The sequence below is a fragment of the Ceratotherium simum genome, chromosome 25 (assembly GCF_057802395.1).
Source record: "Ceratotherium simum simum isolate JZ-2026a chromosome 25, ASM5780239v1, whole genome shotgun sequence".
Classification (NCBI taxonomy): Eukaryota; Metazoa; Chordata; class Mammalia; order Perissodactyla; family Rhinocerotidae; genus Ceratotherium; species Ceratotherium simum.
The window spans coordinates 4,532,079-4,660,516 of NC_141924.1; the positions used below are offsets into that span (position 1 = coordinate 4,532,079).

General features: G+C 59.8%; 1 protein-coding gene across 2 annotated transcripts; it reads left to right on the forward strand.

Moving 5' to 3' along the window:
- Nucleotides 1-43,138: 43,138 nt before the first annotated feature.
- On the forward strand, nt 43,139-93,639 carry WNT7B (Wnt family member 7B). Of its 2 annotated transcripts, none has more exons than XM_004437985.3 (4): nt 43,139-43,540; nt 68,479-68,705; nt 86,075-86,346; nt 92,793-93,639. In XM_004437985.3, exons 1-4 carry the CDS (start codon nt 43,470-43,472, stop codon nt 93,270-93,272), a joined length of 1,050 nt encoding a protein of 349 aa, XP_004438042.1. In that variant the 5' UTR covers nt 43,139-43,469; the 3' UTR covers nt 93,273-93,639. The 2 variants fall into 2 exon arrangements, with proteins under 2 accessions (XP_004438042.1, XP_087304872.1); XM_087448746.1 differs by lacking the exon at nt 43,139-43,540 and adding an exon at nt 58,697-58,999.
- The last annotated feature ends 34,799 nt before the right edge of the window (nt 93,640-128,438 follow it).

Consider the following 128,438-nt stretch of genomic DNA (forward strand, 5'->3'; position numbering starts at 1 on the left):
GAAGAGGGTCTTCTGGCAGGAGGGCTGGGGGGCTCCTGGTAGGAGGGGTGGAGGTGGAGTGGGGTGGAGGGCACCTGGCAGAGGGGTGGGAGGGAGGCCCCTGGCAGGGGATTTGGGGGTCTCCTGGCAACAGGGGGAGGCTGGGGGCTCCTAGCAGGGAACATGGGGGGCTCCCGGCCGGGCCATCCGCCCAGACGCGCTGCCAGGCTGATTAGCATGGGCGAGGGGCGCTGGCGCGGGGGGCGCCGCCGGCCGAGCTGGCACGTCCCCCGCGGGCCCAGCTGGCCAGGCCGAGACACAAAGCGCCTCAGACGGCGGCGGCGCTCGGCCATTCACGCGCAGGGGCGGCCCGGGCGCGGGCGGCGAGGAGTTCCCGCCGCCGGGGCGAAGAATAGCGCCTGGGCCGGGCGGGGCTCGGCCGCCGGGCGCTCCTGACCTTGAACCTTTGTGACTGGAGCGCATGCAAATCGCGGCGGGGCCGCGCCAAGCCCCGAGGGCGCTGCGCCGCCCGGGGTGTCCGGGCGAACAATGCGCCACTGTCCCCGCGCGGCGCCGCGGGCTGGGAACGGCGCGGGCACGCACCCGGCGGCGCGGCGCGGAATGCCAATGCGGAGTCACCCGGCGCGGCCAGGAGGCGCGGGCCACGGGCGGGGGTCGGTGACCCTCGGGCCTGGAGGCGGCCCGGCCCCGCGCCGCGCGCCCCACGCCATGCGTCCTGGCCTTTCTGGCTCCGTCCCAGATATCTTAGGCTCTTTTCGGTGACAGTCTCTCCCTCCCTCCCTCCTGCCCTCCTGTCTCTTTTATTCGTTTTATTTTTTAAATCCTCTAAATGGTCAGTAACAGAAGAAAGGTGGCCCCAGTAAGCGCCTACTCCAGAGAGAACTTGCGCTACCGGGGCGAGTTCCGGCCCCTTCCCTCTCCTTGGGGCGTATGCCTTCTCCCTGGGAGAGTGACCTCTCAGCATCTGCCTTTGTCACTGGGCACAAGCATTTCCTTTTGTCATCGACACCCTTCACCAATGTCCCTTTTAAAGCGTGAACAGTATTGTTCTCCTTGGCTGAGGCTAGTCCCTGCGGCCCCGGTGTCCCCATCACAGGGACAACAGCCTGTAAACAGGGTTGTACCACTCCTGTAAGTAGCCTACAGAGAGGAAAGACCTCTCCATGAGTCGCTACATTACAAGTTGCTAAATTGACCCCAGTAGGGTTGTGCCAGGCCAAAATGTGGGTGCTATGGCATCTCCTCAGCGGCCTGGGTATTGTCTTCATTATGTGACTAAGCAGGCGAGACGCAGTACCTCAGAAGCACATATGCCACATAGCAAGCTTAAGCTGGTTTTTATGCACACATGCATGACCAGGCCATTCTAGCACCTTCTATTAATTTGAATTGGACACATTCGCAGTAGGAGACAGAACCCCAGCCCAGAGTCACATGCCCTAGCTCTGAAGCTAGCTGGCGACCACTCACTTGTTCTCTGGGGACTCAGTATCCTCATCTGACAAGGGGTCTGGCGCCTGCTTGCCCATCTCGCAGAGGCAGTGGGTGTGAGGGTCGGTCCTCTGGGTCCATGAGGCTGCCCGAGTGGGAGGGAGGCCCCTGTGAGTGCGTGCGTCTGTGCAGGCAGGGCGTGCACGAGTCTATTCCCACTGAGACACCGGAGAGCTCAGTCCTGCCATGGAGAGGGCCCAGGACAGGAGCGAGAGGTTCAGAGGAGGTGACCTTGGGCAAGACACTGCCTCTCTGGGCCTCAGTTTCCCCAGGTGTTAAATGACAGAGTTGTAGAGAAGATCTCTAAGGATTCTTCCAGCTTCTTTACACATCAATGAATAAGCAGGATCACTTTTTAAAGGCCTGGAATAGAGCACAGGGCTGCGTCCTTCACAGCCAGGGCTCTTTTTTTTTTTTTTTTGAGGAAGATTGGCCCTGCGCTAACATCTATTCCCAGTCTTCCTCTTTTTTCTCCCAAAGCCCCAGTACATAGTCGTGTATCATAGTTGTAGAATCGTGGCTCTTCTGTATGGGAGGCCACCTCAGCATGGCTTGATGAACAGCATGTAGGTCTGCACCCAGAATCTGAACCGGCGAAACCCTGTCTGCCGAAGCGGAATGCGTGACCCTAACCGCTATGCCACCGGGCCAGCCCCAACAGCCAGGGCTCTTGAACATGCTGGCATTATTGGTTTCCAGCAGCCAACTCACCCACTGAGGCCTCCTTTGGTCTGAACACTGGGACAGACCCCCCCCAAAGGGCGTGAGACTCTGCCCCTGTCCCTGGGGAGCTCAGAGCCTGGCTGGAGACAGGAGGGATGGGGAGGGATGGATAAGGAAGCAGATGGTGAGTGTGGTGAGGGAGGAAGCATGGTGGGTGGTGGGCACCGTGTAGTGGGAGAACAGAGGAGGCCAGGGAAGAAGGTTTCAAGAAGGCTCTTGGGAGGGGGCTGCCTGAGGTGAGTCAAGGAGAATGAGTAGCTTCTCATCAGGAGAAGAGAGAGTGGAGAGCACTTCAGGCAGAGGGAAAATTGTGGGCAGAGGGAGCTCACAGGACATAGGGAGTACTCCTGGAAGAGAGAGTAATCCTGACAGAGGGAGCACCTTCAGGCAGAGGGAGCACCTCCAGGCAGAGGGAGCACCTCCAGGCAGAGGGAGCACTCCTGGCAGGGGGAGCACTTCAGGGAGGAGGAGTACTCCAGGGAAAGGGAGCAACTCCAGGCAGAGAGAGCACTCCTGGCAGAGGTAGCACTCCTTGTATAGGGAATATTCCAGGCAGAGGGAGTATTCTAAAAGGCAAAGGACACTGGGAATGCAATTTAGAGAAATCCCTTCCTCGGGCAAATTTTCCTACTTCTTTGCCTTTATACACTCTGCCTCATGGGTGGCCAGCAGGACTAGAAACACCAACATTAAAATAAAATATACGAGCCGGTCTGGCTAAGGGAAACGTCAGGGTAGGAAAATGAGATGGGGGGAGGGGGGGAGGTGAGTAAAAAGCTTCCTCTTGCCCTCAGAGCAGAGGCAGACTTCTCAGCCCGAGATTCGGGGCACGGTTAAGGAGCGGCTGCGTGCATAGAAGGCGGCAGTGTGATTCTGGCCCTGGAAGCTGGCCTGGCAATCAGGGCAGCAAGCATCACAGGGGGCGGTGCTAGGTGCCAGGGCTGCTGCTTGCAGCGTGGGCATGGCCGGGAGGGGAGAGGAAGTCTCAACATGGTGGTACACACACTGGATGGCACAGTCCACGCGGCTGGAGGGTACCTGGCAGGGCCCCTGGGCAGGACTTGGGGGGTCAGGGAAGGCTTCCTGGAAGAAGTGATGGCAAAGGTTGACCTGATTCTGGCAGAGAGGGAGAATGGCTGCAAAATGGCAATAACAATGGTGCAAACCTTGCAGAGCAGGCCTGACACACAGTAAGCAACCCCCCCATCCTGGGGGCAAAAGGCACGCCCCCTCCACGTCCTTGGCTTGCTGAAAATTTGGCTGCTCCAGGGACAAAGCTGAGACATCCAGAGGGTGGCTGTAGGAGGGAGAAGCCACGTTCCAATTCTCAAGTCCTTTGTACTCCTAGTAGTAAAATATGATTTCTGAAATAAAATTGGTACGTCATGGTTGACTTGGTCTTCACTCTCAAGGACACGTTTTGAAAACAAACAAAACCCAGCAAGGCTGCGGCCCCAGATGTCAGCTGGCTGCTGTCCTCAAAACTCCTCGGCCTCACCGGCACCTGGGCCTCTTGGCCTCTGGTTGCTGACCGACCGAAAAAGGGAGACTGAGGCCCTGGGGCCGCTTGTCTAAAGCCAAGAGGGGGCGGGAGAGAACCAGGTCTCCCGCCTTCTAGGTCTTTCCACTACTTCACCAGATTCCTCGGAAATTAGCAATGGAAAAGTGATCCCACTCTGGGGGAAGAAGCGAGTCATATTTTCCGTCCTGGCTCCTGGCGAACACCTGGGACATGGTGGGTCCCCCACAGATCCCGTGCAGAGGAGCTGGGTTATGTCACCCCAGGGATCGGGGGGGGGGGGCAGCGCTGACATCATGGGTGGGGCTCCTGTGTGAAATCAGCCCCCGAGGCCTCTTGCTGGCGGCAGTACAACCTCCTCCGTTGGCTGCCACCACCCTGGGGCTGGGTCACAGGCAGAAGGGATCTGGGGTGGCTGGCTGGGCTGGCCGGGGCGGGCCTGAGGGTGATGGCATGGTCTCAGAGCCTCTCAGGCCCAGGAAAGCAGGAAGGAGGCACAGACGCTCGGCTCTGGTCACACAGTGCTGTTCTGCTCTTGTCCTGGGCGGGCACGGAGGCTAAGAAGCCAGTGCGGGTGCCGGCCCGCCTGGGCTTGACCCTGGCTTGCTACTGACTGGTCCTGTGCCCTTAGACAGGCTGCTTCACCTCCCTGGGCCTCAGTTTCACCCTCTGCGAAATCAGATAGTAACCATAGCCTGGTGCCTGGCACAGAGTAAGGGCTCAGTAAACCCCAGCATTTGTTTGGTACTCATCCTGGACCCTCTCTCAGTCTCACGCCCAGTCGTGGAATCTGGTCAGTTTTGTCCTCTCTTCTCCATTCCTTCTGGTCCCCAGACCTGAGGTCCCCTAGTGCTCCATGACAGATGATCTGGGAGCTGGAGGGAAGGGGCCTGAGTCTCCAACACCCATCCCTGGAGTCCAGGCAAAGCTGGCTGGGCAGGGTTATTCTGCCCCGCAGCACTGGGAGAGGGAGTTCAGGCCCTAGGGGACAAATTGACTCAGACGCTGAAACCTGCAGCTCCGCTGAGCACCATGGGGGCTGTGAGGGACGTGGCAAAGGAAGACTGGGGTCCCAGTAGAGCTGGCAGGAGATCTCCCTCTGTACCCATGGCTAAGCTGGCCTGTCTCCCTTCCTTCCTCCCTTCCTTCCTTCCTTCCTTCCTTCCCTCTTCCTACCTCTCTCTCTCTCAACTCTATTAATATCTGCTTCTGTGCCAGTCCCCATGCTAGTTGCTGGAATTAGAGAGTAAAACTGGAACAGATATTGACTCTGTCATTTTCATACTTACAATCTAGTATAAAACGGCAGGTATTGGCCAAATAATCCAGAGTCCACTGTCCAATAGAGCTTTCTCTGATGGTTGAAATGTTCTACATCTGAACTACCCAGTACAGTAGCCACTAGCCACTTGTGACTATTGAGCACTTGAACTATGGGTAGTGCTACTGAGGAGCTGAATTTTAAATTTTATTTAATTCTAATTAATTCAAATTTAAATGTAAATAGTCACATGTGGCTAGAGGCTACCATATTGGACAGCGTAGATCTAGAATCTCAACTCCATCCCATCACCCTGTGTTATTTCTTCATAGCCTTTATATTTATTCAAATCTGTGAGCTTATTTTTTTTTTGTGATCTGTCTCCCTGCAATGGCATGTGCCTTAATCTGGTTTCCTGGAAAAGGAGACAAAGGCTTCCCTGCAGGCAGCTTGGTTGGGAATGAGATCCTAGGAGAAACCAATCAAGAATGCTTTATTGGTTGATCACTGCTGCTAGAGACTGGTACTTGATCCTATGGGAACTTCTGGGGTACTTATGAAACACATCCCAGAACTGTCTACCCATGAGATTAAAGGGGGAAGCATTTACCCACCAGCTCCTGCTCACCCTTGCTTGAGGATGGCTCCATGGATGTTGACTTCCCGGTACTCGTGGGTTGTGTGAGTGCAGAGTGGGTTCCCCCAGGTGTCCTAAGTCACATTCTCAGAGAAGCACCAGGGCAGAAGCAAGAGATGGGCCCAAGGTAAGGTGCTGTCCGGTTGTACCTGTCCAAATCTGGCCAAAGCCATTGTGAAACTGGCTGCAGTGGCTGGAGTGAGAGGTGGGGCTGAGAGGACTGAAATGGTGCACAAGAGGTGTCTGATATAGTCCGCCCCTTGCATCATTCATATTTGCTTGTACCTTTGATGAAATCCAATCTCCCACAGAGTTCCCTTCAAGTTGGTGGCCAGCAGCAAGCTCTATAAGTTTTTATTTTTTTAATTTAATCTTATTTTTTTTTATAATGTTATTTATTTATTTATTTTTTCCCCCAAAGCCCCAGTAGATAGTTGTATGTCATAGCTGCACATCCTTCTAGTTGCTGTATGTGGGACTCGGCCTCAGCATGGCTGGACAAGCGGTGCGCCGGTGCGCGCCCGGGATCTGAACCTGGGCCGCCAGCAGCAGAGCACGTGCACTTAACCACTAAGCCACGGGGCCGGCCCTATAAGTTTTTAAATTAAGATTATTAGGGGGACAAGCTACGGTCTCCACCATTGCAGCCGGTCTGAGGCCACGATCAGTCCACCCATCACTCTCCATCCTCCATCACAAATTCCAGATAAACATCTCAACTGGTCTAGGTTGCCTAGCTGGTGAGAGAACCTAGACCTTCACCACTGAAGGAGCCAAACCCTTAGTGGCATCGCCCTTGTTGGGCTGGGATCACTTCCATTGCCTACTCATTGCCATCTGGAGGCAACAAGAGGCACTTGGTGAATTCTCTGGTTCTGAAACACACTCCTGCCAGCCCTCAAGCCTAGCTCCTCTTGAAGAGCAGGGTCAATTATCTGCCAGCATGGTGGCTAATTTTTTGCCTGTTGGTACACTGGCGTGAGGAGGCCAAAATGACCAGTAGTTAGTTTAGGCCTCAAGATCAGTGGAATCTTGTTTGTTCTCGGATAGAAGAATCCCTGTGTGGGAACTAGGCCCTTGAATTTAACAAAGCCTAAGGTTGTGGGGATGGCAGAGGAGCCAATCCCACTTCCTTGACCTAGATATTCCCCTTGGTTCCTGGACCAATGTATTCTTAATACTGGGGACACAGTACTATATGTCCAAATCAATATCCCACCTTCTGGCATTGAAAGTACTTGCCGTTCACTGTTCACCGGATTTTGAAGGGATGAGCAATGAATGTCTGAACAGAATGTGAGTTCCATGAAAACAGAATTCTTGTATGCCTTGATCATTGCTGTATCTCCAGCACCTAGAGCAGTGTCAGACTCAAAATAGGAATGCAGTAAATATTAGCAGAATAAATAAACTAAGTAATTTCAATTGGAATTGAATACCGGTAAAATGTATTATAAAGCAAACATTTTCAAAAAGGTATAGAACTGTCACTGGGACAGGGGATCCACAAACAGAATAGAAAATCTAGAAAGAGATGAAGGTGTGGGGTACAAGTTTCTCTGTTTAGACATACTTTTTTTTTGTTTAAATCAAGGATGGAACAATTGGTAACCATTTTGAAAAATGACATGACATTAGATCCATATCTCTCTTCTTGCACCAAAATAAGCTTGAGATAAATTAAGAATCTTAAGGTGGAAAAATGGAACCATAAATACACTGGGAGAAAATATAATTATTTACATAATTTTGAGGTGGAGAAAAATCTTCCTAAGCAATGACACCCACATCGGGGGCCTTAAGGCAGGGAAATAAATAAAGAAAATAATGGAGATTTTTGTTATACAAAAATAAAAATTGCCACATGGGGGGAAAAAACGGTTATAAGCAGAGTTGAAAGGCAAACAACAAACTGGGGAAAAAATATGTGCCAGACAAAATAGTTCTAACTCAATATACAGGCAACAAATCAATAAGACAAAATATTTGCAAAGAATATTTACAGAAGAGGAAGTTCAAATTGCCAATATATCTCTGAAAATGGTTCAACTTCAAAGCATGCAAAATAATCTAAGATAAAATTTCCAGCTATTAGATTGGAAAAGCTTATAAAAGGATTAAAGACAGTGCTTATAAAAAGTTACAAGTACCAGTGAGGGTTCAGGGAATGAACGTTCTTATGTGTTGCTGGTGAGGCAGCAGATTGGGACAATGTCCTGGAGGCAAAGTGGGCAGCATTCATTCATTAGACAAATGTTTATGGGGCTCCTCTGTGTGCCAGGCATGTGGTAACAACGTACTGCTCATCCTTGATCTCATTTCCCTTCCACTGTCGTGGGGGAGATAGACATGAGAGAAGAAAGCACACAAACGAGTTTGTAATTACAGCAGTTGTAGAAAGTACTTATAAATGTGTTTAACAAGGGGTCCTAACCTGGTCAGGATGATTGGGAGGACTTCCCTGAGGGGGTGATTCTGAAGCCAAGGTAGCACTATGAGAATCTAGTGAGGAGAATGGTGAGGGAAAACTGTTCCAGGCAGAAGAAATGGCAATGTGAAAGTTCTGATGAACTCTGGGACCATCCCCTACCCTCTCACATCTGTGACTCCTGGTGTGCTCTGGCCCCTGCTGATCTTCCTTCACTCAGCTCCTCATTGCAGAGCTGCTACAATGTATTATCTCCAATAGCAGTTTTCAACCAAAAATTATTAGACCATCAAAGAAACAGGGAAGTGTGCCTCATGAAGGAAGTCAACAGATATGAACTCTGAATGGACTCAGATTTCAGATTTAGCAGTCACATACTTCAAAGCAGTTACTGTAAATATGTTCAAAGAAAAATATGCTCAAGAAATCAAATGAAAATATGATACCAATGAATGAACAGATAGGGAATCGGCACAGACAAAAGGAAACTATTAATGGAAATTCTAGAGCTGAAAAGGACAATAACTGAAATTTTAAAAATTCACTATATGGGCTCCAGTTCTGGACATGGCAGAAGAAATGATCAGTAAACCTAAAGATAATTCTGCAGAATGTATTCAACCCAAAGAAAAGAGAGAAATAAGATTTCTGTGGGACAATATTGAGTGGTCCAAATTCATCTAATTGGAGTCCCAGAAGGAGTGGAGAGGGATATAGGGGCAGAAAAAATTTGAGGAAATAATGGTTGAAAATGTCTCAATATTAGTGGAAAACATTAACTTACAGATCCAAGAAGCTCATCAAACCCCAAGCAAACACAAGTAAAGCCACTTCTAGGTAAATCATAGTCAAACTTCTGAAAGTCAGAGGAAAAGGGAAAATCCTGAAAGGTTTGGAGAAAGAAAACCAACTCGTTCCATAAAGAGGAATTATGATATAACTACTAGGTGGCTTCTCACCAAGAAACAAGAAGGACAAATATAGAGGTACTCATTTACCTAATAAGATTCCCCAGAGTAGATGTTAGAGAGAAGGAAAGGGAACTAACATTTAGTCATATACCAAACAGGAGTCCCCTAGAACTGAAGGAAGATGTGAGTGCTCAGATTGGAAGTGCTCAGTGGATGCCAAGCAGCATAAATGAAAGGACCAACATAAAAATCTCAACATTCCATACGAAGGACTATAATGGCATTTCAGAACACCCAGGAGAGAGAGAAAAAAATCTAAAATTATGAAAAATGATAAAATCACGATACTACTAGTTGTTTATAATTATAACAAGATGACAAAAGTAGTATATATTATGGAAAATACTTATAAAAGTTTATAAGTACCACCTCTGTCAGAGTAGAAGTTAAGCTGTAGAAAATTGATTAGAAGGTAAACGATTCTCGTCCATAGCAATGCAAATGAATTTTGTAAGTAGTGATATAACTGAATTGTCTTGTAGTAAAGATAATCCGAAACAGTACAGTTTGTTGCCCTATAGAATATTAACCAGTTTTGTACCAAATGGCAAATTCATTTCAGCATTCTTGATTGCCCACACGTAAGTCTGTTCTTCAAATTCTCCTTTGAACTGGTTTTCACATCTTACTGGTTCCCTTATTAATTGAGTTGAGTAAAATCTTAGATGTGTTCATTTTCTTATTTGCATGAGAATCATGACTTAACCTCTTTAAAAATTATTCTTTGTCTACAAGAATTTGAATTCATAATATATGATGTGTAAGTACAAAAGGAGCTCCCATACATAAAAAAAGACAAAAACCCAATTAAAAATGAGCGAAGTTTAAAGTTTTTAAATAGAGAAGTAACCTCATTAGTAATCAGAGAAAGTAAGATTAAAACAACAACTTACCATTTTTCCCTCACAGCAGGTTTCCATTGGCCAGAAATCACGGTCACTGCTGGGGAGAGGGGCCTGGGATGGGGGAGGGCCTTGCCAGGAGCAGATTTATCTGTGAAGTCTGACTATCTTACAAAGATCCTCTGGCTGCTGGGGGGTCGGGAGAATGGACTTTGGAGACATTGGCTGTGGCCCAGGTGAGGGATGACAGTGGCTTAGATCTAGGTGGTAGCAGAGATAATGCACTGAGAAATCCAGATGACTTGGGGCATCTGGCCAGGGTCTGGGAGTGACACCCCTGGGGGCGGACATCTGTCTCTGCTTTGGGACCTGAAGGAGAAGTTCAGTCTCCTCACGTCAAAGAGTGAGTCAGAGGTCAGAAGTCACGAGGGCGGCTCCTGGTCCAGAAGTAACTGGTGCCCCAGCGCAGCTCCAAGAAGCCCTGATGGGGCAGGTTAGCACATCCAGGGAGGCATTTGAGATCCCAGGAGGCCACACAGGTTTCCGCTGCCACAGAGATGAGTGGAACCACAGGAGGCTGGAGGCGGGAAGGCCTGCCCACAGGTGGACGTGTGCCAGACAGAGGTGCCCCCGTGCACAGCAGCATCTCAAGGCATTAGGAATCTCCTGGTCCAGGCCTCACTCAATCCTCTCCTTCTCCATAAACTCCCAGCACCCCCTGCTCTCTCGGCAGCTGACACCGAGGAAACACTGGAGGCACCTGGGGTTTGGGACTGGGGCAGGACTGAATGTGTGGACTTGGTAAACCTCCGTGTGCTTTGGTCTCTGAAGTCTGGGAGAGGTTAAGGTCAGCTAGGAGGCCATCCAGCCACTGCACAGAGAAGGAGCACCCAGCGAGGCTGGGGAGTGTGCAGGCCCCAGGACAGGAGCTTCCAGAAGGAGGTGTGTGGGCGGCATCACAGGCCTTGAGATGGAATTAGAGGCGACCTTGGCTCATCATTGACCCTGATGAGAGCCATTTCAGTGGATGGTAAAGCACTGGACTGAAGTGGGCTGAGGGGCATGTTGGGGGATGTGCTGGGGGACGGGGGTGGCGGTGTGTGGAGCTGGGTGTGGCGTCAAGAGTGTTTCTCCCTGAAGAGGGAGGGACTTGAGTGTGCTGGGTGCTGGGGGGAAGGGAGCGGTGGAAGATGCAGCAGAGATAGAAGGAGGTTGCCAAGGAGGTTGCCAAGGAGCTGGAGAGAACGGGCCAAGGCCTGGATGAGCAGGTGGGGACATGGAGGGGAGAGTGTGGACTCATGCATGGCGGGTTTGGTGGCCGGAAGGTGAGGGAATGCCACCGACAAGCAAGTGGGTGAGGCAGCGACTTGCCCCAGGTCAAGGGACCGCCTTTTACCACTACCTCCCCCTCTCCAGCACTGGGGTGATGACTTATCGGTGTGTCAATCTGATGTGCTGTGGCACCACCGTGGGAAGGCGGCTGGAAGGACATCTGAGCTCAGAAACGTACAAGTTCCAACACAGAGCTCGCTGAGTGGCGGCCAGGCTGCCGGGTGCCCAGGGCTGCGGGTCTCGGCCGGCACTGGGATGCTGGAACGCCGCCCCGAGCAGACCCCTCGAGGGAGGCAGGCGGGAGGCGGAAGCTGACTCAGGCCCTGACTCAGCAGGGCTGCCACTGAGGAGATAAAAGGGGTCCTGTGGGATCTGCTGGCATCGCAAAGCGGCTCAGCCCCACCCCTGAGTGTCCTCTCCTGGGAATGTTCTAGCGTGCCTCTTAGTCTTGAGTGAAGGATGGCTTCTTTCCTCCTCCCAGAGTTCAAGGACATTTTCTGAGCTGATCCCATGGCCTCTGAGCTCCGGGTCCGCCCCTCATGGGGCTCTAAAGGAAATCCTTCACCATCTCCAATGTGATAAAGGGCACTTTCATGGTGACCTTTATGGTCACCCCAATGTCATTCATTCATTCACATCTTCCCCCCTCCCTCCCTTCCTTCCCCCTCCCCCCTCCCTCCCTTCCTTCCCCCCTCCCCCCTCCCTCCCTCCCTCCCTCCCTCCTTCCTTCCTTCCTTCGTCCCTTCCTTCCTTCTCTCCACGTGTTCACTGAGGGCCTGCTGTGCCCCAGGCCTGTGCTGGGCCCTGGGACACCCCGTGAAGGAGGCAGACACGGCCCTTGCCCCAAAGCCCACGTAGGTGATGCTGCCTGCAGCAGCAGAGCCGGTAAAAGGCTGAGAATCCTGAGATGGGGCCAAGGGCCAGGGAAGGCCTCCCAAGACCTCAGCTGAGAGCTCAGGGGTAACTCGGGGTGGGGGGTGGGGTTTAGGCGGTGAAGGTGGAGGTGAGTGGATGCGCGGTCAAGGGCTACAGGCCGTGTGGGCAGCCGGAGCTCAGGTGTGAGTGGAGGTGACCGAGGGCAGGGAGTTTGGGAAGGTCACTCTGGCTGAGGACTGGAGGCTGGGGGCCTGTGAGGTCAGGCCCACAGGTAAGGGTGAGGGTGGAGAGGTGGGGAGGGGGTGGGGAGGGCCGGGCTGGCACCATGAAAGTATGGCTTCACCCACACCCAGCAGGAGGCAGGAGGAGCCTGGGGAAGGCGATGACCTCAGTTATGGGAGGCTGAGTGCTGGGGGCGGGGATACTTCCAGGGGCAGCTGGACAGGACAGAGACCCCAAGGTGGCGCCTACCTGTGGGTGCCTGAGCCTCCCCTCCCCCCACCACAGGGCTCCCTCCAGCGCACACAGCCCTTGGTCCCCTTGAGGGTTGGCCTCAAGCTGCAGAGACCAGCCTGGCCCAAGGTCATGGCCTCCCTGGGCCGGCCACATCCTGGGATGGACATAGGGAGAGTATGAAGCCTGGCTGATTCCACCCAACTCAGGCCAGCTCTGGTGGCTTCTAGTTCCAGACCTCCTACAGGGTCAGGCCTCTGCCCACCCCGCCTCGTTCCCCTCCCGGCCACAGTGGTGACCCCAGGTCATCCCCAGCTGACATCCTGCTCCCTAGAGCCTGCCTCAGCGTGGCTTCCTGGGAGCCCACACTGCCACACGGGCCACACAGAGCACACCACCCCTTCCAGCCGTGGGGAAGGGGCAGGCAAGGGTGCAGGGAGCTCCTATGTGCCAATGGAGGCACAAACGAAGGGGCAGGGAGGGGCTTATGAAGGCCCGACAGTTGCTATTTGGGCAGACTCCTGGCTCTCAGCCCCTTCCCCATCTCCTCAAGCCTGAAGCCCCCTTCCCTAGGCGCAGCCCAGTATCCCTCGGTTTATGCCTCTGGGTCCTTCTGGCCTCAGTGCCTTTCCTTGGTGAGGCTTCCCACACTCCCCAGGGTCACAGCTACTGGGATGCCCTAGTGCCCTGCCTCCTCGGTCTCAGCTCCAGGACACAGAAGCCCCTGTGACTGGGAGGCTGCAGAGACCCGTCTGTGAGCTCCTGGCCACTCTGGGTTGCCCCAGAAGCCAGCCCTGAAGCATGGATGTGTGTGAGCATGGCTTATTCGGGAGGGGATCCCAGGAGACAGGAGGAGGGAGTGCAGAAGTGTGGCAGGGAGGGGACACAGGCAGCACAGCATATGTCATCAAGCAGGTCACCTCTGAGGGCAGCTGGGGCTCGGTCCCCCCGCCCCTGGGGACTGCTGGGACATCGTGCAGAGTGTAGCTCTGAGCTGACCCAGCTGAGGGGCGTTCGTCTGCCAGCTCATCTGTCCTTGGGTGGGGGCTGTCCCGGGCACCAGCATGTTGCCACTTTAGGTTTGCTTGGCTCGGGGCCAGAGACAGCATCTGTCCACAGAGGCAGCAAACACACACTTCACATGGGGGCCCGTGTCTGGCCACTCTTTGGGGGTGCCCCTCGGAGGTGGGAGGCCCACTGGGATGTTGCCGACACCCTGGTCTCTTGGCTCCTCACCCAGAGACAGAGGGAGAAGTCCTGTTCCTTTATCTAAGGAGCTTCTGCTGTCTTCAGTCTCCTGAGAGGCTCCGCAAGGGGACTGTGCAGCGGAGGGCAGAGCTGCGGGTGGTGCCTGCCCCCGGGGCACTCCTTGCCTCCCCCGCCCCTTCCCCCAGCCCCAGCTCGGTCCCCAGGGGCCCAAGGGACAGGCTGCGGGGCCTGGCAGCTCAGCCCCGACTGGCCTAGTCTAAACCCCTGTTCCACCAGGCAGGCCCAGTTGGCTGCCATGAGCGCCTCAACAGCCCGGCCTTTGTCCCGGGCGGTCACAGGCGCCGCTTGCTCGGTGCCCAGCCTGTTTTTCCCAGGCCAGGCCGGGCAGGCAGAAGCATTGAAGCCATGGAAACGACACAGGCCACCTGTCCCGCCCAGCTCTTCTCTCTGCCCAGCTGCTTTCTCAGTCTCTGCAGACCTCCTGGTGTGCTGGCCTTGCCCCAGCTGGGCCCTGGGCACAACGGCGCTCGCTGCCCTGGCCCCGCCCAGCCCGGGACCTCAGCTGGCCCCAGGGCAGAGAGAGCCAAGAGGTTTCTAGAGCTCTGAAGTCCCCTCGCCTGCTCCCAGCACACATCAGATGCTGGCTCTGAGGACCACGGGTAGCGAGGGCTCCTTCCTCTGTCGCGAGACCCCCGCCCCTTCTCCAGCCACTCACCCCTGGGGCCCAGGAAGGAGGCCAGCTCAGGGAAAGGCTCTCTGATCAGAGCTTCCCCAATATGAAATGGGCTATCTTGAAAGGTGGTGAGCTCCCCATCACATGAGACATGCAAGAGTAGACTCCTAGAGCTGCTGTAAGGGACGCCTTGTTGTATGTGTGGAAAACTAATTGCTTGAATGAAGGAGCACAGGAAGAGTTCTTTCACTCACTCACTCATTCAGCAAACACCAGTGGTATCCATCTTGGGCTGGGCCCAGAGCCAGGTGCTGAGCACGTCATGGCGAGATGACAGTCATGAGCCCTGCCTTCCCGGGAGGCGGAGTCATGTGAATGAGAGGACGTGGGGGGGCACCCACATTGTTCCCAGTCAGGCGGATTAGGAGCCCAGAGGGACCACAGAGATCAGGAGTTCAGTGCTCTATTCCATGGGTGGGGAAACTGAGGCATAGGGGGACAGACATGCCACACAGCACCTGGATAACTCCCCAGAGCTTCTGGGTCCACAATTATCCAAGCCTCAAAGGCCCACGAGAGTTCTGAGGAGGGGAGACCTCCTTCCAGGGTTGGCGGGTGACTCAGGAACAGCTCTGTGACTGGGGCTGCAGGGAGGCTGGATGTGATTCATTCACTCAGTCACCCTGCCCACGCACTGGTGACAGCAGGCGGGGCTTCGGAATGCTCGGAGCATCTGGGGAGAATCTGCTCCTGGAACTGAATTCCAGGTCAGGACCATCTTGTTTCATGGGGCTATGCGGCTGGCTTTAAGGGCCAAGAAGTTCTTATTCTAGCTTATTCTAGTTAGCTAGTGCTGCATGACAAACCACTCCAAAACAGGGACAGAAAACCACAGCCGTTTTACTCCACTCATGAATTCTGTGGGTCGGGTCTTCTGAAAGGGCACAGCGAGGACAGTTCTGCTCTGTGGTGTCTGCTGCTCACCTGGCACAACTCAGAAGACCTGAGGCTAGGGGAGCTGCTTCTGAGATGGCTCCTCCATCCGTATGTCTGGTGCCTGGGCTGGATCATTCGAGGCTGGAACTGTCAACCAGCTCACCTCCACGTGGCCTCTCCACGTGGCTTGGGCTGCCTTGCAGCACGGAGGTCCTGGAGTATTTGAACTTCCTTCTTACATGGCACCTCAGGACTCCAGGGCAGAAGCTGTGGCCTTTTGGCTCAGCTTGGGAAGTCACCCAGCAGCACTGCTGCCACACTCTGTTGCTGAAGTAGCCACAAGCCTGTCCGGACTCAAGACAGGACACAGACCTCACCTCTCGGGGGAGGAGGACTGAGGAATTTGCAGCCATATTTAAAACTTCTGTACTACGGCCTATTCCCAGCCTCCAATTCCTCCTCTCCTTTTGGAAAATTGTAGCATCAGCCAAGGCTGGGCTTGAATCCTAAGTCAGAAAACCTTCCCGCTAACTTCTATCCCCAGTAGCCCTTCCTGCTCACACGTGTGCCCTTGGTTATGATCTCTTTATAATTAATAACGAGGGCAGCCGAGAGCATGTTACTCCTCACCTTGGGACCATGCCCACATGTTCACATATGTATGTTCTTCTTTGGTTCTCAGGGCAACTCTGTGAGGCATTTCAGAGGAGGGGGCTGCTCACCTGGAGTTTTGCAGCATGAGTAGAAGTTCTCCAGACAGTGTTTGAAAACAGGGCAGTGAGCTTGGGCACATGTGCAGTCAGGCGTGGCTGGAAGACAGTTTCACTTACCCTGGGGCAAAGGGTTTTTTTTAGTGGGGAAGTGCACCAAACAGACCTGTGCCTTGGGAGGACCCCTCTGGCATCCTAGAAGCTGGTCCAGGAGCAGCTGGTACTAGTGCTTGCCCTCAGGCCCACACAAGATCCTGTCCACCTGTGCCTCTGATTCTCTCTTTCACATGGTCTCAAGAGGCTTTTCAACCATCCTCTGAGGTGGGTGGGTGGGCATTGCTAGCCCCATTTTACAGACAATAAAACTGAGGCTCTGAGAGGTTTCTCTGGAATCCAAGCTGGGTGGGGGAGGGCTGGGACCAGGGTGGGAGCTCCCCTTGTCTGCCCCACACCCTCATTCAGGCAGGGCAGGAAGCTCCTCCTCTCTCCCCGGCACCCCAGCTGCCCCCGCAGCGCCCCACCCCTCTCAGCCCTGACCACATGGCCCAGAAAGGCCCATTCAGAGCCAGCTGCAGGCAGCCGGGCCTCTGGTTTACATCAGCAGGCAGCAGGGAGCACAGTCACGTGCTCACTTATGTCCAGTGCTCCTTGTAGCCACGGGAGGGGGAGGGCAAGAACCAAGTGGGGAGGGGTACTGGCCTGAGGGGAAACTGAGGCGCAGAAGGGGCTAGGGCTTGGCTTCTGCCACTAGCTTGCACCTGGCTTCCCCTCCTGTCCAGCCGTTCGGTTCCGGCTCTTGAAATAAATCCTCTGCCCGCCTGGTGGCCAGCCGGCCATGGGCAGTGCCATGTTGCCTGCCTGCTCCAGCCTGGCCTGGTCACCCCGAAAAGCTGACAAAAGCCAGCTGCCCTCCCAGCGGCTGCTCGGCGGGCAGACACCCGGGGGTGTGACGCCTGGCCTCGTCTGGCACCGGAGGCTGCCAGGAGGGCCCTCGGAAAGCTCCCCTCCACTCCCACTCCCAGGGGCTTTGCAGCTCCTTTCCGGAATGGCTTCCCGATGAGGTAATGCAGCTCGGAGCGCGGGAGGAGGCCACCGGGAAACGCTGCTGGCCAGGCCCCAGCTCGGCTGGAAGATGGCTGCCCGCGGCCTCCTTGACCTGCCTGCTCCGAGGCTGCCAAGATGGGGGCCAGCGGGCCAGGCAGGGGGCAGGCCTCCGGGCTGGGGTGCTTGGCTGCCTCACTCGGGGGCAACTGGGTGACCCCAGACATTTACCCCTCTCCCGGCCTCACCCTGGCATGGCCCCGGGCCCAGCCTCAGCCGCAGCCTCACGTGGCCCGGAGAGCCCCCGCCCTGTGACCACAGCTCCGCCCCACGGGGAAACAGGGCCCAGAGCGGGCGCCCCATGCCCGGCATCAGAGCAGGAATTGACGCACCCCTGCGGGGCAGCGGGTCTGGGAACCACACGATGTGCTTGCTCCGACCTGCCAAGCTGCATATTCCTGGAACACGAGTCTTTTCCGGCCACAGAGCAGAGAGCTCGAGGCCGCCTGCCTTCCTGCGCTGAAGCCAGGAGGAAACGCCGAGCTGGCGAGTGGAGGGCTGCCGAGGCTGTCCGCCCGCTCCTCCGCAGGGCTCTCCCAGCCTCCTGAGGAGGCAGGCCCCCTTCCCTGTAAAGCCTGCACCTTTCCCTCCCTGGGGCTCCCTGCCAGCCTCCTCTGCAGGTGGGACCCGGCCAGGGAAGCTGGTGAGAGAGGGGGACTGAGCAGGGGAGTGGCCCGAGGGGTGACTCGCCACCCAGGCCCTGTGCTGGAGGCGGGCAGCTGGGGCCACAGGAACCAGCGTGCCCCAGCAGCCCCCAACCTCCAGGCTGATGTAAACCTGCTGATCCCCTCCTAGGTGGAGGACGGGACACTGAGAGCTGGAACCACCCTGGAACCTCAGCCCCACAAGGGCCCCGGGAGCCGGAGGAGGGTCACCTCCCCCGAGGGTGGGCCCAGCAGGAGGCTGGGCAGGACCCCTGCTCCCAATGGAATTTGGGATGTCAGTGATGTGCAAAGGGAGCAGGGCAGGCCCCGCGTCTGCAGGCCCAGCAGGGTCCGGCGCCGTCTCCAATCTTTGTGTGTGACGTCGGCCGAGCCCCGGCTCCCGGCTAGGCCTCAATTTCCCTATCTGCAGACCGGAAGTGGGGCGGGCAGAGCCTCAACGAGACGCCAGGAGCCCCCCAGGCCCGCCGGCCTGGGACTGCAGCTGTGTGGGGGCCGCCTCTCTCTGGGCCTCGCCTCGAATTTCCGCGTTGGAAGAGCCCCAGCGACCACGGCGCAGCGCCCCGGGCACAGAGGAGGCCGGGCAGGCCCCGGTCGTGCAGTTAGCAGCAGGGCCAGGATCCGAGCCCAGACTCCTCTGCTGGCCCCGAGTGACCCCGCTGGCCTCCTCCTCTCCCTCCTGCTTTCCCAGCACAAAGCGCAGGCTCTGGGAGGGCGGACGCTCTGGGGTGGAACTGCTCCCCTCTGCTGCCCCCTGGTGGCTGCAGTGACACACGGCCACCCCCTCTGCCCCAGGCGCCCACAGACCCAGGGGCACCCAAAAGGCCATAGGTGCCCTCATTAGGAGGCCTGGCTGAGATCATCACCTGTGTTGTCTCACTGAATCTTCCCGTCCTCCCCTGGGCGGGGTATCATCCCAACTGCCCCTTTACAGATGGGGAATCTGAGGTTCCAGGGGGTCAGTGGGCCGGATGGGTGGACCCCGTAGGGAGATGATTTGTCAGGTGGCTGATGATGTTTGCAGTCAGACACCTCAAGTGGAAAAGTGCCCCCACCCCAATCAGCAGCCACCCGGGGCTTGAGGCTGGGAGCGGAGGAGGGGATGGGAGGCTGGGGCTGACTATTCTGTGGGAGTGGTGGCCACCCAGCTGAGGAAGAGAAGGGCCCAGTTCACGGGCACAGGAAGGTGTGTGTTTGGGACATCCTCCCAGGATCCTGGGTGCAGGGACGGGAATGGGGTGGTGCCACGGTCGCCAGGCCCCCAGCCCCGGGGCAGAGGGGAGCCAGGGCCCACACCCGCACCTGGGTGCAGGGGACAGGGCAGGAAGAGGGCAGGTGGGCATCTCCCAAGCCCTCCACCCTCCTCTCCCTGAGCTCCTCACAGGAAGGAGTCTCCTGCTACAGCCCGGGCTATCCCTGGGGACCCAGCCTCGGAGGCCAGCACCCGAGGGCCCAGCGAGGTGGCCAGTCTTGCTGTCACCCCCAATGTCATTTTATGTGCCCTCTCCTCAGACCCCACTGGTCTGGGAGACTGGCCTCTGAGTGAACAGACAATTGGGAAGTGAGCGTGTCCTGAGCTGGGTCCACTGGGGGCCAGGACACGGATCGGATGCTCTGACGTGGAAGGAGGGAGCACATTCAGGTAATCCAGGTGTGGCCGCCTTGCTGTCCTGTGACCTAGGCCTTCAGGTCAAACAGAGGTGACAAGGCCCAAGGTGGTCGTGCCACAAACACGCCCAGGGCTGGCCCGTGTGCCCAGCTACGGGTCCTTCAGCCGCTCGTCCAGTGTCCTTGGGCAGGACACACAGTGCTCGGGGCCAGGCTGCCCGGCTCCCTCCAGGCCCCTGCCTATCCCGCTGTGTGTCACTGGGCAGCTCATTCAACCTCTCTATGCCGCAGGGGTAATGACAATGCTCACGTCACAGAGCACAGTGAACTAACACGGAAGATGCTGTGGCGCCTGGAGCACAGCAAACACTGAACAGATCTTAGGTAACGTTGCTGTTGTTGTTGACACGATGGGTCAGGGCTAGGGATTTGGAGAGGAACAAGATGGGGCCCTGCTCTTGGGGTCTCCCAGTCTAGGGGGCAGACATATGGCTGACGTCAACCCTCCCAGGCAGCCTGGGACAGGAGAGAGTGACTCATTCCTGGGGACATGGGGCTTGGCGGGGAGGGTGGGGCGGAGCCCACCTGGCCCTGAAGAGGTGCGCGGCCTCTCAGGTCGAGCACCTGGAGGTGTGAGGCCCGTCTCCATACTCAGAACACACAGAGGGCTGGGGTAGGGGCGCAGGGAGAACTCAGTGCCAGGCAGGAAGGCTCTAGAAGGTATGAGCTTGCACTCTAAGTGGCCCTAGGGTCACTATAAGTGGCCCATCCATTCATCCCCTCGGCAGGTGGCTGGGTCCACGGTGAGCTTTGCCCCCGGGGCCTGGTACAGACAGCAGGCATCTGGCTCCCGTCGCCCCTGTGTCCTGGAGTCCCCCGGGGTCTCGGGTCCAGGCCAGGGGTATGGAGGCAGGAGGGGAAGCTGCCTGAGCCCTGGAGACCCCTAGCAGCTGGATGCAATTAGGAAAGCGGAGAAGTTATTATTTTGGGGTTAAATCAAAACTGATCTCCCCGAGGTGATGGCCAGGTCCCCTCAAGGGCGCGTTTCCATGAGGCGGCCCCGTGGGCCCCGGGAAGTGGGGTCTCCGAATTCCAGAGACATGAGGAAAGAGGACAGTGGGGGTGGCGCCGCCCCCCAGGCCTGGCCCAACTGGAGCAGGTTGGCCTGGGCACCTCCCCGCCCTGCCGGGGCTCTGCCCACCCGCCCTCCAACCCCAGCTCCGCCTACCCCCCCAAGGCCCGTCCTGGCTCCAGCTTCCAGCGGACCATTGCCCCCAGCCCTGCATGGCTACCACGAGTCTCCCTCTCTCCCTTCTCTCCTCCATTCGTCCGCCAACGGCCACCCGAGCGGTTTTCTTAAAATTCCAGGTGGTCTCTGCTCTGGCAGCCACGGCTCCCCCGCCCTTGGGGACAGGCCAAGTCTTTATGTACCCCTCAAGGCTTCCCCAGCCTGGAACCCACCTTGTCACCACCCCAATTCCCATTGCCTTTGACATCCACCCCATTTTTTGCCCTCACAACACTAGTGGGTGTTTCAGTCCATTCCACAGTCGGAACATTGAGGCCAGGGAGGGGAAGGAATGTGCAGAAGGTCCCAGAGCAAAAGGGGCAAAGCTGGGCCTGGGATGTAGGGTCCAAAGGCCCCATCTGGGGCAGCCCACCCCCTCCCGCCCTCCCTCCCGCTGTCCACCAGACAGAGGTGTCTGCTGTGGGCCCAGGAGCTGGGAAGGGGGCGGGGGCGCCGCCATCTCCACTGAGGGACACAGCCCACTCTTGGCCTTGAGCGGCCTCCAGTGCGTGGGGCAGCCAGGCTGCAGGGGGCCTGGAAACATGACCGTGGCTGTTTATTCAGCTGTCCGAGCTGGCGCCGGCTCCTCCACCGGGGCCTGGTCTTTCTGGAGTTAAAACACTCGGCCGTGTCCCCACTGCTGGGCAGTGACCTTCTCAGAGCAGGATTGCTCTGTGGGAGGCTCAAGGGGCAAGCCACCAAGTGGAGGTCTGCAGGCCGGCCCCTCGGCCAGAGCCCCATGGGGACAGCGGGCATCTCCTCCCCCTGTGGTTTCTGGGTCGGGCGAGGTCCCTATGGAGGGGAAGCAGAGAGCACCCTGGGTTTGGGTCACCTGAGGAGCATTTGATAAGGGACGCGAGCGTGGGTGGAGCTGAGGAAAAGCTGCAGGAAGGAGCAGTTCGCTGGGGCTGGTGGCCTGGGGGACGAGGGGGGAGGAGGGTGTCAGCCTGGAGAGAGGGCCACCCGCCTGGGGCGTCCAGGCTCCTCAGTCCCCAGAGCCCTTTAGATGCCCCCCACCCCGAGTGATGTGGAATTCCACCCTGGGAAAGCGGGCCAGCAGGGGCCTGGGATGCTCACGCCCTGAGCTGGGCTCACATCCCGCCTCCCGTGCTCAGCGCGGGGTCAAGATGGCCCCTCCGCTCGCACACTTCCTCCTCAGCGGTCAGCGCATTTTCTAAGGCCTCGAGATGAAAGGACCCGCACACGGCAGCCGTTATGTGGTAGCTGTCAGTGTCTTTTCTATTTTTCCTCCTGTTTTGGTTCTTGGACCATCTTCTCCCCCAGTCAGGCCCCCTGAGCACAGGAGGCAGGAAGCACGTCTGAAAGTACCCTCCGACCCCCACCACTGAGCCATCCTCTCTACTGGAAGATGCCCCTCAGATGGCACTCCAGGCCTCTGTCCCAAGGAACTCACAGTCTAGCCAGGAGACAGGGTGATGGAAAAAGTCCGGGGCTGTGAGAGCCTGGGGGTAGGTGGGGGTCATCAGGAGAGGCTGCCTGTAGGAGGGGGCCTCAAAGATGAGATCTGAAGCTGAGTATGGTCAGCCAGGAGGAAGCGGTGTAGGGGAGAGCAGGTGGGAAGGAGGCCGTGAGGAGAGGTCAGGCCAGGTGGATCCATGGCCCTTCCAAAACCAAGGAGCTGAGGAGATCCTTTGAAGCTGGCCCTGCTAACTTGTGCCAATGGGGCAGAGGGTCCCGTGTTAGCAAATGCTGGGAGGCAGGGCTCCCATGTACCTGGGGAGGAGGGAGCAGGTGGAAGAAATAAATCCCAGAGGCTCAGATATGCTGTGCCTTCAGGGAGGCGATGGGGAGCCAGGGAAGGTGATGGAGGGAGTGCTGCTAGGCACCTGGATGCTCACACTGAGAACACCATCCTGATCTGATCATTTAATCAGACCCAACGACTCCTCTGACCAATGAGCATGGCCATCCTTGCCTGGTGTGGGGGACGTGCCTTTCTCCCCAAGACTGGCCCCTCCCCAGCCCCATACCCTGCCAGGCAGCAACAGAGAGAAGGGAGATATCTCAGGAGGGATAACAGAGATTCTGGCCAGCTTTTGACATTAAAATAGACTTTGAAAAGCATGGCTAGGAAAACATTTGAAAGAAAAACAAAAGAAGCTTCTAGAAACAGAGCCTGGCCAACATGAGTTCACGTCCCAAACAGTGGCTCTGGGGAGATGGTGAGCCAGAGACCCTGAGCTGGTGCTGCTGCAGGCCTCGACGAGGAAGGGGGCTGCACCTGAGAGGGGTCCCAGACCCTCAGGACAGGGCAGGGCTGGGCTCCGAGGGCCGGGCAGGGCTGGCCTGTGCCCGCTGCCCCAGGGAACCCAGCAGGGTAGAGCCCCGTGCAGGCCCCAGGGCTCTGGTGAGGGCGAGGAGGGGCGGTGGGTCCTGGAGTGGCCACAAGAGCAGGTCCACCTTTCCAGACTCCCCAGGAGGAACATGCAGTGACCAAGGCCTGGGGGACCCGGAGGAGGCCTGGCTGGACAGATGGTGCAGGAGTCAGATGCCACTGGAGAGGAGGCACTCTGCGTTGACTCGGTTTACCCTGTGGACCAGGATCACATGTCTGCTAGAGGCAGAGCTCCAGAGACAAATTCAGCTCTGAACAAATGAAGTCCATTTTCCCCAGCTGGACGCAGCCATAGCTCCTCAAGGATGCTCCAGGGGAAAGTGCTCTGTGACCCCGAGGCCTGGGGGGTGGGTGGCGTCGAGCTGGGGTGTCTCAGCCCCTGCAGCCCCCAGCCCAGGATGGGCGCCACGGGGACCAGGGGACACTTACTGGTGCCTGGGTTTGACCTCTGTGCCCCCACCCACACCCATCCCTGTGCCTGGAGTCTCGGGTCTGAGTTCCCCCAGGAACTCAGAGGCCTCTGTGGCCACATGGCTTCGGTGGCAACCTAATTGCTGGATTATTTTTCTTTGGGGAGGAGGTGGGCAGTCCTGAAGTCATTTCACTTGTAAATTAGGTCTCGGCTTCCTGTCCTCTGGTCTCCCCTCCATCCAGGCTGAGAGGTGGCCGCCATCTGCAGGGGGGCAATAGGGGTCAGTCACCCCCCAGCTGGGTGACTGGGTGGTCCTGGGGGGCGTTGGATGGAACGCAGGACAGGGATGGGGTCCCGGCCTGGGTGGCTGTGCCGGGAGACAGGGGCCGGCAGCCACGTCCCCCAGCCCCTCTGTCCAGGCCAGCGGGCGGCGGGCTGGGTGCGTAGGACCGCGCGGCCCGGGTTCTCTGCGCAGACGTGAAGTCCCACAGCCGCCTGGTTCTCGGTCACCAAGCCCCGCCCGCCCTGGGCAGGAGCCGCTTCCGGCCGCAGGGCAGACAATGTGCTGGCGGGGGAGGGGTGGCCCAGGGCCAGATTCCCCACCCCCATCCCAGCCACACAGGAAGACGGAACTCAGAAGACAGCGTGTCCTGGAGTGAACCCGCCACCAGGCACTGTGATTTAGGGCTCCAGATTCCCAGAGGAGGCCTGTCCAGTTGAACAAAACCAATTCCTTTCAGCCTTAAAATGAGAGGGGCCCTAGGACTCTGCCTGGGGGCCGAGGTGGGGGACTTTAGAAAATCTCAGCCTCATCTTCTGCCTCTCCTTCTGCCCTTGACTGTCCTTGGGCTGTGCTGAGCTACTTCCCACCACAGGGCCTTTGCACTGGCTGTGCCCTCTGCCCGCCGTGCTCTCCTCCTGGCCCCTTCAAGGCTGCTTCCTTCAGGTCTTGTCTGCAATGGCCTCCCATGGCCGGTGTCCTTCTCTGTTCTTGCATTAGAGTCTTTCTGTTGGGGTGATCTTGTTCATGTGCTGTCTGCCTGCACCCCAGGAGCCAACCAGGCACTGGTACCTGCCTGTCTCAGTCCCTGCTGTATTAGTGGGACTATGTAAGTTCTCCCCAATCACCCCCACCCCGTCTCCCCTGCCCAATGCCTTCTGGTGCTCCCCTCTGCACCCTGCTGGGCTCAGCTCTCCTGGTGCTTGCCCTGCCCTGCCCCAGCCCGCCTGCATGGCATGTGCACCTCCATTAGTGCACACACCACCCTCCATGCGCTCGACTGCTGGTAGGTCTCCCCACCCAGGAAGCGCCCCTAGAAGGGCAGGGCCACTGCAGGAGCCCATCCCGTGCTAGCCCGGCTGGAGGGAGCGGACCGGCACTCTGAGGGTGGCTTCGGCAGGCCGCCTGCCGCCTGGGCCTCCCTCCCTCACCATGGACCACCCTCCCTCTCGGTGCAGCCCAACGGCTGGGGTGAGGATCCGGCAGCTGGGGGCTGGGTACCCGAGTGACCACTTGGGGTCGACGCTGCTGGTGGTCCCCTCCCTCTGTGACCCCAGGGCTGGCCCCTGGAGACAGGACAATCGCCCAGCCACCAGGCCTGTGGACCAGGAGGCCGGCCCAGCTGAGCCCACGGGGAGGAGCCGGCCCCGGCCCTGAGTCCACAGAGGGTAGCTGCCCCCCTCCGAGCCCGGATTCCAGGCAGCAGCCCCACCTGCTGCAGTGGGCAGAGCTGCCCACCCTCCCGGCTCCCTGGCCACGGACCCAGCTCCTTCTCAGGCCTCAGGCCCTGCCTGCTGGCCGCTGTCCCCTCAGCCTGAGGCACTCACCCAGGTCCCTCAGCCCAGCCAGCTCTCAGGTGAGCTCCTTTCTGCCTGAGAGTCACGCCCAGGGCCTTGCAGGTCCCATACTCTGTGCCAGCAGCGCCCCCTGCTGGCGCCTCACCCCTCAGACTCAGCTGGGCGGCGCTGCCTCAGGGAAGCCCTCCGGGACCTGCCTGCTGTGCCCTCTCTGTCATCATCAGGGACCTTCCCAGCACTGAGAAGACTGGTTTGTGCAACTCCGACTGGGTCAGTCTCTCCTGCTAGACTTGGCTCCGTGTCTTTCTCCCCCAAGGGGAATGTGTTAAATATTTTGCTTATTTTGGTATCTCCAAAACCTCTTAGCACAAAACCTGGCACATAGGAGGCCTGAAAAAAATCCTTGCTGGGCCAGCCTGGTGGCGCAAGTGGTTAAGTGCACGCGCTCTGCTTCGGCGGTCCGGGGTTTGCAGGTTCGGATCCCGGGCGCATACTGATGCACCGCTTGTCAAGCCGTGCTGTGGCGGCGTCCCATATAAAGTAGAGGAAGATGGGCACGGATGTTAGCCCAGGGCCAGTCTTCCTCAGCAAAAAGAAGAGGATTGGCAACGGATGTTAGCATGTTAGCTCAGGGCTGATCTTCCTCACAAAAAAGAAAAAAAAATCCTTGCTGGTTGACATATTGCTGAGTGAGCGAGCTGTGATGACGGCACAGTCCCTGGTCCTCGGAGTCTGAGGGCGTGTGTGTGTGTGCATGTGTGTGTATGTGGCATGTGTGTGTGTGTGTCCCTGTGTGTGTAGGATGTATGTGTTTGTGTGTATGGTGCATGTGCCTGTGTGTGTGTATGTCTGTGTTTGTGCATGGTGTGTGTGTGTGGGGTGTCTCTGTGAGTGTAGTGTGTTTGTGGGGTGTGTGTATGTGCCTGTGTGTGTGGTGTGCGTGTATAGCTCATACCCTTCCCCCCAGGACCATTCCAAGCCTGCACCACTGCCTGGGTGTCCCCTGGGTGTCCCCAGTTAGACTTGACATCTGCTCTGCTCACTGACTTGCCTCGTCCCTCACGCCTTCCAGAAACTTCCCTGAAGTCCGGACTTCTCCCCAGCCCGCCGCCTCTGTCGCCGCCCTTGCCCCTCAGGGTTTAGGTTGGTTTTAGGGTCTCCTCCTCCTGACCGTGAGCTCCCACGGGAAGAGCGCAGGGTGTTATTCATCCATAAAAAGGCAGGAAGCACAAAAACAGACCACTTCACACCCACTAGGAGGCTAAATAATAGTAATAAAAAGCACAAGGGAACTAACAAGCGCAGCTGTGGAGAATGGGACCCTGGGGCACGGCTGTGAACAACACTTTGGGGGTTCCTCAAAAAGTTCAGCAGCGTCTCTGGCCCGGCAGGCTCGTCCTGGGTACACCCTGGAGAGGTGGAAGCGGGGACTCCAGCGACGCCTGCACGCCCAGTTCCCAGCAGCGCCGCACAGTGGCCAGAAGGGGAAACACCCCAGTGTCCACCAGCAGATGATGGACGTGCAAAGTGTGGTCTGTCCACACAACCCTCACTCAGCCGCCTTGGATGGGTTGGCCTCTGCTGCACCCCATTTGGTGCCCTTGGCCCCTCAGGGGGCGATTCTGGGGCCTGCAGACCCCCTCAGCCCCGTGAGGACCCCACGTTCAAATACTCATTCCACCTCTTGTGCCAATCTGGGTCTCCCCGAGTAGGGTGGGGGTGCGGCCAAGCACTTCCCGGGTCCTCACCATGTCTGCTCGCAGCCCCCCAGGCAGGCACCACTGTGGAGAGGTGAGGGGACCTGCCTGCCGGGGTCACACAGCCTCCCACCAGGTGTCTGTCCCTCCAGCCCCCTTCCTGACTCGCAGCCGGGTCCCACGGCCACATCTTTTCCTGGCCGCAGAGTGCCCTCTGGTGGGCACACTGGGAGTTGTCAGGAACTGGGCGGAGCCACACCGCCAAGGGCCAGAGGGCCAGGAGCTGCCTGCAGACTGATGCTGCAAATAATCCATAATCAGTCTATAAATCGAAATCGGGGTGAGTTTATTATGAGCTAGGTTTGAGGACTAGCCCAGGACCTTTATTCCCCAAGGAAAGAAGGACACCAAAGAAGTGGGGGTTACAGAGTGGTTTTATAATGTCATGGAACAAAGACCATATGTCACATATGACGGGAATGTCCCTTTTACTACTGTCACGGGATGCATAGCTGGCACAGCAGGTCAGTGGTCAGCAGGTGAGCGGTCACGAGGTGAGCACAGGGGGTCGGCAATTAATCCTTAGTTCCCAAGAAGAGATGCTTATCCTTATGGGAATGCCGATATGGGGGAAGATGCATCCCTGTCTTTAAGGGCATCCTTCTTGTCTTGGGGACATCGTATATGTTTAAAGCAGATGTACAGTGCCTGCTCAACAGGCCACGCCAGGCCCTTTTGGAAAAACAAGGTCGGGCGGAATCAGTGTTAGACCAAATGGCTTCCTCGTATACTCCAACAGATCCTACTGCTAGTCATTTATTTATCAGGACAAAGACCTGCCCACGTGTATCCTGGTGAGACGGAGGCAGGAAGCACAGTGGGTGGAGCAGGTGGGGGGCAAGACCTCTGATTTCTCAGGAGAGAGTGGTGTGACCATCCCATCCCCATGGTGCAGATGAGACCGTGAGGCCAGGAAGGGAGGCGTCCCCAGGCCTCTCCCCCACAACTGCCTCTGAGTCCTCATCCCCCAGGTCCCACTTCCTCCCACTCACCTCTGCCCCCCAGGCCCACAGGAGCACCGTGGACTCCCAACCAGGGCCAGGCCACCTTGTGGCACACAGGCTCGGGCAGCGGTCAGGGCACAGGGCTGCCAGGCCTCCCCCACCCTCCTGCCTGGCCCAGCTGCGGTCACCTAACCTTGACTTTGACCCTACCCACTGAGGAGAGGATGAACTCCCCCTCCACAGCACAGAGCAAAGAGGCCCCAGGATCCCAGGACCGAGGGGCGGAGCTGGGAGGGTGTGATATTGTGATTCATAATAAGAAATATATATTTGGTCTTTGTCTCGTCCCCATTCCAAGCTCTTAAAACTCTTGGAATTTCCTAAGTGCTGTGAGTGACAAAGGTGCCTTTTGTTATGTTAATGAAGTGACTTTTGGACCCCACCTAAGGATGGGGGCTGGTCACCAGAAGAAACAACCACGTGATTAGAGGGTTGGAACTTTCCGTACCACCCCCCACCAACCTCCGGGGAGGGGAGAGGGGCTGGAGGTCAACTCAGTTGCAAGTGGCCAATGATTTCATCAATCATGCCCTTGTAATGAAGCCCCCATAAACTCCCAAGAGGACCGGGTTCAGTGAGCTTCTGGGTTTGTGAACACGTGGAGATTTGGGGAGAGTGGCCCCTGGAAAGGGCATGGGAGCTCTGAGCCCCTTCCCCATACCTGCCCTATGTGTCTCTTCCATCTGGCTCTTCCTGAGTTATATCCTTTTATGATAAGCCCGTCATCTAGTAAGTAAAATGTTTCTCTGAGTTCTGTGAGCTGCTCTAGCAAATTAATCAAACCCAAGGAGGGGGTCATGGGAATCTCCAATCTACAGCCAGTCGCTCAGAAGCACAGGTGACAACCCGGACTTGCTATTGACGTCTGAAGGGTGGGGGCAGTCTTGTAGGACTGGGCCCTTAACCTGTGGGATCTGACTCTGTCCCTGGGTAGATAGTGTCAGAATTGAGATGAACTGTAGGACGCCCTGCTGGTATCTGAAAATTGCTTGGTGGGGAAAGAACCCACACGTCAGAACTGGGGGTGGAAACTTTTAGAGGGTGACTGGGTCACCTACCCCCCCATTACTTCCATGGGAAACTGAGGCTGAAGTGGGTGGCTCTTGTCAGGGACTATAACAGGTAAGGCCAAATCCAGGGTCAAATGTGGACCCAGTGGGTGGAGAAGAGATTTTCCTTCTTCTTATTCTCTAAACACCACCATCACCTCCCCCATCACCTCCGCCACCACCACCACCACTTGCCAAAGAAGCCCTCTCAGTGGTCGTCCTTGGGCAGCCCACAGTGGCCCTGGCCATGCGGCCACGCTCGGGTCTCTCCCACACATACCCCAGGCACCACTGCGGACTTGGGGTGCTGGGGTAAGGTGGAGGGGAGACAGCCATCAGCCCCAGATCTGCCCAGAGGCTTCTCCTGGAGGAACAGAGACAGACAGAGCACAGGGGGAGCCAGGCCGAGATGGGAGGGCAAAGGGTCTGTGGGGGCCAAGGAGAGGGAGTGTGTATGGCTACCTGAGGCAACCGGGAGGCGCTCCCTGGAGGAGGTGCCCGCCATTTCAGTGGGCTGAAGAGCCGTTTCAGGAGTCTCCCGGTGAGGACGGGTTGGGGAGGGCCCTCTAGGCAATGTGCCCAAAATCGAGCCTGAGGGCTCACTGGGGAGGGTCTGTGTGGCTGGATGGGGTGTGGTAGCTGGGGCTGGGGGCCCAGTGCAAGTGAGTTTAATGAGGGTGGGTGTGGGAGCCAAAGGGCGGTGCCTGCAGATGCCCTGGGTGGGGGGGCAGGCAGGCATTGTCGTCCCATTTTACAGATCCAAACCCTGAAGCTTCTGAAAGGAAGCCACTCCCCCAGCACTGGAGTGAAGCCAAGGCCCATGTGGCCTCCAGCTCGGCCCGGCAGGCCTTGTGCTTGCACACCTCGTGCCTTTCCTCGTGCTGGCCCCTCCGCCTGAAGATTGTTTCCTGGACCGTCTGCCTGGCTCATCCTTCAGGCCTCAGCGACGGCCGCCGTCCTCCAGGAGGCCTTTCCTGAACACCCCTGTCTACGCAGGACTCCTCGGGGCTCCCGTCGGTTTCTGTGGCATCTCCCAAGGAGGGCACAGCCAGGTCTGTTTTATTCCTGGACTCCTGGGCCCTGGAGAGCATAGCCTGCCGTCACAGCTGGTGGTCCCCTTACTGCCCCTGCTGTCCCCAGTGCCCGTGAACGGGCCTCTGGCCCAGATGAGTGTGGACGCTGTGCCTGGAGAGTCTGGAAGCTTGCCCACGGCCTCTCTGCTGGGACGGGACAGCGGGCCCCTCGGCTCGTCCTCCATCTCTGGCCTCCTCCACTGCGCCCCCGCCTGGTCCACAGGTCCCAGGAGGAAAGGCGGAAGCCTTGGGGTCTCGTGAAGTTGGCACCCGTTTCTCTGGGCTCACAAAAGTTCAGCCAGAAAAGGCCCTTCTGTGGCCAGAGAAAGATGCAGCTGCCAGGTGGACCTCGTCAACCAAACCATCACAGAGAACTATCTGCTGTAATGACCCAGCGCCCGCCACGCCCCACGCCCCCAGCCCCAGCTGTCCGCACCACGTGCGGGACTGAAGAGCCAGGACGATTCAGTTACGTGCCCGTCCCGCCCCCTGCGAGCTTGCAGTTCACTACACGTTCTTTTACCTCCCGGGTCAGGAGAACTTTCCTCTTGGCCCAGCGCCGAGAGAGGACCCCATTCAGATACTTTAACCAGCCAGGAAATCAGGAATGTGTATGTTTGAGGCAAGCTCATTTGCACCGTGCTGACTTCCACTGCTCAAACTCTTTCCCATGTTGTCTCTAGGTTCTGGGGGGGCTGTTGTAAAAGCCCCCCCACCAAAGGGAAGGAGAAGGGAGCTTGAACATGGCCTCCGCAGCCGGGCACCTTTGCATCCTGTTTATACCCATCGCCCACCAGGCGGGGAGGGCAGGGGGCACTGCAAGCGCTAAGGAGTGGCTCAAGAAGAGGGTGTTCAGGAGCTGCTGCTCTCTGTGGTCTTGGGGGGCCAGGGAACGGGGAATGCGGGCAGGACCCACTTTCCCAGAGGCGGGCTCTGTCCTAGCTCTGGCCTGGCTCCACCCTGTCGCTCCACAGGGGTCCCATCGCCCACCTGGAGGAGGAGGAGGGCCGGGCTGCCATCCCCATGTGCCACCTGCTCCCTCCCTCGGGGACAGTTCATCCAAAGAAGAGGGGTCACCAAGCCGAGCAGTTTCCATATTACAAGCACCCTGGAAATGCCCTAATGTTTGCAATTATTGTCATTTGCAGGCAAGACACCTCTCAATCACTGGGGCACTTGGTGCGTGCCAGGCCCCAGGCAAGGGCATCACACTTCCGACAACCAAGGAGGTGGCTCGTGTTTCACTGATGGGGAAACTGAGGCTCGGAGTCACAGAGCCTGGTACCCACAGTCCTCATCTCCAGATCCTGGCCCCTAACCCCCACGTTCTGCTCGTTCACTGTGAACCCAGGAATCAGCTGTGATGGCCCCTGAGGAGCACCCCCAGCACCATGCCGGGCGCTGCAGACCATGTCTGTCTGCGTAAGCCTCCCGGGACCTCCCAGCGATGGGGCATTGGGCCCCTTTGGATGAGGTTCCTCGCAAGGAATGGCTCGTCCCCCCGGCTCTGAACGGGCGTGCGTTTCCCTCGGTTAATCCTGGAGAGGAGGCGTGGGGGAGCAGCGGGAGAGTGCCCCAGGGGCCGGGGAGGGGAGCAGGGTTTGACAGGCCAAGGCAGGTCCATCGCCTCATTCATTCACTCATCCATTCATTCACTCACTCATCTGTTCATTCACCATTACGGGGACACCACCCAGATGAGCGGTTCCAGGGCATCAGGGCTGTCCAAGGCCTCAGCATCCGTGACAACCTCCCATTTCACAGCTGAGCAAACTAAGGCCCAGAACTTGAGCAAAGGCATTTTCTGGGCCAGGACTGGAGCCTGCCCTGACACTCTGGATACTGTCCCCTGGTGGCCTGTGTGCGTCTCAGGCTGAGATGAGGGGCCGCGGCGGAGGAGGGGCTGAGGAGTCTGGGTCAGTGTGCCCACCTCCCTGGGGCCCTGCACCGGGGGATGAATGCAGGCAGTGAGGTCCGTGGGCCAGATCCTGGATCCGCTGGCTGCAGCTACAGGAGGGGGGCGGTACAAGAACTCCCAGGGATGCCCTTGGGTGCTGGGGCCAGCAGGCTTGGGTTCGAATCCTTGCTTGGCCCCTGGTTGACCCTGGCAGTCCTTCCCCTCGCTGAGCAAGGGGCTTCCCACCCTTGAAGCAAGGGGCTCCAACCAGATACTTTGACCCTGAGTCAGTCTTTGTTCACGAGTCACGCGGGGTGTGAGGTAAGAACGCAGATTCCCAGACGTGGCTGCTGTCAGCGGCCAGCCCTGGCACTGTGGCTCTTGGTGCCCGAGACAAAGAACAAACACTCCATTACTTTTAGGAGATCAACCTAGCAAATAGGATTATGGCTACAGATGCAATTACATTTCAGACAGTTAACCCAGCTTCTTAGGGACGAGTCCCCGGCTCAGAAACAAGCTTCCCCCACCCCCACGAGCTTGGCCATCACCCCTGAGAGGCTGGGAAAGCGATGATACAGCCCTGTATTCTAAACAATACACTTGGCTTAAGAGGCATGAAAAATGCAGGAAGTTAAATGTCGTGGCAGAGTGATGAGGAGGAGAAAATGGAAGTGTTTGCATTACACAATGACCCTCCCTCCTTACCTCCCTGCCCCATGGCAGTGGCTTTGACCAGATCAGCCTGGAGTGGGTCTTAACTCGACACTCTTCTTATGAACAGGGGTGGCTGGGGGTGAGGGGTGCGGGGTGTCCACCTGCTCCTGTATTCCTTCAGTGCAGACTTTCTGGACCTGGCGAAGGCTGGGCTCCAGCTGAGCCCCCAGGGAGGTGGTCTGAACAGTTGCCCACAGGCTGGGTGGATCCTGGATGGGGACATCTGAGTAGATCACAGGATGGGAGAAGTCAGTGATCGTGTGCCCCAATACCCATCTCTCCATCTACCTTTGTAACAGAGCTCCAATGTAGCTGGGCACAGTGCTGCTCAGCTAAAAAATTACACTTCCCAGCCTCCCTTGCAGTTAGGTATGGCCATGTGACCAAGTTCTGGCCAATAAGTAAGTGGGAGTATCTGGGAGTGGGGAGAGTCGTGCCCTTTGGTCTTTCTTCCATCCAGCAGCCTGGACAGCTGATGCGATGGGGGAGTTCTAGCGGCCACCTTGGACTCGGAGGTGAAGGGGCACAAGCTCAGGAAGGCAGAGCAATGAGCTGGCAGGAGCCTGGATCCCTGATGACATTTATGGCCTTTATACCAGCCCTAGTTTACCTACGTCTAGACTTCTTTTATGGGAAAGAAAAAGACACATTTACCTTTTTAAGCACTGCTGTTTTGAGTTTTGCTGTAATATGCAGTGAAACCTAATCAGAACGGGTATAGTGGGGAAGAGACAACAACATGTGACCAGCTTAGGATGGTCTGAGTGGACTCCACAGCACCAGTGGGATGACCGGCAGGTCACTGCAGGACCTGGCCCCGGGTACAATGTTGGCACTAAGCTAAGGAGATAAGGCCGCACCCTCTAGACCAGGAGCTGTGGAATCAAAGGCCTCAAGGGGCCCGTAGGAATGAGAGTATGGTGGGAGGGTGTCAGGCAATGGGTGTGGAGAGGACCATGGTGGGGACCGGAGTCTAAGGTGTGAAGGGCTGCCAGTTGTCCTCCAAAATCCGTTGTCCCCTTCTCCCCTGGTCAGGGTCTGTGTGCCTACCTGTCCTGTAAAGTGGAAGCTGGGCCTGGCCGGCAGCCCAGCCCAGGACCAGGGGCCCAGCCCCCTCACAGCCAGGCGTGGCCCTGGACTGGGCCGGCATCAGCAGAATGTGGGCAGAGGTGGCATCAGTGGAATGCAGGCAGAGACAATGCAGCTGCTGCGTCACTGGCTTAAAAGGAAATTGCTGGTTTGGACATTTCTGCGTCCCCCAGGCAGGAGCTCAGACATGCCTGTGAGCCAGCATGAGCCTAGCTGCCCAGGCCCCGTCCTGGGGAGGTCCAGGAAACAGGATGGACAGAACCTGCATCCTCCACGCCAAGAGTTCAGACCTTGTAGCTGAGACCCACGGTTCTCCACCAGGCCGGCCCTGCCCCCTGGGACATCTGACAATGTCTGGAGACAGTTTGGGTTGTCACAACCTGTGGGCAGGGTTGCTACATGCATCTGGGGGGTGGAGGGCGCAGGCCAGGGATGCTGCTGAATATCCTACAGTGCACAGCACAGCCCCCACCGCAGAGAATGGTTCAGTCTCCAGTGTCCACGGTGCCACCGTGGAGAAACCCAGCTTACTCAGGCAGCCGAGCGCATGGTGCTGGGCCTCCATCCAGGACGAGGTGCCAGGTCTCTGCCTGGCTTTTGGTGCCTTTTATGGCCTGACCTAGCCTAAGGGCCCAGGAGGTGAGTGGTCAGAGTCAGGCTGTAAATGGTAGTGGAGAGGAGAGGGAAAGGATTTCCAGGTAGGGAACAGCATGGAAAAGGCACAGAGGTAGGACCAAATCATGGACCACGGACTAGTGCTCGGGATTCCAGGCTGATGGGTGTTAGGGGCACACATCAAGAGCCCTGAACGCCCAGGGCTCAAAAGGCTGGCCTTGGGGAGCAAGCGAGGGAGAGATGGTGAAGTCCAGGTATTTCCTGTCACTCTAATGGAGCAGCCTCTGCTCTAAGCTTTCCGAGTTTCTGTTTGTTTGTTGTGTGTTTGTTTTTCAAGTCAGGAAGGGGTCTTGAATTTTTCTCAATGCCTTTTGGGCATCTTTGGACATGATCCTATAGCCTTTCTTCTTTGACCTATGGATGGACCATGCAATAGCAATTTTCCTGTATTGGATCACCCTCAAGTCCCTGAGCAAGGCCCTTATGCTCTCTATGCCTCAGTTTCCTCATCCGTAAATGGGGGTGATGGTAACACCTTGCTCACAGGGCTGCCCTGAGGATTAAGTGAGTTCATGAATGGTGCCTGTGCTGTATGTGTTTGTTAAATACAAAATTTTCAATGTGTAGTAGACACTGGTTATTTTTCCTGCCCAGCATTCACTCCCCTCCTTCCATTTTCCTCATGGAGCCATGAATTCCCCTTTCTCGGTCTAGGCAATCTGGATGGGAGTGACCACAACCTGGGCTCCAGGATCCCGTGTGACCCAGGCCAGCGCTTCCCTCTACAGCCACAGTGACTGGCTCAGGAATAGGCATGTGACCCAAGCTAGACCAGTCAAAGGCAATGACAGTCAATCTTGGAACTTTGTTGGAATCTGGGAAGGAGCAGTTCTTTCCTTCTTCTGTAGTTGTCAGGCTGCAAGACAAAAGCCTGGAGCTGTGAGGGGCCACTGCTTGGAGAGAGCCCGCCTGAGAGGGGCCACTGCTTGGAGAGGGCCTGCCTGAGAGGGGCCACTGCTTGGAGAGGGCCTGCCTGTGAGGGGCCACTGCTTGGAGAGGGCCCGCCCGAGAATGGGGCTAACTTCTAGGTAAGCAGAACTGACAGAAGGAGAGACAAAACTCACTGGTCATTTTATTTGAGCCCTGGATCCAGCTATGACTGAAGCTGCACTGCCCTTGGGCTCTTCAGTTATATGAATCAATAGTTCCCTTTTTTTATTGCTTACAGCTTGGCTTCTGTAATTGGCAATAGAAAAAGTCCTGACTAATACAGAGGTCAGCAAACTATGGTTAGGGCCAAATCCCCAAGCTAAAGGTGGATTTTACATTGTTAAAGAGTTGTAAAGGAAATTAATAAATCAAAGAAGACTATGTGATAGAGACTGCAGGTGGCCCTGCAAAGCCTGAAATATTTAGTATCTGGGCCTTTACAGAAAAAGTTTGCTGAATCTTGGACTAATATATTACTTATAAAAATGCTTAATCTCAATACTTGGTTCATTTATTTTCATCTTTCTGTTTAGTGATGAAAGCAATGCATTTGCCTCTTAGTACAGCTTTGACTACCTCCTGCAAATTATGGCATGTCATGCAATGGAGGTTATTTACAAACTGTCTTCTCCCACTCAAGTACTGAAGTGGGGAATTTCCTTTCCACACTCACTGTCCATCACTGCCTCCACCCTCTGTCCTGGGGGGTTTCTGATTATTCAGGGTCTTTGAAAAGAGGGAGGGAAAGATGTTTGCACAAGAAAATTTGGATGGGGAATGAAAAGTCCTGGGTCCCAGGCAGACATCCTTCCACTGGAAAATTCATGGATTATGTGCTGGCAGCTGCTGAGAAACTATGGATGTTTCTCCCTCCACAGTAATGAGAAAAAGATCTGCAGCTAGGGCAATCAATCAGGCCTGGTTTGCCTGGGACTGTCCGGTTTCAGAACTGAAAGTCTCTCATTGTGGCAACCCCCTCTGTCCTGTGCAAATCAGGACAGTCGGTGACCCTAACTGTAGCTTCTCCACCTGGGCAAGCCTGTGGCATCCTCCTGGATGGTGGTTATCTTCAGGCACTGGCTGAACTGTCGGTGATGGATCATGCCCACATAACTCTCAAGGACTGGACCCTGATGTGCCCAAATGTCCCCCCAAGGCCAGCCCCTAGTCCTTTCCCCTTCCTCTTCCCCTCTGGCCATGTCCCCTCTCCTCTCTGCCTCTCCCAGCCCCAGTGACCTTCCTCCAGGAGATGAGGAGTCCGTTCTCGTTCATTCTCTCCCCAATTGTATTGTATGAGATAAACTCTGTCCCCTGCTTTTCTTCGACCTTCCCTTTCGATTGCAAAAGCCTGTATGGGAAGTCATGAAACTAGGTATGGACTGTTTCCCCTCTTTTCCCTCTGGCTATATCAATCCCGCTTCCTGTTTGGGCAGGTGGATGCTTCTGACCAATCAGACGAGAATCGCCTACAAGGCTGAAGGGAGCAGCCCACTGATGCTCATTTCACAATGATGCTTCACTCTGAGTGAGGGTCTCATTTCCTTTATTCCGCAGATGCATTAGCGGGCATCGGGGGAGGCTCATCAGAAGCACTGTAAGCTGGAAGTCTGAGCAAGGGGCTGGGCCGTGTCTCCCACCCTGAGCCTGAGCTGTTGCTTCTCTGGCTTCCAGGGCCATATCTGGGAGAGTGAGCCCACCCTTCCAGACAGGCGAGGTGTGCATCAGTCAGGGTAAGGCGCAGTTGCTGCTCTAACAAACAACCCCGCATCTTGGTGGATTGGCACGATACAGGCTGATCTCTCTCACATAACAATCTAATAGTTAGTGGATGGGTGGGGTTCTCTCTGCTCCTCAGTCTGCTCGGCACCTATAAATGGAGGTGATGACACCAACCTGAGAGTTTGAGACAAGAGGAGGAAAGGAACCCTGGTCACCAAGGTGACAATTGATGATGCTTCGCTCTGCAGGGGCTGACCCAGCCCCTGATACTTTTGAGCCAAACAGTAAGTTCATTCACAACGCAGCCCTGAGCCCCCCATCAAATGCCTCGCCTCCTGGATTCATAACCCCCACAGAGGTCAGAGGTCAGAGGTCAGAGGGTAGCCTGCATATTTTCTTCTCGGTGAACTGATGCCAGCTCCAGGAGCTCACTCCTTCCAGTTCTCTGGGCTCCTGGGTGTCCCAGGGAATCTTGTCGAGCTCTGGACTTGCGCTGGGGGCTCCTCATTCTCCCCTGGGAAGGCAGGAGCTCTGTCTGCCCTTCTCTGGGAGAGGCCTCGGCAGCATAGAGAGGATGGTCAGGAGGGCTTCCGGAAGGCTCTCCCGGGCTCCTTCTGGAACTCGTCTGTCTCCCTCGGCCTCTCTCCCAGGGGGGCTCCGGTTCTCACTCACCAGAGGGTGCTCTGCCCCTCCCATGATGAGCTGCTCCTCCCCACGGGGGCCCCCACCTTGACAGGGGCTCAGGAAAACCTTGTACACAGAGAGGGTCTGGGATGTGGACTCAGATCTTTCAGCCGTGCATATAGTTGTTGAAAAGGAGCATTTCCCAAATGTGCTAATCTCCAGCACCACCCGGGGGGTTCACTAAGATGCAGGTTCCCAGGCCCCTCCCCAGGACACTGCAGAAGTAGGTCTGGGGAGAGCCTAGGAGTTGGCTGGTCAGGCAAGCTTGGGGCACTCCATCCAGGGCCCACCTCTGGTGGCCCTCTGTCTCTCAAAGGTCTTCAATAGCTCCCCGGTGCCCATAAAATCAAGTCCCTCCTCAGCCTGACCTTCTGGCTTCTCTGTCTGAGCCCCTGCCTCTTTCTGGTCTCTTCTTTCACTCTGCTCCACGACCTGCCCAGCGCCCAGCAGCCATTGTCACACTGTGCCATCATTTGGATTTCTGCGCCCCCATCTCTGTGTGCCTGAATCGTGCTGTACCAGTTGTATATTGCGGTGGTAGATCACCGCGAATTCAGCAGCTTGAAACAACGTCCATCTGTTATCTCGCAGTTCTGTGGGTCAGAAGGCCAGCAGGTGTGGCTGAGTTCTCTGCTCAGGGTCTCACAGGTGGGAACCCAGGGGTGGGCAGGTCCAGATCTCGCCCAGAGGCTCTGGGGAAGAACCAGTCTCGCTCCGGTTGGGGCAGAATTCAGGTCCTTGCGGCTGCAGAACTAGGTCCCCATTTCCTTGTGGCTGTCAGCTAGGGGCTGCTCTCAGCTCCTAGACGCCCCCTGAATTCCTCAGCACGAGGTGCCCTCCATCTTCAAAGCTAGCAATGTCACATCAAATCCTTCTTGTGCCTCAAAGCTCTCTGACTGCCCCTTTTGCCACAAGCTGGAGAAAATTCTCTGCGTTTAAAGGGCTCATGTGATTAGGCCAGGCCCACCGGGATAATCCCCTTTTGATGAACTCAAAGCCAACTGATTAGAAACCTCATCATGTCTTTTGCCACATAACTAACATAATCATAGGTATGATGTCTCATCCTATTCACAGGCCCCAGGATTAGGGCAGGACATCTCGAGGGGCTGTTTAGGATTCTGCCCACACACCCCTTTCCTTTCCAGGCCCTCCTCACATACCTCACTCCCCTTGGGGTTTGCCCAGTGCCGGCAGCACCTTCCTCATGGCCTCCTGTCCTCTGGACTCTCGCCACACTCAGTGTCCCCCACTGAACTGGGGACTCTTGGCAGCAGGCTGGTTTACCCTGTATCCTCTGCTCCATGCTCCATGAGGCACCGACCCTGCCTCCCTGGAGGCTGAGACATGCAGTGGAAGGAGCCCAAGCTCTGGGCCTGATGGGCCTGGGTTTGAATCCCAGCTCCACCAACTGTGTGACCTTGGCCAAGCACTTCCTTCTCTGCCTCAGTTTCCTCATCTGTGCAATGGGTCTAGGAGCACCATGTCACAAGGCTGTGTGAGGTCCAATAGATGAGCCCTGTTCCTTATCTAGAAGGGGCCCCACACACCCTCGGTGTAACCTGAGCGGGAATTGCAGGGTCCAGGAAATGCCTGTCAGTGAAGCCAGTCACAAGATGCAAGAAGCAGGCAGAATAAAGGCAGCAAGGATGGGGTGCAGGCAATGCTGGAGACGGTGGCTGAGCTCAGCTCAAGGTTCACGGGACTCGGGGTCAGGTCCCTGCTCTGCACAGCCTGCAACACTGCAGGTCTCAGATGCCAGCTGCCCTTGGGAAATCTTCCATTCAGCCCAAAACTGCTTCTTGAGCACTTCTGCCAGGTTCCGTCTCACGCCTTGAGGATAGAGCAGGAACCAAAGCAGACGTGGAGGGTCCCCATGGAGCTTATAGGCTGGTGGTAGACATTCAGGAAACAGATAATGACATACCGTCCTCAGTGTCACAAAAGGCACAGCAGAGTGTTATCTTACAGAATATGAGTATGTATGTGGGGGCCCCTCTGGGGTGGAACATTTACGCTGGGGCCACACAGATCCAGAGGAAGAGCACTGCTCTAGGAGGAACAGCATGTGCAAAGGCCCTGGAGCAGGAACTAGCTTTGTGTGTTCAAGTAACAGAAGGAAAGACAACCGAGATGGAGAGGAGAGGACAAGGGGGCTCATGTATGTGATGAGGCTGAGGGACAGGCAGGGGCCAGAAGATGCCAGGCTGAACTTGCACTGACTGAGTGCCTGCCCTGTGCTGGGCACTGTCTGAGCACTTTCACATGGGTTAACTCATCCAAATGTCAGAACACCATGGGGTGTGGGTGCTATTATTGTCCCCATGTGGAGATGAGGGGGCCCAGGCTGCAGAGGTTGAGAGCTCTGCCCGAGGTCAGAGAGGTAAGACGTGGCTGAGCCCCGCTGAGCCCAAATGGCCTAAGACCCATCCAGGGTGCCCTGACCCTGGATATTTCTGCCCTCTGGGCATTGGTAGGTCTCCACATTGATTAGGAACCAGAACTTGATCCCAGGCAGAAGCATCCCCTCTGCTTTCTCCCACCCAGACAGATGCCAGACCCTTGGAACCAGACGCTAGTCGCCATCCAGCTCGGGATGACCCGAGCTGCAATCCCATTTGGGGACAGGGCGTGTGTGTGGACATGCGTGGGTTACGCAGACCTCAGAGGCCTAGAATCCGCCCTGGGAGCCCAGGCTGGGTACGAACCTCAGGCACAGCCGTCCTGCTGCCCCAGGCGGCTCCTTCTGCTGCCCGAGTGTGTGTGTGTTTTTGCCCGTGCGCGTGCGTACCCCGCGCACAGGGAGAGGGGATTCATAGGGCGCTTCCCAGCCCAGATCTTCCCCAGCCTTCGCGCCACTCAGATCCCCTTCCAGACGCCAACAGGAAACCAGACGCAGTCGGTGCAGCGGCTTGCAGGACGTCACGCGGGCGGTGCTTGAACCCGGCCCCGCGATACCTGCTCCTCCGACCTTTCTCCCCGGCGCCGCCTCCCCCTGCAGCCGGCAGGGGGCAGCGATGCTGCGCCGTTGTCCCTCCGCGTCCGGAGAGGCGCGTTCTACATCCTGCTCTCCGGGGAAACTGAGGCACAGAGACGCAGGCTGAGTCAGTGAACGAACCCAGGCGCCCCGCCCGCCGGTCGTAATCCTCTCCTCTCCCGGCCCCACTCCGCCCGGCTGGACCAGGAGCCAACCCGACCTCCGGTCCGGGAGCGGGCTGGGGTGGGCGGTGGGGTCCGTGTGGCCGGGGGTCCGGGGTGGAAACCGAGCCCGGGAGCCCGGAGGAGGCCGCCCCTGCGGTCGGAGTTATTTCAGCCCCGCCACGGCCCCACAGCTCCTGAGGATTCGCCCCATTAACGGACGCGGAGACTGAGGCTGGTGGCGGTGGGGGGCGAGGTGGCGCGCGGACTCTGTGCCAGAGAGGGGGCCACTGCCTGCCTCGCAGCCCCTTAGCCTGGCGTGGCCCAGTGGCCCGCGCCCCCGGCCCTGGCGCGCAGGCGTCCTCGCGTCCGCCGTGTCGCCGCGGGGTGGCAGCATCCGACCGCGCGCCGGAGCTCCTCCCGCGGCTCCGCATCCCCGGGCCGGCCCCGCTCCAGCCGCCTGCTGCGAGGGCTCGACCCTGACCCTCTTGTTTCCAGGGTTCAGCTTCCCGGTCCGTGAAATGGGGTGACATCTGGGTGCGCGGGGGACACTCGGGGATGAGGCTGCTATGGTCATCTCACTTCTTTCTGTGCCTCAATTTCCCTGCCCGTGATTATCTCCAAAGTCCTTTTCATCTGGGAACGCTCTCCATCCGCCCGGCTCCGCACAGCTGCACCGGCCCCGCCTCTGATCCTGGGGCCAAGGGATGGCCCGCGCCCGGGTCGTGGCAAAGGTTCAGGGGATTTGGAAGGATTAAGAGGGGATCAGGGGCAGGGGGTCGAGCGGGACTGCGGGAGACAGAGGGAGGTAAACTCTAAGTCCTTGCCGGGGTTTGGCTCCGTGGGACCAAGAGTGGCTGGAGTCCACACCCCTCCCCCCACCTCCCGCACTCATACTCCCACCCCAGCGAGACTCGGGTCCTGGCTGGTCCTTGGGGACTAAGCGCTTCTCAGTTCCATCCACTCGCCCCAAAGTGGCGTGCTCGAAGGCGTCCAGAGCTGCGAACCCGCGGAGCAAGCGTGGAGCTTGGCCAGGACAGCAGTTAGGCGGCCGGTCACCGTCCCACCCCTCGGAATAGACAGGGCTTCCGCGCAGCAGGGTCGGGCGGGCCCGGGCGCCCACTCGCCCCGGACTGAGCCAAGCCAGATCGCTCTGGGTGTGCGAGGCGCCTTGGCGGTTCTGACCTCGCGATCTGGGCGCTGAACGTGAATCCTGAGCCCGGCACTGCAGAGGAGACCGCGAAGACTTCGGGGACCAGGGGCGGCGGGGAAGGGGAGGCATGGAACCCCTGGGGGCCGGGAGCCTTCCCCAAAGCCATAGAAGCCCCCTCAACATCCTCCTATCCGTCCCCCTTCATGGTGCCTAGACGAACGGCTTCTGCAGGAGCTTATTCTAGTCATCCCCCTGCATGTGGCCACGCCTGTCTGTCTGTCTTTTTCCTGTCCCCACTCTGAGTTAGCGCCACTGGCAGCAGTGCTTACAGGTGGAGGTGACCCTGGGTGCTGGGAGGAGGACTCCAATCGAGGTCTGCGGGGGGAGGCAGCGAAGCCTGGGCTAAGGGTGTGGCCCAGGAGGACCCCTTGTGGATTACTGCTGTGTGGAGGGGAAGCGTGCCCAGAATGGCGATGGGAGTGGGTGGTCTCTCCCTCACCAACTAGAAACAGGAAGCCGAGTGGCCACCGCGACCTGTACCAGCCGCTCCCCGCCCCGCCACCCCCACCCCCACCCCCGCGGGCGCAGAGAAGCGGCCGGCCCCTCCGCAGGTGTCTCTAGCGAGCCGCACCCTCCCCCGCACACCCCCCCCCACGCACCCAATCCCCCTTCCCCCGCCCAATCCCGGGAGGGCTATCGCAAGGGAGCTGGCTTGGGGAGGGGGGTCCGGAGGGTGGATGCGTTTGTGTGCCACGGGGGAGGGAGGAGAAAAGGGAGGGGAAAGCCGGGGATCGAGGGAGAGAGAGAGAGAGCGCGGCGAGCGAGGAGGGCGGGCGGGAGGCGGATCCTCCTACCTGCGGCGCGCTCGCTCGCTCGCAGCTCGCTTGCCGGGGCCGCGAGTCACCTGGGAGGCCGACAAGTGCGGACACATTGGCCGCCGCGGCGCTCGGCGAGGCGCGCACAGCCCCAGGCTGCTGCGCCCAGTGGAGACAGCGCCCGCCCGCCCGCTGCACTCGGGCTCTGGCCCCCGCTGGCGCTCATAGGGCCCCGCGGTCGCTCAGCCCGGCTCCGAGGTTGCGGCCCCCGGCCCAGGTCACTCCCCCAGGCGCACGCGGCGGCGGCGCCCCGGGCTCACCATGGTGGCAGCGCGCGCCGAGTGCCCGCGCATCGCCGGCCGCCCGAGCCGCAGCGCCGGCTGAGAGCTGTCGGCCGAAACCCCCCGCCCCTGCCCGTTCCCCGCCCGGCCCGCGCGTCCCCTCCGGCCGCCACTGTCTATGGCGCAGCCCCCCTCTCTGGATCATGCACAGAAACTTTCGCAAGTGGATTTTCTACGTGTTTCTCTGCTTTGGCGTCCTCTACGTGAAGCTTGGGTGAGTATCCCCGTGGGCAGGGGTCGCCGCCGAGGGTTGGGGCAGCCGGCAGGAGCCGCCTCCAGGGGGTCCCCGCAGGGACTTGGGGACCGCAGGAGGGCACAGGCGGCTCTCGGGGATCCGGGGCTGGCCGGTGTGTGTTGGACCCTCGCCCCAGCCCGGCAGGGACGCAGCTGAGCCCCCTGAGTGGCGGGTACTCCCAAGGGGCGCCCTGCCCAAAGCTGGAGGAGGGAGAGGAGGACGCGCGGGCGGCCGCGGCCAGGCTCGCGGGTAGCGGCGAGCGTGCCCGGCGCGTACTTTCACCTGTTTGGGCTCCAGGGCCCGGGGGTGGGACGCGCCTTCCCTCCCCCGGGCTGCGCTGGGCGCCGAGCCCGGGCCGAGCGCTCGCCGCCTGGAGGGCGCGCCGGGGCGGGGGGCGGGGGGCGTTGGGCAGCCGAGGAGGCCTGGGCGGGCGGGGGGCGCGCACCTCGACCGCGAGCGCGCAGGCCGGGGCACCCGCCACGGCCCTTCGTCTCTATCCATCACCCGGACGTGTTGAAATTACCTTGACAACTCGTCCGGCTGGCTCGGGATGGGCCGCGCGGTTGGCCCGGCCGCCTCGGGCTCGGACCGGGCCCCGCGCCCCCGCCCGCCCAGGGCCCTCAGCCCGGCCCCCTCTCGCTGCGCTCCCCCTCTCGCGGCCGGGCGGGCGGGCGCCCGGCGGGCCGCGCTTGCTGCTCGCTGCAGTAGCTGCTCCGAGTCGTATTTCCACATTCCTGAACCCAGCCGAGTTCTTACCTGTTGAGCTGCGATCTCCTTTGGACAGAATCTGTCTCGGCCTCGCTCGAAGTGGGGGTGGGGGGGTGTGTGACCGTAAGGGGGTGCGGTGCACCTCGCCGGGGGCGCCCACCGCCCCACGCCCCACTGCGCCCTGCGCGCCTACTGTGCGCCGCCAGCGGCTGGGAGGCAGGCTCGGTCCCGGCCGCGGGCAAAGCCGGTGAACAGCCCGCGGGAGGGCCCAGTTCGGGTGCCGCCGGCAGAGACGCGGCTTCCCAGGACCTGAGAATCATTTCGCCCATCGCCCTTCCGTCCATCGCCTCCTCCGCCATTTTACAGATGGAGAAACTGAGGCCCAGAGCCGGCCTGGACTGAGGCTGGTGGCTGCAGAGGCACGGCTGGAAGCCCCCTGTCCTAGCCGCGGCTCTGCAGGCCTGGGCGGGCGTGTCTGCGGCTGCTGGTGGCTTTGTTTATCGTGGGTCTGTGCGTAGGCTGTGTCCCTGGGTGTTTGTTTATGGGAGGTGAGCGTGCGTGCATTGAATCTGGGAGGTGTGGGGGCTGGGGAGGGAGGCGCTGTCTTCCGGACTCTCCAGCAGCCCCTGCGCTTACCCACCCTGTGCCCTCTAAAGTAATGGACGACCCCCAATGAGGCTCGCTCTCTGCTGCCTGGTTCTCAGCACCGAGGCCTTGTCTCCTCCTGGCAAGCCTGGAGTTAAAAGCTTTTACTCTTCTCATTTTAAGGATTAGGAAACCGAGCAAGGGAGTTGGCTCTGGCCTCTACCATGGACCAGTCTTCCTAGTACCAGTTCCTCAACAGGAGTTTTCTGAAAGCAGCCCCCCCCCCACCGCCTGTGGGATGAGTTCCGTGGACCACCTCCCAGCTCCCTGCTCCCCACCCCCAGGCAGCAGCAGGAGCTGATGATGCAGCCCCACCTGGGCTCTCAGGGCTGCTTCCAGGTCTACATGAGCATGGGCAGATGCCCTCTCCCCGCTCCTTCTTGAGCCTCCCGTTTCTCTCTGTAAATGGGACTGTGGCTCTGGCCATCCTGAGCAGGATGGGGGCCAGCGTCTGAGTGGAGCGCCCAGTGAGTGAGACCCATCCTGTGCACCCGGGCACCTGTGCCAACCTCTCTGGGAGTGGGTAAGAGAGCCAGGCAGTGGCCCTGGCTCTGCCCTCTGCCCCCACCCAGGAGCCCTGGGTGGGGGGGAACTCCTTCTGCTGCTGTGCCCTCTAAAACACAAACTTGCCCACTCCTGGGGGGTGAGGAGAAGACGCGGTCTCCAGACCCCCCTGTGGAACCACATCTAGGAAAACCGGAGAGCCCCCCGCGGTCTGCTAAGGGGAGGGCAGGGAAGGGAGGAGGTCAGCCCCGCCACCACCACAGCCCCTGCTGCCCCATGTTGGAGACACGGGGCCTGCTTTCTCTGCAAGCCATCTGGGCTGCGCATGGTGGGGAGGAGGGGGCAGCTGCGCCCAGATGTGACCTCAAGGGTTAAGTGACCTGGGAGCCCAGTGCATTAAGGATGAGATCTGGGGGTCAGTCTTCCCCCTCACTCCTCACTGGGTGGCCTTGGGGAGCTCTTTAACCTCCTGGCCCACCTTCCCTCATCCGAAAAATGAGATGACAGTAGCACATGCTTCACTGGGTGCTATGAAGGTTAGTCCTGGGGGCCTTTGCCCTGGGGTGGGGGTGTCCCGATAAACAGCTGCGTGTACCAGTCAAGCCTTTCTTATTGTTAAGGAGCACGATGTCTCAGGCCGCAGACGCCCTGGGGACTCCCCCCAATGGTGTGTTCCAGGGCCTTGGAATCCCAGGGGCTGGGGTTTTAGGGCCATAAAAGTTCCAACCCCATATCAGAGATTGAATGTATTGGGGGCTATTCTGTGACTACAGCCCCCTAGCCCACACCCGTGGGCGCGGGTTGATGAACGTACACAGGGAGCCGCTCCCCTCCCACCTGTGCACATACAGCCGCCACGCACACCTGTGCCCCTCAGCCCCGGTGCAAGTGCAGATGCGCAGCCCCCGGGGGAGCTCCCACACCAGCAGGAGTGGAGAACTCAGCTCTGGAGATCCTTTTGGGGGTCGGGGCCTTAAGAGCAGATGTGCCTAGGATTTGGGGCAATTCCAGTGGCTTTAGGGAGTCACGGTTCTTCACTTCGGGACTGCACAGGCTCCGAGCTGCAGCCTTGGAGGAGGCCAAGCCAGGGCTGGGAGGACACTGCCCGCTGGAACTGGGGTCGTGAAGTCCCAGGACCAGCGCTGCTTCATGCCTGCCCCTTGCTCTTGGGGCCAGGAGAGGCAGGGGGGGTCTAGAGGGGCCTGAGAGCCTCAGACCCAGAGATGAAGGTGGAGAGGGGGCTGGGGATGAGTCTCCGCGGCAGGTCCAGAAGCCTGGAACTCCCCCTGTGACCGCTGGCCATGTTGCACCGACCTCTCTTTCCTTGTCATCTTCTCTGCTTTGTGCCTTCACTCCAGCTTACACTAGGGTCTACACTGCATCTAGAGGGACATTCATATGTAGCTCGGTTTGGCAGACAATAGGAGGTGGGACTGAAAACCTTGTTTGGGGCTTAAAAAGAAACCACTGGAAGAAGGAAGATTGCTCATTCAAGTGTGTCCTGGTGGATGTGCTCCTCTGCACACCTCCCAAGCAACTCCTTAAAGGAGAGAAAAAGAAGTGAGCTGGGGAAGCCAGAGTTGGGGGCCTCTATGCACATGTTGGGGGTGCGTTCCCACTGGCAGACCCTCCAAAGAGACTCAGAGGCAGGATGCTGCAGAGACACCAGTGCGCACGTGCACAGGTGAGCCCTGCCAGGCTGAACCTGGCCATGGCAGTGAGTGCCGGAGACCCACAGCCAGCCTCACCAAACCCAGGGGCGCACGCAGGCAGAGGCGCGGCACACGCGGTGCATTTGTGCACACACACCTGCGCCCTCACAGACACGCCCACGCCCCTGCAGGCACACACAGGCACATGCATGCACACACGAGCACACATTGTTGAGAGCACAACCCCCAAGAGGAGCGCACGCCCCCGCGCGGTCACCCCGCGGTGCCTCCCCCCAAGGTGCACACTCCAGAGCAGGCCAGAACTGTGTGGTTCGCTAAACTTGTGGTGATGGTGGTGGGGGGTGGTTCCGAGCCAAAGCAGTTTGGGCAAGCCCTGGGGGCGGCTCCCACCGCACGCTTGGGTCAGCCTCCCCTTTAAAAAAACCCGCCCGCGGAGGAGGCGGATGTAGGGGTGGCCTGTCCAATGGCAGCTGCGCGCCTGGGGAGACTTGGAGACGTGAGCCAGAGCGAGCGACAGAGCCGGTTCCGACCGATCGACGGACGGAGGGCCAGACGGCGGCCAAGGCGCACCCACTGCCCACTGCCCGCTCCCCCGTCTGGCACTCTAGCCCCAGCGCTCGCAAAGCCCAGCCCCAGCGCGATGCGCGGCCCTGGCGGCGGGGTCCGGGCCACCACAGCGCCGGGGCCCGAACTCCCGGGTCCCTAGCGCCCCGTGCCGCCGTCCTATCTCGGGGAGGGCCGCGGAGACCCCGGCTTCAGCTGACCCAGGGGCCCTGCCCGCGGGGCTTGCCCAGCCCCGCCAGGAGCGCCGGCCCACCATGCTCCTGCTGTCGCCGCGCAGCGCGCTCCTCTCCGTCTATTGCCCGCAGATCTTTCTCATCCTGTCCAGCGGCAGCTACCTGTGAGTGCCGCGGGCCGCACGCGGGGTGGGCGGGCAGGGGCCTCCTCCCCGGCCTCCACCGCTGGAGCCGGACGGGCAGGGAACGCGGTAGTGAGGACTCTGGGCGGGGCGCCGGGTGCCCGGCGCGCGGGAGCCGTGGGACTTTGGGTCGCCTTGCCGGCGTAAGCAGCCGAGGTGGAGGACTTGGGGGGGGGGCGGCTGCGGCAGTGAGAAGTTCCGGCTTTGGGGTCAGAGAAAGGGTGGCCTGCTATAGAGGCCTGAGTGCCTGGGTAGACTAGACTGTGCGCATCGAGCGAGAGGTCCTGAGGGCACGCGGGCGGCGCAGACATTCCCTGCGCGTCCTAGACGAGTCCTGGACCAGCAGGATTCCCCTGCCTATATAAATCCACGCGGCCCGCACGGCCGTGCCACATTCGAGAGGGCCGTGCCCCATTCGAGAGCGCCGCAGCCACATCCGCTCCCCCGCGTACACACTGGCACACACGTGCACGCTGCGCCCCACTAGACAGCGCCCAAGCTGTCCTCCGAGGTTGCTGCGGCTTCTCGCTCCTTCCCGCCGCGCTGAGCTGCCTGACTCCGGCCCCGGCCGACTCCTCACCTGGGGCGAGGCGGGCGCGCAGTGCGCGCGTGCAGTCCGCCGCGGTACGCCCAGCTGTTCCGGCCAAGGCAGCGCGCGGAGCGCGGGCGTGCGTGTGCGTCGGGCCGGGCAGCGCCCGCCGGGCTCCGGGAAGCTCCAGGCAGGGCCCGGCCTGGCCCAGCGAGCCGAGGGGGCGCGTCGGCGCAGCGGTGGCTTCGCCCGATTCCTAATGGGACGCATATGCTCTGGCCTCCGATTTAAAAAGTTTGATTTATGGAACCGCCATTTGGGGGAATTTAAGCTGGATGCTACTGATTAAACCTCAGAGCCAGTTATCCCTCCCCTACTTTTCCCCTCCCCCTCCCACTCCTTTACACGCGGGCCACGTCCGGGGTCGCCTAACGCGGCCAGAGGGGGCAGCCGCTGCCTTCCCGCTCCCCGCGCAACGCCCTCCCCCCGCGCGGCCGCAGTCCTAATAAATCGCCGCGCCCCCACCCCCTTTTAATAGAGACGCAGCCAATTTCTTCTCCAGCTCCTAGGAAATTACTATCCTACCAGTTTTCCTTCTATAAATAGTCGCGCATCTTGAAACAAAAGTTCGCAACCGCAGCCAGATGCTGTGAGGCCCGCGGTTTCCCGGGCTGTGGGACATAATTACAAGGTCCGGGCGCAGAGAGCGCTCCAGGCCCGGCGGGCAGCCCCGGCTGCGGAGGCATCGCCTGGGGTGGGGTTGGGGGGGGCAGGCCTCCCCGAGCAGGGCGCTGGCCGGGTGGGGAACGCCAGGTCATTGGGCACTCAGGCTAGGAAAGTGCCAGGCCAGAGAGTCCAGCTTCTGGCGTCCCTCCCGGGAAATGGATCAACCCAGGGGGCCTTGGAATCCCAGCTTCTGGTTCTCAGAGGTCAGAGGGGGAGGTCGGGCAGCCTCCCCCTCCCCAGAATCCCCAGCACCTCAATCTTAAGCCTTGTTAGAGAATCGGCAGCTCCTCTGCTGAAGAAATCATTTTTGGAGCCAGCTGGCTGAGGTTTGGCGTGAACGGGGAGGTGTTCAGGAGTGGGAAACCAGGAGTCCTCCGGGGACGGTGTGGAGAAAGAGTCTTAGAGGAGGAGGTGGGCACGGGGCTCAGCAGCTGGTGAGAGTGGGCGCCAGGGCAGCAGCTGAGGGGCAGGTGGTGGCCAGCATACCTCCATAGACCCCAAGTTTTACATTGAGGTTGGCCCCCCAAATCCAGGCCTGCAGTGACTGCCATCTGTGCCCACACAGGCTCCCTCCCCGAGTGCGCACTGCCAGCTTTGTTGGCAAAAAGTCTCCTAAGGCAACAGCTTTCCCAAACGTTCCTGGGCCAGTGCTGGGGTCCCGAGTGGGAAGGGGGTGACAATAAGGCAGACTCTGCCCCCTGCCCTGCCTTCATTGACCTTGCCCCTGCACCAGCCCAGCCGGACCTTCAGCCCCAGGGGGAAGAAGGTGCTGATGCCAGGCTTTCCTGAGCGGAGACTAACTCAGGCATTCCCGGGAGCGGGAATGCCGGGAAACCCCGGCATCTCTGGGGTTTCCCCTGCTCTGTTTGGGTGGACACAAGCCTGGCCGGGTGTGTAAGGTGCCATGGGTGGGAGCAGGGCCCCGGTGATGCAAATGAAAGTGTGCACGGTGAGAAGACCCTCTTGAGCATCTGTGAGCGGATGCCTCGATGCCAGTGAGGCAGCCATAGCAAAAGTGCTTTGAGAACTGTTGGGGGTCACTCGTAAGCCCACCTGAGTACCACAGGAATGTCGAGAAGGTTGGCCCTGCAGGATCTGAGGATGCCAGGGGCAGGAGGGGCCCTGGGTGGAGGCTGCTTTCTGCTCCAGAGAACTTTCCAGAAAGCATCCTATTGCTGGGATCACAGACACTGGCGGACAGTTGATCCTGCCCCTTTCATCTGGGCTGCTCTCCCAGCTCCCTGTCCTGGGCTATGGTTCGTGCACAGCGAATCCCAGATGCATGCCTGGGCCCCTGCCACTGATTGGGTCGGACGGGTGTGCTGGCCTGGAAGGGCCCTGAGCCCCCGCTGGATGCTGAGCTTGGCCCAGCCGACCATTTAAGGCAGCTCTGGCCAGCTCCACCCTTCTCTGCGCCTCTGTTGTGAGAACAGGAGCTCCCAGGGCTGGTGGGGGTCAGCGAGGGCCCGAGGGAGGGCAGATGGGGGACTGTAGGCCAAGAAGAGGGCCTGTGGTGCCCGGTCAGCTGGTATGGGGGCCTGGCCGAGGCCTTGTGCCAGGACAAGGCTGGCCTGCTGTCCTGGGCAGGTCCCTTCCAGTCTTGGCCTCCCTCTCCCAGATGTGGGGGTTGGCTGCACTGATCCCCCCAGATCTTCCGGTACGAGCCTCTGTCGGTGACCGCCCGCTCTGGGGAGCCGAGTGAGTCATGGGTGACGGGGCGGTTACTCACCGACCACCTGGCTGGGGGGGGCTGGGGGTGCTCACCACTGTCCTGCCAGGGCTGGGCCTCTTCCCGGCTCTGCTGCTGTGGCTTTATTGGTGGTGCCAACCGCAGTCCCAGAAGCTCTGTGGGCATGACCCGGGGGGCGGTGCTGAATCAGGCCCACTCCCATAGCATCACAGCCCATGTGGGGGGCGGAACGGGGCCATCTGGCTCGGGTGTGGACAGGTCGCCCTTGGGAGGAGCAGCTCCCAGCCTGGAAGACTGGGTCTGTCCAGGTGGGGATGAGCTCTGCTGTGTGGCCTCGAGCAGGTCCAGGGGCCTCTCTGGGCCTCAGTCTCCTCATCGGTGACTGGGATGGAGACCCTTCTGCATCAGGCTCAGGTCAGGCTCGCACCCTGTTGGGATTTGAAAGCACCTGTGTCTCTGAAGAGTGGTGTGCACACAGAGGGGTTAGAGCCGGGGAACCCGACAAAATCTCAACCCCCAAGGGACCCCCAGCTTGAGATGTACCAATGGAGGCACTCTGATCACAGAGAACTCCAAGAAATCCCGGACGTGGGGGCGAGGCTCATCAACCGCTAGTTAAAGCGGGGAATGGTGCATTCTGGAAGTGACTCCTTGTGAACCCCTGGGTGTGGGGAGGGCGGGCCGGGAGGGGAAGGTGGGTCCTCATAAGCTTCCTCCCCGGGACTACGGTGGGCTCTGCAGCTGTGTGTTGAGGCCTGCAGGAGAGTGGCCCATTCTCTAACCAGGTTTCCCTTGAGTCCTCATGAGGCCAAGGGGCCTGACGGTGACCCCGATCCCAGGTTCCCATCCCATCCCTCCTCTTACACCCTGGGTACATCCCGTAACCTCAGCTGTGTCCTCTGTACAGTGGGGACCATGGGAACTGTAACTTCCTAGAGTGGCTATGAGAATTCTCCAGGCAAATGCAAAGACGTGCTCAGCTGGGTTCCTGGTGTACAGTAAGTGCTCAGGACGTGGGGTCATTCTCAGCTATTAGGAACACGGAGGCTGATCATCGGTGACACAGAGGGAGGCCTGGTTGCTGCGTTTCTTCAGGGGAGAGTGATGAACTCTGTAGAGTGTCTTGGAGGGCTTCCTGGAGGAGGTGACACCTAGACAGGGTTTTGAAGGATGAATAGGAGTTGCCTAAACAGGAGCACGAAAGAGACTCCTAGAAAGGACAACAGTCACTGTCAAACATATTCACCCAGGGTTCCTCTTAAGGGAGCCTCACAGCATTTTGCTGAGGTGGGTAGACAGGATGCTGGGGTCCAGCAGAGGGGCCCTCTGCTGAGGTCATCCAGAGCCCAGGGTAACAGTCCTCCTGGCTCTGGAGCCAGCTCCATGCCGCCTCTGAGAGGAAATTCTCCCTATGGTAGTCCAACAGGGAGAGGAGTCCTGGGGTCTCTCAGGGGAGGTAGAGGCAGCTGATGGAGGTGCCCTGAGGGGGGGAGTCACCACGGAGGGAGGTAATTCTTGAGGCCCCGACTGCACATTATTTGTGCGCTTGGCTTCTCTGGGGACACCGTGGACACAGGCCGAGCAAGTCACGCTCCCTGCCCCTGCCCCCTCAACCCCCATGTCCCTTGGAGCCTCACGCCAGCTTTGACGGGCTAGGGGGCCTGGGCTGCACAGCTGTGGGTGTCCAGAGTCCCGCTCTGTTGTCCAACCACCCTGGGTAGACCCTGAGGGTGGTGGCAGGGGATGGGAGGGGAGGGGATCGGATGGTCTTGATTGTGGAGACCCAGACGCTCTGTGAGCTCAGGACTTGGGGGGCCCAGAATGGGGCCCCTCTGTGTGGCCTGTGGCCAGTCCCCTACCCTCTTGGAGCCTCTCTTCCCCTGGGGCGGATGGGGGGCGTCAGCTGGCTCCCCTGAGGCCTCCCTTTTCCGTGGCCCTGGGTCCAGCTCAGATACGGCACAGGCCCCCCCACTCCTCCAGCAAGGGGACAGGAGGCCGGGCGCCCTCCCTTGTCAGATGAAACCCCGGCCCAGGGCTCCCTCAGCCTGATGAAAGGGTCATTGTGTGGTGCGGGCCGCCCGCTGGCCAAGGACAAAACCTCCGTTTGTCCTCCTTCCCTGGCGTGGGGCTGGGGCCTCCCCTCGAGCTGGCCGGCGGGGTGGGGGTGGGCACAGGTGCGCTCCCTCCTCCCTGTCTCCGTCTTCCCTGTCTCCTTCACGGAGCTGCTCCACTTGCCTAGGTCCCCTCCCAGTCCTCCCCCCACCCAGGGCACCCTCACCTTCTGAGCGGGGAGCCTGCGGCTCGGGCCAGCCCTGCTGTTGGAAAGGAGGCAGTGAGCTCTCTGGCCCTGGAGGCATACAAGCAGATGCAGGAGTGAGGGCCAGGGATGCTGGGGAAGGGCCCTGCCTGGAAGGAAGCCAGCACTCATGGGTCCTCTGTGTGAGGCAGCCATGTGGTGTGGTCGGCCCACTCTGTGGATGAGGATGCTGAGGCCCCAGAAGGTCATCCGCAGCCTCAGCGGCAGAACGCGGCGTGGGGCCTGGAACCCTGCCCACCGATGCCTCTCCCAGCCTCGGGCTGGAGCAGATGGCCTCTGGGGCGCTGGGGATGCCACGAAGGGCTCGGTCTGAGGCTGTGAGTGGAAGACACTAAAATTCTGCAGCCCCCAACCGTTGCTGCCACAGACCCTGAAGCCTGCCGGCTGCCCAGAGCAGGACCAGGGAGGATGCCCCCCTGCAGGCAGCTCCCCAGGTGTCAGCTGTGGTCTGGAAGAGCCGGAGTCAGCATCCCCTGGCAGCATCCCCCATCTCAATGACACCTGTGGGCCTCCATTGCTTTCCAGACCCCACCCCCATGGTCATCCCTGCTCCTGACCCTTCTCCACGTGCCTCCCAGACCGGAGGGATTCCTCCAGCTGTGCCCACCTGAAGCTGCGAATGGCCAGGCCCTCTGGAGGGCAGGAGCCCCGGGACGAGGGCAGGCAGTGTCTCCGCTCGCCCTCCCAGTAGCAGGTGTCGGAGCTGCCAGGGCGCCGAGGGGTCATAGCTGCAACTTAGACCCTCACTGTCCCAAGTGGAAAAACACTGAAAAACCCTTTTGAATGGGAACTCCTCTAGAATGTACTACCATGACCCGGGCTCCAGGCTGGGAGACACAGGGCTTTGCGTTCCACTACTGGAGGACTCAGGGCCCCCTCGAAAGGCCTTCTCTCCTCGTGGGGCTGACGTGTGTGAAGCAGCTGGGGTCTGCTTTGAATCTGTTTCCTCCCTGGCTGCCAGAAAAGGGGAGCTTAGCAGGGGCCACCCACTTGGGAAGTGGTGAAGTGGGGAGAATGAGGGTCGGAGCACAGAGTAACTCTCCAGGTCATGCTCGAGGGGGCTGAGCCCAGATTGGAACCCGGGTCAGTCTGGCTCTCAGTCTGTTCTGCCTCTCAGGGCTGCTGATGTGGGATTCCCGCCTCCAGCAGCTCCACTGCCCTCTAATTCGCTGCCCGAAACCTCACATGGGCTGAGAAATCCACTAATCCAGCTGGTTAGAATTGTCTGTTGACCAGGAGTCCTGAGGCTCCGAGCGAGGGCTCTCTCCAGGGCTCACGGCTGCCTCCAAGTTCAGATTTGGAGCCAGAGGGGCAGCCTTCCCAGTAGGTGTGGGGGAGCCAAGAGGCCCTCAGATTCCTGCTCTGGGCTCCCTCCTTGTCTTGGTCCCTGACCCAAGGGGCTCAGGCCAGCCTGAGCAGAGAGAGAAGGCAGCCCCAGCTAGCCAGCTCGTGACCTGTCAGGTTGGCATGTGCATGGCGCTGTGTGCCATGGACTTGAGGCAAGCTCGGGGGCAACCCTCCCCTTTTTTGGGCCTCGGTTTCTCCATCTGGGTGATGGGCCTAGATGCTCTCAGGGGTCCTCATCTCCCCCCCTCCCCTTCCCGCCAGCCCTCCCCACCTCTCCGAGCTTGCTGTCCACACTCGCAGCATCTACTGCAGCCCGCGTGCCAGGTGAACAAGACCAGCTGTGTGTGCAGGTGTAATTGGGAAGCCCCCTTCCTTCCTTCCTTCCTTGCTTCCTTGCTTCCTTTCTCCCTCCCTCCCTCCCTCCCTTCTCCTCATTTACACGAAGCCCTGTGGTGCCCACAGCAGGAGCCCCTAACCCATCTTCAATGAGGGTGGATGGACCAGGGAAGACCTGTTATGGAAGATGACCTCTGACCTAGGTCCTAAAGAACGTGCTGGAGAGGATGGGGCCGGCCAGGTGGCATAGTGGTTAAGTTCACGTGCTCCACTTTGGCGGCCCAGGGTTCGTGGGTTCGGATCCTGGGCGTGGACCTATACACCACTCATCAAGCCATGCTGTGGCGGCGTCCCATATACAAAATAGAGGAGGATTGGCACAGATGTTAGCTCGGGCCGAATCTTCCTCACCATAGGAGAAAAAACAACAAAAACCAACGTGCTAGAGAGGAGAATGGCATTCCTGGTGGAGGGAGGACTGGGGGGCGGGGTGGGGATGGGGAGCGGGTAGCAGCCGGTTAGGGTGGCAGGCGAGGTTGGGTGGCACTGGGGCAGCTGCCCGAGGCCTGGGGGGCTGCGGCAGCTTTTAAGCAGGACAGGGATGAGCAGCTTTATCCTGAGCTAAGACCCTCTAGGTCGGGGCCAGCAGTGAGGGAGATGGGAGGACGCTGGCCTCAGACGGAGGGCCCCGGGGGCTGAGGAGAGGGGCGCATTTCAGGATCTGCAGGAATGATTGGCAGCCGAGCATGGGGGGAGGCAGGCCAGGCCTGCGGTTACGGGTTGACCAGCACAGCGCCTGGGGTTCAGCTGGTGCCCGGCAGCTGCATGTCGGATGGTCAGATGGCCGCTTGTGTGTCTGGGGCCCAGCGAGGCCCACTGCCCTGGTCAGGGTCCGCTGCTCAGTGTGGCAGAGGCCTCTGGGCCCCAAGTGAGCTGGGCCCGGCAGGTACAGGTGGCACATGGATGGGCTGGGGGATGGTGTCTGGGCTCCCCCGACTCAGGTCCCCCCAGGGTGACTTGGCCGCTGGCGGGGAGCGCTGGGAATTTCCAGATGCTGCTGCCACGCCCCCTTCAGAGGGATCCATCACCTTGCTGTCCCCATCTCCCTGGGGCCAGTCATATGTGCTCATCTGCCCACACCAGGCCCTGGGGTGGGCTGAGATGCTGGCTTGGCCGCACCCACGGACCGAGCCCCCGTCACTGCTCTGGCAGGGTCGTCACTGCCTTGGTGGTACTGCCCGGGGGTGGAGCATGGTGTCTGGCATGCCTAGGTTCCCAGGGTGACCTTCCTGAGCCTCATGCCCACGACATAGGCTGGGGTGCCAGGCAGCCAGCCCGGTGAGGGTGCTCAAGGAGTATGCATGAGGTGTGACAGGGCTGGGAGCCCAGGACTGGCAGGGCAGGCTGGTGTCCTGGGAGCACTGGACAGGGAGTCAGCAGCCTTGGGCTCTGGTTGCTCACCGTGTCCCCACTTGCTCAGGACACACAGGGGTTCTGGGCTCATCACAAAGGGCGTGGGGGACCCTAGGGACGCCGGGCCTGGAAATGCCACATCGGGGCTGCTATTGGTTGGTGTCTGGGGAGGGGTGTGGGCTGAGGGCTGACAGCTGCCCGAGAATTCCCACTGCCCTCTCTCTTGGACCCTACCCGGCCAGCCGTGTGACCAGGCAGGCTCTACTCTAGGCTGTGGGTCCCGCAGGTATGTAGGGGGGTGGACACCCTCTGCCCTGTGCTCCCTCATTTCCTTTCCAGCAGCTCCAGGAGCGAGGCAGGGACTGAGGTGTGATGACCCGTCTGCTAGGGAAGTCCTCTTCATTGTCTAGCTTCCACCCCAAGGAGTGGGCATTGGAGGGGAGGCTTCAGCTGCCCCCAGGGGGCCGGCCACCACATGCTTGTTTCCCAGCCCCTCCCAGAGAGCCAGGGTTTGCAGTCAAGTCTGAGTGTGAGCCTAGAGCCGACCCTGGCTGCCCATCGCTGCCTTCCTTCCAAGGTGGAGATTCCTGCAGTGGGGACGAGGAGGGGCGGAAGAGGGGGAGGTGGGAGAGTGGGAGAATGCTGAGGAAACAGACAGGGCCTGGGGCAGAGCCTGGCAGTGGGGGGAAGGCCGCAGGGCCTGGTCCTGCTTTTTGCTCTGATACCAAATCCTGCCAGGTGTCTGCATGGCCACGGTCAAGGTGCTGCCCCTCTCCTCCAGCTGAGGGCTGGCCTTGGAAGGCTGGGGTGGTGCTAGGACCCTGCACCACCTCAGTCAAGGCCTGGGGGCCCCAGAGCCAGGGGAGGTGTTCTGAAGGTGCTGGCCCCCATAAGTACTCGCCACCTCGTTCATGTCGTCACAGCCAGGCTGACGAGGGGTAGAGGGCTGTTCCTGGGGGAGTGAGCACCCTGTCCTGCAAGGCATCCAAGCTGAGGCTGTTGGCTGGAGGCCCTGGTGGCCCAGGAACTCTCGGAGGGAGCGGCCCTGGGCAGTGGGCTGCTTAAAAAGTGAGATGGATGGTAAGGGAGCTGTGCCCAGGGGATTCTGGCTTAGATGGGGTCCCCAGCTTTGGTGAGAGCAGAGGGCAGGGCCGTAGAACTGGGGAGAGCATGGATGGGGTGGGCCTCCAGTGGGGCTCACACTCCCCTCTGAGGTGCTGAGTGGCCCCGGCAGGCCCCATTCTCATCTCTTCCAGGATGAGGGGCGCTCCAGGATGCTGGCCCTGCCCTGTGGTCTGCACAAGGGTGACGGCTCCCTGTCCTCTGTCCTCAGGCTATTGGCCCCCAAATCTGCTGCTCAGACCATGTCCAAAGTGGCCAGGAAGGCCCAGGCGCTGGCCAAGCCACGAGGTGCCCAGACTCCCAGCCTGGCTGTGGGCCAGCGGGGCCTGCCAGCTTCCTCCCACCTGTTGTGCCCGCCTGTTCATCCATCCGTCTATCCTGAGGTTTCAGATTGGCATCCTGGTCACCCAGGCCTGCAAGGCGCCCCCGCGTCCGACAGATCTGGGGCTTCAAGGCTGAGGCCAAGGCCGGGGCTGGGGTCTCATTCCTGCTCGGGCCTCAGCTTGGTGTGCGGCCTCAGGTGCCAGGGCACCTCTGGGCATTAGTGTCTCCATCTGTCCCATGGCAAGTGAGGAGAAAGGTCAGGGGTCAGACTTAGGGAAAGTCCAGAGCACAGCAGAGGGTGCAGGAAGCATGACCATGGCCTGGCCAGACAGTCCGTGCTGAATCTCAGCCCCTAACAGCCTCCTCGGGAGCCTGGCATAGATGCGACCATGTTGGGAGGGAGGAGGGCAGAGCAGAAAAGAGATGGGCAGGCTTCTTGGAGGAGGAGGCACCAAGCTGGGACTGGAATCTTGCCTGGGGGCTGGAGGGGACAGGGTGCCCTGGAGGGGGAGTTGCTAGTTCAGTGTGGCTAAAACCCAGGAGTGTCATCATGGGCCCTAAATGTGCAGCAGAGCTCTGGAAGTTTCTGAGGTCAGAGGTCAACGTCCTGAGGATTTGGGGTCACAATGACTGGATGAGGTTCCGATTTCACCGATTTAGCAGATGTGGAGGCTGCATGAACCCTCTAGCCCTCTGTGCCCCCTCAGCCATGAGCTCCCTGTGCCAGTGAGGGGTGCGGAGGAGCCCTGGCTGGGCTAGCTTACCTCCAGCGGCCTCGGCCCTGCCCAAGTCCCCCTGCCCACCACTGGCTTTCTCCTAGGCCGCCTGGTTTCTCTCCAGGGTGGGGTCCCAGGATACCAGGCCAGGAATGCCAGCTATGTGGGGAGGCGGGCTGGCAATTACCCGCCGGGGGCGCAAGGGAGCAGGCGGACGCTCTGCTTTCTTCCCCGGGAACACTGCGGGCAGCGAGCTGAGCTGAGCAGTGGCCTGGAAAGATTGCAGCAGGCAGGACACATGGTGGAGGGAGCCGGCCTGCGGGAGACCTGGCCTACGAGCAGGGGCAGTTCGCCCCATTGGACAGATGGGTAAACTGAGGCTCCGAGAGGCCAGCGAGAGTCAGCAGCCGAGCAGAACTCGAACACAGGACCTCAAACCCAGGGAACCCTCTTTAGGATGCAGCTACAGGTACTAGATTGTCGCCTCAGCCCCTCACTATACAGGTGGGAAACTGAGGTCTGGGTCGGGTAGGAGGAGCAGAGGGATGGGTTCATTTCCCAGCTGGCCCCCTTGCTGCCTCCAGGCCTCTCTCCGTGCCTCCTCTTGGGACCCTGCCCACCACGCATGGAGCTCTCTCCTGGGTGTTCTCTAGAAGCTCAGTTTCCTCATCTATAAAGTGGGCTGGCAAGGCCCACCCTGAAGAGCCGCCGTGTGGATGGGGTGGGACAGGGTGGGGGACACTGCTCATGAAGGGTGGTCTTCTTGGCCTGTCCCTCCCCTGCAGGTGCAGGCCCTGTGCAGGCTGGCTGCGATCGGGCCTGCCCTCTGCGCACATCTCCCCCACCCACCATTGCCCCGTTGGGTCCAGGTTCTTCCCACCTAGGTCAGTAGAGGGAGAAGCCATTTGCCAAAAGAGGGCTGACTGTCTCCTATTTTCAGATGAGAAGACTGAGACTCAGAGCAGCCTTGGTGTGGCCTTCTCGAGGTCTGGGGCTGTCCTCAAGCCCCATGCTTCCCACAGAGCTGGGCCTAGAACCCCAGCAGGGGAAAGGAGATGAGCAGATTCAAGGAGGACCAGAGGAAGGACAGGTGGCCTAAGGTCCACCAGGTCTTTGCACCAGCTGTGTCCAGCTCTGACCCATCTGTTCCGTTCTATCCTATTCCATCCTATAGAGGAGAGCTGTGGGGACCCTGCTGGTGCCAAGCTCTGGCACTGTGACGGTAGATCGGGGTACCTATAGAGTGACCCCAGACCTGGAAGACATTCTTATCCCCATTTGACAGGCAGGAGCACTGAGGCCACCACTAGCCCTCGCCCCCCACTCTGCCCCATGGGACCCTGCTGGGCTCCAGAGCCAGAGAAGAGCTTCCTAGGGCCTGTTGGTGGCTGGAAAGTTCCGGGCCAACCCCTGCCCACCTGAGGGAGAAGCTGGCGGGGACACGGATTTGGGTGGGCGTGGGGGCCAGGTGCGGCCCTCCCAGGTATTTGCAGAGTTACTTCCTGGACAAGTGGACCCAGGCCCGCCTCCCTGGCTGATCGCAGATAATTAGAACATTCTTCAAATATTTTGCCCGAGGATGCCCGAGAAGGAAGAATTACAAAGCGCCCCGGGCCAGGAGCGTGGGCTGGAGGAGCTCTGGGCAGCTGGGCAGTGGGGCCGGGGCCAGGGATGGGGCCTGGAGGGAGGCCAGGGATCCAGCCCAAGTTGGCCAGCCTGTGCCCACCTCCCCGGGGGATTGGGGCTGGGGTGGGGGCTCACATCCAAGGTCAGCCCAGGGCTTGGTTGGGTGCTGGGCAGAGTTGGGGATCCCCACCCTGGGGAGCCCCCACCTGGTGCCCCAAATGGCATTAGCAAAAGCCTGAATGGCTCTGGCATAGAGTCCTGGCTCCCTGGGGGTGGGAGGGCCTCCTGGCGGAGGGTCTCTGCAGTGGGGAGGTCAACAGGACTGGGAGGAGGGCATGTTGGGAAGGAGGACCGGCCGGGTGAAGGTGCAGAGGTGGGACACAGTGCGTGACCGGGGCCAGCCTGGGGCCAACCTCATGACTGACACCCGTGGCCTGGGCCCACAAGGAGCAGCCCAGGCCAGGGATTGGAGGTCTGACTCAGACGGGCCCGGAGGCTGCCATCTTGCTGGTAGTGGTGGGGGGAGGGGAGGGGCAGGCTGGGGGTGGGCGGCCCCAGAAGGCAGAGGGGGCCCCATGGGCTGCCTGTGCTCATCACTGCTGACCTGCCAATGGTGGTACCTGCTACCTGGGGTGGGGAGGGAGGGGGAGGGCAGATGTCCTCTAGTGACCCCTCCCGGCTCCTCTGGCGGGGTGGGGGGTTGGGAAGGGTCCGGGATGTTGAGGCTCGGCTGGCTCAGTCATGAGGTCTGGGTTCCAGGAAGTACTTGGATCCTTCGCCTCCTCCATGGAGTGCTGCCCCCGTCCTAGCCTCGGGAACATTCCCAGGATTCTGTGGTTGGTTTGGGGCAGGGGCTGCTCCAGCCCAGAAACCTGGGGGTGGGGGTGGGCTGCATTAGAGCTGGTGCTCGGTCCAGAGAGAGGGCACAGAGGGGGAGCTCGGAGCCGGGTTGGTGGAGGTCCCTGCCGTGGGGAGGCCATTTGCCCTTCGCTGGGGCATCTCTCTCCCTCCCGGGCTGTGGTTTGTGGGGTCGGTTGTTGGGGAATTTGTAGGAGAAACAAGATGCTGAGGTGGAGGTGCCTGGCTCCTGCGGCCACATCCGTGGCCATAGTTTTAAGGCCCTGCGGACAGATCAGATGGCTCGAGGCTTCCTCTGGGTCTGAGAGGTTTGTTCTGTCACGTGGTCCTGGGCGGGCGATGACACCGTTTCTCTCTGGTTTTTTAATCAGAAAGACGTGCTTTTCCTGTCCCTGGCAATGCCAGTGGATCAATGCCTTTTCGAGGGCTGCTTTGGGGTAGCTTTACCCCCGTCGTCACCCTGCCCGCCTCCGGCAGCTTCAAGTGCTAGGCCTTCCTGAGGAAAGCTGATGTTTTCTCAGCCACATGTACAGTGGGAATAAAAGCTGATTTCATCAGCCTGTGATAGTCTGAGTGAAAACAGGGCGTGCCATGACTGCCCCGTCAGCCCGCCTGCCCAGCCTGTAGCCCCCAGCCCCGCTGAGGATGTCCCAGCTGCCTCGGCCTGCTCTTTGCACAAGCCAGGGTCACTATCCCTGGAAGGGGCCCCCTCAGCAGATGTGTCTGAGCTGTCTGCACACATTCTACTTGCTGACTCGTCCGTCCGTCGTTCCTTCACTCCTTCCCAAGGACTGCTGAGGATCGGCAGGGCCTGGCCCCCACCAGGGCGCAGAGCACAGTGAGGAATAAGACAGGGACCCTGCAATCCGGGAGCCCGGGGCCAGCCTGTTTGGGGAGGGTCGATGACCCAGCCCCTGGCCTGAGGGACTCCACCCAGCCTGGTGCAAGTTGGGGCCCTCCTTCAGGAACCCCCCAGGGAAGGCCCCTCCAATGCAGCTTGGCCCCAGATGCAGCCTCCTGCCCCCAGGGACCCATGGGGGAAGATGGCTCTCCAGGTTGACAGGTGACCACCCGCCAACTGTCTTTGAGGGTCAGGATGGAAGTGATGAGGCACTGACCAGTGCGGGCAGGAGGTGTGGGTCCCAGCCCCTGCTCCCCTCCCTGCCTCCCTGAGCTACTTGGCAGGTGGCTGGACCTTTCTGGACCTCCGGTTCCTATTCTGAGGGAATAATAATCGTAGTGATTATTATTATAACACTTGCCTCCCCACTGAGGGGACCTCTTAGCCCAGAATCCAGCACACAGTAGGTGCTCACTCTGCCTTGAGCTGCTGAGAACTCCAAACAGCATGAGGGATTTAGATTAGGCTCCTGGCTACTGGGACAGGCTTTGGAGGGTGGTTCCCTCTTGAATGAAGCACGGTGTGCTATCCAGAGACAGGGGGAGGACAGGATGACTCCAAATCTGGGCCTTAGCCAGGTGACACTCTGGCTCTCCCATCCTACCCCTCTCTGGGCCTCAGGGTCACCAACCGTAAGGTGACCCATGTGTTATTCCCCAAGAGTGTTAGAGGAAGGACGCTGCCCTGTGGAGCCCCCCAGGCTGGGCCTCAGCAGGAGTGGGGCTGGGCCAGACGAGGGTCTTAGCTAGAGTGGCCGTGGCTTGGAGCCCGGTTCCCTCCCGGCCTTGGGCAGCACCGGGAGAAGGCTGCCTGTCAGGACCTGGCCCCGCTGGTGGGCCCAGCTCCTCTGGGCAGAGGGATGGACCTGGCGTAGGCTGAGAGCAGGAGGGCACTGCCTGGTGCAGCCTCACCCAGGAAGGGCCCCCTCCGGCCCGCAGCCCCCAGGTCTCCTGTCCCCTCCTCACTGCCCCGGGAGCCGCTGAAGCAGCCTGTCTCCTTTATTCAGGGTTCACAAAGGCCGAGAGCCCGGAGGGGACAGACTGGCAACATCCGTGGATGGAGTCCAGGTGGGAAGGAGGGCAGGTGGGCAGGCAGGCAGACGGAGCCCCTGCCCCACACGGCTGCCAGGTGGGTAGCCTGGTACTTGGCTGATGCCTCAGCCAAGGTCCTGCCTTATTGGTCACTTCTACACCCATCTGTCCCCTGGCAGTGGTCACCTCGCCCCTCACCCCCACTGGAGCCCCCTTGTCCTAGAGGCAGCCCCATCCTCTTGGGACCACCCTGGCAGGTAGAAAGATCTTCCTGTTGTCTAGCGGCAGCCCCCTCCTTGCACGGTGCCTGGCTCGAACCCAGTGTCAAGAAACACAGCAGGGAAGTGCGTCCCTGCCGGCCCTCTGCTGGCCTCACCGCCCTCTGGTCTGAGGCCAGAGGGTCCTGTCCACAGACCCTGGGGACGAGGCTGGAGCCTCATGTCTGTAGGGCCCGAAGCCCCTTCTCCTCCAACCTCCCTTCGGGACTGGCCCAGGCCAGGGGTGAGGGAACTTTCCAGACTGTCAGCTTTGCCCATTCCTCCTGGCATCTTGCCTGTCTCCCGAGGCCCCTGAATAGCACAAGGGGACGAGCCCGGAGCAGAATTTTCCACAGAAAATGTCAGCGACTGAAACGCGAGGGCCCCGCCCGGCTTCTCTATGCTCACAGGCCATTTGGAGCCTCCCTGCCAGCCTCTCTCAGGCACCTGGTCGGGCAGCTGCGGGCCAGGAGGCCGCCCAGAGGGTTCTTCCCACTTTGTGGGGAGAGCCGGGCCCACTCTGTGGGGCGGCTGGCTGAGAGTGCCCATAGCACGCCCTCACCCCTAAACCACCAATTATCCGGGGTGCTGCCTCTGTCCACCCACTTCTCTTCCCCTCCAGAGCACCCATTATTTCGTTTTTATGTATTTTTACCTTTTTTCCCACACCGATGGTTTCCTAATGAGGGCCAGTGCGGATTGCCTATCAGCCCCCTCCCCTCTAGGCGAAGGAACAGTGTGGGCAAGGCTCGGGGGTGGCAGCCAGGCCTGCTCGGGCAGGGCAGTGGTCAGACTGGCTGTGCACGTGCGGGCTGTGTGGGAGGGGATGGACAGGGTCGCGAGACCTCGAACTCCGGCAACAGAAGCTGTCCATAAACCCGGATGAATTAGAGAGTGACCTGGAGGATTTTAAGCAAGGGAAGGACTTGAGCTGTGTTTTGAGAAGGAAGAGTGAGCATAGTTTCCTGCTCCAGGCCGGCTGCTAGTGTTGTAACGTCCCTGCTGTGTGTGGCTCTCCGAGACACGTGCTGCTTCCACCCGGGTTCGGGAAGCAGAGACTGGCCTCCGGGCCTGGCTGTGCAGTCTCAGGCAGGTCCCCTCGCCTCTCTGAGCTCTAGTCTGCACTCTTGGAATGTGGGGAGGGCTCACCCTGCAAGGAGAGGTTGGAGACACAGCAGAGGCATGTGTCGTCCAAGGTTGGTACTCAGATGGGAGTGTTTAATATCGTTAGGGGAAAAATCTCTGCATTCTAAGGGAGATGGTTTTTGAAATGACTTCTGAATTATCAATTGTGTCTGATTATTTATGCTCCTGGCACAAAATCCACTGTGGCTCTCCTCCCAGACGCCTTTGCTTCCCACTGGCATACTGGGCGGGGCTGGGGGCTCCTGTCCCCTCTACTCCATCAGCCCCACACCCCCCAGGGAAGCGTACAGGCCAGTACAAGCCGGGTACCCACTACACAAGTTCCCTCTCATCCTCTCCCACAGATCCCACCTATGAGGTGTGGAAGTGCTGTGTATAGCTAGAATTTTTTTGAATTGTGGTTAAATACACATAAAATCTGCCACTTTAACCATTTTAAAGTGTATAATTCAGTGGCATTTAGTACCTCCACGATGTTGTGTAACCATCACCTCTATCTAGTTCCATAACTTTTTCATCACACCAGATGGAAATTCCACACCCACTAAGTGGTCACTCCCATTCCCCCTCCCCCTGGCCCCTGGCAGCCGTGGGTCTACTTTCTGTCTGTGGATTTGCCTTTGCCGGACATTTCATATAAATGGAATCGTACAACATGTGATCTTTTGTGGCTGGCTTCTTCCACTTAGCATAATGCTTTTGAGGTTCATCCACGTAGCATGTATCCGTACTTCATTCCTTTTTATGGCCAGATAATATTCCATTGTGTGGGTGCATCACATTCTGTTAGTGCATTCATCCGTTGATGGACACTGGGTTGTTTCCTCCTTTTGGCTATTCTGAATAGTGCTGCTATGAGCGTTTGTGTACAAGTTTTTTTTGAACACCTGTCTTCTGTTCCTTCGGCTATACACGAAGGACTGGAGTTGGTGGGTCCTACGGTAATCCTATGTTTAACTTTTGGGGGAACTTCCCAACTGTTGTCCACAGCGGCTGCACCATTTCACATTCCCACCAGCAATGCATGAGGGTTTGCATTTCCCCACATCCTGGCCAACATGTGTGCTATTTTCTGTCGTTTTGATCACAGCCATCCTAGCCGGTGTGAGGTGGCACTCACTGTGGTTCTGATGTGCACATCCCTCACGATGAGTGATGTTGAGCATCTTTTCACATGCTCTTTGCCATTTGTATCTCTTCTTCAGAGAAATGTCTAAGTCCTTTGCCCACTTTTAAATTAGGTGGTCTTTTTGTTATTGAGTTGTAAGAACTCTTTTAGACATAATCCTTGAGTATTCACTCACTCATTCACTCATTCATCTGTTCCACAAACACTCATGAACAGCTGCACGGGGCAGCGCCCGCAGCCCCAGAGTCAGCTCAGACCTGGCACTGCACTCGCGGTGCTCTTGGTCTGGTGGGGAGGCTGGGCGTGGAAACAGCGACCATGAGACCAGGGGTGAGGTCAGCACACAAGAGAAAGGGCCCACGGCGTGCGTCTTCAGTGCCCGGGGCCGAGGGGTTTGAGCCCCATGGGGCTTGCACTTGGGCCTGGAAGGGAAGTAGAGTTTGTCAGACAGAGAAGGGGAGGGAGAGGGATGTGCCAGGCAGAGGGACCAGCACAAGCAAAGGTGGCAGGGTTGTCAGAGGCCAGATCCCGAGGCACCTCATTCTAGCAAAGGAGCTCGGGGAGCTGTGGGTGGGTTATGAGCGGGCAAGTGACTCGGTCAGACCTGGGTGCTGGCGCTGGCTGGGGTGACCTGCCTGGAGGCCGGAGACCTGGGCTGCAACCATCTATTTCTGCCTCCAGGGTGCATCCCAGGCCCCACCGAGGTGCCCCCAGTCAGACCCCACTTGTCTGAGCTCCTGCCCCCGCAGGCATTCTGACCCCAGGCAGTGGGCACTTTGCAGCCCTGAGCCTGCTGAAGAATTTGGGAATTTGGAGTGTGCTGTTAGCGTCCAGGATCCAAAGCGGCTAGGACTTGTGGCCTGGAGACTGGTGCCCAGCGGGGTTCCCATCCATCTCATTTCCCCGGGTTGGCTTTCTGAGGCTCTACAATTACTTTGGGCTGAATTCTCCAGATTCCAGCCTGCTCGGGGCCCCAGCCACCCAGATGCTCTTCCTCCAGGCCAGCCTCAGGCGTTTCTGCCCATTGTGCCCGTGGGAGACCCAGGGGGATCTTGGCCAGATTAGCGGGCGGGGCAGGCGGGCTGTGGGGATTGAGTGTCGGTTGGGGCGTCCTGGTCGCAGCACGTGCTGTGGGCTCACGCCACACGGGGACTTTCCCAGCTGGCTGTGGGTGCTCGGCCGCCCTGGAAAAACACTGACTCGTTTCTCTCAAGAAAGGGGCTGGCAGGCGGTGGCAGAAGGAGGGCACTCACTGGGCTGGGAGGCCAGGGCCATGGCCATCCACTCTGGGGTGCCCCTGGTGGTCCCCCACTCCCACCTTCTGTCCCCTCGCTAAGCAGGCCCGTCTGTTGCTTGGAAGCCAAATGCCGTTTTGAAAGGCAGCTGTTGCCCAAAGGTCTGTGGAAACCAGCCCCCACCTCCTTCCAGCTTGCTGCCCCTTCTCCCCTGGTTGCTCCAAACCAAATGGGACAGCTTCTGTGGAAAACAGTTTGGCGGTTCCTCAAAAAACTAAACAAACTACCATACGACCCAGCAATTCCACTCCTTGGCAAATGCCCCAAAGAATTGAAAACAGACATTCAAACAAAAACTTGTGTACACATGTTGTGAGCAGCATTATTCACAATAGCCAAAAGGTGGAAACAACCCAAATGTCCATCTGTGATGAATGGATAAAGAGAATGTGGTTGCTGCATACAATGGAATATTATTTGGCCATAAAAAGGAACTAAGTACGTACTGATTCATGCTACGATGTGGATCAGCCCTGAAAACATGATACTAAGTGAAAGAAGCCAGACACGAAAGGTCACATGTTGTGTGACTCCCTCTGTGTGAGATGTCCAGAATAGGCAAATCTGTAGGGAAGCAGAGTAGCTATTGCCAGGGGCTGGGCGAGGAGGAAATGAGAGCCCCTGCTAAGGGGTATGGGTTTCTTCTCGGGGTGGTGACAATATCTTGGAACTTGGTAGCAGTGGCAGTTGTACAACCTGTGAATGTACTCGATGCTGTGAAATTGTACACTTTGAAATGGTTAACTTCATGTTATGTGAATTTCACCTCATTAAACAAACAAACCGTCACGCGATAACACCTCCGGTCAAGAGAGAGTGAGCCTCGCAAGCCTCCTGTCTCGATCTCAGCTCCTGGGGAGTGCTAAGAGATTAATTACAAGGCACCATCTGGGGGCCACTCTGAGGATACGATGTTGTAATAAAGCACCCTGCCCAGCCTAGCATACAGTAGGTGCTCAATTCATGTCAACTCCTTTTTCCTGCTCTGAGTGCTCCCAGTCATCCAGAAACGAGTGAATAATAATAACAGCAGCTGTCCCCATGTGTGCAGCCTTCTTCTGCCGTTCCTATGTGGTGGTGATGGGGTCAGGTGTTTTATACCCCATTTCATGGCTTTGAAAACTGAGGCTCAGAGAAGTGGAGTGCCTTCCCACGGTCACACATGGGCTGCAGCGGGAGCCAGGCCCAGGTGGGCTTGCCTCCCAGCCAGGCCGGCCCACTCAGCAGCCTGCCTGGCCCAGACACCCAGGGGTGGGGGGAGAGGGAGCAAGGGGTCTACGAGTGATGGGAAAGCCCCCACTGTCTGGAGTTGGGGCTTGTTGCCCGGGGGCCGCTGTGGACAGTCCCGAGTTGATGGTTGTCAAATGCCAGGTGGGTTATCACGTCCCCCAAGGGTCCACGTGTCTGATTCAGAGGCAGGGGAGCTGCGGTTCTCACAATCCTGTGGGACCATCGATTGGCCAGACTGGTGATACCATGGTTCCTGCGAGTCCCAGGCTGAGAAGGTGTGGGTCTGTGCCTTTTGAGGCCAGGATCACGCATGTGAGTGGATGGAAAACGGCCCCCCAAGGGCAGGGATCTGTGCTTTGTTCCCTGGTGGGCAGAGCTGGGCGTGTGGTGGGCGCCTGGAACACACTCGCCTGCCGAGACTGAGTGGGGAGGGCCCCGCCCAGCTGTCTCACTGTGTCCTCTGCCCTCTCCGCAGAGCGCTGTCATCCGTCGTGGCCCTGGGCGCCAATATCATCTGCAACAAGATTCCCGGCTTGGCCCCGCGGCAGCGCGCCATCTGCCAGAGCCGGCCGGATGCCATCATTGTGATTGGGGAGGGGGCGCAGATGGGCATCAACGAGTGCCAGTACCAGTTCCGCTTCGGACGCTGGAACTGCTCCGCCCTCGGCGAGAAGACCGTCTTCGGGCAAGAGCTCCGAGTAGGTAAGGGCACCTCTGGGCTCCAGGGGACCCCGCCATCGTGGCTTCGGGGGCCAGGGCCAGGGCCAGGGCCAGGCCACCCACCACTCACCAGAGGCCAGGCCAGGCCACCCACGCTCACTGTTCTGCACCGGCCCCACTGACCGACTTTTTGCCATAACAGCTTTCCCCGTATCTCCTTTTGAGTCTTGCTGGGGTGGGGGCCCGAGACCCCAGGGAGACCCAGACCCGGCCTGGCCCTCTGGGGCACCGTTGCGTCTGGGGCGGGGGAGGTATCCATAGGAGCTGGTGTATAAGTGGATGAGGGTCCTCGCTCTGGGCTGTGGGGCCGGGGACATGGTCCTGGCGTGGACGTGAGCTGGGCAGGCTGGTGGCATGGCAGTACAGTGCAGTGGGTAAAGGCACACTCTGCTGCTTAGCAGCTGTGTGGACCTAGGCACACTGCTTCGTCTCTCCATGCCTCCACTTCCACATCTGGAAAACGGGGTAACAGTAGTAGTGCCTGCAAGGGGCCTCATGCGAGTGGTGCCCGGCTCATGGTAAGTGCTGTATAAATAGATGGTGCTGTGATTCTGCGAGTGGAAGGGATTCCAGGCAGAGGGAACAGCGTGAGCGGAGTGCGTGGGATGCCGCGGCGTGACACCTGTGGAAGCATCGAGGAGCCTGACGGGCTGGAGGGCGGGGGGTGGAGTGTGCAGGAAGGGTCGGGATGGGGGATGGGGGTGAGCCTCCAATCCCATGGGCAGTGGCAGCCCCTGAAGCACATCAGCCGGTGGAAAGGTCTCTGCTGGCCACGCCCCACTGTGCTGCGCACAGTCCCTGAGCCACACACCCTGTCTTCCTGTCCTCACAGCCCAGGGGGAGGCTATATCGTGCCCATTTTACAGAGAAGGAGACTGAGGCCCAGAGAGGGGCTTAAAGGGAAAAGTATGACTTCTGGAGTCAGACCTGGATTTGAATCCAGCTGTGTGACCTTGAGCAGGGCACCTGGGGCTGCTTGGGCCTCAGTTTCCTCATTTGTCACTTGAGCTCCGAGTGAGCAGGCCCTCCTCCGGGTCCCCAGAGCCTCTCCCAGTGCCTGCACACAGTAGGTGCTCAGTAAACTGCTTTTGAACCAGTGAGGGTGGGAATAGTGACGTGAGCTGCCCCTCCAGGCCGTGGTGAGGGTCAGATGGGGGAGAGCGATAACTCAGAGGCACAGAGCCAGGCATGCTGGGGGGCCCTGCTACTCCAGACCCCAGCCTGCGGGCACAGGTGGGCCCCGAACGTGTGGGCACAACACATTCTTCCAACCCCAGAGGGCCCAGGAGCTGGGACCCAGGCCAGAGCTGAGCTCTGCAGGACTTGGAACGCCTGGCGTGGAGCTGGAGGTGGCGCAGGGGATAGCCCCCAGGGGCCTCTTTGTGGTGAGCAGCCTGTGGGTGGCACCTGGCACAACCAGGAGGATGGCACCCCCCTCCCTGGGGCCCCACCACCCAAGTGCAGCTCCTTCCCTCCAGGTGCCAACTGGGGAGGATGTGGCTGCCCGCCCATCAACACAGTTGGGAGGATGTCAACACCAGTGCCCACTTCGTGCCGAGTGGGCTCTCATCCCGCTGCACAGCTGAGGAAACTGAGGCCCAGGGGACTGTGGGGTTGCCCGGTTTGCCCTCGGTGGAGCTGGGTTCAGATCCAGGTTTCTGCCACCCTCTCTGGTCATCTCGCCGACTCACTGTGCAAAGAGAGACGGGCAGTGAAAACGGTCCCGTGGCTGGATGGGGGTGGGAGCTTGGACTTTTCTTTGGGACCACGAGACACAGGCGGTAAGGGAGACGTGGCTGCTCCGAGCCTCGCTTCAGGTCAGGCCCCAGGCAGGGGGTCCACCAACAGTACCCGAGTAAAGGCCCAACTGCTAGAACAGTCCAAAGCCCAGAGGAGTGGCATTGGCCCCCCACCCAGTGACCTGCCCGACAGTGGACGCTGGTGGTGGCCATCCAGATCACCATTACTGAGTGTCACCCACCCCAGAGCTGTGAGGACAGCGGCTAACAGCTCCCTGCTCTTCGTTCTTGGAGACTAGCCCTCGGCCCAATGTGAGCCTGGGAGGGTCTGCAGCTCTGCCCCCAGGGACGGGCAGCCACGGCCAAGGGCAGACTGATGCAGGGGGTGTAAATGTGTAAATGTCACCGTTGCCTCCAGGGGGTGCTGCTCTGCGGTGCTCTTCATGCCCTGAGCTCCCCTTGGGATCTGGCGTCTCCAGCTCTGCTTCTGGGGAGCCCCCCTAAGACACCCCCTCTCGCTTTCATCAGCATCTCGGAGGCAAGCTTTCTGGCAGGGTTGTCCACACCCGCTGTCCCCATGCCTCCCCTTCTCTCGCTCCCACCACCCCTGTCCAGGCCATTAGTAACCTTCGCATGGCCGACTGACCCCCTCTTCCCTGGCTGGGCCCTGGCTCGCCCGGGCTTCCTCTTGTGTCTCTGGCTGCCCCTTCTCAGCTCCCCTCAGACAGCTCTCCCTGGGCGCTGAGACCAGCACGGCTGCTCCTGTGGGCCGCTCGGCGCTGCTGACCGGTGGCCCCTCTGGCCTGATGTGCTCAGCATCTTGCTGTTTAGATGTCCCGTCCCCAGCCTCCCCCTGCCAGCCTGACCACCCAATTGTCTCAGCAGAAACCTGGTGTCATCTCCCCTGTCCACCCCTCCACTCTGCCCCATGGCCACTGCAGGGCCTGCCTCTCTGACCCTCCCCTTGCAGCTGTCAGTGCCTCCTCCTGCCTCCGACCCAGCCCCGGCCGTGCCACATCACTCTCTTCCTCCAAAACCTGCAGTAGTTCCCTATTGCCCAGGATAGTTAACTCCTTAGCTTCGAGTCTGAGTAGCCCATGCCCTACCTCACCCCTGCCTCCCTCCATCCCTTCTGGAAACCGGAGCTTCAGCCATAGCTGACTTCCTTCTCTTCCCTGCGCACCGGCCCCTTCCCTTCTCAGGGACTTTGCTCCTGCTGTGTCTCGCCCTGGGAGGCCCTCCCGTCTGCTCCGCTTACTCACATCTGATTTCCCCAACCCTCCCTGGCTCTTCCTTGTCTGCAGCCAGGCCTAGTCACATCCTGGCGCTCCAACCTCCCTGCACTTCTCAGCCTGGGCCAGCTCAGCGCCTGCCTCAGGCTCTTCCTGCACTCCGCCCCGGGCTGGTGGGCTTTCCAAGGTCCAGGCTGAGTCTCCCTCATGGCCAAAGCCCTCCCTGCTCCTCTCTGCCCTCTGATGAAGGCCGGGAGGGCTCTGGCTGCGGGCCGAGCTGGGCTGAGTCCTGTGGGAGGCAGGAGCCGTGCTGGGCGCTGTGATGGGGGCTGAGCCTGCCTTGCTCCTCCCGGGGCTCAGCTACTGGGAGTCACGAGCAGGAAGTGGGGCCGGCCTCACCGCCTGGCCCCGCTGTCGGAGGCACGCGGGTGCCCCAGGCACGGGATGGGAGCCACCGGGCCAGGAGCTGGCAGCCAGCCGGGGGCACTCGTGGGAGCAGCCACTCAAGCGGTGCCAATTAATGATTGGCCCTGAGAGGGGGAACGGCCTGGGTGGGTGGGATGGTTCCTTCGGGCCTTGCCTGTGACCTTGGCCAGGCCTAAATCTTGAGAGCTGAAGGGAAACCCCTTAAAGGGGCACATCAACCCTTGTGCAGGGTTCCCACCCCTCTACCGGCACCTGGTGCTGTTGCTTCTACGCCTCCAGGGACGGGGAGCTCACTGCTTCATGTAAGACAGATCTTTCTTATGATGACCCTGTGCCATTTCCTCCGCTCCCGTCAAGGAGCCGAGGCCCACACTAGGGTCTCCCCTCATGCCTGGTGGCCTCCACCCTCTGGCCACCCAAGCCCACCCTAGGCCTATTTCCTCATTTGTGGAGCGAGGCTTGTGGCCCGGGGCCCTCCTGACCTGTCTCATCTTTAACGGAAAATGAGCTGGGGGCGGGGGTGAATGTGTCCGGACTCAGCTGTCTCATGCCATGGTGGGGGGTGGCGGAGATAGGGGGACACGTGAGTCAGGGGTGAACCTTGTATTCCAGGGGCAGCTGTTAGAAACTCAGGGCCCCCGGGGACCCAAGCAAGGCAGGGCATTTCCGACAGGCGCCGTAATGGAGTCAGGACTGTTGGCGAGGGCTTCTTTGACAGGGTGACAGGTAAGCTGAGACTCAAGGCGGGATCAGAGCGACCTGGACCAGCCTGGAGGTGAGCGCAGGAAAGGGGGCTGCGGTGGAGGGAACAGCATGTATCAGGGCCCAGAGGCCAGAAAGTGGATGGTGTTTTCCAGGAACTGCAGGCTCATGGAGGGTGAACTGGAGGGTAGGGAGACCTGAGGCTGGGGGAGGGGGACAGGGCTGGAGCACTGTGAACCCAAGGTGTTAGTGCTGTGAATTCTGGAAGGTTCTGAGCAGGAGAGGCCCACTGGAGCCCTCCAGCCACTGCCCCACCCCCGCCTGAGCCCAGAGCGCCTTGGGACCTACTGGCACGGGGCATGGGAGCTGCGGCTGTGTGCGCTTGGGCTCCCACCCCCCACCCCGAGCTGCCATGGAACACTGAGTCCCCCCCATCATGTGCTGCCTCAGACATGACCAGGCATAGGGGCTGCCCCTAATACCGGCTCACGTGGCCGCCCGGGCATGACGGGGGCCGCTGTCTCCACTCGGGTTTGCTCTGTGGGTGAGGTTTGAATTGGGAGCGAGCCCTGAGCCCCCCAGCCACAGACAGCAGGGGCTCAGGAAAGGCCATCGGTTCCCGGACAATCCAAGGGAGCAGAGTGACTTACCTCCGGGTGTCTGAGAGGCCAGTCTGGAGACTTCCAGTCGGCCACTGGCAGCGGCCTTGGAGGAGAGAGGGCCACTCCTGGGTCCTGTGCACCCACTGCGGGACCCCTGCCCGAGGCTTCACAGACCAGGCCCAGGGAGGTCCGATATTAGTCCCCAGGAGCGGGGAGGGATGCACTGTCCACTCGGGGCCACAGGCCCCCCTCTGGCAGGGGAGCACTTGAAATATGGTGCGTGCAGACTGTGATGTGCCGAAAGTGTAAGACACACAGCAGATTTCAAAGAGTTTGAAAGGAAAAAGCAAGTAAAATATCTCTTTAATGATCTTTACATTGATTACATGTGGAAATGGTAATATTTGGATATATTGGCTAAATAAAATATGTTACTAAAATTAGGTTAACTTGGTTATTTTCCCTTTTCTTTCTGTGGCTACTAGAAAATTTATAATGCCCTACTTGTCTCGTGTGAGATTTCCATTGGTGGCACTGCTCTCAGGGGGATCGGGAGTGGCCCGGAGTCACCCTGGTGAGGGGCAGAGTGGACATTTGAGCCCAGATCTGACAGTCTCTTCTCAGGACACTGTCCTCCAGCTTGGCTGAGGGTGGAGGGTCACTGACCAGCTGTCTCCTGGGGCAGTGCAGGGGTGTGAGGGTGGCTCCCTTTGGCAACCCCTGTTGTTGTTCAGCCTGCACACATTGAGCACCTGCTGTATGTCAGGCCTGGGGCAGCGCCCTGGGAGGTGGAGTGAGGGCCACCCAGCCCTGCTCTTGGAGCCTCGCGCCCAGGATGCCCTGGGTGAGCCGACGGGGCTGGGCTGGGAGGCCGGGCTGGGCCCCAGCCTCGCACTGGACATGCCCTCATGGCCAGCAGGCCCCAAATCTGAGGGATGCACATCTTGGTCCTGTCTGCCCCGGTCACTCCCCACCCCATCCCAGGGGCCCAGCCTAAGGCAGCAGAACAGGCATTTCCGAGGCTCGGGGTCCATGCAGTCAGGACACTGGGGACAACTGGGGCCTCGAATGTCAGAGTCAGAAAGACTTTCTTGAGGCAAAGCCGCCCCACACCCACTCCTGGTTCAGGATGTGACAAGGCCTGACATCACTCCAGGCGGGCTCGAGTTCTGTCCCCCTCGACTGGAAGGCCAGCCTGCACCTGGGAGGGGGGATCCCAAGGTGACCATGGAAGTGGCCAGGCTCTGGACTTTCCAGTGGGTGGCATGGAAGGGCGGAGGTCAGTGGGCCTTGGACCAGCTGGGTGCTGTGGGCTGGCTGGTGGTTGATCCTTTCACATGGCCCCTCAGAGGCCGCCTGGAACTCGTCCAGAATGGGAATTTTCCACCCTCCTGGCAGGGCCCTGACAGACAGGACAGGTCTTGGGGTGGGGATGGGGTCTGGGAGGAGAGAGGGCACTGCTGGGAATGCAGACGCCACCTGGGCCAGCTGCCCGGGTCCAGTAGGGACAGTGTCCAGTGGGACACAGCCTTGTGCTCTCCTGGCTTCAGTTTGCCCACCTGTACCAGGGACTGAGGATGGGGCCTGGACTCCGCCAGGACTCGAGGTCTCTCCTCAGAGTGGGGGTCAGGAAGGTGCTCCACTTCCTCAGTGCCCACACTGGGGTTCTGCTGGAGGGTTCCCTGGATGAGCGGTCAGGGGCTCTGGGCTCTGGGCTCTGGGCTCCGGGCTCTGGCCCACTGAGGCAGGACACAGATCACAGGGTGGGTGGGCCTCCATCCTCAGCCTCCGAGGGGCAAGGCCCAGCCCTCAGCCCATCTCCAAGCCCAACTCCTCCTGCCACCATTTCAGGAAGGTCATTTCTTTTGTGACTGCACCCGTCTCCTGAGGCCCACTGCGGCCCGGCCCTTTCACAAACCTCACTGGTTCCAGGTTCTATGTCCCCAATCATATATGGGGAGACAGAGGCTCACGGGAGGCTGAGTGACTCGCCCAAGGCCTCACGCTGGTGAGAGCCGGGGATTTGAGCCAGCAGTCCAGCTCTGCACACAGTGGGGGTCCAGGTGCCGGGGGGGGCCATGGGGCGGACCCGGGGAGGAAGGGGCTCTGGTTCCACCAGTCCCCGCACACACACAGTTGCTGATTTTGCTGCGAGCCCTGACCAGGGAGGAAGCATTCTTGAGGGCAGGCTGTCTGAGGCTGACCTCCTAACGAGAGGCTGCAGGAAGCGAGGCCGCAGGAGAGGCCTTTCCAGCCTCCCAGAGCCACCAGACAGGGGTGGAAGCTCCTGGAAGGCCAGCCTAGCTCAGAACGCAGACCCTGGGCTCCGGCCCACGCTGCTCCTCGCCGTGTGGCTCTGGGCCAGGTTCTGCCCACGCTGGGGCTGGTGCCCCCCGTGCCCCATGGAGCACAACCCACCTGGGGGGCTGCTTGGCGGCGTGTGAGGGCCTCGCTGGGTCAGAACAAAGGCCCCGGGTGCGCGGGCGTGCCGGCGTGTTTGGACCTGGCATGACTTTTTCCGTTGGTCTGTTTATGACAACAGCAAGGAAGAGCTTAGCGTGGAGACACTGACTCAGCCGGAACTGAGCTGGGGTGAGGGCCGGGGTGGGGCCGGAAGAGACAGAGGGACAGAGGGACATAGACAGAAACTGAGGGGGAAGGACAGACAGAGACATACAGGAAGGGAGAGACAGAGAGAGCACCACACATGGATACAGAGGCACGCACACACATGCACACCCACATACATGCACACGCATAACACCAGCACAGGCCTTCGCCCACCCATTCGCCCACCCCAGGCGCAGGGTCTCTGCTCCTCCGACACGGGTAATGAGACCAGCACCGCACTGTGCACGTCCTGCGCCCCACCGTTGTGAGCTGTCCGTTGCACCAACTCATTTACACTGAATGGGACCCTGTAAGGTGGGCGATGTCATTACCTCCTTTAACAGGGGTAGAAACAGGCACAGGGCACGAGGCAGCCTGCCCAGCTGTCATTGGGCTGAGCCTGGATTGGACCCAGGTGGTTCAGGCCAGGCGCCTGCCCAGAACCCCAGGCCAGGCTGGCAGGGGGTCCTGGTGGATGGGGGCTCTGGTCTTCCGATTCTGAAAGTGTGCAAAGAGGGATTTGGGGCCTAGCCGGGCCTGGAGCCCTCTCTGGCTCACCTGGCACCCCCGTCCCTGCCTCACCTGGAGCCCCCGACCTGAGCCCCATGTGTGCTGGGACGCAACTCAGGCAGGGAGGGAGCCCAGGCCCCGTGACTGAGCCCAGGCTGGGCGTGAGCAGCTCAGGGGGCTCGCTGGCCCCGCCCCAGGTCCCTGGGCTTCTCTTCCCAGCTCCTAGGCCCCTAAAAACCTGGACATGGGCACTGCCACTGCACCCACTCGGCTGAGTGACACCAGTGTGGCTTAGGGTGTCTCCCCACCTCCCTGGCCCCAGTCTGTCCACGTATAAACTGTGAGTATGTGTGGCGGAGCACTCTCTCACCCACTTCTAGGCTTGTGGGAGCCTGGGGGCTGGAGGGGTGGAGGTGGGGGCTCAGGGGAGCAGGGGAGCTCACCAGCCAGCAGTGTCCTACTAGCCAGGCCTTGGGTGTGGAGGACTCAGGGACTCCACCGTCCCATGTCCCTAGGCCACTTCAACCCCAAAAACCCCATTCTGACCTGCTCCTCGGGAAGATCCATCTGACAAAAGCTCCCTGCTAAAGAGATTTGGAACCCACTATACTGGACCTCACCCCCATGTTACATGGGAGAACTGAGGCCTGGCGGAGTGAAGGCCTGGGCCCAGGTCACCAGGGGCCCCAGTTGCATCTGATCAGGAAGGACTGGGGGTCTCCCGGGCAGGGCTGGAGTGCCCAGCTGTCCCCGCCTCCCTTCTGCGGTCCCCTGGGCACCCCGACTGCCTGCAGCCAAGGCGGCACTTTGATTCCCCCAAGCCTGGTCCTCCCACCCCTCTCTCGGTGACGGCCCCACCAGCTGCCCAGGCCCCACATCAGGAGCCCTTCTGGTCTCACCTTTCTCCGCACCCCTCACCCCGTCCTCCTGCTGGTCTCGTTGGCTCCACCCTCAGACTGTGTCCCGAGCCTGCCCTCTCCTCACCTCCTCCACCTGGCAGGCCACCAGCATTTCTTACCCAGACACTTGCAACAGCCTCCCAGGGCGTCTTCCTCCTTCTACCATGCTCCCTACCGTCAGCCAGAGGGTCCTTTTCAGTGTCCAGCATGGCAGCACCCTCCAGGGGCTCCTCATCTTCTTACAATAAAGTCTAATTCCTTCCCATGGGCTCCTGAAGTCAACACAGCTTGGCCCACTTCATCTCCCACTGTTCTCTGCTTGGTCAAACCACACACGCACAGCTCATTCCCTCCTCAGAGCCTTAGCATCACTGTTCCCTCTGCCTGAACACAGTTCCCTGTGCCTTTGTGTGGCTCACTTCTCTGGTCATTCAGGACCTGCCTTCAGCATCCCTTCCTGAGAGGGGCCCTCGCTGGTCACTCTCCACCAGCCACCCTGTCCTGCTGACCCCTCTGTTGTTCTGACCTCGGCCCTCCACCTGCATTCTCTGTGAGCCCCTCCCAGCCCATCAGCCCCCTGGGCTGCTAGGTGTCAGTCTTGCCCTGTTGTATGCCTGGCCTTGGGCTTGGGGATGGGTGAGGCTGAGGGCCTTTCCCCCAGGACTCTGGGGTCCGGTGAGGAGGGTAGGCTGTGCTTGGTTCTCGGGAGACACTGGATGGTAACAGAGTGAGTGGGGAAGGAAGGGGTGGGAGAGTGACTGAGTGCCAGGGACCGACCCGGTGAGCCGGGGCCCCAGGCCTGGTCAGAGGAGGGAGGCAGGACCGTGTGGTTTCCCTGTCCTGGCTGGTGGGGAGTGGTCTGAGCATAGACTCTGGGGTCCTCGGTCAGATCCCAGCTCTGTGGCTGGCCTGCTGTGTGACCTCAGGCTAGTTACCTGCCTCCTCTGAGCTGAGCATCAGAATCACGTGGGGCCCCTGTGAGGGTTTAGATTGAGTAGGGCAAGTGGTAGCAATCCCCTAAAAGCCCTCAAATGTGTTTTCATAACAGCTTTATTGCGATAGAAATCACCTACCATACAATTCATCCATTTAAAGTGTGCAAGTCAATGGTTTTTAGTGTATTCAGAGTTGTGCAACCATCACTGCTGTCCATTTTAGAACATTTTCATCACCCTGGACCCCTTAGCTCTCATCCTCCAATCCCCGTAGCCCTTGGCAACACTCATCTGCTGTCCCTCTCTAGGGATTTACCTATTCCGGACGTTTCACACAAATGGAATCATACAACATGTGGCCTTTTGTGGCTGGCATCACTCACTGAGCACGATGTTTTCAAGGTTCATCCACGTTGTAGCATGTCAGTACTTCATTCCTTTTATGGCTGAATGAGTTTCCATTGTGTGGATAGACCACGTTTTCTTTATCCGTTCACCCGTCGATGGACACTTGGGTTGTTTCCAGCTTTTGGCTGTTGTGAGTATTCGTGTACAAGTTGTTGTGTGGACATGTGTTCATTTCTCTTGGGTCTATCTGTAGAAGAGGTATTACTAGGTTGTATCGTAACTCTTGTATTTAGCATTTTGAGGAACCGCCAAACTCTTCTGCTTGGCTGCACCACTTTACATTCCCACCAGCTGTGGATGAAGGTTCTGATTTCTTCACATCCTCGTCAACACTTATTATTGTCTGTCTTTTTATTTTAGCCATCCTAGTGGGGGTGAAGTGCTATCTCATTATGGTTTTGATTTGCATCTCCCTGATAGCTAATGATGTTGAGCATCTTTTCACATGCTTATGGGCCATTTTTACTCCTTTTTATTCCTTCTTTGGAGAAATGTCTATTAGGATGCTTTGCCCATTTTTAATTGAGTTATTTGCCTTTTTATTATTGAACTGTAGCAAATGCTGTGTTTTTTGTTTCAGAGAGGCAATTACAGGCTGGCAGGGAGGCACAGTGAACTGAACTGTATTGGCCACAGGCACATGCACAGGTGCACAAGCTTGCTCACGCTCACGGGAACTGCATTTGTGTGTAAGGCCAGGGACGTGTGCAGAGTTACACACACACAAATGCCCAAACGCGTGTACCCCCACAGAGATCCTGTGTGTGGTGTGTGTCACACGTGTAGGCTCAGTTCAGTGACCCTCAGGGTGCCAGCACCAGGCCTGCCACCCAGGACCACACGTTGGCACTGCTGGCACGGCGACTTGGCCATATTGGAGTATTTATCCTCGTTTTGCAGGTGGGGAGACACGGAAAGGCCCCTTGATTGGTCCAAGGTCACCAGCTGGCCAATTTTAGGGTCTGAACTTGAACTGAAGCTGTCAGACTCTGAAGCCTCTCTCTGGGACCCAGTGTAGCCCCCAGACCTTTGACCTCACCTCAGTCACTTCGGAACGTCAGGTCTGGGCTCCCCCACTTCCCAAGCCGCTGTGTGACCTTGGGCAGCATGCTGCCCCTCTCTGGTCTCAGGCTTCTAGTGGGGTAGTACTGATGGTCCCCAAGTTCCCCCCCAGCACTGAGGTTCCAGATTCCTGGCTCCCCTGCTAGAGGGAACCAGATGCCTTTCCCACCCAGCCTCCCCAGGCCGGCAGTTAATCGCGTCATTATGAGCTCAATCATGGCTTTTTAATGGCTTTCTGAAAATAGTGTGCCAGCCCCCTGTGGATGCTAGGAAGTGGCAGGTAGCTTTGAGTGGACAGTGATGGGCTGTGCCTGGGACGTGGGGAGGGCAGCACGCCTCCAGCTCTGCCCTGGGAGAGGGAGGGGAGCTCCATCCTGCCCAGGCCCCCACGTTGCTCTGTCCCCTCCAGGAGCAATGGTGCTCACCTTGCCCTGCCTTGCCTTGCCCTGCCCTTGCCTACAGGGATCTGCCTGGTCCCCAGCGTCCTCCTTGGGGTCAGGGTGAGGGGATGACGGGGTGGGCTGGCCCCCTTTCCCTGGGCGTCGGGTCTGGCTGGCATCGCCGAGGGCACAGAGCAGGGAAGGGGCTGTCTGCTCCCTCTGAGCCTGGTGCCCAGCGAGGACTTGAGTTTGAATGACCAATAGGAAAGAGAGCGCAGAGCCGGATGGACCCCGACTGGCATGGCGCCTCAGTTTACCCACGTAGCAGTGGTCTCTGAGGGCTCTGCTGCTCCGATGTTCTAGGTTTATCCAGAATATGCATGGAGGGGGCAGCTGGGCAAGGCTGACCGAGAGGAGACTCTGGCCAAGCACAGAGATGCGCAGGCCTGTCCTGGAAGCCCTGTTCTGGATGCAGTCGGTGCCCGGCCAGCCCTGGCCCGCTTGTCATTCAGGGATGGTGAGGGCGATGCCCGTTTGTCTGTTTGCTCTCTGAGCTGCTCCTGGGCCATGGGGTGGGGTGACGATTGCGAGCTCCACTTGGCAGATGGGGACACAGGCTCAGAGAGGGTTTGTGACTTGCCTGGGGCCACACAGCAGGCGTGAGACTCCAAGTCTAGTGCTCTCCTGCCTGCTCCTCCCGAGTCTCTGGGCACCTCCTTCTCTGTTTTCCCGAAACCTCAGGGTGGGGGCTCTGCAGGGCTAATGGTGCACACCTTGCCCTGCCAGACGCCAGAGACGGACTGCCCTGGAAACAGTGGGCCAGTGTGCTCAGGGACCCCCCCAGGGCTCACGAGGGCTGTGGGGTGGGGGGTGGCCAACATGTGGCCTGCCTGCCTGTCTCCAGCATTTTCCAGGGATGCTGCCGGATGCTACTGCTGGCCCCGGTGTCTGAGGGTGCAGATCCGTGCTGGGGTGGGCTCTGGATCCCGAGACCTCCCAGGACCGAAGTGTGCCCCCAGGACAGCTGCTGGGCTCAGATAGACCATCCACGCTGCCTTTCTCCAACTCCCCACCCCCATCACCAGACACACCTGGAGCAGCCGCTGAGCTCAGATGGAGCAAATCACTTCCCACCTCTGAGGCTCCGTGTTCACATCTGTGAGATGGGTCCCATCGAGAGGATCCATTTCACAGGGTGGTCCTGGAGATAAAGGAAGGTGATGTAGACAAAGCACTCAGCCCCAGACCTGCCTGTGTGAGGGACTCAGGAAACAACCTTGGGTAGGGATGCACAAAAGAATCAGACATGGGTCCTGCCCACCACCGCTGCAGCCCGTGGCACAAGCCCAGAGGATGGCGCCTCACCCCAACGGGGCTTCCTAGAGCAGTGTGCGTCCCAGCTGTGTCCAGAGCCTGGCTAAGCTGTGGACACGAGGGGACGTGGACAGGCGTTCCACGTGGAGAGAAGGCCGGCGTCCACCAGGGCAGGTGGCAGGGAGCCAGCCTGCTCTGCGGAAATAGTGGTATGCACGGGAGGCGGCTGCCCCTGCCCACAGGTGGGCCAGTCGTCCGGCTGCAGCAAGCTCGGCTGCAGAAGTGGTGGGTGGGGACAGATGTGGTCAGGCCCCCAGGGCTTGAGGTCCTCTCAGAGGCCTGGGGGCCATCGATGGTGGCTGAGCAAGGCCCATGTGTTCAAGGGGCTTCTTTCTAAACCTAAGCACTCACTCGTTCTCGCCTTGGAGGATGTGCAGGCTGTGAATGGGGACTGGCAAGATGGCCCCAGGAGTGACTGTGGGAGGGGACTGTCTCCCCACACTGTGCCTGGCCACACTGTGACCTGGGGCAGGTTACGAAGCCCTCTGACCCAGCGTCCAGGTCTGTAAAATGGGGCGATGGTCCCCTCACCCCCCGTGGGGCTGTCGTGAGAAGTAAATGAGATGTGTGTGCAGAGTGTGGGCACATGGGAGCCCCTCGATCCGGGACCTGACGTCATCCTCCTCGATTCTCCCCAAACTACGGCTCTCTCGCCCTTCACCACCCCTGTCTCCATGGCGAGACGAGAGTGTTTGGCCCATTAAAACCAAATAAAAAAGGAATTAGTGGGAGTGGTGGCCCGGTGAGTAACTGATGAGTAACCGAGAGTCTGAGCTGGGTATGGGCATAACCCGGGGTGGGCAGGGACCTGCAGACAGGATGGAGGGGAGGTTGTCGTGAAATGCCCTCCAAACGCACAGGCCCAGCCTTAGTGCCTGCTTGGGGGCTTTGGGATGGCAGGACGTGGGAGCCCCGCATCTGGCTTCCGTTGGGGAGGACGGGCACTCGTGAGGAGGAGGGTATGGGCGGCGGATTCCGGGGCCTCCGAGGGAACGCCCACATCATCCTTGCTCAGCAGGGCTTGGTTGTGGGATTTTAACTCCATCTGGCCGGCCTCTTGGGGCGATTGCCCAATCGTTTGAGATTTCTAACCCCTCACTGGGTGCCTAGCTGGTGACATGCCCACTCTGCCTCCCCAGAGCTCCCACCTGGTGTTCACCTGCTGGCTAGATCTCTCCACTGCTCCCCCAGGTCCACAGAGGGTCCAAATGCAGCATCTCCTCCCCAAGGGGGCTGCGTGTGCCTCTTCTCCTGTCTCCTCCTGCCCAAGGTCACTTAGCTGCAAAGGGGCCAAGCGGGGGGCAGGATGGTCTCCCATGACCCATGCCCCAGGCCCTGAGTCCCTCTCTCTGCCTGTCTGGGCTTTGATTCCACTGCCTGGGTTCACATCCTGCTTCAGCCACTAACACCTCATTTCATAACCTCTCTGTGCCTCAGTCTCCTCATCTGTAAGATGGGAATAAAAATGAGATCTGCCTCGTATGACTGTCATGACAGTTCACTGAGAACATGTGTACAGGGTTAGAGAAGGGCTGGTCCACCGTGATAACAGTGCGGTAAGCACAGCTCCGCTCACCTGCTATCTAATAGTTCCCCATCCCTCGTGTAGTCAGAGTGAGTGAGCGCTAAAATCCAAATCCCATGTGTCTGGCCCCAGCACCTGCTTCTTGGGAGGTCTCTGGCCTCCCAGGATCTGGCCCTCTGGGACCTCCGCTGCCTCTTTTCTCCTTACTCTTGACCTGGTGCTTCCAGCAACACCAAACTGTTTCACCTCTGCACCTTTGCTCTGTGGTGGCCGGATGTGTGCATCCACCACACACACACACACACACACACACACACACACACACACATGCACACACCCACATCCCACACCACACACACTATACATACACACCCTGTACACACACTATACACATACACACTCAGACACCACACACTCAGTCACACACATCACATGTACACACTCACAGAGAGTTAACTCATACTTCTTGTTAAGACTTACTTTAAGAGGTCATCTCCTCCAGGAAGCCTTCCTTGACTCCACCTCCCAAGAGGCAGGTCAGGGCATCCTTTGAGGCTCTGTGACTCCCTGTGCCCCTTCTTGCAGAGCTCTATGGTCACCTCCTTTCCTGGGATCCCCCACCTAGTTTACTGGTCCCTCTCCCGTGCACGTGTGCCTCTCTGTGTGTGTGTGTGCGTGTGTGTGTGAGCTTGTCAGCAGGCCCTGCTGGGCTTGGGCAACACCACCACCAACAGTAAGGAGTTCAATAATCCACTTCCCCCTCGATGGACTTCTCTTCAGATGGTCTTGACCTAATTTAGAGCCAGGAGGTCAATTCCCAGGTTCTCCCTGCCCCTGTCCCTGTCCCTCTGTCTGTCTAGGAGTCCCTGGCCAGACCGGGGCTCCTCTGAGCTCCTCAAAGAGCGACTTCTTATGGAGCAGTCCCAGGGAGCTGTGTCCCATGTGGTCAGCAGGCCCCCAGGTGGCCGTGCACTGACCCAGGGTGGGGGGAGTTTGGGCGGGAAGGACCTGCAGGGGAGGAGAGGCTGGCCCCCCGTGCACAGCAAGGCCCTGGGAAGGCAGTGGCAGCTCTGCACCCTTTGCAGACCCCAATCTTTCTGGGGAGGAAGGGACGCCCATGCCGCCCTGCCCACAGCTCTTCTCAGAGGAAGGAAGTGTTCAGGATGCCGTGGCCCCCTCCATGACGGCAGAGCGCAGCCAAAGCCTCCTCTGTCCTGGGCCCCTGAGACCAGCTGGTCCCACCCTGATCCTCGCCCCGGATGGGAGAAACCCCAGGAATAGGGATCCCACGTAAGTGAGCCCGCCAGGAAATAGGGGCCCCACTGAGGGTGAGCCCTGCAGGGGAACAGGGACTCCATCTAGATGAGCCCCTCCCAGCTGGTTGTTGGGTGAGGAGGTGGACCCCAGAACACACAGTCAGCGCCCAGCACAAGGCTGGGCATGCAGTTGGTGCTCAATGGATGTTTGTGGAACAGACTTGACTTGACTGTCAATCCTCTCTCAATCTGAGGGGATCACCCCAGCCCCCGGCAAGAGCAGCCAGGCACACGGAGGGCACGTTGGCCCTCGCGGGGTGCAGGTGTGGGGATTGTGCAAGGACAGGGTCGTGGGTTTCCAGCTGCCCCTCTTGGGACTGAAGGCTGGGCCACGCCCCACTGTTGCTGAGATGGGCAGTCAGATTCCCGGATGGCAGCCCCGAGCTGTGTGTCCGTAGTGCCAGGTGCTGGGGACCACACGGACCCAGCCGTGGCCCGAAGAGAGCCTCTGTGCTTGTAGGCAAGGTGCGAGGGGCTCGAGAGACTGGGGCCAGGATGGCAGGATGTGCAGGGCCCGGCCAGGGGCTATGGACAATAAAGAAGAATTAGAGCTGGACCCATCCATCTAAGGGCCTTTGGACCCGTGAGGAGCCAAGAAGTCCCAGTGGAGGGCTAACTAGGTGGCCAGTGTCAGGAGCAACGAGAGGGTCGGATCTGCCACTGAGGGAGGTCGGCCAGCCAGGTTCCCTTCTGGCTGGTGGTCTGGGAAGGCTGCCTGGAGGAGGGGGCATCGGAATCAACGTTGGAAGGTTGTTAGGATTTGGGCATAAAAGGGAAGGGAATTCCACCAAAAAGACCAGGACTCCCCAGGGGCATGTGAGCAGCACTGGAAGGAGTGTTGTTTTGGGTGGAGGATGGGGAGAGAGGGCTGGGGAGGCCGGCCAGGCAGGGACTGTGGGCAAGGACTTCAGGCTTGGACTGTGGGCCTTCCCTCCCCAGCTCAGGCAGAGAGGAACCAGCGAAGGTGCCAGGGGGATGAGCCCAGGACTGTGATTTGGGTCACCCAGATGGTGGCTGGGGAGTGAGGGAGGCAGGGAGGACTGGCGCCCAAGCCTGGGCAAGTCAGGGGCCCCTGAGCCAGGCAGGGGTGTTGGAGGAGAGGGCAGGCTCAGGGGGCCAGGGACTGGTGATGGGTGATGGGTGGTCAGAGAGGGGGAGGTGGCAGCGAGGAGCCTGGGGGAGGGGGAGGGTTGGCTCTGGGCTGCGTGGATTCTGGTTCCTGGCTGTTGGGGTGGGGTGCCCCACGGGGCTCCGCACAAGCGGCTGGTGCACGAGGAGCGGGGCTGAGAGCTGGCAGAGGGCAGAGGTCAGAGGCATGGACCCCACACGCCCCTCCCAGGGTTGGGGAAACTGGGCCCCTCCAGCCCAGGCTCTTGGGACCGAGAGAGAGGTGTCTTACACGCTGGTGGCAGAGCTGTGGCACGCATTGAGTGCTCACTATATACCAGGCACTGTCCTCACCGCAGCCCTGCAAGGTGGGTTCCATCAGCCTCACTTTGCTGAGTCAGAAGCTCAGAGAGGGCAAGTGCTGAGCCCAGGGTCACACAGCCGGCCAGCAGCAGGACCCAGGCCCGGCACTGGGTCCCCGAGCCCTGCAGGGCCTCACCGTCCACACTGTCCCCTCCCCGCAGGGAGCCGTGAGGCCGCCTTCACGTATGCCATCACCGCGGCCGGCGTGGCCCACGCCGTCACCGCCGCCTGCAGCCAGGGCAACCTGAGCAACTGCGGGTGCGACCGCGAGAAGCAGGGCTACTACAACCAGGCCGAGGGCTGGAAGTGGGGTGGCTGCTCCGCCGACGTGCGCTACGGCATCGACTTCTCCCGGCGCTTCGTGGACGCCCGGGAGATCAAGAAGAACGCGCGGCGCCTCATGAACCTGCACAACAACGAGGCCGGCAGGAAGGTAGGGCGGGCGCCGGGCGGCGCGGGCCGGTGGCCCCTGTGGCCTCGGGGTCACGACCTCCCTGAACTCGGGCGCCTCTCCTAGCCGAGGGAGTTGGTGACCTGAACCCCTAAGGTGTGGGGTGGGTGGTGCTCGGCACGGCCGTCACCTCGGACCCTCCCAGCAGCTCTGAGAGGCGGCCTCACTGTTCCCATTCCCGAGGGGGACAAACTGAGGCTGGAGGGAGGAAGGGATGCCCGGGCCCCCAGCTAGTGGGTGGCAGGGGTAAGACAGGGACCTTGTTTCCACGCAGGGTGGGAGCGGGGCCTGGCTGGGGATCCCGGGCCGCAGTCCCTTATCCCTGCCCTGGTCCCAGAGGGGTCGTGCCAGCACACTGGGAAAGGCTTTCTGGAGGAGGCAGCCTTTGGCTCGATTGTCATGGGAGACTCGAGGGAGGGATGTTCCCAGGAGGCGGGAGCAGCCAGCTTCACGCATGGGGTGGGATGCAGTGTGGTGGGTGATAATGGAGGACATTCAGGCCGGGACACACTGGGGAAGAAGTCAAGACGAGCCGGGTCCCGCCTGCAGGGAGATGAGGGCCCCAGATACTGGGCTGGGAGGAACGGCCTCCATGGCGGCAAGATGGCCCGAGATAGGGCAGCCAGCCGAGTGGAACGCCTCTCCGGGTCTGGCTCCCCAGCCCTGGCGGCTGCACCCAGGGCGCCAGGGCCTGAGGAGCTCTGCATGCATGGGACAGGCTTGCCTTTACAGGCAAAGAGGGGTTGAAATTGCCCTCTGTCCCAGGGACCATGGCTGAGGCCACCAGTCACTCACTTATTCGCTCAACAAACACTCCCTTGCCCCTGCTCTGTGTCAGGGGCTAGGCTGGGCATGGGGGACGGAGATGAGTAAGACGGGCCCCTGGCTGCGGGAGCTCCCACAGCACTGTGTGGGTCCATGTGATGGGTGTGGGGGCCATGCCCAGGGGCAGCAAGAGCCCCGGGACCCGTAGGACAGAGCAGAAGCTTCCTAGAGGCAGTGATGTCCAAGCAGAGCCTCGAAGGACGTGCGAGAGCTGAGACGAGCAGAGGTAGAAGGAGCTGGCACTTGGCGGGAGGGCTGCAAACGGTTCAGGCTGGTGGGGGGGACGGGGCTCGGGAAGTAAGCAAGGGCCAGCCCAGAACAGACCTTGAACTCCAGGCCAAGAGTTTGACTTTTCCTCGTAGCTGTGGAGGGTGCCGTGCAGTAGGCAGTTATGAAATTACTGTCAAAGAAATGAATGAATGATTGGACAGATGAACGAATGAATGAAGGAATGAGTGACACAGTCTCTGCTCCAAGGAGATCACAGACAGCACATAGGCACCATTCTCTAGCCACAGGCAGATCGCCATCTGGGCCTCAGGAGGGCAGAGGAAGACGCTGTTCACTTTCCTGGAGGCATTGGAGGGCTTCCTGGAGGAGGAGGCACGACTGAGCCCTCAATGGAATCACCGCCCCTGGAACCTCTGCAGTAGCTTAGGTCCCCAGCAGGCGCTTTCCCACAGCCTTGGGAGGAAGGGCTCACGTTCCCCGTGTTACACATGAGGACAGTGGGCCCAAGGTAACCAGCAGAGCCACTGGTGGCCCTGAGGCCTGAGCTCCGGTCACTGCTCCGTGGGGATGCATCTGAGTCAGCTGCAGAGATGTGGGGAAGGGTGATGGGCAGAGGGACCAGCACAGGTAGAGGTATGGCAGTGGGTCAGGTCACAAGGGCAGTGCAGCACCATGGCCCGGCTCAGCCCAGTGGGTTGGAGGGGCCTCGCGGGGAAGGGCCCTGACAGCCGGGCTGGACTTTGGCCTCTGGGCCACAGGTGCCGCTGCAGGTCCCTGAGACAGAGTGACGCTAGCAGCTCGAGGGCCGGGGTTGTGTCTGATTTGGCTCTGGGGTCCCCTGAGAACCCCGGACTGGCCTGGCGAGGGACTCAGCGGGGTGTTTGGCGACTGACAGGTGGTAAAAGGCATAAGAGAAATGGAGGCAGGCCGGACTGGGCCCTGGGGGAGACAGGAGGTGGGAGGACAAGGAGGCTGGTGATGGGCCGGGCCCAGCGGGGGCGGCGAGGATGGAGGAGGGTCAGCGTGTCGGGGGTTTGAACTGGGGTGAAGCCGTGAACCGAGATGGGCACGGGGAGGAGAAGCGGGTTGTGGGGGAGAGCAGGTCATGGCGAGGGCCCGTCAGGGACAGGGCAGCCGTAGGAAAGGGCTGTGAAGTGGTCAGCAGCCAGGATTCTTGTGCCAGCACTGTCCCTGACTGTCGCTGAGGCCCTGGCCGACCCCGTCCCTCGTCTGAGCCTCAGTCTCCCCACCTGCACAGTGGTGTATGTACCTTGTCCCCTCCCCCCATGGCCCCGCCCGCAGCCCCCAACCCCATGGAGCTGTGGGGCGGGGTGTGGCTTTTGAGGCTTCCATAAGAACCAAGCCCAGGCCTTCACGGGTCACCCCAGTGCTGGGGCGCTCTGGCCCCCATCACAGGGCGTCCGGGCCTGTCCCCGCCCCCTCCCACTTCCTCAGGGCCACGGAGTTCAGCACGTCAGGGGGGAAGCAAGGTGATGGCTGACCAACAAAGTTCCACAGACTGGGGGCTTAGAGTGACAGAAATTTATTCTGAGTTCTGGAGCCAGAGTCCCAAACCAAGGTGTCCCAGGGGAGGATCCTTGCTGCCTCTTCCAGCTCCTGGTGGCTCCCAGCGTTCCTTGGCTTGTGGCCACGTCCTCTGGTCTCTGCTCGTCCATCACACGGCCTCCTGTGAGTCTCATAGAAACGTGGTCCTTGGATTCAGGGCCCACGCTGATCCAAGATGACCCCATCACGAGCCTTACCTTAATTACATCTGCAAAGACCTATTTCCAAATCAGGTCACATTCCGAGGTTCCGAGTGGATGTGGATTTGGGGGGACACTGTTCTGCCCACCACATTGGTGATTCACCCCAGGCTGGCATGTGGCCCACCGATGGGCCAGGCTCAGAGAGGCTGAGCTGAACCAGCTCACTGCCTGCTTCCACTAGAGCGAGGCCGTGGCCACCCTCCCCAGGCCCCTCCTGGGCTGTGTGGCTTTTAATGAGCAGCTACATGGTGCCCCTGCAGGAGCATCCCTTGTGGTCATGAAGGCGGGAGTGGCCGGTGCCCACCAGCTGCTCTGCCCCTGCTGTGTGGTCCCTGCTTCCTGGGGTGGGAATAGCAGGGCAGAGAGAGGCGATGCCTGAGTAGAGGAAGTGCAGTGTCTTCCCCTCCACACCGACCCGGTAAAGGCAGGAGCTTGTCCAGCTGGGAAGCCCTGGGGGCTGTTGTCAGGACGGCTCTGGGCCCCACTCATTGGTGACGTGAGGTCTGAAGCCATCGCTGACCAGGACCCCCAGCACTGGGAGCCGGGGGGCAGGAACGCTGTTAGCTGGGCACGGCCTTTACCTGACCTCATCTAGGGTCCAAGCCGGTCCTGGGGTGGGCGCCATGAAAACCTGGAGTCCAGGGAGGGGGCACTTATGCAAAGTCTCCAGCTGAGGGGCTGCTGGCCAGGCTGGGCCCCCGGGCTGGCAGGACCACGTTGCCGTGCTCTCGCCGTCACGGCCAGGCACGCTGATGAAATAGCTTCACTTGAGGACCACGTCCCTTTCACTCTGTGGGCTCGGGGTCAGAGGGGAAGCAGACGCGGATTGCGTCCCCCAGGGTCACGCATGCCCATGGAGAGGGCAGGCCACCATCGAGGGTCAGGAAACTCCACGGCAGAGTGAGGGTGCCGTGGAAGAGGCTGTGTGTGGCCCTCCCTCCGCGGCCCCAGGCTCAGAGCCGCCTGCCTGAGGCTGTTGCCCGAGTGTGTGCGAAGCGCCTTCCGCTGGCGCCAGGACGCCGTGACTCCCTCCAACCTGGCCGTGACCGACCTCTGTTCCTAGAGTGGGGGCCACACTGTTATTCCAGAAAGAACACCAGGGTGGCCGTTTCCTGGAGGCCCCCACCCCACCCTCACACTACCTGGCTCAGGGGGAAACGGAGACCTGGGGCAGGGGCCCTGCTCAGCCCCCAGCTCCTCTGAGCAGACCTGGGTCACTCTGCACCCTCCCAGGTGGTCTCCTGGGGCTGCAGGGACTGGTGCCACCGTCCCTGTCACTCTTATCACAAGGGCGCTGGAGACGGAAATGGCACGATCTTCCACGCTGTGATCGCTTCCCAGGAGAGGCTCAGGCCCCGGGGGACCCAGCCAAGCGAGGATACAGCCCCTCGCTCTGCCAGCAGCTGTCCCGTCGGCTTCATCTGCCGACGGTCACGGGCCTGGCTGCTCAGGGTCTGACCGTCCCTGGGCGGCGGGTGGAGACGGGGCTGCCTAGGGAGATGGGGACAGGGGGAGGGGTTCAGGGTGGACGGCAGAGCAGGTGGGGGCAGCCGTCCAGCAGGCAGTTGAGCCTGGACCACCTGGCCTGCACAGCCTCTAGCCTGGACACCCCTGCCAGGTCTCTGGCCACTGTGGCCCGTCTGAGGAGGAATCCCCTGGGTCAGCAGCCTGGGGTGGGGTGAACTGATTCCTGGGCTGGGGCCTCTGGGAAGGGCGTCTGCCTGGTTAGCTTCTGGCCAGAGGGGCATACGTGGCAGGCAGTGTGGCCAGGGAGGGGAAGCTTCCAGGCCTTGAAGGGCAGGTTAGTGGAGGGAGAAGCTTTTGGGGGAGGGGAGGGTCCAAGCAAAGAGAACTTGGGGTGGGGGTGAGGGAGGGGTGGGGGAGGTCTGAGTGGGGTGGACAGGAGTGGGGAGAGGGGCAGGAGGCAGAGGAGGCCCAGATAAGCTTTCCCCTGGGTAGGGTCCCCCTTCACCCAGACCCCCAGACCAGACTTCTGGCCTGTGCCCTCCTCCCAGACACCCCACGGTCCAGTCCCCAGGCCCTGCAATTCCAGTTCTGAGCGTTCCCAAAACCTGGCCCCCTTTCTCTCCTCTGGATGCTGGGGCGCTGCCCCCCTCCTCTCCCCTCCTTCCCCGGTGGAGCAGCAGCTTCCCCCTCCCAGTCTCCGCCCCAGGAAGTCATCCACGCAGGAGCAGAGAACCCCACCCCGAGCTCCAGCCGCCAGCCTCAGGCCCACCCAGCACCACGACTGCTCTTCTGGGCTGAATCTTCCCTTTGTGGTGGTGTGCCGGCTCTCCAGACCTCGCTCCTGCTGCGCCCCTCCTGGGACAGCCCACCTCTGTGCCTAATGAGCTCCTCCTCCTCCATCAACACCCAATGCAGGCACCCCCTCCCCCCGGAAACCCTCCATGCCCAGCACCCTCACTCCGGGGGGGGTCAGGCTCTCACGGCCCCTGCACATTGCCGTCTTGAGTGTCGGTTTCCTTCTGTTTCCCACACTGGGCTGTGGGCCCCGGACATCCTTGCTGAGGCCCAGGGTCCTGTGCAGCCGGGGTGGGGGAAATGGGGCTGTAGTTGGCCCTCTGGGTTGTTTCTTTGTCTTTGTCATCCATTCATTTGTTCATTCATGTGCTGTGGGTCTCCTCTTCTGGGCCAGGGCTGGGTTCTGACCCAGGGGGCGGAGCGAAGCCAAGTTCTTCACGGCTGGGCTGCTGAAGAGAGGGGAGTGAGGCCAGGGGGAGCCAGGACAGCTGACAAATGGCCGTCTGCAGCCGCGGGCGGCAGCTGACCATTCCCTGTCTTTAATCAGGGCGGCTGGCAGGGCCCTTCGATCCGGGTAAATGAGTACCTGGGTTCAGGGCTGGCTCTGGGAACCGGCCTTCCGGGGCCGGGGAGGGCGGCCCCAGGGAAACACACGGCTGCACCCATCGCGGGTCCGCGGGAGCTGGCGAGAACGAACAATGTGGGGCAGCTGTGGGGGCAGCTTCCCCGCAGATCGCACGGCTGGGCCCCGCTGACCCGTACACTCACCTCTCACTTGTCCCCCCACTCTGTCCTCCAGCAAGCGTGTACAGAGCGCCATGCCACGCCAGGCTTTCATTGAACAGCCATTTATTAAGCGCTGACTGCATGCCAGTCCCTACACCAGGCGTGAGGGCATGGTCGGGGAGACAGGGGTGGGGGGTCTGCACTTATTAAGCACCTACTGTTGCTGGGCCTGGCTGGGTGCAGGCACCTGCTGTGCTGTGACCTGCACAGTCCACGGTGCCCGGAGCCTCAGTTTCCTCATCAGTGCCTTTGACCCGAAGCTCCCTAAAGAGTTGTGAGAATTTAGGAAACATATTAGATAGACGTGCGTGGAGCTCTGCCAGGTTCTGCATATTCTCACGGGGCCCTCACGAGGCCCTGTGCAGTAGGGACCTGCGTCAACAGCCCCTTTTAACAGATGAGGAGACTGAGGCTCAGAGAGGGGGAGACACTTACGTGCGGTCACACAGCAGGAAGTGGGGGAGCAGACTCCAGGTCAGGCTGGAGGTAAGGGGGGCCGGGACGGCGCCCAGGCCCAGGCCACACTCACACCGAGCCCCCGCTGTGTCCCCGCAGGTCCTGGAGGAGCGCATGAAGCTAGAGTGCAAGTGTCACGGCGTGTCGGGCTCGTGCACCACCAAGACGTGCTGGACCACGCTGCCCAAGTTCCGCGAGGTGGGCCACCTGCTCAAGGAGAAGTACAACGCGGCGGTGCAGGTGGAGGTGGTGCGGGCCAGCCGGCTGCGGCAGCCCACCTTCCTCCGCATCAAGCAGCTGCGCAGCTACCGGAAGCCCATGGAGACGGACCTGGTGTACATCGAGAAGTCGCCCAACTACTGCGAGGAGGACGCGGCCACGGGCAGCGTGGGCACGCAGGGCCGCCTGTGCAACCGCACCTCGCCCGGCGCCGATGGCTGCGACACCATGTGCTGTGGCCGCGGCTACAACACCCACCAGTACACCAAGGTCTGGCAGTGCAACTGCAAGTTCCACTGGTGCTGCTTCGTCAAGTGCAACACATGCAGCGAGCGCACCGAGGTCTTCACCTGCAAGTGAGCGGCGGCCACGGCCACGCGGCAGCCACGCGGCCGCAGCCCCCGCCGCGGCATTTTGCACATCCTCTCCTTCCTTGCCGCCCCTGTGCAGCCTGGGGCCGCGGGCAGAGGCTGCGGAGGAGGTGGGGGCTCCAGGCGCAGGAGGGCTCACTGGGGACGTCACCGTCTCCTGCCACTCCCGTCACTTCCCTTGGCAAAACAGTGCCCACGACCCAGCTGAGAGGGCAAGGCCAACAGCGCTGGTGTCCCTGATGGGGCCCAGGGGATTCCTTTTCTTTTCTCCGGGAAAGTGAACCTCAAGGACACACGTATCCTGGAAAGCTAAGTGACAACAAGACTCAGAGTGTCGCCCTCCCCCGCCTGGTGGCCCAGACACAGAAATGCCACGCCACCAGCCTCACGCAAGACTGTTGCCCAGGCCGCGTCAGCCACTGGGCCCCGGGGAGGTCAGGGCAGATGTTGACAAAAATTATTTATGGTTTCTTAGTATCAGAAGAGGATTCTTAGCACTAAGGCATAGCGGGTCCTAACTCCGTACCTGTGTTCGTGCATCCCCTTGCCGCCCTCTGCTTCCTCTCCCTGCCCCTGGGGACCGAGGGAGCATCCCTGTGCATCCTGGCCCTGCCCCAGGGGGAGGTGGCGGTGTGTATGGTCCCAGGTGAGCTGGCCACGGACAGGGACCTCCAGCCCCTCTCCCCTTCTTTTAGGAAATCATATAAACAAATCAAAATGTCACCAGTGTCAGGTTCCAGGAATGCCACATCCTCTCCCTGATGCTGTCCCCTCCCAGCCGCCCGCCAGCCTGGCACCCCCCAGTTTACAAAGCCCCTCCCACCCTGGAACCAGCCAGCCCCCCAGGACAGCGCTGTGCCGGGGGTGGGGAGGTCAGAGGTGTTTGCCCCATTTGACCGATGGGGACACTGAGCCCAGAGTGGCTCGAGGACTGGCCAGAGACCCTGGAGGCTCCCGCTTTGCTTGGGCATCCTGACTCCCAGCCTAGGGCCCCTAACCCTGGAGGACGTGCTCTGGGGACGCCTAGGGTGGTGTGAGGTGGCCCCCATGCCTTGGAAATCTGGCTGCGTCCCTGCCCCTGCTGCCAGCCTCCCTGGGGTCTGCATCTCCCCAGCGCCCTGCGAGGCGCCTTCCAGGGTTTCTCTGGCCGTCTCCTTGCCCAGTCCTGGTCCTTTCGCCCTCTCTCTGATGCTGAGAAAACTCAGCTCCAGGGCGCCTCTCTGCCAGGGCCTCCACTGCAGTCCCAGCAGAGGCCTGCCCTCCAGACACCTCCCCCAGGGTCCCTACACCACACAGACCCTCCCTTGAAGTCTGACTCACCCCCAAACCCGGGAGACAGGACCAGGAAGGGATCCCGCTCAGTTCTAGACCATGTGCAGGGTGGGGAGAGCTCAGAAACCTAGGACTTGGGGCTGGACAGGTCTACAGATACTCCCGCCCCTCCCTGGCGGGACCGAGGCACAGAGGGAGTGACTGACAAGAGAGGGGATGGTGTGCAACCGGCTTCTGGTGCACCTTCCACTGCCCGAGTGCCCCCGCCCAAATTTACGGTATTTTCTCGTGGAAACTGGTGGAAATGTGTCCTCAGAGTGGGCTGGTCATTAGCCTGGAGTGAGTGACACCGTCTGGGCCCTGGCCCTGGCGTCCACCCCACGTGCCCCTGAGGATGCCAGGACACTCCATCAGCTGCTGTCCTGTGAGCTTCCAGGCCACCCCCCGGCCCCAGCCCCCTCCCTCCCGGGTCCCAGGACGCCCCCAAGTCCACAGGCCCGGCGTCCTCTGCCAAGGAACCTGGTTAACTTATATTGTTATATAGCGTCGAAATGTCTATAGTGTCTTTTAAATTATTGTGACCTACACTGGGTACTGGAGGTGGGGGCATGGCCGCACGCTGTCCCCCGAGCCAGGCTCCTCCTTCTGCTTGAAACAGACTCTTGGGGCCCCTGACGCCACTGAGTCATGCGCACTGTCCCTCAGCCGCCAGGCACCCCAGTCGGGACACCGCCCTTCCTAACAGCCCGTCAGCAGCGGCCCTTCCCTTAGGTGGGGGGGGGCAGTGTGGCCCGGGCAGGGGCAGTGGCGGCCGAGGCTCTGCGTGTCCCTGCGGTGTCCCCACTTCAGGAGAGCCGGTGGGTTTCTGACGGGCTGTGTCGGCCTCCCCTGGAGGGGAGTGCCCGGCTCCAATAAAGCTGGAATCAGAGCAGTGAGTGTGTGTGGACGGCACGCGACGCCCTGCAGCTCTTCCCCTGGGGCGGGGACACATGCGCCATCCACCGAGGACTGGCCCCCTCGGCCCTCACACGCGTCCCCCTCCTGACTTCCTCGCCCCTCTCTGTGGGCTGGGCTGGAGTGGCACTGATGCCCCCTTCAGGCCCGCCCCACCCAGCAAGGGCCACTGGTAGGGGCTGGACACAGACCCAGAGGCCACCCTGGACAGCCTGGGCTCAGGCCATGGGCCTGGTGCCAGAGCTGACCCACGGGGCTGGGCGGGGGCTGCTCTCAGGAGAATGGGGACCCGCAGCCAGGAGGCCCTGGCCCCATCTGTCTTCCGCTGTGTCCCCCTTCCCTGCTGACCCCAGCTGGCCTCTGGGTTCCTGTGGGTCTGTCCAGCCGTGTCTGGAGGGTTTTGGCTCAAGGGCCCTCCCTGGGATACCCCTTGCCCTCTCCAGGCATGGGAAGACAGCCTGAGCCCCCTGGGAGCTCAGCAGCCCCTGGCTGGCCACTAGGCCTCGAAGCTTCCCCCAGAGGCCCGCCGCCCGGCCCCGGCACCCGCCTGCGGTGACCGTGCGCGAGCACGGGGGATGAATGGCATTCCTGCCGAAGGCCGGAAGGCATGTGGCGGGGCCGGTTTGGCCACTGCCCGCTGTCCCGGCATCCTGGCATCAGGCGGAACCACTGATCAAACAGCCCCCCTTGCGCCGTGCCCACCTGGGCACCCACGGAGCCTGGCTCCAGACCCAGATCCCAGTGGAGGGGCCACCAGGTGGACTCCCCGAGGGGGACGTGCCCTCCAGGGTGTGGAGAGGGGAGACAGACGTGAAGGACCGTGGACTTGCAGTCCAAGTTCTGTCCCTTCCTGACACCCAGGCGCGGGCAGCCTCTGGGGCGGCTCTCCCCGATGCAGGGCCTCAGTTTCCCCAGCTGACAGCAGGAGGTGGCCCGGGCCAGGACTTGGTGGTCAGCAGGGCCCTTGGGGTCCGGGCCTGGGCCAAGTGGTTTGGCAGGAGGCCCTGGTTCCCCACGAGACGGTAAGCAAATCTGCGGTGGTGGCTGTGTCGGAACGCCGGGGTCTGGCTACTCCCACAGGGCCAGGAATGAGGAAAGAGCTCGGAGAATGCCACGGCCCCGGTGCCCAGACTGTACTTAGTTCTTGGCCACGGTTCAACCCAGCCCCGGCCTCCCAGGGCCGCCCGGCACATCCTCCCAGGGGCCCTGCCTGAGGCGTCGAGCCCACATGCCCAGCTGGCTTGGGGGCCCACCTGATCCCCAGCCCCAGGCTCCATCTCTGAGGCTGATATCTCAGGAGCATTTCCCCAGGCAGGCCCACGCCCCCCCACGGTGACTCCTCACCCCTAGAATGACGCCCCCTGCGCCCCTTCAGCTCTGGCCTGCTCTGCGCTTAGCTGGCTCCTGGGCATGCCGGGTGCCTCCCTGCCTCCCTGCACTTGCCAGGATGTTCCTTCTCCAGGCTCCCCTTCCACTGTGCTGGAGAGAGAACACAGAACCACCAAGGCAGGAGTGAGTCCCGCGGGCTGTGCTGGGTAGGATTGGGGGACACTGGCAGGGAGAGCCAGGGGCTCGGGGAGCGTTCATCTACTGCCCACTCGTTCGTTCATTCACCTGCTTGTTGGTTTGTTCAGCCCTGCGGGAGGCCAGGCCCTGGCTGGGCCCTGGGTTCGGGGTGGCTCATACCTGGCCCTGACCTCCGGGGATTCCGGCTCCTCACCCCACTCTCCTGCCCAAGTGGCAGCCCATTCTGGAGGTGCCTGGGAGACAGGACAGGGCTTGGAGTGGCTCTTCCACACCTCGGAGCCTCAGCTTCCCGCTCCGTAGAATGGGTGTCGAGGAGCAAGCTATGTCCAGCCGGGCCGGGCTCTCTCTTTCTCTGTCTGGAGGACGCCCCTGCCCACCTGTGCTCCTGGCTGCCCTTTAGCATTGGGTCTCCCACACTGCCCCTCGAGGGGCTGCCCATGCTGTCCACTCAGCTGCTGGCTGGTGGCCGGAGCTCACAGGGGGCCTGTGGCCCTGGTGGGCAGAGGCTCGCTCCTTGGTGTGGCCTTTGGAGGCCTTCCTGACCCTCTGCCTCATCTTCTACAGCCCACCTCTACCCTGCCCCCTCGCAAAGCCCCCTGCCCTGCTGGTAAGCCACCCTCCCCAGAGCTGCTCATCGTGCCCACCACCCACTGGCCCAGCCTTTGCTCCAGCCGCGGCTTCTGCCTGCGATGCCCTTTCACCTACCATCCCCTGCCCACACCCCTCCTTCCCGTAAGGCCCACCTTTCCCAGCTCGCTTGCCAGGGCTCCTGCCCTCTCCCTCACCCTCTGTCCCTGCTCTCACTCTGATGGGTAGGGATCTCATTGTCGTGACTGCCCCTGTCCCCCAAGCAGGTTGAGGGTCCTTGGAAGTAAGCAGGTCCATGGAATACAGAACACGCCCCCATGCCAGTCACTGGGTCTGGTCTGCAGGAACCAACAACCTTCACAACCCCCCTTCCCCAAATAGGTCAGCGCTAGCTCCATTTTATAGATGGGAAACTGAGGCACAGAGAATAAAGGGGTCTGTCCAAGGTCACACAGCCGGTGAGAGGCAGAACCAGGATTGGAACTCAGGTCCTTTGGGGTCTTCCTTCTACCCAACTCATGTGCCTCCTCCCACGAGGGGAAACTGAGGCCCCGGGACCTTGTCCTAGGCTGCACAGAGCTGAGGGGGAAGGGAATGGCTAAGGCAAGTCTCAGAGGAGATGACAGCAACACTCTCTTCAGCCAGGACAGAACAGGAAACACCCGGTTAAAAAGCAGCAGGCAGGATCTAGGTTAGACATCTGGGTGAACTTCATAATTCCTGGAGCTGGGGGGTGGGGAGAGGGTCGGGTGGGTGGGGGTGGAGAGAAGGGAGGAGAGGGAGGTGACCTGGGCAGGGAAGGCATGGGGTGGGCCGGGCTGTGTTCTGGAGGGCCGAGGGGCCGAGGGGCCGGGAGGAGGAGGAGAGGTGAGCGGATGCTGGAGCTCCTCAGGCTCAGGCGAGCAGGGAAAGTGTGCACTCCCTGAGCAGAGCAGCCAGTGCCGCTCCGGGAGGGCTGAGCTGCAGCAGGGCCGCCAGGAGCCATGAAGTTCAGCTGGATGTCAGCCTGGATCTCGCCTGCTGCCGTCCTGGCCTATTTCCCACCTCTGGGACTGAGCCTGCGCCCACCTTTCTTCTCTGGGATGTCACCTGCCTGATCATCAGGTCATTGGTCTTGCAGGACATGGGGACTCAGAGCTGCCTGGCCTGGGGGTCTCAGGACCCTTGGGAATGAAGACTTGTGAATCTTGGCAGGCCCAGGGAGTTGCAGGCCTGGCGCCCACAGCAGTGCCCAGCAGAGGCTGGGGGTAGTCAGCCAAATGCCCTGGTGAGGGGGGCCCAGGGCCGAGAGCCCACCTGCAGCCTTCCCTGGACGGACACTGCTCCCAGGGCCCCAGCGGTGAGTGGTACCTGGGCCAGAACTGCCTGGCCAGCTCCCCCGCCTGGCCTGTCCTCTTGTGGTCTGCGCCTCTGAGCATAGCCGGAATCCTGCAGCCACCTGGGACATCGTAGGATGAAGAGCCCGCACAGCCCTGCAAGGAAGCAGCCCAGATGGAGGCGACGCAGGCCGGGACCAGGAGTGCCCTTACTCCACCTGCAGGCAGAGGCCCGTGGCCGGCAGGGCAAGGCCGGGACACCCTCCAGGTGCTGGACACAGGTGTCCTTCCTGGGGCCTTGTTGGTCTCCTCTGGGTGGCCAGCCCACCCACCCTGCAGCCTGAGGGTGGCCTTCAGGACTCCAGTCCTTCGAGACAAGCCCAGTGGGCGGTCTCGGCTGGCAGCGCTGGGCAGGACCCCTGGGGAGGCCTCTCCAGGTGTCTGCACTCTGGAAGCCCCCTGCTGAGCTGCAGCTGGGGCCATTCTGCTGGCTCTGCCTGTGGACCCCAGAGTGGGCTAGGGAGCTTTGCCCAGGGTCCCTCCCCTGGGTTCTGGCTCAAACCCTCACTTCTGGCCCCCGAGCCCCTGCTTTTCCCACCAGGCAGGGCGGGACATGGCATCCCTCCTTTCACACATTCCTCTGTTCAGCCGTCCTTCACTGCTGGACTCCCCAGTGCCCGGGGCTTGGCTGGGCCTTGCGGGGTCCCAGAGCTGCGTCTGAGATGAGGTCTTCCCTGAATCGGCCCCAGGCCAGGATGGGGGACAAATGGATGAGCAGACAGGCCCCCTACACTGGAGGCTGCGATGGGGGGAAGAAAGGCTGGGAGTGCAGAGGGGCATAGAACCTGGCCTTGGGGGCAGGCAGTGGGGCAGTCAGTGAGGGCTTCCTGGAGGAGCTGGCTTCCAGGCTGAGACTTAGAAGAAAAGGACAGGATGGAGAGGAGCTGGGAAGGAGGAGGAGGAAGAGACTCCTCAGGCACAGGCACGCAGGTGAGGGAGTGTCTGGGGTGGGACTGGGGTGCACTGAAGGGACAATGGAGCATAGAGTTTGGGGACCTGGGCAGCGGGGAGCGTGGAGCTTGGAGAGCTGCCCCACGGCCCACCAGGTTCCAGAAGGTTCTGGAAGGACAGAAGGGAATCTTGTACTTGAGCCTCCCAGTTTCCAGCATTTGGCAGGGGCTCTCGCTGCCCCCCTGCCTTGTGGCCAGCACAGTCCCGTTCCTTCTGGGCAAAGGGCCTGCCTGCCAGCTGGCTGCCCTGATGCCCAGGCTTCTGTCTGGATCGCCCACTTTCCAGTAGAAAAGTGTCTCAAATAAGAGTCCTCAGGCTGTGAGGGGAGGTGGAGCGAGGGCTGGGCACTGGCCCCTCCTGAGGCTGCTCCTGGCCCATTCCTGACCCCTCCACTGGGCCTGGGGGCTGAGGCTGTCAGTTCTCCGAGGGTTCACCAGGCCTTGGGCTGTTTTATGAGGTCCCACCAGCCCTATGAAACATTCGAAGTGGGGCCTCCATGGTCCTCCTCTGGGCCTCTGTTGCCCTCTTTGCACTGGCTGCTCCCAGGGTCCTAATCAGACCCAGGATGGGCCCAGCCTAGGTGGGCACTGAGCAGGCTGCCCCCTGGGCCCTCGTGCCTGCCCCCTTTGAGCTGACAAGGCCGACGCCAGGACTTTGAGCTTCTCCTTGTCAACCAGAGCCTCCTGAGACAGCAGGGGTGGCCTTGTCAACCAGAGCCTCCTGAGACAGCAGGGGTCCTGACACGGATGGGGTGACTAACGCCTTCCTCCCTTCCTAGGTTCCCAGGGAAGAGGGATCGATTAAATCTCAACGACAAACACTCTGGGGGAGGGAGGGCAGCCAGCGGCGACAGGCGGATCTGAGTCACCATGACTGTCTCTGGGAGTTGCAGGGAGGGGCGCTCCCCTATCTCAAAGGGCCCCACTCTAGAGGAAAGGGCCTGCCGCCATTGGGGTCTGCCAGCACCTCCCATCCGGGAGACTTTGGGGCAGCCCGAGGAGTGCCAGCAGGGGGCAGGCCTCAGGCCACGTTAGAAGGACTTTCTCACTGCCAGAGCTCCTGGAAGGAGGGAGTTCCCTGTCACTAGAGGAATTCAAGCACGGTTTGATCTCCTGTGCAGCCCCACGGTGTTCTGATTCCACGATTCTCAGATGCTAAGAGTCTGTGCTTTTGTGTCTAGGGTTCCAAGAGTCTCAGTTCTATGGTCAAGGTCTGGGGATGGGGGCAGTGTCGGGTTCTGGGAAAGCTGCACTGCCCTGGCCCTCTCCTCCTGTGCCTGACGCCGGAGTTTCCTCTGGAGGTGAGAAGCTCTTTGTCTCACCGTTATTCATTCCTTCCACAAATATGATTGTGCACCTCCTATATGTCATGCGCTGGGGATGCAGCAAAAGATGAAGTGGAGAGGGACTGGCCGCAGGTCACAGGGACCAGGATGCAGGCCCGCCTCCGCTCAGAGGGAACGCCAGTTGAGGTTGGAGGAGTGCCTGTCTCCCCTTTGCCATGTGGCCTGCGGATCTGGGGGGCTGGGCCCAGGAGCAGGCTGAGAGCAGGGCTCTGCATCCAATACTTCCTGCCTGTGTGACCTGGGCCCACTCTGCCTCGGTTTCCCCTCTGTGAGACAGAATGAGAGAACCTGTCTAGGGGCCATGAGGAGGGTCCAGTGAGACAGCCCGTGATGAGCACCCAGCAGAAGTCATCAGCGCCCCCCCACCCTCTCGCCATCCAGGCCAACAAGGCGCAGAGGGCAGAGTGTCCCCCAAGCTGGCAGCCAACCAATGACCCTGGGAAGCCCCTCCACCACCTGTCCTGCTCAGTCCCTCCTTCGCTGGGCAGGCTCATCAGTGGAGGGGTGCTGTAGGGGTGGGCAGGCCCCTCCCCGTCCTCTGCACTCATGAAAGCAGGGCCGTCTCCCTGGGGAATTCTGCCTGTGGACAGACCCTTTGCTGACCCCAGCCAGCCCTGGTCAGAGCAGGCACCACGGGCATGGGGCTGCTGGGAAATCTAGTGCTCTGAGAAGATATCAAGAGCCACGCCCTCGTGTGCCCACAGCACTTTACAGTTTACAGATTTCCCTATGACCATTATCTGGCTCAGACTCAAGGCCCAGGAGCCCCAGGTCCTGGCCTCTCTCTTGTCCTCGGGGGTCCCCCTGCAGCTGGTGCCCCTCACCTCTCCAGTTCTTTCCTGGGGGCTTCTCACCGTTTGCTGGTTCCTGACCAAGGCTGGGCCTCAGGACTCCCCTGTCCCCCTCACGGGGCTCTCGTGGCCACCAAGGCTGTCTGTGATTCTGAATCTCTGAGTCCCTGGCTGGTGTGGCCAGAGATCTCCTTGAGCCCCCAACTCCTGCAGCTGGCACCCGGCACGTCCCCCTAACTGCCCCCTCTGGGGCCTCTCCGGACTCCTCCCCACAACCTGGCAGACCGCCCCCCCAAGGACCCCCAGGTTCATGCCACAACTGCACCCCTGGAACACTGCCTTGTGCCCCTGTGCACCTGGGCCTGCAGTGTGACCAGGCTGCCTGGCCCTTCCTTCTCAGCCCCCTTGGACTGGCTGATCACATTTTCGTACTTCACCCTCCACCTGCACAGGCCTGAGGCTTTTCCTCTCACCCTGTCTCCAGCCCTCCCTTACTACCCCTTGGGGCCCTCGGCCTCACCCGCCCTGCTCCCTCTGGCAGAGACTCCCCCCTCACCTGCTCGCTCCTGGTCCTCCCTCAGCTGGGACGTCGCTTCTTCCAGGACTCCCTCCCAGACTGCACACCCTTGTCAGGCTGTGTTATCCTTACCTGTTTACTCTTAGATGGTGGGTATTATTATTACTATCAGGTGAAGGGGGTACCAAGACAGTGTCAAATGCCTCCTGGTGCCCCTGGCCCCGAGGCCTGCCCGCCTGGGAGTGGCCCAGCTGGTGCTGACCTGCCTCCCGTGCAGCCGTAATGGGCACCTTAATCCGATAATCATTTTCTGATACCTTCATACTCCTGTCACCGGCAGTTAAGTCAAAACTTGGCACTAGACCGGGAGGCCACACCAGGCCTTGCACATCGCCAGGAGGGGTGCGGGGGGGAGGAATCCCCAGGGGACGCCGAATGTGCCTATTTTTAGCCTTGAGAAGAAAACTAAACCCCAACACACACAAAATGCAACACAAATATTTGTTTTTATTCTTAAAAGGGCTTGGGTGCCGGGTTTGGGGCATGAACACATGCTTGGCTGAGCCATGCTGGCTCAGAGAAAGCCTCACCAGTCCCCACACGCCCCGCCCAGCGCTCCCTCCCGGGGCCCCCACCCTGGCACTCTGGGAGCCTCCCAGGGTCCCCACCCGCCCTGTGTTGTCCTTCACGGAACTAGCCAGGCAACTTCCCACCTCCCGCCTTGCTCACCGGGCTGTCGCTCCTGCCCAGACACCGTGCCCCTCTCTGTAGGGGCAGCGATGGAAATTCCAGCCTCCTAAGAATTCCTCCTCTGCGGGGAGCCTCCCCCTGCTCAGGATTCCCTGTAGCCCTCGGACTGGCCCTACATTAGCAATGTGGGGGGCAGATGTCCCTATTTGGGGGTGCCATTCTGATTGCTTGGTGTCGGCTCCTGAGCTGAGTCCCGGGGAAGCACACGAGGAAGACATCTCCAAAGTGCTCACGGCCACAGGGAGGGGCACGGGAACGTCTGAGCTGCGATGGGAGGATGGCAAGGAGGGCCTCCCTGGGTGCTGGGGAGCCAGGGGCAGGGCACTCTCTCCTGCAGTTGCTGTAACGAATGACTGCAAATTGGGCAGCTGTGAACAACAGATATTTATTCTCTCAGTTCTGAGGCCAGAAGCCTGCAGTCAAGTGTCAGCCGCCTCCCTCAGAGGTTCTAGGGGACGATCCTTCCGTGGCTCTTCCAGCTCCTGGTGGCTGCGCATCCTTGGCTTGTGGCCACGTCACTCCAGCCTTGAAGACCAGCATCTTCCAGTCTGTCTCTGCTCCTCTTCACGTGGCCTGCTCCTCTTGTGTCACAGCTCCCTCTGCTCCCGCCCGGAAGGACACCTGTGACTGCGTTTAGCGCCCACAGATAATCCAGGATCATCTCCCATCTCAAGATCCTTACCTTAATCACACGTACCATATAAGGAAACATTTACAGGCTCCGGGATTAGGACCTGGGTGTCTCTGAGGCCATTATTCAGCCTACTACTGACAGCCTGGGCTGATAGACTCTGCGAAGCTGGCAGAGGCACCTCCTTCTGAGAAGAAGGCAAAGGGGGTCCACCCTGAAGAGGGCAGCCCGGCGGCTGCTGCATCCAGAATTGGGTTTGGGGGAGAAATGCAGAGCTCATGGTTGCATCACAGCCCACCAGGTGTGACTGCTGGCTGGGTTGGAAGGGCCCCTCTGGGGTGGAGCTGGCCTGAGTTAGCATTGGCTCACACTCACAGGCTGTGTGTGCCAGCCAAGACTCGCTTGCCCGAGGCTGGTTGGGGTCACCACGGTCCACACCTCCGACAGCCCTCCCTCGGGACCGTCAGCAGAAAGGTGTCAGTGAGGAGGGAACGTACAACAGACGGTGGTTCTTAACATTCTCGTGGCTCTGCCTGCCCAGCCCCTCCTGCCCAGGACTGTCTGGTTCACCTCCAGCTTGGCCAGGGTCTGCCCAGGACCCCTAGAGTCCCTCCTGTCCCCCGGATCTGCCTGTGGGGCAGGTGAGGTGCCTTCCACCTGGGACATGCTCCTCGCAGACCTCTGCGTGGCCGTCCTCCTGCTCCTCAGGTCTCAGCTTGGCGGCCACCAACTCAGAGAGACCCTCCTGGGCTCCGACCTGGAGAAGCCACCTGGTCACTGGCCACCCCTCCCCAAGGCTGGCTCTCACTGAGCTCGTCCCCCAGGCTTCCAGTTGTTTCCACCAGTGTGCACTCCCTAAGGAAGGGACCGTTGCTGGCTTGTCACCACAGTGACAGGGCCTGGGGCAGAGCAGGAACACAGCAATGTGTTGTTGACCCGGTGGTTGGATGTTTTCCAGACATTGGTTCAATGATGAGAAAATGCCACAAATACCAGAAAACAACGTTACCTAAGGATGAAACCAAGACAGCGAGCAGAGTGAATGCAGGAGCCACCTGACTGCTCAAGCAAGGCCGAGGACACAGGCAGAACCCCCGCCCCCCCGCCTCTCCCCCCCTCCACGTTGGGTCAGGGCCTGAGGCCCCGGCTGGGTTCGGGTTACGACAAGATTAGGAGCTCAGGTGGAGCCTTCGCCAGTGAACACATTTATTGATCACCCACTGTATGCCGAGACTGCCCTGTGAGCCTTGTACTAAGTGCCAGATCCAGGGACACTCCCGGGCTGGGGACCTGGACAAGGCCCTAAGCCCATCCTCAGGGTCCAAAGATCTTTTCTGAGAAGAAAAGGAGGCTGGACCTCTTTCCGTCGTGGTGCCCTGGTGCCAGGCGCATCGCAGGGCTCAGTGAAGACTGTGAACCAAATCAAACAGAAGGATTGAGAGGAGAGACCCCGCCGTCCGCGCGCACACAGCCAGGCAGAACTCCAGGAGTGTTCTCTGTGGTTTCAACCCAAACCCTCTCCACCTCACAGAGAGTGTGCTTGGAGGGAGAGGGGTTTGGGGTCTGAATCACTGGCGTGGCCGACCCAGGGGGCGGCCACTGAACCAGCAGCTCTCTTCCGGCTCAGACATCATGTCCAGGTGGTTACGGGGTGAGGTGGACATTGGGGTTTGTCCCTTGTCGCTCTTCTCTTGTTGTCTCCGGGGAGCCCTGGGCTCAGGATGTGTGTCCAGGGGCTGCTGGAAACCTGGGCTCTGGCCCTCAGACACACCTCTGCAGAGCAGCTGTGCTGTGACCGGTTTACAAGTTGGGATTCCTCAGGAGGGTTAGCTGGACAAATGAGGCTCTGCTGCTAAAGATGTTTGAAAACCATGAAGGGAATCCAACCTCGCAGTTTCGTGGAAGGTGTGCGAGGCTCAGAGAGGAGCCCAGTCTGCCCCGGGCCACACAGCGTGCGCTGGTCCCCTGGCCCCCGTCTGCCGGTACCCAAACAATGGCTCTCTGAGGCTGGGCTCTCGGCTCCTGCAAACTCACGGGGTGGCCTGGGACGGAGCAGCCCAGTGCTGGCCAATCACCCAGCTCTCAGTTGGAGATCCTGAAGGAAAGTTCCCGCGGAACGCTGAAACCAGGAGAGTCTGTGCGCGAATGTTCCGTTAAGGGAAACTGCCACAGGAAAGGCAGGTTCCAGAAACGCTTCGAGAGCTCTTAGGCATGCTAATTAGCCCTGAGGTCGAGGGTCGGGGCAGCAGCACAAGGGAGCCTTGTTACCCGGCGCAGGGTGGCTCCCCTGGGGTTATGGCGGATGACCACCTGCCGTTTCCCAGGAGGCCCGGCTGCTGCTGTCCCCCGCTGGGTGTTGCTCCGTGTTGAGGGGAGTCCGGACAGAGCAAAGCCTGTTGGCAGAGTCCACTTGTGCCCCCTGGGTGGGCGGGGTGCTCAGGGCTGAAGGATCTCATGAGGCGACCGTGCAGCCCAACGCCCAACACCACCAGGCCTCCTGGCTGGACCCTGCGAGGTGACAAAGGCTCGGTCCTGTCGCAAGGAGACCAGACGAGGACCCAGGGCCAGAGACGTGCCTGGGGAGGGGGTGCTGTGGGGCTCAGAGGAGGCGGGACCACCCCCAGCTTTCTAAGGCAGAATTCAACCTTCATGATCCGACTGTCGGCGATGGAGGAGGGACTTCCGGAGCAAAGGCGGCGGGCAGGAAAGCCCAGGGAGCACAAGGGCCGGATGGGAGTGCCCGGGTGCCCACAGACGCCGGGAGAGCTCGGCCGGCCCAGGGCCCCCAGGCCTGCAGGGGGCTAGGGTCTGGAGTGTGCGGGGCCTTGAATGCCAAGCCTGGACCGCTGACTCTGCTTCCGCCCCCAAGAGCCACGGAAACCACCTGGCCACGGCCTGGTGACTTTTGGGGGGTCAAATCCAGCGGATGCTTTCAGGCCTCCCACCCTGAGCTCTCAGCGGCGTCTGCCACTGCTGACGGCCAGCTTTGTCAGGAAGATCACTCCTCTGTGGGCCCCGTACCCAGCACATGCCCCAGGCCTCCCAAAGGTGATGAGTGGAAGGAGGAGCTCTTGAACTGATGAGCAAAAGGGTGAGTGAGTAAATGAATGAAGGAGAGAGCGAATGAATCGAAGAGTGGAGGCATGAATGATGTGGGAATGAACGAACAAGTGAGCAGAAGCATTCCCTGAAAAGCAGACCACCTGAGTGGGGCAGAAGGGCAGGGCCCCATGCCACACCATGCAGGACCGTGCTGGGAGCCAGACATGGGTCAGCCTAGGCCCCACCCACAGGGCCTTGGTGGCTGCTTGGTCCTTGAGCACCCCAGCAGGCTCCCTGGGGTCCTGCAGGACCTGTGAACACGGCCGGAGTGGCCTATACTCAAACCCACAGGATCTCAGGCCCCTTCCTCCCTGGGTACCACTGCTCCCCCTGGGCCCACTGGCTCACTGTTTCTTGCCCAAGGTGACCTCCCAGTCCTCTCTGCTGGTTAAACTCCTGCACATCCTTCAAGGCCCATTCACAAGTCACTTCCTCCAGGAAGCCCCCACTGCTGTGCATACAAGGGCAGGAACAGGGGCTCCAGGGGCAGAGCCACTGCCGACTCATTCCAGGCGCTGTGAGGAGCTATGCCATTGTCCTGTCAGCAGCAGCCCTGAGGGCCCACCCCGTGGCAGGCCTGAGCAGATTCTGGTGGGAGGGAGATTCCTGCACACAACGCACCACGGGGCAGACCAGGGTGAGGGGCCTGGCGCGGCTGGAGAGCGTGGCCTCTGTGTCGGTGCCCAGCTCCCTCCATACCACCTGGGCCTGGGGCTGGGCGGCCTGACCTTTCCAAGCCTCAGTTTCCTCTTCTGTAAAGTGGGGATTATCGCACCACACTCCGTGAGGATCAAATGGCCCATGTGAAGAAGTGTGGCGGGCACAGCGCCGGGGACAAAGGAAGCGCTTGGCCCAGTGTTTGCTGCTCAAGAAGGGTAGCTGTGAACAGACAGTTAAACCCCAAAGATACACTGAACTCATTCAAAGAAACGTGAATGAGCCTCTTCGGACATGATGCTGCAGCCCGGGTCTGCCCCACAGCAGGCGTCTTCCTCCTCCCTGTGCCCCACCCACCACCCTCAGCACCCACTGCGCCCAGCCCGGCAGCCCAGCCTCATCCGCTGAGCCTGAGCCCCTTGGGGGCAGGGTCCCCGTCAGCCTGGGGTCCGTGCACATCCGAGGGGAAGCCCCTGGTGACACAGAGGGACAGGCTTGACCCAGGGCGGTTCCTACACACCCATGAGGCCCTGTTTTTTCATCTGTAAACGGGGCTTGTACCCATCTATACTGCAGGGTGACGTCAGGGTCGCATGAGGTCCTAAGTGCCCCACGCTGGTGGCTGCTGTCGGAATGGTGTGAACAGGAAGCAATTTGATCTCTGTGGCCTCATGTCGTTCCCCTTGAAGCAGCGGACACTATCTGACCCTTCTGGGAGCTGAGTAGGGCTGGGGACGGGGTGTGTGTGGGGCTCGAAGGCTGGACCTGACTCCTGCCCCAAACCCCTTGGGTCTGGTGGGGCCCAGGAAGTGGCCCTGTGGTCATGGGCCGGGGAGATTGCCTGGATCTTCTCTGTGAGCCCTCATGGCCTTACAGCTGCAGCTCCCCTCCTGTGAGCTGTTGGGGCCTCCCGCCCTTTATCGGGGGTTCCAGGGGCCGGGCAGGCTGTGGTCAGCCAGGCCGGGAGAGCTAGCGCTGGTGGGCCTCTGACCTCAGGACAGAAGCTCCCCTCTGTGGCCCATAATCCCACCTGCATCGTGGAGCCGGGAGCCGGCCCTGGGAAGATGCCCCGGCCCCTCTGCTTGGGTTTGGGAGGGCGACCCCTGTGGTTTTCACTGGTTGCCCCGCCCTTGGGGTAATTGAGAACGCGGCTTCCTTTTAATTAAAGCCTTGCAAAGGGCCTGAGCTCCCCGGGAAAGGAAAAGTGTAGATGCGGAATAATTAGCCGGACAAAAGGCAAATCCTCTTAGCATCTCCCCGGGCGATTGCAGGTTAATTGGTTGATGCTCCGGCCTGCCCGCCCGGGCCAGACACCCCGGCTTTCCTCAGCCTCCCGCCGCTAGCTGACCCCGAGGCCACACCTGCCCCGCTGGCCGGCGTGGGAACCCAGCAGGGCCTCCAGCTGCCCTCTGATCCGCCCCTGCCCGCCAGGCCCTCGCTCATCATCCCCCAGAGCCAGGGGCAGCTCTGGCTCGTCTCCCTGGAGCGCCTGCGCCCTGGACGAGCGTTCTGGGACGGCCCCAAAGGCACGCTTTCCTGTGGCTACGTTCCAGCCATGGCACACCTCTGAACCTTTGCCCGGGGGGACCCTTCTGCCTGGCATGCCCTCTCCCTGCCAACACCCCGGACTGGGAGAACTCCTCCTGCAGGGTCTCCCGTGAGGTGCCCGCCCACGTGGCTCTCATAGCAGGTCTCCACGCTAGCTACACGTCTCATCTCTCCAACTCATCCCTGTCCTTGTCTGTCCCCAGGCAGAGTTGGAGTCGTCTCCAAGGACTCAGGGCGCAGCCCAGGCCCAGCGCACAGACGGCACCTGGGGCCTGCCAGGCGCCCGGCAAAGCTTTGATGCAGGTTGTAACTAAGGAGCAGAAATGGCCAGTGTCACTCACCAGCCCCACCATGGGCCAGGGAGAAAGGCTTCCTCCCTCCATAGGAGGGAGCTGGCTCTGAGAAACTGGAAGGTTATCAGTGGAAAAGAAGGAAGGAGGGAGGGAGGGAAGGATGGGGGAGGGAGGAAGGGGGAGAAGATGGGAAGGAGGAGGGCGTCGGAGCCTGATGAGCAGACTGGCGCCATCAGGATCATCAGACCCCGCGCTGGGTGAGGCGCACGGGAGGCCCATTTTCATTTCCACCTTTGTTAAAAATCATCTGAAACGTCCATTTTCCTGCCCTGCTATGTGAGGCCTTTCACTGGATGGACCCCTGAGCCGCAGCCACGGTCATCACTGTCCACAAGCGTGGACAGAGCCAGAGGTGTCCAGGCCTGCATCTGGCTCGGGCATGAGGCCACTGAGGCCGGGAGAGGTCTGGCCGACAATCACATGCTGAGCTGCGGAGACAGGGGTGCAGGAAGACGGGCGAGTGCCCTGTCCTCCTGGCCCAGTGAAGAGCGTGGGGCCCAGATAGGGGTGGGCCTGGCCTGGGGTCACTGCAGGGCTCCTCGGGGCAGCCCTGCGCCCCTTCTCTCTGCCTGCACCCCTCCGGCGGACGGTGAGTCAGCCCCACAGCTCGGTCTGAGGCCTCGGGCTGCGGTGGTGTTTCCAGTCGCACAGAGGAGGACAGCTGTTTATTTTTTTTGCAGTTAAGGGGGGCGGGTTATGGGGGGTGGGGGCGGAGCCGGAGGGAGCTGACCCTGCTGGTTCTCACACTGGCACAGGCTCCCCGGGAGCCCCCGAGGGGGAGGGGGCCTCAGGGACAGGCTGCTGGGGGGGCGTGGGGCCGGGGCCTCCCCGCCGCACTCCTGTGGCAGCGGGCCAAAGCCAATTCCACAGGCCAGTTCCTGGAGCGGGATGTTGGGGTTTCCGAGGTCGGGAAGGAACTGGCAAAGCTCAATTCATGATGTCACCGGCCCAGCCCCGGCCCTGGCCCGCGCCCCGGCCCTGCTACTGCCTCTCGAGGACAAGGGGCTCCCTGAGGTCTGCTCAGAGCCGCCACGATGGGGTCCCCAGGGAGGACTCAGGTGCCTGTCCCAGAGAGGCCCAGGCATCCCTGCCCCTTGACACCCCGATCCTGACCGCTGGGGCCACCAACTGGGGAGCCCCTCAGAGGTGGGGCCCAAGTTTCCCAGCTTCTGGGCCTGGCTGTGGTAGCATGGAGGGGGGGGTGTTTCCCGAACCAAGAGAACGTCCTTCCAAGATGATGTGATTCACATGTCCTGGGAGGCCCTCCCGCGAGGACCGCTGACCCGGGTTCGGTCCCCAGTGAGGATGGAGACCCGTGCCCGGCCCAGGGCCCAACTTGCTGGGGAGTGGTGTCATCTGCAGCCTGGATGCCCCCTTCCTGAGCCTCCCAAGGTGAAGACTCTTCCCCGGGGGGAGGGTATGGATGAGAGGAGTTATCTTCCTTCTCCTTTTCTGGGATTTCCAGTTCTCTGCCACAAACACTATTTTTTCTGGAACTTTTTAATGAAATATAACCCACAGGAAAGTGGACACAGAAGTGTACAGCTCGACAAATTCTCACAAACCAAAGCCTGCACGTAACCGACACCAGATCAGGAGGAGGGCATGCAGCTCCCAGAAGCCCCTGGGGCCCCTCCTCCACCGTCCCACCTGGGGGCCACGCTCCTGGCCGCCAACACTGTGGATGCGTTTCCCGGTTTCACACTTCACATCAGCGGGTCACTCAGCCTGTCCTCTCGGCTGTCTGGCTTCTTTGTTCAACATTGTGTTTGTAAAAAAATAATGACTGTGCAAGGTGAGGGATATGTAATTTGTTGGATCCTGGTAATCATTTCACAAAGTGTACGTTATCAAAACTTCACGTGGCACATCTTAAATGCATACGCTTTTTTTGTGTCAGTTACACCTCAATAAAGTGGGAAAAAAAGAATGCATAAACAAACAAACAAACAAAAATTTTGTTTGTGAGATTCACCCACGCTGTTGATTGTGGTTGTAACTCATGTAATACTCTTATTTTAAAAAGATAGATTTATTTTTTAGAGAAGTTTGGGTTTATAAAAAAATTGAGAGGAAAGTACAGAGTTGTCCTATACCCCCCCCAGTTTCTCCTATTATTAATATCTCCCATTAGTGAGGTGCATTTGTTACAACTGGTGAGCCAATACCGATACATTATTATCCATAAAGTCCATGGTTTACACTAGGGTTCACTCTTGGTGTTGTATATTCTATAGGATGTGACAAACGTAAAATGACACGTATCCCATTACAGTATTATACTGAGTATTTCCACTGTCCTAAAAATCCTCTGTGCCCTGCCTATTCATCTCTCCCCTCCAACCCTTGACAACCACTATCCTTTCATTGTCTGCATTGTTCTGCCTTTTCCAGAATGTCATAGAGTTGGAATCTTATAGTAAGTAGCCTTTTCAGATTGGCTCCTTTCACTCAGTGATATGCATTTAAGTTTCCTCCATGTCTTTTCACGGCTTGATAGCTCATTTCTTTTTAGTGTTGAATAATATTCCATTGTGTGGCTATACCACAGTTTATTTATCAATTCATTTGCTGAAGAACATCTTGGTTCCTTCCAGGTTTTGGCAATTATGAATAAAGCTGCTAGAAACATCTGTGTGCAGGTTTTTATGTGGACATAAGTTTTCCACTCCTTTTGGTACATACCAAGGAGTGCAATTGCTGGATTGTATGGCAAGAGTACGTTTTTTTTATAAGAAACCACCAAGTGTCTTCCAAAGAGGCTGGACCATTGCGCATTCCCACCAGCAATGACTGAGAGTTCCTGTGGCTCCACACCCTCACCAGCATCTGGTGTGGTCAGTGTTCTGGATCTTCACCATTCTAATAGGTGTGTAGTGAGATCTCCTTGTTTCAATTTGCAATTCCCTGATGACATGTGATGCTGAGTATCTTTTCATATGCTTATTTGCCATAAATGGGTTATGAAATAAGCCATTTCATATGCTTATCTATCGTCTTTGGCAAGACATCTTTTCAGATCTTTTGCCTATTTTTTAATTGGATTGTTTGTTTTCTTATTGTTGAGTTTTAAGTGTTTGTTGTATATTGTGGATACCAGCCTTTTTTTTTTTTAATAATTTTATTTATTTATTTTCCCCGCAAAGCCCCAGTAGGTAGTTGTATGTCATAGTTGCACATCCTTCTAGTTGCTGTATGTGGGACACGGCCTCAGCATGGCCGGAGAAGCGGTGCGTCGGTGCGCGCCCGGGATCCGAACCCGGGCCGCCAGCAGCAGGGTGAGTGCACTTAACCGCTAAGCCACGGGGCCGGCCTGTGGATACCAGCCTTTATCGAATATGTTTTACAAAGATTTTCTCCCAGTCTGTGGCTTGTCTTCTCATTCTCTGACACTGTCTTTCACGGAGCAGAAGTGTTTAATTTTAATGAAGTCCAGCTTATCAATTCTTTCTTTCATGGATCATGCCTTTGGTTTGTATGTAAAAAGTCATTGTCATACCCAAGGTCATGCAGGTTTTCTCCTATGTTATCTTCTAGGCGTTTCATAACTTTGCATTTTACATTTAGGTCTATGACCCACTTTGAGTTAATTTTTGTGAAGAGTGTAAGGTCTGCCCCTAGATTCATTGTTTTGCATGTGGATGTCCAATTGTTCCAGATCTATTTGTTGAAGAGACTATCTTTGTTCCACTGTATTGCCTTTGCTCCTTTGTCAAGAATCAGTTGACTATATTTATGTGGGTCTATTTCTGGGCTCTCTATTCTGTTCTGTTGATCTCTTTATCTATTCTTTCACCAATACTACACTGTCTTGACTATTGTAGCTTTACAGTCTTGTGTATGGTACTACTGTGGCTTTGTAGTAAGTCTTATGTGTTACTCTTTTTAATTAAGAAAAATGGCCAATGCTATGTTTAAGAGATGTTACGGCAGGAAGGGCTCTGCTGGCAGCTGGCCCGCTGTTTGGGGTGTCTCCTCTACTGGCCCCGTGGGCCCTGGCAGTGCCTTCTAGGCCCCAGCGGGCCTCTGGATGGCAGGGCAGACGGGGAGGGGGGTCATCCTCATCTCCCTGTCAGTGAGCTTGGTTTTGTTTTTCAGGTTTGTGGTGAGAGTGTGTATGTGGGGGAAGGGGGAGGTAGGAATTCCTTGCTGTGGTTTGAACATTAACCGTTTCATCAGCCAGACCAGGCCAATGGTAGCCAGGGTGGGGATCCCCATTCCCCCAAGGTGGACATCTCCCACTGCTGGCTTCCCACAGCCATCCTAGAGAGAAATCACCACCGATGCTGTGATGCTACCACCAGCCGGCGGAGGAGAGGAGGGGAGCCGGGTCCCCGTGGGGGCTTGGGCAGGTCTCTCCCTTCTCTGAGCCTGTTTCCTCACCTGCAAACTGGGCCCCAGCCCTGCCTAGAGAGGGAACGAGGACAGGTCAGGCAATGGGCAGAAAGCCCCTTGCAAACTGTAAAGTGCCAGGCCGACCTGCAAATGTTAAGGCCAGCTGCAGCATGAGTGGGAGCCGGGCTGCCTGGGCTCCTTGGGGCGGCCCAGGGAGGAAGAGGAGATGCGCTGGGAGGGAAGCTGTCCGGGCACCTCCATCCCTGGTTCACAGGTGAAGGGAGCAGGGTTCTAGGGTTGCAAGTTGTCAGGCACACGGGGCCTCAGACTGGGTTCTTCCCGCCTCCGGGCACCCGCTGGCTCGCAGGCCATCCAGACGAAAACAACAACCAGGCTGACCACTCGGAGCTCCACGTGGGCGCCGACCTGTCACGTCCCCTCTGCAGCCCTGTGTGGAGAGTTCTAGCATCGCCCACGGCGTGGGTGTCGGTGTGAAGCCGAGGGTGCTGAAGCAGGGTGCCAACCTGGCTGCCTGCCCCCCACGCCCCGTCCCGGCCCAGGAAGCCTCCACTGGGAACGTGGAGCAGCCACAGTGACAGAGGCTGACAAAGAGCCTCATGACTTCACCCCCTGGATTCTCTGCACAGGGTGGGCCCCATTGTTACCCCTGCCACAGAGGGGGAAACTGAGGCACGGAGAGCCTGGGAGTGAGTGGAGAAGTGACCCCACCCAGGCTCAGAGCCCAGCACCTCACTCTTCTCACCCTCCTCAGCTCTTGTGACCTCCTGACCCCATGACCTTGTGTCACACCAGTGGAACATGTAGCCTGGACGCCCTGGGCAGCTTGGTCCCTGGATAGGCTGGAAAACCACTTCTTGTCTGCCTCCCATGGATTTTTTTTTGTTCATTCATTCATTCATTCATTTCATTTAAGAACATTCTACGGGCCCTGTGGGAGTGGGAAGGGCGTTGTTCTCCCCATGTCTGGAGGGGAAACTGAGGCTCAAAGCTCTGTAGTCCTGGCCAGGGCCACTCAGCCAGAAAGGGGTGGTGAAGGCTGGACTCAGAACCCTCTGACTCCAGGGTCCGGCTCTGTCTGATGACTCTGACCCTGTGGGCACTGACGTGCCTCTGCCTGGCCACTCCCGGCTGAGGCCTGCAGTCCTCTCTCAGCCGGACCCTCTCTCCAGCCTCTGAGCCCCCATCCCTGCCCAATCTCTAGACAGTCGCCACTCTTAGCAGATGCACCCCGGCCTCTCACCCCCATGCTGGCCTGAGCACCCCGTGAGTCAAGCGCTCCCAGCCCTCCAGGGTGGGAGCCCAGGCAGCCTAGAGCCTGGAGCTCCAATAAGGACATCTTAGGGAATAAGACTGGAGAAGGAGGAAGGAGCGTATCCTCACACCCCCGGAACGGCATGCTGGGAGTTTGGACTCTGTTCTCTGGGCACTGGGGAGCCAAGGAAGGCTCCTGAGCAAGGAAGGGATAGTGGTTGGAGAGAGATCACCCTGGTGGGCCCTTCTGGTTCTTTATAATTTACAAGCCCCTCTCGGGACGTCCGTTCCCTTGACTAAGAGAATGTTAGCCCACCAGAGGCCAGAGTGAGGCTTCACCAAGCCAGAGGTGCTCGCTCCTTCTCCAGGAGTTGGCGCCAGGTCGTGTCCCTGGACGTTAGGATGGGCGGGGCTCTCAGGGACTGTGGACAACTCCTCCTGTTACAAACCTGGAGACGAAGCCCAGGCCGGCTCATGACCAGCCCTCTCCCCTCTGAAGGGCAGGGCAGCGCACAGTAGGCCTGGCAGAATCCCTTGTCAGGTTGGTTGAGCCAACTCAGGTTCCCAGGAGGACATCAGAAACTGGCCAAACCGGTTGCAGGTACGGGTTTACCGATCTGGCTGCTGTTCCTGCAGTTTTTACAAGACGCTGTGCCCTCCCTGCCTCTGGGGCCAGCAGCCAGGCGCAGCTCAGCACGGGCAGCAGCCCCGAGGTGGTCTGGTCAGACACGGGCCTCCCTCTGTTGGAGACCCGAACTCACCTCCCCACCCCTCCGGTCTCCCGAATCTTGGGCTCCGCCCACGAGAGAGAGCCACCGTCAGACCTCCTCCTAAGGAAGGTGGTCTCCAGAGACACCCCCACGCCCTGTGCTGGGGGACCTGGGTGCAGCCTGGTTAAGCAGCTGCCCTCCCTGTGGTTTCCAGCAAGCTAGGTGCTTCGCTCTCGGCCTCAGTTTCCCTCTTTGGAAAATGCAAAAGGGAGTTGGGAGAAAGCAGCTCATCCAGAATCCAGTCTGACAGGCGGTCCCCACCCTGGCCAGTCGTGCACCAGTGTCCCCAAGAGGCAGCGGGAGCTGCTCCACCCACTGATGGGCAAAGGGGGCAGCCTGGGGTGAGGGCAGAGCCCCAGAGGACAGGGGCTCGTGACCCCTGGCTCAGTGCTCTCTCCCCCAGCCTGCAGCTCCAGGGCTACTCAGGCCCTGCTCTGGGGCCTCCGTGGCCCATCTGTAAGGCAAGGGCACACCGAGCAGCCCTCACTCTGCCTGACCTGCCCTGGGCTGTGTGGCCACGGGCCCTGCGCCCCTCTAGGGCTGGATAGGCTTTTTGCCCAGCCTCCCTCGCAGCCAGATCTGCAGCGTGGAAACCTCCCCTGGGCCTTGGGGGCTGAGCGCAGCATCCTGGGAGAGAAGGGTGGAGGCAGGACCGAGGCCAGCAGGAGGGCGGGGTCCTCTGGTGCCAGGTGGCTCCTCCCTCGTGGCCTTCAGAAGGCTCCCCTTCCTGGGCCTGCCCCTCCCAGGCCCACTGTAGGGAGAGGGCCGCTGACCTCAGTGCTGGGCAGACCAGAACCCTCCGCCCGCACCAAGCCCCCACCCTCCAGCTGCCCTGCCTGACCTCAGACTCCACCTGGCTCTTTGCCTCCCTTCTCTGCCAGGCAGATTCCTGCTTACCTTCCCAGACAAAGGTCCAGGCCCCCTCCTCCAGGGGAGGCCTCCTCCTCCCCTGCTTCCTTTGTGGGTGGGGGCCTGACGAGGGAGACCCAGGGGGCATAGGAGCCCTGCCTGGGGGTCAAGAGGGCTTCCTGGAGGAGGTGATGATGGAGCAGAGATTTAAGTCAAGAGGCAACAGGAAGGAGTTCAAGAGGGAGGATCAGGTAGGCCTGTCGGAGGGCCCTTGTTGCCCCGAGGGGGTTTACTGGTTTATGTGGTTACCCCTTCCCCTCATCTGGGGGGCCTTGAGGACAGGGGCTGGGCTGAATCCTTTCCAAGGGCCCGACGTGCACACAGTAGCTGCTTGACCTCGGTGGCTGCATGGACGAGAAAATAAGGAGGGGAAACTGAGTCAGGTGGTTTGGGAGCCCCTTGCCGGTGGCCCACGCCCTCTGGGAAGGGCCTGTGGGGCACAGGGGTCTGTCACGCGTGCCACGGAAGGTGGGCCTGACACTGGTCACTCACGTCTCAGTGGTAGCAGGCACGGTAGCATAGTGGTCCAGAAAGTGAGCTCTGGAGCCCCCCGGCTCCACCCCTCCCTCCTGCTGTGACCGTGACCTCAGACAGGTCACTCAACCTCTCTGTGCTTCTGTGCTGTGCCAGAGGAGGCAGTAAGCCCCGGGTGGGGCGGTGAGGACTAAATGAGTCCACATTCGGACAGCACTAGGTCAGGGCTGGCACAGTAAGTGCTGGTAACGCTGAGCTGGGAAAACCATGCTATTCGATAATATCACAGGAGGCTTGTGCATGGGAGGTGACCCTGCTCCACGACAGTGCTGTCCAGGGGATTATGAGACCCCAAGGCCTGTTTTGGGGCGACGCCGGGAACAGATCCAGACAGCGGTGTTGCTGCGTCCAACCCTGGAAGCAGGCTCCAAACCCTTCAGTCCCGGGCGCTGCCCCAGGGGTGGGATGGGGACCACAGGAGAGGGACAGAGACCCCAGCATCCCATGGAGAAAGCAGGAGGAGGGTCTTTTCAGACCCAGGGAGGGCAGAGGGGCCAGCTGATGGCAGAGTGGGAATCGGGGCTAAGGAGGAACAGATGATTTATTGTCCAAACAAGGAGACTTTTTGAGAGTGAAAGGATTGGAGGCACTAAAAATCATTTAAATTATCAGTTTTATTTATTTATTCATTTATTGACCAACAAATTAGTTTTCTTATATTGGTGGACCTACAAAATAGTTATATTCAAAACCTGTTTAAAAACAATACAATTATTTCTGAAATAATTCAAATAAACTATATGCGCGCACATTAAGGCACATTTAAAAAATAAGCCTCTCCCATATATTGATTGCCTGAAAGTTAAAAAATAACATGTGTATCTTTATAAGATCTCTTCGTAAGATAAAGGAAGTTTTCTCATATTTATATTTTACTGAGGTTTTTTTCTCCACTAAGCATGAATAGGCACTGGGTATTTTCAAACCCGCAAAGGGAATAATTTCAATAATAAAATTTCTGTGTTAAATCATTTGTACATTTTTGGTATAAACTCAGTTTGTTCATGATAAAAAAATAAATAAATAACATGTGTAGAATGTTGATTCTTGGTCAAACTATCTTTGTGCCTCATCTGTCTCTATTTGTCCTGGGTATTTCTCTGCACAGTGCATTTTTTTTATTATGGTCTTATTTTTAATGTTTATTTCTATCAATTTTCCTAATCTTCAAAGTTGCTTATAATGGCCCCAAATGTGAATGTGTTGGTATCTTCAATAGATGGTTCTCTGCAGATCATAACATTTTAACTGAAAAGGTCCTCTCTTGGCAGGTCAGGGTACCCGGTAAGCACAGAGCAAATTCTTTAAACAGAGGAGGTCCTCAACTCTAATATTTTGCATTGAAATGTGTAAATATTTCAGCTCAAATGTTCTCACAGGTCCTGTCTTTTGGCCTCCATTCAGGGTGTAAATATTCGACAATAAGAAACAGTAAAAGACAAATCTCGTTAAATAAGTTATCTCTCTTTGTGATTCTTTCCAAAGATTCTTCAAATTTAGATGCTGTATAACTGTGAGCTTTCTCAATTCTGTCCCATTTCAATCCAGAATATAAATTTACTCCATCAATCATAGGAATTCCCTCAACAGACGCTTCCTGCATGTCAGGCTGTGCCAGAGGGCAATTGGACAATTTCAAAATGAAATCGTGTCACCTTTTGCTCTCTCACCAGTAAATGTGATCAGCCCCTCCCTGGCTTTTGTGAGGATGAATTTCGGTGTCTTCCAGTTTGCAAGCTGTGTTTTCAATCCTTGCAATTTTGTAAAGGCTTCCAACGCTGAATGGTGCTCTATTTGTTGAAATTTGTGATCGAGTATTTCTAACTGATTTTTTTTTTTAATGAATTGCAAGCCAGAGTTAGACAACTCATTTACCGAACGCTCGTGAGCATCGTGGGTCTTGGGTTGATTTGCAAAGCAGCGATCCAGGGGCTCCGGAGCCGCAGGGCCAGAGGGGACAGCGGGCAGCCTGTGCTCTGCGGGCTGGGGCGCTTCTTTGTATGTGACGCCGTGTCATCGCAGAAATGTGGCGTTCAGCCCCTGCCTTGGGCACCTATGAAAACAGTGGCGGAGGCTGCTCACCGCAGCTCCTGATCTGCAGCTTGCGATTATGAATTCTGTGTGCATCGCAACCCAGCACATCTCGACACCATTGGTTTGTGAATGTAAAAGGAACGTCGCTTTCACCACCGAATCTGCATCGCTGTCATCCCTGCAAAAACAAATCATTTTGTCTTTGTGAATTTCTAGCTGAATTCACAAGAGTGTTCACCATCATGTCACCTGAGTCGCCTTGGCAAAATCGACTTCTGGAAGCTTTGCCTTGATCACATAAAAGGGGTAGAAACCCCTGCCGTTGAACTTAGTGCATCATTGGCCGCATCCCGGGGGTGGGGATGGTCAGCCCCCAGGCGTCTGATCAGGGCAATGGCAGCCCCTGCCCCAGGATCCTCTCCCAGCTGCCCCGCCGTGCCCGGCTTCCTCAAGTGCAGGCCGCTGCTGCCCAGGGCTCCAGTGCCCTGCCCAGGGCCTGTGGGCTCTGGGGGACCAGAGGCTGAGAGGTGGGCCCCACAGCTGCCCAGGGCCAGGCCCAGACAGGGAGGCTCAGGAGCAGGCAGGAGAACAGCCCCCAGGCCACTTAGAGAGGCTGCCCTGGGCACCAGCAGCTCCAGGCTGCAACTGCCAATAGGCAGAGGGCCACCGCAGAGAGCCACAGAGGCACTGCATGCAGAGGGCCAGCCAGAGGGCCAGCAGGCGTTGTCTTGGAGGCCTGCTTTGTGTGGCTGAGTGGTCTCTGGGGTGTTCAGGTCTTGGGGCCTCAGTCTCTCCACCCAGAAACAGGAGCTGCCAAGGGCTGTCTGGATGGCCCCGAGGACGGGATGGCCACACCCAGAGGTGCAGTGACAGGGGCTTTAAAGTGCCCAGGTTCCAGGGTGTGACTGAGGAGGCGGAGGGGTCAGTGCCCACTTCACAGATGGGGAAACTGCAGTCAAGAGAGTAGGGGAGGGGCCTGGGGCCAGAGCAGGCCTGGAGGCTTTACGTGTCCCGAGCCCCCCGCTGGAGGAGGTGCTCACTTCCCAACATCCCTCGGCCACATGTGGGAGCTGTGTGCCAGGCACTGGGGGCACAGCAGTGAGCAAGACAGACCAGTGAGAGGGGCCCCCCAGCCCTGCCGCTCCAGTGCAGAGACAGACGGGGATGAGCAAGGAGGAAGGGACTGAGAGGAGCTATGGTCAGGGGCCCGTGGGGCAGACGAGTCAGGAGGGAGGGCTGTCCATTCCAGTGTGAGGGGCCCCGTGTGAGGGTTGTGAGAGTCGCCTGCGGGCAGAGTCTGGGGGTTGAGGGGCTGAGGGTGCCAGGAGGAAGTGAGGAGTGGACAGGAGACATCGGGAGAGGGAGGACGGTGCCTGGGAGCCAGTGGTGGGGCACGAGGGCGGGAGTGTTCGATTCTAGACACCTCTAGAAGGGAGAACCAACAGGACTTGCTGATGGCTGGACTGTGGGGTTGAGAGAAACAGGAGGCAAGGGAGGTCCAGGGTTTTGGTCTGAGCCCTTGGGCTGTTTCCTGGGACAGGGAGGGCTGGGGTCAGAGCAGGGGCAGGTGGTGAGTTCAGGGACGAGGTCTTTGCTGGAACAATAGTAGTCTTGGGCAGTTGGTCTGATGCGATCACAAGGGAGGGAGTGGCGGATCTAACCTCTTGGTCCTAGGGGGTGCCTCCCTTTCTCTATATAGCAGCCTGACTACTGCACATGTCCCAACACATCTCCTCCGCTCCCTGGCACACACGCCAGGCACTCTCGTGCTGTCTGCTGGGCAGAGAGAGCCTTGTGGGTGGGGGAGGATGGGCCTACATCTTCGAACTGGCACTGTGTGTTGGATGCTGGGTTTGGTGATCTGACCCAGACCTTGCAACCGCCGGGGATGCAAACATGGTTTAGCCCAGATTTTTGCAGATGAGAAACTAAGCTAAGGCCAGAAGGAGGGAGTGACTTGCCCAAAGTCCCACCTTGGTTAACAGGGAGAACACCGACCGCTGCACTGCGGCCCCTCATCTGGGGTGGGAGCCCCCGAACCCGTTTTCCAGATGGGGAATCGGAGCTCGGAGCAGCGGTCACAGGCCCGGGGCCTCAGCACCAGTGCCGGATTCAGACAAGAGCTGTCGGAGGCCACAGCCGCTGTTTTTCCAGGGCTCATGCCAGCCTCTGGGCCTGTGGGAATTTTCTCTCCAGAGACCCTGAAAGGCCGTAGAGGGGCGGGGTGCTGAGTCCGGCTGTTGGAGGTGAAAGGGCCACACGCTTTTTGTGGTCGAATTATCCAAACACTGACCCGCTCCGTCCGCCGGGCGGCTGTGACCGGCCGCCTTTGTCCGGGCCTGAGAACGGCGGCAGCGCGGGGCCAGACAAAGGCGGGCGCTGACGCGGCCTTTTCCATGGTCCGGCAGAGAAAGAAAGGCCGGCGGACAAAGCCCGGGAGTCACCGCGGCGGCGGCGCGGGCTTTAGTCACGGCGGGGTGGGCAGCGGGCGGGGGCCCACCACAGCTTCCAACCAGCCGGCCGTCGGAGCAGTCAGGATGGGAACGCAATGGCAGGAGCCGACTTGCCAATGGCCCTCTCCACCCCGGGACACATCCCCACGGTGCCCCCCAGAGGAGCTCTGACTGGGACACCGAGAGACCACCCAGGTTCCCACCGCCAGCAGCACCCACCCAATCTGGCCCCAAGGCCCGGCCGCGCATCCCAGACAGTGCACGGCGGGTCTCCCCACGGCTGGTGGGCAAGGCCTTGCAGCCCAACAGCCAGAGATCCCTCAGAGGGGCCCAGCCAGCAAGAGGCTGAAGCTGGCCTCTTAGAAAGAGCGTGTGTCAGCGGGGGCAGGGTGGGAGGGAGTCGGCGGTCTTCAGGGGCTACAGCCCCAGGGGCAGGCACACCGAGGCTGGGGCTGGGAGCCCCCTCGTCCTCACTGCTCTGTTCACTGGGCAGCTCTGCCCTAGGCACGGGTATCCAAGGAGTGACCACAGGCCGAATGCCAGACTTGCCAGGGATGAGAGGCAGGGAAGGGCAGAGTGGAGGGAGTGCCCAGAAGAGGAGGACCCAGTGGGAAAGAAGGGCAGAGCCAGGCCCTGCTTGGCCACTGGAGCTGGACCAGAGCGGGTCACCTCCAGCCACGGCTCCTGAAGGTTGTCTAAGAGTCTGAGCTGAGCCTTGGGCCCCTCAGCAGGCAGGCAGCTCCCACATCTGTGCCCTAGCCCGGGGCCTGCAGGGGGCCTCAGGCCAAGCACAGGAAGCAGGCAGGGCAAGGAGGGGGTTCCTCCTCAGGCCAAGGGCTTTGAGGGAAGGAGGAGCAGATGGGGTTAGAAGGAAGGAGGGGTTCTTGGAGGTGGATCTGCATTAACATCGGCATGGGCTGGGGGTGCCCCACAAACACTGAGGTCACAGAAGCAGGAGGGTGGTGTTTTGACTAGAAAGCAGAACACACAGGCGAGGGGCTCATTCCTGCGTTTTAGAGAACTTTCTCAAGGTTGCCTTGAGAATGAGCTGGAATGGGGAGGCCAAGCCCTACTCCGGGCGGGCCAGTGGGGGGCTGCTGGGGACAGTTCTGGACTGCGTTGAGTCGAGGTGAGGGGTGGCGGGGGTGGTGGCTGGAAGCCAGGGTTCCCCTGGGTGAGCTGGAAGGAGAGTCGGGTCTGGGGCCAGTAGAAGGGCTGTCCTGGGGGTCCAGATGCCACAAGAGGAAGCCCTGGAAAGGAGGCCTGCCAGGCCTGGGACAGCCTCTTCACACCATAATTACATCGTTGAGTCCTCAAAACTGCTGGGGTGGGATGGGGTGTTATCTCATTTACACCCAGGGAAACCGAGGCTTGAAGGGACTGGGACTATCAGAGATAGGCCGCAGATGGTGGGGGTGGAGGGTCTCTACCTTCCACGCCAGGCCACTGCCTTGACTGATCCCAGCCCACAGCCGCCCCTGAGAGCCCTTGTGCCATCCAGAGGGAGCACTTGTGCTGGCCCGCAGGTGAGGCCGGCTCGCCCCAACACAGAGCCCACCTGGGGACCCATGGAGCACACCTGGGCGCACAGGTGTGGCCCTCTAGGGAGGCACTTGGGCCTTGGCCAGGGGCGGTGTCATCCTGTCTCAGGCAGAGCGGGGCCCCTGAGCCAGGAGGTGGAGCCCCCAGCCTCACTCTGGCCCCACCGCCCCCTAAGGCCTGCCCCAGCTCCCATCTGGGTCCCATCAGCTTTGCTCTCGGCCAAGAGCGTGTGGCCTCCGTGGGAGCACGAAAAACAGCCGCAGGGGCCCGGCCTGCTGCCGACAGGCCTGGCTTCGCCCCAGTGGGGAGTGCGCATTTCTGATGAGGAAGCAACTTGGTGGATCCATCCCCCATCAGGTGGTGCCCGAGGAGGTTGCTCAGGCCCCCACCCAGCTCCGGCCACCAGGCTCTGGCCACGATCTTCCGCCAGGATGTGACTAAAGGCCTGGCTGAGGTCCGTGAGGCCGCCTGGAGGGCAGCACAGGGGCCCGGAGGGCACTCGGGGAGTCAGGAGTGAATGTGTGTGAGTGTGTGTGTGTGTGCGCACGTGTGAGGGTGCTTGCACTGTGTGTGTGCGTGGCTCTGCGCTTAGGTCCCAGCCCCAGCAGGAGGAGAAGGGGGCCAGCCTGCCGCCTCGAGCGCAGGACGGGTCCTGCGAGGCCTGTCTGGGCTCCAGCCCCACCCAGAGCCTGGCGTGCCGCCCACAGCAGGCAGTCCCGGGTTCAGGTCTCTGCTCTCGCAGTTTCTGTGTCACTTGGCAGCTGCTCCTCTCTCCTGTCTGAGCCTCCATTTCCCCGACTAGGCAGTGGCGACAATGATGCTCCACCAGCCAGTGGTGAGCAGCAAGAAATGAGGTCACTGACACAAATGCCCTCGCACATCCCCCCAGCCTGTAGCAGGTGCTCAGTGAATAGTAACTCGCCCTCGAAACAGTCCAGAACCTTCAGGGACCCGCCTGGGAGCCGGGAGACCTTCCATGAGAAGGCAGGGAGGACACCTCGACATGCATCACGGCTCCTTACAGGCTCCGGAGACTCCACAGGGACTCAGCAAACATTTCCCGAGGTCCTAGAAAGGCCAGGCCGTGAGTCCAGGGCTAAGGATCCCGAGATGACCAAAACATGGTCCCTGCCCTTGGGGAGCTCAGACCAGTGGGGGAGATGGAAACCGCCCCTGAGTGACGGCTGTGGGACCCCAGCCTTGAAGTCTAACCGGCCCCCAGCACCTGCCTCCCTGGACTGGGGTGCAGCCAGGGAGGGCTTAATGGTGGGAGCATTTGAGTTAAATGTGTAGAATAAGCACATGTTGGCCATACTGATGGAGAGAGGGAAGAGTATACCGGGAGCAGGACCAGCACGGGCAAAGGCCTGGAGGAGGGACTGCACATCTTGTCCACGTGTGGGATCGAGTGACATGCAAGGAGGCGGCAGGAACGAGGATGGCAGTGTGGTGGGCAAGGCCAGAGGACGCACCTGAGCAGGGGCACAGATTACCCAAGGTCCGTGGGGGAGGTGGGCTCTGGAGTCCTCTGTGCCCACTTCTTTCCTTTCAACCCTGGGTGCCCAGTGTGGACCGCCTGTGGCAGACCCCCAGCCTGACGTGTGGCGGCCGGGGCCCCTCTGTGGGTGGCAAGGGCAGATGTGTCAGTCCACACATGTTGGGGGGCAGGCAGGAGTGGAGGCGCCCTGGACGAGGAGGCGGCTGGACCTGCACGCCTTTCAGTGAGTGGGCCCTCTCTGCTCCCTTGGAGCTGGGGGAGCGGCGAGTGCTCCCCCATTCTGCAGATGGCAGCGTGGGCTCCCTGGGGATTAGACCCGCCCTAGGGGCACTCAGCCAAGCCTGCCTGATCCGAAGCCGCCTGGGAATGGCATTTGTGTCGGGATGATGAGGGCGGAGGGCGCGTAAATCTCTGAAAACCCTCTAATGTGTTTGGAGAGAGCAAGCGAGCGGCCTGGAATGCTCAGTCACCACTGGACATTGCTGGGCCCAGCCTTTGTTCCCTGGCCTCTCGGCCTGGAGTCTGAAGATCACAGGGCCTCATCACAGTCAGCAGAATCGGGCAGGTCCTGTTCAGACTCACGGCCGGGGTCACCACGGGCCCCCCGCCCCCACCCTGAGCACAGGGAGAGGGCGCCTGTCCCGGCCCCCCGAGTTCACGTCGGGTGCGGGCAGGCAGGCAAGGAGACCTCCACGGTGGTCACGAGGCAGGCGGTGGTGGCCGTGGGGACAGTCGGGGACAGAGAGGACACCCTGAAGGATAAGCATGAGGAGCAGGGGGGCCAGGAGGCCGAGGAGCTTGGGGTGCAGGGCTGTGGACAGTGATGCCCGTCCCTCTGCCTCATGCTGTCCTCAGCCGTGTCCCCAGGTCCAGAATCTCCCTCAATGGGGACCAGGGACCCTTCTCAGCCTCCTCAGAAGGGGGGCTCCACCGGGGGTTGTTCAGAGACGTGCATCCCAAGCAGGATCCCCCCTCCTGGGCGGGATTGGGGGGCTCAGGTTGCAGGAGCCTGCTTGGCCCGCTGCTGGCCTCCCAGCGACTCTCCTGTCCAGCCCCACCGGCACCCACAGGACCCACTGAGCAGACCGGGCCAGCGCAGGATCCTGTGTGGGGATAGGTGCCGCAGGCTGGGTCCAGGAAGGCGGGGGGTGGGGGTGGCGGTGCTGGGACCTAACCTTGGATGAAGCCTGGGGTTGGGGTCGATGGGGAAACCAAGGCAGGGTGCTCCAGGGAGAGGGGAGGGAGGTTGGGAGGGGAAGCTGGGGCCAGGGAGGGGAGGCTTCCATGTCGCCACAGTTGGACCAGGGCCAGGACCGAGGATTGGGTCCTGACTCCCAAACAGGGGTTCTTGGCACTAAATCACCTTTCCAGAAATTGCTAAGTACCCACCGCCCTGCTCACAGCCGGCCCGTTCTCTCCAGGGTGTCAGTGACAGGGGCAGTGATAGCCACCTCCTGGTAGCCTCTTGGGGATGGCCCTGTGCCGGGGACTCAGCCTGAGCCTCTCTCTTCCTGGCTCTAGGCAGCCATCTCCCCTCACTCAACTTGAGCCCATTCCCGTGGACAGGCACTACCTCACTGCCCGTCACAACGGCTTGGAGCAGGTGCCACCATCACTCCCTTGTACAGAGAAGACACAAGAGGCCATCGAGGTGCCATGGCTTGCCCAGGGTCTTCTGGGAGAGGGGCAGTATGGCTCAGGAGCCATGCCCTTGACTTTCACACATGAGGTAACTATGGGAACACCCTTGTAAGCTGCTGGGGTTTATAGATTGTTTTCACTTTTCCTCAAATACATTCTACTCCCTCAAACACCTCCCATAGCTCCCCATTGCCCACAGAGTGTAGCTGACATGAGCCCAGTGTCTGCTTTCTCACAGGGCTCCTGAACAGGCGCGGCTGTTCCTGCAGCGTGGGGGCCTGCCACCATGTCCCCCCTCAGGACCCTGAGCTCTCTCGAAGGCTTAGCTTGCAGCCAAGCCATCCATAGGCCTCCCCAGCCGCCGGGTTCAATACACACTCATTTGAGCCTTTAACAGAGAGGGCCGTTGGGCATCTCCCTCCTCCCAGCTCATCAAGGATGGAGGCCACACTGCCCCTGTGTCCAGCGTCTGGCCCCAGTGACCCAGTCTTGGCCTAGGCACTGCTCTCGAAGCTGCACGTTGGGAGCCCCGCTGGACCCTGCTGTAAGGAAGTGTGGGCTGGACCCAGGGCTCCCGAGGGACGAGAGAGGTAGCCGCTGTCAAACCCAAGCACGTGGAGGGACCGGTTAGCGGTCATGATGCCACGCTCCCTGTCCGCCTCCAGCGAGGCCTCCAAGCTTGGAATTATGGTTCCCATGTATGTACTTACTGGGTTGTACTTCCGAAAAGGTTGAGATTTAAGTATCACCCGGTAACACACACATGCCCGGCTACATCCGAAATTACAGAGCGGCTGGTCTGTCTCAGGGTCTGGCATGTGCCCACGATGCGGGGAGGAAATGCCCACTCTGCCCAGGGAGGGGCGGGTCCAAGCAGTGCCACATACCTGGGCAATCGAAAGGGGGCTCTAGGGTATCGCTCACAGGGGCAAAGGAGGGGCTTCAGGGCACCCGAGGACAGAGGGAGCTCCTGGCAGGCTGCACTCACACGTTCCGACGGCCGGTCCGCAGTACCTGAGGTCGGGCACAGGGCTCATGGCCCCAGCCTGGCGCCTGGCAGAGGAGGTGCCCCTAAGACCTCTCTCGGGAGTTTGGGTCTCTGATGCTGGCTGGCACTGGGGCCCTGGCCAGTTTCATATCTCTCTGTGCCCCGGTTTATCATCTGTAAAATAGGGATAGGGCTGCTGCAAGTGGAGAAAATGTGTGAAAATTCCGACCCCAGTGCCCACTCAGAGCAACAGCCAGGATCTTCGGGGGTGAGACCCTCATGGAGCAGGGCAGAAGTCAGCAAGCCCAGGTGTGCACACCCCAGCAGAGGGCCCAGTGTGTCCCACGTGCCCAATAATGGCGGCGATGACTATTTTCATCAACGACATTATTACTCTCAGCCACGTGAAGACCACCGGCAGCAGTGAGGGAGGCAGGGCGAGGTGGGCGATGTCAGGGGAGCTCTCTGCAGGCCGTGAAGGTAAATCCTGCAGGAGTGCGGAGCAGGCTCTGGGGAGGAGCCCAGCGTGATGAGGTCCCGTGCTTGGAACACGTGCAGAACACGCGGCGCCCTGAGTCAGGATGCTAGGGAAACGTGCTAAGAGAGGCTGCGGCCGGATCTCCCCCGGCTCTCCCTGACTAGCCGCCCTGGGCAGGCTCCTCTCCTAGGCTTCTGGGCTCCACAAAGTGCAATACACAAGCTGGCCTGGGGTTGCCACTGACGCCTGATCTCCCCCCACATCCGCCCGTCCCCCCAACCCCACGGCCACCAGGGTGCAGCTCACCAGGAGGATGGCAGCCTTCTCTCTGGGACCTGC

Excerpts from the sequence above, each read along its gene's own strand:
- WNT7B (XM_087448746.1), top strand. The coding sequence starts at position 58,896 with ATGGGTAAACTGAGGCTCCGAGAGGCCAGCGAGAGTCAGCAGCCGAGC. Across the intron at positions 59,000-68,478 it reads TCTTTAGGATGCAGCTACAG|AGCGCTGTCATCCGTCGTGG; the intron begins GTACTAGATTGT and ends CCCTCTCCGCAG. Across the intron at positions 86,347-92,792 it reads ACAACGAGGCCGGCAGGAAG|GTCCTGGAGGAGCGCATGAA; the intron begins GTAGGGCGGGCG and ends GTGTCCCCGCAG.